The 121,896-nt window shown below is 52.9% G+C and overlaps 4 protein-coding genes across 11 annotated transcripts; all 4 read right to left on the reverse strand.

The window, feature by feature from the left end:
* Positions 1-5,678: 5,678 nt before the first annotated feature.
* On the reverse strand, positions 5,679-61,248 carry SORL1 (sortilin related receptor 1). Of its 2 annotated transcripts, none has more exons than XM_021543397.4 (48): positions 61,069-61,248; positions 51,186-51,302; positions 50,757-50,882; positions 50,332-50,493; positions 49,526-49,593; positions 49,108-49,288; positions 47,159-47,260; positions 46,280-46,449; positions 45,333-45,525; positions 44,254-44,371; positions 43,698-43,771; positions 42,007-42,095; positions 41,713-41,891; positions 40,263-40,449; positions 39,145-39,273; positions 38,820-38,905; positions 37,083-37,255; positions 36,780-36,911; positions 36,559-36,650; positions 35,683-35,929; positions 35,117-35,255; positions 34,051-34,224; positions 33,794-33,907; positions 32,309-32,431; positions 31,801-31,920; positions 28,870-28,992; positions 28,557-28,664; positions 27,988-28,119; positions 27,658-27,789; positions 26,902-27,036; positions 26,493-26,648; positions 25,149-25,298; positions 24,655-24,783; positions 22,939-23,065; positions 22,277-22,446; positions 21,169-21,281; positions 20,776-20,880; positions 19,561-19,633; positions 18,019-18,101; positions 17,674-17,770; positions 16,967-17,151; positions 15,492-15,611; positions 15,247-15,411; positions 14,312-14,486; positions 13,393-13,499; positions 12,351-12,543; positions 10,945-11,157; positions 5,679-9,809 (listed from the first exon to the last, which is right to left on the reverse strand). In XM_021543397.4, exons 1-48 carry the CDS (start codon positions 61,231-61,233, stop codon positions 9,742-9,744), a joined length of 6,519 nt encoding a protein of 2,172 aa, XP_021399072.3. In that variant the 5' UTR covers positions 61,234-61,248; the 3' UTR covers positions 5,679-9,741. The 2 variants fall into 2 exon arrangements, with proteins under 2 accessions (XP_021399072.3, XP_021399071.2); XM_021543396.4 differs by having other exon boundaries at positions 28,870-28,995.
* Positions 61,249-66,663: 5,415 nt separating this feature from the next.
* SC5D (sterol-C5-desaturase) lies at positions 66,664-71,658 on the reverse strand. Of its 2 annotated transcripts, none has more exons than XM_021543394.3 (5): positions 71,518-71,658; positions 69,705-69,922; positions 68,653-68,785; positions 68,131-68,231; positions 66,664-67,880 (listed from the first exon to the last, which is right to left on the reverse strand). In XM_021543394.3, the coding sequence occupies exons 2-5, from the start codon at positions 69,912-69,914 to the stop codon at positions 67,416-67,418; spliced, it is 909 nt and encodes a 302-aa protein (XP_021399069.2). In that variant the 5' UTR covers positions 69,915-69,922; positions 71,518-71,658; the 3' UTR covers positions 66,664-67,415. The 2 variants fall into 2 exon arrangements, with proteins under 2 accessions (XP_021399069.2, XP_021399070.2); XM_021543395.3 differs by having other exon boundaries at positions 71,486-71,549.
* A 1,882-nt stretch (positions 71,659-73,540) lies between these two features.
* TECTA (tectorin alpha) lies at positions 73,541-99,349 on the reverse strand. 3 transcript variants are annotated; one of them, XM_085560210.1, is made up of 23 exons: positions 97,287-99,349; positions 96,084-96,148; positions 94,325-94,458; positions 92,310-92,597; positions 88,458-88,595; positions 87,705-87,870; positions 85,581-85,993; positions 84,744-85,314; positions 83,566-84,158; positions 82,611-83,184; positions 81,317-81,927; positions 80,457-81,018; positions 79,469-79,668; positions 78,063-78,446; positions 77,548-77,834; positions 77,170-77,450; positions 76,945-77,055; positions 76,406-76,608; positions 75,933-76,096; positions 75,567-75,815; positions 74,958-75,120; positions 74,591-74,678; positions 73,541-74,472 (listed from the first exon to the last, which is right to left on the reverse strand). In XM_085560210.1, exons 2-23 carry the CDS (start codon positions 96,145-96,147, stop codon positions 74,072-74,074), a joined length of 6,645 nt encoding a protein of 2,214 aa, XP_085416336.1. In that variant the 5' UTR covers position 96,148; positions 97,287-99,349; the 3' UTR covers positions 73,541-74,071. The 3 variants fall into 3 exon arrangements, with proteins under 3 accessions (XP_085416336.1, XP_085416335.1, XP_085416337.1); XM_085560209.1 differs by lacking the exons at positions 96,084-96,148; positions 97,287-99,349 and having other exon boundaries at positions 94,325-96,028; XM_085560211.1 differs by lacking the exons at positions 73,541-74,472; positions 74,591-74,678; positions 74,958-75,120; ... (2 more) ...; positions 96,084-96,148; positions 97,287-99,349 and having other exon boundaries at positions 76,452-76,608; positions 76,919-77,055; positions 94,325-96,028.
* Positions 99,350-99,495: 146 nt separating this feature from the next.
* TBCEL (tubulin folding cofactor E like) lies at positions 99,496-121,128 on the reverse strand. 4 transcript variants are annotated; one of them, XM_085560213.1, is made up of 9 exons: positions 120,997-121,043; positions 118,375-118,426; positions 116,429-116,578; positions 113,966-114,105; positions 111,839-112,020; positions 109,926-110,182; positions 108,233-108,359; positions 107,615-107,731; positions 99,496-103,620 (listed from the first exon to the last, which is right to left on the reverse strand). In XM_085560213.1, exons 3-9 carry the CDS (start codon positions 116,559-116,561, stop codon positions 103,302-103,304), a joined length of 1,275 nt encoding a protein of 424 aa, XP_085416339.1. In that variant the 5' UTR covers positions 116,562-116,578; positions 118,375-118,426; positions 120,997-121,043; the 3' UTR covers positions 99,496-103,301. The 4 variants fall into 4 exon arrangements, with proteins under 4 accessions (XP_085416339.1, XP_021399067.1, XP_085416338.1 ...); XM_021543392.3 differs by lacking the exon at positions 118,375-118,426 and having other exon boundaries at positions 120,997-121,128; XM_085560212.1 differs by lacking the exon at positions 120,997-121,043 and having other exon boundaries at positions 118,375-120,128.
* Between the last annotated feature and the right edge of the window lie 768 nt (positions 121,129-121,896).

The following is a 121,896-nucleotide window of genomic DNA, read 5'->3' on the forward strand; positions in this document are numbered from 1 at the left end:
CATCCTTTGATATAAGGATTTTTTGTAGTGAGGTCTCAGACCAGGGCCAGGGGCCCCTGGGCACATCCTTTTTCCATTTTCCCTGGGAAAGAAAACGAAGCAGTCCAGGTTCCTGATGTCAGTTTGTAGGGCTCCCTTGGGTCTATCAGGGCAGCACAAGTTTGAGGTGGGGACAACTTCGGTCTGGGCTCCATCCTTCGATATAAGGATTTTTTGCAGTCAGGGCCAGGGGCCCCTCGGCACATCCTTTTTCCATTTTCCCTGGGAAAGAAAACTCAGCAGTCCAGGTTCCTGATGTCAGTTTGTAGGGCTCCCTTGGGTCTATCAGGGCAGCACAAGTTTGAGGTGGGGACAACTTCGGTGTGGGGTCCATCCTTCGATATAAGGATTTTTTGTAGTGAGGTCTCAGACCAGGGCCAGGGGCCCCTGGGCACATCCTTTTTCCATTTTCCCTGGGAAAGAAAACTAAGCAGTCCAGGTTCCTGATGTCAGTTTGTAGGGCTCCCTTGGGTCTATCAGGGCAGCACAAGTTTGAGGTGGGGACAACTTCGGTGTGGGGTCCATCCTTCGATATAAGGATTTTTTGCAGTCAGGGCCAGGGGCCCCTGGGCACATCCTTTGGCCATTTTCCCTGGGAAAGAAAACTCAGCAGTCCAGGTTCCTGATGTCAGTTTGTAGGGCTCCCTTGGGTCTATCAGGGCAGCACAAGTTTGAGGTGGGGACAACTTCGGTGTGGGGTCCATCCTTCGATATCAGGATTCTTTGTAGTCAGGTCTCAGCCTAGGGCCAGGGGCCCCTGGGCACATCCTTTGGCCATTTTCCCTGGGAAAGAAAACTCAGCAGTCCAGGTTGCTGATGTCAGTTTGTAGGGCTCCCTTGGGTCTATCAGGGCAGCACAAGTTTGAGGTGGGAACAACTTTCTTGTGGCGTCCATCCTTCGATATAAGGATTTTTTGTAGTGAGGACACAGCCCAGGGCCAGGGGCCCCTGTGCACATCCTTTGGCCATTTTCCCTGGGAAAGAAAACTCAGCAGTCCAGGTTGCTGATGTCAGTTTGTAGGGCTCCCTTGGGTCTATCAGGGCAGCACAAGTTTGAGGTGGGGACAACTTCGGTCTGGGCTGAATCCTTCGATAGAAGGATTCTTTGCAGATCGGGCCAGGGGCCCCTGGGCACATCCTTTTTCCGTTTCCCCCGGGAAAGAAAACTCAGCAGTCCAGGTTCCTGATGTCAGTTTGTAGGGCTCCCTTGGGTCTATCAGGGCAGCACAAGTTTGAGGTGGGGACAACTTCGGTGTGGGGTCCATCCTTCGATATAAGGATTTTTTGTAGTGAGGACCCAGCCCAGGGCCAGGGGACCCTGTGCACATCCTTTTTCCATTTTCCCTGGGAAAGAAAACTCAGCAGTCCAGGTTCCTGGTGTCAGTTTGTAGGGCTCCCTTGGGTCTATCAGGGCAGCACAAGTTTGAGGTGGGGACAACTTCGGTGTGGGGTCCATCCTTCGATATAAGGATTTTTTGCAGTCAGGGCTAAGGGCCCCTGGGCACATCCTTTTTCCATTTTCCCTGGGAAAGAAAACTCAGCAGTCCAGGTTCCTGATGTCAGTTTGTAGGGCTCCCTTGGGTCTATCAGGGCAGCACAAGTTTGAGGTGGGGACAACTTCGGTGTGGGGTCCATCCTTCGATATAAGGATTTTTTGCAGTGAGGTCTAAGCCCAGGGCCAGGGGCCCCTGGGCACATCCTTTTTCCATTTCCCCTGGGAAAGAAAACTCAGCAGTCCAGGTTCCTGATGTCAGTTTGTAGGGCTCCCTTGGGTCTATCAGGGCAGCACAAGTTTGAGGTGGGGACAACTTTCTTTTGGCGTCCATCCTTCGATATAAGGATTTTTTGTAGTGAGGACCCAGCCCAGGGCCAGGGGCCCCTGGGCACATCCTTTTTCCATTTTCCCTGGGAAAGAAAACTCAGCAGTCCAGGTTCCTGATGTCAGTTTGTAGGGCTCCCTTGGGTCTATCAGGGCAGCACCAGTTTGAGGTGGCTGTCACCCCTTGGCACCATCACCCCATGGCACTGTCACCCCATGGCACTGTCACCCCATGTCGTTGTCACCCCACGGCACTGTCACCCCATGGCGTTGTCACCCATGGCAGTGTCGCCCCTCACTTGGGATTCTCCACCACCCCATTGGGAGGTTTTGGCTCTGGTTCTGGGTTTTGGGAGGGACATTACGGAACCCCTGACCCTTGGCGGGCGTGGAGGGGCTGCGGCAGGAATCAGCCGCAGCGCGGGGCGAGCGACATCTGTTTTGTCTCAGCATGAGGAGCGGGGCCGGGCCTGCCCCACCCGCTGGAAGCGACTCAGGCATTACTGTGCTTGGCCAGACAATAAAAGCAGCCTATTCATTTATGGTGGCTGGACCCTTAGCAGGTCACTGGCACGGTCTCCAAGGGCGGTGCGTCCGAATCCCTCTCTGGATTTTCCCTCTTCCCATCTCTCCAGGCTGCCTTCTATTCTTTGTGCCTGCTCTCCCGAGAGATCTGGGCTTGGAACAGCTCGCCATCCTTGTGGCTCTTGGTTGCGAGGTTAAATAAGTTTAGGAGGGAAAAGTACATTTGGAAATGGTGTTGATGCAGAAAAGCGAGCCAAACACGCTATTGTCTTCACCAGCTCCGAGTCTGCTGTGGTGATTTGCAGGGTACAGAGGCGGGCTGGCTGTGGGTTCCACACAGCTACTGCAAAGTGGAGCTGGACGGGAAACCAGGCTGGTCCCGTGACTGAACACACAACTGGGATTTGGCCTCCAGGCTGCTGTTCCTGGCTTTCCAAGGGATCCTGAGAAAGCCCTGGCAGGGAGGAAGGAAAGCTGGGTCACTTCAGAGCCAGGCTAACCCCAAAGGGGGCCAGCAGCTTCCAAGGGGGAGCGGGGAAGGGGTTGGGAGAGGAGATGCAGTGTTGCTCTCCACTGGAGCTGGGGCAGGGGTGCTAACAAAGAGGAGATGTTTGGCCAAGGCTTCTCTCCAGCCTGCAGGGTGTGTGTGTGCTTCAGGAACTGCCTGGCTGCAGGGGGGATGTTCTCACCCAGAACTCGCATTTGGGATTTGTTTCGCGTAGCCTTGGTGTCTTACAGTCCCAAGGCACGGCATGAGGCAGTCGCCGTTGAGTTCCCGTTGTAGCAAAGAGAGTCTGACCTATTTTAGGATGAGGGAAGCACTCTCTGAACTGCTGTGCCTCATCTTGGCCGCAGATGAGGCCTGGAGTGACCCTCTCAGCTTGGGCAGGGATGAATCCTGCCTGCTTTCACACAGAGGCCAGGCCAGGCCAGGAGGAACCTCCAACCTCTTCTCCATCTTCTTGTTACACTTTGGGATCTCTCTCAGGCTTGGGGAGACACAAAATGCACAGGCAGCCATTCTCCCAGTGTACAAAAGCAATTGAGAGTGGCTCACTCAAGCCCCAAACTTCTATTCAGGTTCCAAATTCCTCCTTGGAGGGCGTCTGCTTCCCTCCACTGGCTACAGAAAGATCCAGGGAAAATAAACCTTCTCTTTTGGCCAGGCCAGCCTGGAGATGAGAGGCTTGGTGATGTGAATGTTGCTTCTTGTCCACCTCTGCCCCAGGTCCTCCACTCTAAAACTCTCTCCTCCTGTACAGCCAGTGTCAGGATGAATTTTATGACCTCCTGCTCACTGAGTGTCTTTCCTTCTTTCCCAAGCTGCTGTCTAGCTCCTTATTTATGACCTTCCATCACTCTGGGATTCTTTCCAGCACAACCCTACGCAGGTGCTCTGAAAAATAAGAGGTCAGGTCTACTCCCTAAATCGATCCCAGGTCTGCAGAACTTGGGGAGAGAAAATCTTCTGGGCATGACGTCAGCCCAGCTCTGAGAGCCTGAGGTTGTGTGCTTCTGGATGCCTAGAATTTACAGGAAAGAAATAAACCTCACATCCTGGAAGATGCCATTTTTCTTGCATCCCACACTTGGCAGGTTGGGAGGTTTGTGGTATTGGAGCCAAGAAGTTGATGGTTAGCATGAATCTTTCCTTCCCACAGACCTTCTCTTCCTTCCTTCCTTCGGCTGGGCTATCTGGGAGCTCTTGGCTCCTCCGTCCCAAAATCCAGCTTGAGTTCTGCTGTGAAATATCCTCAGTTATTTCATTTTTCCAGCTGAAAAAGGCTAAACACAACAGTTCAGGAGTCTGGCACAAGCACTGGGAGTGCTTGCTAAAGGAGGAGCAGTGAGCCAGAACTTAAGCTGCTCTCTCTCAACATCAGAGCCCATTGATTCCATGGAAAGCTTAACCCGTGGTGGGAAGGAAATTTTTGCTGTATTTCCATTTGGCTTCCTCACTCCTGCAGGCAGGATCCACATCTTCCCCTCCCTGTGGTTGCACAAAGCAGCCCCTGATGTTATTTGGGGTAAAGAGGTGAATTTTCAGGAGTGGCAGCATGAGAGGAGCCTGGATCCAGCTTTTGGATGGGTTTGTGTGCTCCATCCAAAGCTCCTCCAGGAACTGCAATCTTCCTCTTTGATGGGTTCTCATCATAGTGGGGAAAATGTGCTGAAGGCAGTAAAGGCTTAGGGTGGAAATCCTCCCTACCCATAGAAACCTGCAGGTCTTGCTAGGAGAGGAGGCAAACTTTTATTCCATTAATAAAACTTTTATTCCATTAAAGTTTTCTCGGTGACAATGCTGAGGCTTCAGAGTCACGTCGGCTCCTCCAGCAGAAAGTAGGTGCCTGGGAATGAGGTGAAACTCCTTGTGCCTCCTGGGGGGAACAATCTAGTCCAGAGGCAGTAGGAAAAAAAAAAAAATAAATCAGCTTCATTCACAACCGAGGAGGAGACAGGGAGGAAGGAACGGGGAGGAGGAACGACTGTTTGTTAACGTTGCCTTAAGCTAAATGTTAATGAAGTGCAACACTTAAGATGCTCCAACGCCTCAATTATGTCCACCAAGATCACATGTTGCCTTTCCAATTATCCGGGCTGGGAAATGAGGAGGCTGCTGCCTGCTCATTACCTTCCCTGCCAGCAGAAATGCTGCTGGATTTTGGCTGCTCAGGTGCGGGGTGTTCCTGCACACACCCCTGGACTGCCGTGGAATTGGGTTGTAAGGACGAAAAGAACGCTTGAGGCGGTGCTGTGCAAATGTGGGAGTGAAGCTTGGACAGGCTGGAAATGGTGTTTGGTGTCTAAGGGTTTTGTGACCTTGAGCAGACGTGACTGCCTTAGGAATGAGGGTGGCACCTCTCAGGATCTGCACGAAGCTCAATTGTCCTGATTCTCATCGCCCTTGTCCTGTCACTGCCTTTGATCAGGATGGGAACAGCTTCAAAGTGACACAGGGCAGGGTTAGATTGGATATCAGGGAGAAATTCCTCCCTCTGAGGGTGGGGAGGCCCTGGCACGGGGTGCCCAGAGAAGCTGGGGCTGCTCCTGCTCCTCTGGAAGTGCCCAAGGCCAGGTTGGAAGGAACTTGGAGCAACCTGGGATAGTGGGAGGTGTCCATGCCCGTGGCAGGGGTAGAAATTAGACGATAATTAATATCCTTTCCAACCCAAACCATTCCGTGATTCTATAATCCTGTTAGGTTTTGTAAAACAAACTTATGCTCAGAGAAAAAAATCTCCTTTTTTCTGCACTAGACACACAGAAGCTTTCAACAATTCCAGAAACCAGAAACTGCTTTGTTTACCCAATCCATTTTTTATTATTATCATTAAGTGGGAAAAAAAAAAATGGACAGACAAAAATTCCTTCAAAATTGTGCAATAATACATAGCAGAAATCAATGAATGAAAAGAAAAAAAACAAAACCAACCAAACAAATAAAGGACACAGAGTAGCAATTCAAATAGTATAACATTAAACTTCACTTAACCTGATTCAAAGGTGACACTACCTCTATTAGAGGCTGGCTGCTTGTGGACTGATGCAGGTTTGTAAGGATTAATTATAATGTTGCAGCTATTTCCAGGAACAAAGATGCTCTTGGGGTCCAAGAGTAGCTGAGTTATTGCACCATTTCCCTTCTCAAGTCCATTTGAAGGAGACTTGAAAGCTGTTGCAGAAAAGGTTTGGGTTTTTTTTTTTTTTTTTTTTTTTTTTTTTTTTTGCTGAAAAAATGTCATTTTGCTTTTCCATCAGCAAGCAGGTGAAGTTTGTCATTAAGTATACTCTGATTCCAAGCATGGAGATGCTCCCACTGAGCTCTGCCCTGCCAGGAAGGGGAATTCTGCTCAGGGGGAGTTTCCTTGGCTCACCAGGGTGGATAATGGGAGGGTTTTGGTGACTCTGGAAACAGGAGGAGTGAAATAACGTGGTGACCATCAAACACAGAGCTCCCTGTGCCTGCTGGCAGCCAGCTCTGCCTGTCTGCTCCTCCCTCCCCTTCCCACTCCCAAACATCTCCATAACTTGATCTCTGTCCAAGGAAAAGGGGCTTTTCCCTGGGCTGAGCTATCTCCGAGGTGGAGATAGTCAAGGTGGGAGCACCTGGAGCAGGTTAGGGTGAGGAGAGCTGGCTCTCCTGCACATGAAATACCTGCAGGCAGGGGTTTTCTCCCCAAATTTCACCTCCCTCTGAAATCCTCTTGCAGTTTTTCTGGGGTACAAGCCCTTGGGCAAACCCCAGAGAGGCTGGCTCCTGCTCTGGCTGCTTCCTGCTCTCGCGGGGTTCAGGGAGCTTTTACAGGGCTTTATTCTGACTGAAAAGAGCTTTTTATTGACCTTTAATAGGTCTCCAGCCTGGGAAATGGAACCTCCTCGTCCTTTCTTGTAAAAACCAAACCCTCAACACAAAAAAGAAAACCTCACAAAAAGCCTGAGCCAAAGCAAAAGAAGCCTCGTGGTCCAAAACCTCAACAGATCTTCATGCTCAACCTTAGTCTTTTGTCCAAATGGACTTGAGAGTACTCATGGGCATCTGAAATGGTGCAAACACAAATTAACTGGTGGAAGTTCCTCCTAACCAGGGTATTTTCCATACCCTTTTTTTTTTGTTTTCCATACAGATCAAAACATTTTACTGGCTTCTTATAAAGCAAATGCAAATCACCTCCCAAAATTTAGGGTAGCAAGTCATGTCACATCACATAAGGCTACTTAAACAGAACCAGAACAAAATATACATCCACATCCACGTACCATATTTACAGCAGAACCCTCCCACCCCCTGTGTGTCTCCATGAACAAGATTCCGTGCTTCAAAAGTTCATAAAAATATACAATTTCCCCCAGAACTGCATCGGTTACTCCCCACCTGGAGCCCAGACTCCTCTATCTCTATATAGAAAATACACTAGCCCTGTGAAAGTTGCTTTGCTGAGAGCACAGTGGTGATTTTTGCAGTGAAGGGGAAGGGCTGGGAGGGTTGGGGACAGCTCTGAGTGACAGTGCTGTCCCCACCAGGGCTTTGCAGTGTCCCCAAACCCCTGGGCACACAGGGGTGACCCTGCTCTGCCCACGCTGTGTTTGGGAGTTAGATTTAACCACGGGTTTTGGGGTTTGGGTGCAAAATCCTTTGCTCTGCACGAGTGTCCCCGAGGCAGGAGCCTTTCAGAGTGGCCAGGAGTGACCTGTCCCCCAGGTGATGCTTGGAAATCTCCAGCCAAGGGATTTCTGCAGGATATAAAGCAGTAACAAGGGTCCCTCTTGGCATCTGGCTAGACAGAGACGGGCTAGAGTCTAAATTCTGCTCGTTTTACTGCAGCAGGATTTACCCTGGAGGAGTAAAATATCAGAATTTAACCACGCCTAACCCTCACCAGAGAGACACCAGATTTTGGGATGCTACATTGTGATTATCAGTTACCTGTGCTAAAAAATTTACTTTATAAAGAAGGGATTAAATACTCCTTATCTCTGTTTTTAGGCCTCCTAAATCCTAAATATTTTATGTTTTTGAGGCTGGTTTAGCCTCTGGGTCAGAGTCTGGTCTCTGTGTGCAGCTGTAACTCCAGGCAAACTGAGCTGTGTGTACTGGGGTGATTTAATTCAAAAGTTCAACTCCTGAACAGCACCTGATCCACTGACAAGGTAAAAATATTGCAACTCTGCGAGCTTGCTGCTCCCTATAAAAATCTGATTCTAGTTTGGTCCCAGCTTTGGTGGGGAGGAAAAAAATCTGTCATCGGGAATGCTAACACCAGTAATGGAAAATAGAGTCAGTATTTCTCTAGAGTATCAAACCATCCAGACTTCAACTTTTTTTTATACATTTTTCTATTGTGAAATTAAACGGATCCGTCACGTATCAAAACATAGTTGGCCTCTCTCGTTTCATCTGTAGGAAGACTGCAATTATAACTTAATTTACACAGCAAAAATACCTTTGTTTTTCACAAAAACAGTGTGACAAGACAGTGTGCTGCATTTCCTGGTGAGAAGTTTTGCATATATCGAGCACAGCCAGGGGAGAGCCCTGAACATCCTCTCCTGTCGTGCTCCTGGGTTGGCAGGTAGTGGTGAGGTTCACATTTTTTTGGTGAAATTCACATTTTGCTGTCACAAAATCAAAGCTCCAAACAGTGGCAAGCAGACTCTTTGCATTTGGCTCTGCAGCCAGTATTGTGTCTGCTGGGAATGTGAGATGAGAAAATAACATGTATGTGTGTGTGTGTGTGTATATTTATATTATTTCTAAAGCTGTAGGTAAAACTACAGCTGCTTTTAGGAAATTCCAATGAGGGAGCATCAAATCCCTGCTGTGGGCCAAATTCATTTAAATTTTCAGTAATTATGGCTCTGTGTAAGTGTGGAAAATCTGGATTTGCACACACTGGAGATTCCTCCTTCCATCCCAACAATGTGCTGGCACCTGAGGGAAGCTCCAGGGAGGAGGGGTATCCTAAAAATACCTGGGAAATGAGTTTTAAGGTGCAAGTGGCAATTTTTTGTTCCAGTGATGTGGTGGTGTAAACTCCAGATTAATTAAGCCCCGTGTGATGGGCAGAGGCAGCAGCAGGAGGGGTTTGGGCAGCACATCTTGGTGTGGGGAGATTTTTGACTTCCCACAGCAGCAGGAAGCTAAAAGTCACCCCTAAAAATAAAAAAAAAAAGGTGCTGCTGTACTTTAAGATTTTTTAAAGATTGGGTCTTTAAAAGGGAGAAAAACTGTGTGAAAATGAAGGGGTTTTATTATCATGGCAAGGACAATGATGGGGATGCCAAGATACGACTGCCTTGCAAGATAAAGTGGCACATGTTCTACACAAGAATGTGTACAATGTCTGACGACTCTGGAAATCTGTTCCTCAGCAGATTTCCCAATAAATTAACACAACAAAAATACTTTCATATAAAACAAAGTCCAAAGGATTTTTTTTTTTTTTGTCCTAAAGTAAAAGCAAAACCTTCAGGGACTATATTATCTCTCTCTACATATATAATCTCCTGAATTTTTATTTTTTAAAATAAATTTATTCTTGTCTTAGAAAAATAAAATGAGTAGCCAATTTAGTCAACGGAAAATATCTCACAGACTTAAAAGCATGCCCAGCAAGCATAGCCTTGTAAGACTAAATTAATGTTAAATCAAAGCAATTTGTTACTCAACCAACCTAGTCTGCAATTCACAGTTGATTACTACAAAGTGTATTCTTAAAATTATTATTATTTTTTTCTTTTTTTGGCCCATATAAAAATAACGTATTGCAACTCAAAGTGCATTTTTAAAATAAACAATCAACTATTTTTATCAAATAAAATATTTACACCATTTGGTTTTGTACAGTCAGAAATACGCTTCAGGCGATGACCATGGGGACGTCATCTGAAAATCCAGTTATCATTGGGGCTTCATCGTCCTCATCTCCTGGAAAACAAACCCAAAACAGAGCTGACAGGGGGCCCTCAGAACTTTAAATTTTGTTTTTAAGTGATTTGCATTGGAAGGAGGGGTTGAATTTGATAAAAATATTGGTTGGGAAAACTTTTGGTGGTTGGACTTGATGGTCCTGAAGGTCTTTTTCAAGTTTAACAACCCCATAATTCTGTAATTTGTACTCTGAGATCAAATCCATAGTGATTGTGATGCCAGAGTGGCCCAAACTGTGATAGAAGAATTAATTCTTGCCCTGATTTCACATCCTCAATGTGTTTTTAAGTGATTTGCATTGGAAGGGGAGGTTTAATGTGATAAAAATGTTTTGTTGGGAAGTTTTGGTGGTTGGACTTGATGGTTGCAAAGGTCTGTGCAACCTTAACTATTCCATGATTCTGTGATTTGTACTATTATATTAAATCCATAGTGATTGTGATGCCAGAGTGGCCCAAACCATGAAAAAAATAATTCATTCTTGCCCTGAATTCACATCCTCAATGCATTTCTAAGTGATTTGCATCAGAAAGAGAGGTTTAATTTGATAAAGAAGTTTGGTTGGGAAAACTTTTGGCAGCTGGACTTGATGATCTTGAAGATCTATCCCAAGTTTAATGACTCTGTAACTCTGATTTGTACTCTGAGATCAAACCTATCACCACTGTGATGCCAGAGTGGCCCAAACCATGAAAAAATAATTAATTCTTGCCCTGATTTCACATCCTCAATGCATTTCTAAGTGATTTGCATAAGAAGGAGAGGTTTAATGTAATAAAAACATTTAGTTGGGAAAACTTTCGCCAGTTGGACTTGATGGTCTTGAAGATGTTTCCCAAGTTATCGACTCTGTAACTCCATGATTTGCTCTCTGAGATCAAATCCGCATAATTTGATCTCAAAACTCTATGATTTTAAGGACTCTATGATTTGATTTCAAAACTCTATGATTTTAAGGACTCTATGATTTAATCTCCAAAACTCCATGATTTTAAGGACTCTGTAACTCTATGATTTGTGCTCTGAGATCAAATCCACAGAGAATGTGGCCCAAATCATGATAAAGACTTAATTCTTGCCCCGATGTCACATCCCCAGCGCTGTCCCCAGAGGCCACCAAGGCGCCACGTACCCAGATCATCCCCGGAGGAGAAGATGGCCGAGCCCAGGCGGGAGCTGTAGTGGCTGTTGGCGAAGGCGGTGAAGCTGTTCTGGAGCCTCCTGTGCCTCATGTAGAGCACCACGAAGCCAATGCCCAGGGTCACCAGCAGCAGGAACAGCACGGGCACCACGATGGCAGCCACGTCCGTGGCCTGGCCCGATTTCGTGGCCGAGGAGTCTTTACCTGGTGAGGGAGGGACATGAGTGTCGGAACTCAAAATGTCCCTCAGACATTTTTGGATGTTCCAGGTCCCGGTCAGAAGCATTTGAGACCCTGGCAGGCAGCTGGAAACAGCTGGGATTTTGGGTTTGAGCCATGGAATGATTTACCAACCTTGCAGGAAGAACAAGTGTGGGACTCAGATTCAGTCAAAGAAAGAAACAGAGAGTTTCTATCCAGGCAGAGGCCTGGGAAAGAGCTGGAGAAGAATGCAAATAATTCTTTATCTCTCTTGTTTTTCACATTGTTTATAGTTAAGTTCTATCACTGTGTGTCAAGCACTGTACACCAATGGTGTGGCTTGTTTTCACTTCAGAACCAATGGATTTGGTCCTCACGAAGCTCCGTATAAAAGAGCAGTGTATTTTGAGTAAATGGGAGTTTTACTCTGAGCAGTCTTCTGGTCAGTCTTCTCATTCCTGTCCTGCCTCAACAGCGACAAGAAGTCACAGAAGTTTAGATATTATAGTAGAAGTAGTCACAAAGTAAATGGAAGAATTTTTGAGTGTTGTACAGGGGAGTTTTGGTATTGTACATGAGGGTCAGAGGTTTTAAGATGGATTTGGGATTTGGGCCTGCCCTGTCCTCCCTCTTTCTCCTTCCTCACCTCCATGTTCTTGGTGATGTTGGCACTCACAGATTGGTTTAGAGTAGAAAATCACCATCTAATATAGGTAATAGGCATTGGGGAAAAACTGTAAACATGTAACACGTAATGTACCATATAAAAGATAGAAAATCACCATTTAATATAGGTAATAGGCATTGGGGAAAAACTGTAACCATGTAACATGTAATGTCCCATATAAAAGACAGCAGCAGCCCTGGCGGGGAGAGAAGAAGCAGTCAGGGTCGGAGAGGATGTCAGGGTGTGTGTGTGCCTCTGCCTGAGCTGTGAGCAAACCACAGCAGCCCCAGAAGAAAATCTTTTAGAAAACTTGCAATAAACTGCCTTGAGACTGAACAACAGAGACTGCTGAGCCTTTCTTTGGAAGCTCGGGTTGGAGGAGAGACTTTTCCACCACATGGAGCCACCCCTGACCTAGGGTAAGCTCCGGCACATGAGTGCTGTTTGCACCAACATCACATCCCTAAAAAATTGATGAGGCTTCCCCTGAGTATTTTTTAAGGAGGATGAGGAGGAAATTGGGACTCACCCGTTCCCAGCTCGTCGTAGAGAAGCGTGGCCGGCTCCCCACACATCTGCCCCCCGTACAGGCACCGTGCCTGCACGCTGAACGAGTAGTTGTGGCCTATCTTCAGGTTGGACACCTTGAAGAAGTTCTCTGTGGTGTTGCCCAGGTAGGCTGTGATGTTCATCAGGCTGTCAAACATGTGAATCTCATAGCCCTGAGGGAAACACAAACCCCCAAGTCAGTCGGCTGCAGAGGGCGGGTTTGCTTCTTCCAAAAGGGCGTAAAAATCTGGGGTTCCTCCTGGATCTGGCTTTGATGGACCCTGCTGGGCTGTCAGCTGGGAGGGAGCAAGGTGGAGCCTCCTCCACCTTGGCCAGCTCAGGGAGGAGAGATTTCTTTTTGCCAAGTGACAGGATGAGAGGACACGGCCTCAAGCTGCACCAGGGGAGGCTCGGGTTGGACATCAGGAAGGATTTCTTCACTAAAAGGGTTGTTAAATATTGGAAGGGGCTGCCCAGGGAGGTTTGGAATCCCCATCCCTGGGGGTGTTCAAGAAACAACTGGAGGTGGCATTCAGTGCTCTGGGCTGTGACAAGGTGGGGACTGGGCACAGCTTGGAACCAATCTTGGAGGTCTTTTCCACCCTAAATCACTCTGGTTTGGTTTTTCTGGTCCACTCTGTCCTTAGCACAGAGTCTAAGAGGGTGAGGGCTTGTTTTGGTGCAGTTTTCTACCTGCCTATGCTCTGACAGACAACATTGCACAGATTTTTTATCTGAGTCTGAATAAGACAACTTTCAGACTTTCTGGCATGGCAGGGCAGTGTTCTATTCCCAGTCCTTTCACACATGGGACAATTGTCCTTTTCTAGCAGGGTAATTATCTTCCTAAAAGGTGACTGATTGTATCTATCAGCTTCAGAGCCTCAGCCATGACATGAATATTAGTGAGCTCTTCTAGAGGGCTCACCAAGGACAGGATGGATTTCAGAGCCTGTGAAAGGAACCTTGCACTGACTCTGCTCCAGGATTTTCTGTAGGACAGGAGGCACAGCAAAACTTACCCGGCTTTCATTGAAATTGCTTTCCTTCAGCGCCAAACTCTTCCAGAAAAGCAGAATATGGTCGTTTTCAGTGATGATTTTTAAGGCGTCTGGTGCAGACAGGGGAACTGAAAATGGGGAAAAGTGGCAGCAGGTGAGGTTGTAGCACTGGTGGCACTTTCCTCTTACATAAATGGAGTAAATTCTGAAAGTTAGTGGGGTTTTTTTAGGGATCAGCACAATACTCTGCTTGGAAAGGGGATGTGCTGGAGGAGAGGATGCTGTGGTGTGGAAACTGAGAGGAATTTCTCAGTGGTGGGGCTGTAGTGGTACTTGATGATGTGTACATAGCCAAACCGGTGTCTTTCCCATCTCCATTTATCAGGAGAAAAACACTGGATATAATTTGAGAAGCTTCCTCTCCACTGCTGTTGTTTGGGGGTGTAACCAGCTCCCCTAGGAGGCCTCCCAAAATTGGGCTTTGCCTGTGGGAGAGGACCAAGAGTTGCAGGAACATTTCTGCAGCCTTGGATGGGTGGTGTGTCCTTCACCTGTGGTAGCCACGTTCTTCTCTCTCTAAGGATTTTTCATAGAGGAGCACAGAGAGAAGAAAGAGAAAACAATTTCTATTTCTGCTCCTTGTTTTTCCCGTGTGGAGAATTGTTTACCTGGGGTGATGCTTGGTTGGATTCTGGTGAGGATTGTTTGAGCCTGGTGGCCAACCCAACCCACCTGGGGCTGGACTCAGAGAGGGGCATGAGTTGGGAGTGAGTCAGATATGGTAGTTAGAAAAAGTAGGTTTGTAGTTTTAGTATCTCCTTTAAATAGTATATTAATATATTGTAATATAGTTATAACAAAAAAATAATTCAACCTTCTGAGCTGGAGTCAAACATCAGCATTTCTTCCCACCAGCTTCACCTGCATTTCCAATTCTCACCTGTGTTGATCTTCATGCTGGATTCTTTGCTCATGTTTCCCAGCTGGACAATCACGTGGTATTTCCCTCCTGGCTCCAGCTTCTTTATGGTGTACTCCACGGTGCTGTTCCGGCTTTTCACTTTGTAGATTTTATCTGTTTTCCTCACCAAATCTTTCACTGCCACAGCATAGAGCTGGAGGGGGAGGAAATGGACGGAAAAAAAAATCTCATTTTCCTGCAGTGGTAGGACATTAGACAGGGCAGGTAAAATTTGCTTTAAACCAAGGTTGAGCTTTACAGAAAGCCTGGGGAGCAAAATTCCAAGCTTCTCTCTAGATCTCTGCCCAAAATCAGCATTTACTGATATAGAAAATGCAGTTATTGGAACAGATGAGAGCAGGAAGAAAACCTCAGGTTGTATTTCATGGTGAATCACAAGGAAAAAGGCAAAGCCCTGCCCTGTCAGAGTTTCCAGCTCTGCTGGGAAGGTTTATACCTCCAAACCTTTGCTGTTAAAGTCTCTGGAGCAGAATGGGAGGGGAAAGCTTGCTGAGAAAACGACTGGTCTTCAACGGAGCGAGACCTGAGCGTATTCCAGCGTGGCAGAGAACAGAGCTGGGCTTTGTTGAGGCAGGAGGCAGAGCCCCAGCCCAGCCTTACCCTCCTGGGCAGAGCCAAAGCCCAGCAAGGTGTTTTGGCACATGCCCAGGGCTGTTTTCAGACTTGGTCAGCAACAGACACCCCAGACCTGGCTCTTTTTAAATGTTACACTCCTGAGCTAATGCCCAGGAGGGAGGAGACGAAGACGTTGGAGGTGTCAGCCCTGCGACGATGATTTCATGCGGCGCATAGACCTGACCTCAGGCTTTCTCCAGCGGGAGGAACGCGAGGATCTGCGTTTGGGGCAGGATTTTGTGTGCACAGGGCCAGGAGAAGGCTCTGTGAGGCGTTACCATGTCCTGGTCGGGCGAGTCGTAGGGCGATTCCCACTTGATGACGGCGAATGTCTTCCCGGTGCGCACGGCGTGCAGGTGGCGCGGCGGCAGCCGGTTGTCGGGGATCATCTTCACCACCACGTAGTCAGAGGGGGGCCCTTGGTAGGGAGACACCACCCGCACCTGGGAGGGAGGCACAGAGGTCAGGGCAGTGTCCTGGCGGGGCCAGGGGCGGGCAGAGGGCAGAGGAGGAGGGAGCCCACCAGGAACAGGTACTGCTCGTCGCGCTGCACCAGCACCGTGGCGTTGTGCGCGCTGGTGGTGCTGTTGTGGGGGCTCCTGTACAGCTCCAGGAAGGACGTGGCGTAGAAGATTCCATAAACCTGAGGAGGAGGGAGAGCACAAGGGATTGGCACGGCCCAGAGCATCCACTGGCTGTTGTGGGGAATGGGTTTGTAGAGAATTCTCGAAGTCTGACAGAAGGTTGACATGGTGAATAGTTGTATCTAAACTTTTGAGATAAGAAATGATGACTTAGAAATGTCATGGGGTAGGATGGATATTCTTGAGAGAGAAAAGAAACTAGAAATAGGTATTGTTGAGAGAGAAAAGGAACTAGAAACAGATATTGTTGAGAGAGAAATGGAGCTAGAAACAGATTTTAAACGATGGTTTTATAAATAAGACTAAATGTTTTGGAGAAATGTTGACTTAGAAATGTCATGGGGTAGGATGGATATTGTTGAGAGAGAAAAGGAACTAGAAACAGATATTTTTGAGAGAGAAATGGAGCTAGAAACACATATTGTTGAGAGAGAAATGGAACTAGAAACAGATATTGTTGAGAGAGAAATGGAGCTAGAAACAGATTTTAAACGATGGTTTTATAAATAAGACTAAATGCTTTGGAGAAATGTTGACTTAGAAATGTCATGGGGCGGGATGGATATTGTTGAGAGAGAAATGGAGCTAGAAACAGATATTGTTGAGAAAGAAATGGAGCTAGAAACAAGTTTTAAAGGATGATTTTATAAATAAAACTAAATGCTTTGGAGAAATGTTGACTTAGAAACGTCATGGAAGAGGACAGATATTGCAGAGAGAGAAATGGAGCTAGAAACAAGTTTGAAAGGATGGTTTTATAAATAAGACTAGATACTTTGGAGAAATAGAACTACGGAAGATGTACTCTAGTAGGATTTACAAGGGGTGATTTTAGATGATTGGCTTTAAGGTATTTACAGTATGGTGTGGTAAAAGTTGATAGGTTAAGAAATGCTTGTAATGTATTGTAATTAGGAAATAGATTTCTGTCAGACTTTGAGAATTTGCTACAAATCCATTTCCCACAGGCTGTCACTTTTTAGGGGCATGAAGCAAAGACCCTTTTCCTCTGGACCCTTTTCCCTGCTTTTCCTCTAGCTTGCCCAAGCTCAATCTGCCCACTTGTCTTTGAACTCCCAACCCAAAACTCCTGAGCTCAGCTCAGGTAGCAGCAGTTGATTCAAGGGCTGCTGGAGCTGTGTTTAAGCCACTTCTCACTGCAACAGACAGACAAGAAACCTTGCTTTTCTTCTGTTTAAAAGGCAGGAGATTCTTTCCCTCATTATCCTCAACATTTTCAGAGCCTTAGAATTCAATCCAAACAAATTATCCTGATTTCAGGGGTTTTTTGTGCTGCTCTGAGGCTCTGAGCCGGAGCCCAGGGTGGCTGGTGAGGGAAGGGTTGGTGCCTTACCACATTCCTGGGGCCAGTCCAGCTGCATTCCACGGCTGTCTGGTTGATGGCCTTGGCCTTGAGGCTTGGGGACACAGGTCTGGTGCCACTGGTCACCACATGCACAAAAGACAGAGGGCTGTCACCCAGCTCCGTCTTAGCCCAAGCAGAAATTTCATAGGGGGTGTGTGCTGTCAAATTGGCCACTGAGCAAGAAGAGAAAGGGGCACTATTAGGTGAGGCAAAGCAGGGCACAAACAGACAGGAGCCTGCCTCTCCTGGGCTGTACTTCCATGACTTTGCAGGAATTCCCTTTATACAGAAGCACCTGAGGCTCTGGAACCCGACCCAGCCTTGCTTTTCTGTGCCTAGGTGATTTCACATACCCACACTGAGATTTTCCCAAACCAGAAATGTGATTAATTAATAGGGACATGTGCTGTATGTAAGCCCAAGAAATCCTTGTTCTGTTTCTACTCCCTTTGGCAGATTAAAAATGGAACAACAAACAAAACCCCATGTGATGCACACTAGTGCAGCTGTGGGGATAAATCCCAAATCTGCTTGAAATCTCCTCAAAACAGACAATTTATTGCTCTGTCCTGTCCAGATTTAAACAGAATTGTTTAAACAGAAAAGAAAATACATAAAATAATTCTATAACCTCTCACAAATCCTTCTGCTTGGTGTTGACCAAAGCAAAGCTTTCTGTTTTGAGCAGAATTTACCTTTTTGGATGGACTTTTCTCCTTCTATGACCAGAGTCCTTTTTTCCTGCCTGTGGGTATCAAATGTCCAGTAGATGTTGACCACGTAGCCACTGACCTGTCACGCCCAAGGACACAGAGCCATCAGCTCAACTGATACACACAGGGAACCAGGGTTACTGTCAGACCCCTGACAGTCCTTGCATTGTATTTTCCATCCCAATTAAGAGCCCCGGGGCAGTCTGGGAGCAGTAAGAAATTATTTGGCATGAAATAACTGGTAATTGCAATGCTTCAGTGGTGACAGCTTCTCCCAGCCACTATTCACCATTTACCCAGCTCAGATGGAAAGAGAAAAACTCTTACCTTGATATTCGTGGTCATTTTCAGGCTGAAACTTATGGAATCCTCACTGTAGCTCTCAATGTGGATGACAGGGGGAGGAATGACTGGGAGGAAAGAGAGAAAAGAGCTGTTAGTACAGCAGAAAGAAATAATAATATTTCTTGAGAAGGGGCAGATAAAATACAGCTTTTTGTGTTAAATCCCAGTGTGGGATTCAGATTCAAAGAAAGAAACTGAGAGTATCTAGCCAGGCAGACGCCTGGGAAAGAGCTGGAGAAGAATGTAAATAATTCTTTATCTCTCTTGTTATTCACATTGTTTATAGTTGAGTTCTATCACTGTGTGTCAAGCACTCTGCACCAATGGTTTGAGTTGTTTTCACTTCAGGACCAATGGAGTTGGGCCTCACAAAGCTCTGTATAAAAGAGCAGTGTATTTTGAATAAACTGGAGTTTTACTCTCAGCAGCCTTCTGATCTGCTCTGAGTCTCTTCATTCCCATCCTGCCTCGACAGCTCCCAGAATGGGACACCCCAACCTTGCCTGAGACATGTCCCCCCAGAGAAGACGCTGACATCATTTTTTAATTTTTTAACTCCACCACCTAAAAGCTGCTTTATCTGTGCCTTGCTCAGTGCAGGGTGCAACTGGAGGCAAAGGGATTTTCCTCTGAACTCAGCAGGGTGGGCTCCTATCCCAGGTGACAGCTCCTGCCCTTCTGAGGAGCTGCTCAGGGAGGGCAGGAGCTATCGGTGCCAAGCACTCATGCAAAACCTGAAGTCAAAGCTGTTTCTGCTCTTTCTACCTCTGTTTATCTAACCATCAGGTAATTCACATTATCTGCATCCTGCACTTTTGAGTAGCCTAGTGTTTTCTTTCCCTTCTTTCATCTGGCGAATTAGCAGACAATTTTGACGCAGGGACATAAGTTTGGATGAAAAACTTGGCATGAATACAAACGACTTCAAAAGGCTTTTCTTAAAAAACAAAAAACCAAAAAAAAAAAAAAAATCAGGTTGGGAAGGAAATAATTTAGTGTGCTGTTTGAATTTATCTGCTGTCAGACTGTGATGTTGTGATAGTTCTTGGGAGCTGTGGTTGTTTTTTATGGTCTGCAGGAGGAGCCACAGTAATTGTGACCTAGGAGGGAGAAGGATGAGCCAGCATCCTTTTGGAGTGAGAGTGATGGAGCTGGTAATTTCTTGTCTATCTGGAGGCAGGATTTGGCCTATAAAAGTCTGAGGGAATCTGTCTGCAGCCTGGGAGAGAGGAGACAGGCTCTTGCTCAGTTCCAGGGCAGCACATCCATCCCCTGCACCACGGAGCTCTGAGAAGAGGCAGTGGCCCCTCCAGACATGCCACTGAACTCTGAGGCAGCTCAGGCTGAGAGGAAAAGTCACTTTTTACAGGTCACTGTTAACAGCAAAGCTGTTGAAGAGTGTAAAAAGCTCAGCAGGGAGAATAAAGGCCAGGGAGGTGGCTCTGGATGCTGCTGCTGATGTTTCAGGCTGCTCCTCTGCCTTTTTGTCACCTTCTCTGAGCTGACCCAAACAAAAACATTTACCTTTGCCTTTGACCGTGGTTATGGACTTGGATTCACTCCAGTTTCCCACCCCTCGGCTGGTTACTGCAGCAACCTTTGGAAACGAGAGGGTGAGGGAACATGAGCAACATTTTACAGTGCAAACAGAGAGGGAGCTTAGAGCAAGGTTACAGACCTGGTGGGGCTCCTGGGAAAAGGACTTGGAAGCAAACAATAGCTTAATTACTTGGCAATAAAATGCTTAATGCAGAAATAAAGCCGACTGCTTAAAGTCAATTAAAGGAATCTAAGAGGAGGGAGTGGCATCCTCTTTGCAGATAACTGCTCTCTGATGAGATCTTTGAGGAGTCCATCGAGATAAGGAGCTGAGGACTCCACAGGTCATAAAGTAGGTGAGAACCATGCCAGGGAAGAACACGCAAGCCCTGAAATACCTCCAAAGATTTATCTGGGCATGGGTTATATTGGGAAGGAATACCATGGGAGGAAAGCCTCCAACCAGCTGTGAGAATAACAGGATTTGGAGGAGGGGATTCATCCCGCCTCAGAGTGAACTTCCCCAGGAGCTCAGGAGGATGGACAATGGCAAAGCACACATTTCCCAGGGCTCACTGTGCAGACTTTCATTTCCTATTCTTATTACTTCTGTCTATAATTACCCAGCCTCTCCCCTGTGCAGACATTCCCCACAGGCAGATCTGCTTCTTTTCCCACTGATACACCAAGGACCAAATTTATCTCTGGCCCACATCCAGTGCAATTGCAGTGACATTGGAATGGGCAATTAGCAGGGAGGATTTTGTAATCCAGCCTGGCCTTCTGGGACAAAGGAGCAAATCAAGCCTTGGAACTATAGACATTAGCAGTGGTGGTGTGGGTTGGCATTAAAGGGCAGGGCTTTAGCAAAATGGTTTTTTAACAAGATATTTTTTTAGCAAGTTTTTGGCTGTGCAGGAGTTAGGCCACTCAGTAATGAGAGGTCCCTTAGAGGGAGCTTTGGAAATACTCAGAGAGCTTTGAAAATACTCTGAGAGAAAGCTTTGGAAATACTCACTCTGAGTGAGAGTTTTGGAAATATTCACCAAGAGAGAGCTTTGGAAATACTCACTCTGAGAGGGAGCTTTGGAAATACTCACTCTGAGAGAGAGCTTTGGAAGTACTCTGGGAGAGAGCTTTGGAAATACTCCGAGAAGGAGCTTTGGAAATACTCTGAGAAGGAGCTTTGGAAATACTCACTCTGACTGTGTAGAGAGTGTTGACCTGCAAGTTCGTGATCTCCGTGTAGTTCTTGGTGGTTCTGAGGGATGACCACTCCTTGGATCCACTGCTGCTGTATTCCACCTAGGAGCACCAAAACAAGGTGTGAGGGCTCAAAAATACCACAGGCCAGCAGGTCCCTCTGGGATGGAATGTCAGCAGAAAGAAGCACGACATCTCAGAAAGGGAGAAATGAAGAACTCGAGGGCTGTGCTGCTGCCTGCAGCATTTCTTCTCTCAACTTGCCTGATGTTCCCAGCAGATTTCCTCCCCAAAATATCCCATTCCAAGCCCACCCCTGCTGCAGCTGGCTGTGTGCTGGTGTCCCCATGCCACCGAGCTGGGCTCAGCCCCCAAGGGCAGCAGACTCACGATGAATTCCCGGATGAGGCCGTGGGCGTTGACAGGGGGACTCCACCAGCCCATCACCACACCCTCAGCTTCTTTCTTCAGGGACAGCTGCAGGTTGAGGGGAGCATCTGGTACTAGAGAGAGAAAGAGAAATATTAGTGCCAGTCACAGTGGTGTGCCCAGAACGTGCAGGGAAAAGCAGCATCTCCCTGAAAAATCAAGACAAAGAGGTGGAAGGGCTTTCTCCCAGTCTAGCAAAATTCCAGGGAAGTGGTGGAGTCACCATCTGTGGGAATCCAGAGCTTCCCTCTGGCTGCCCTGGCAGGTCTGGGACCCTGGCAGGGGTCAGGAACCCCCTGGACAGAGCCCCCAGAGACACTGGCTGTGATCTCTGGCCATGGAAAAGAGTTTTCAATCTTACAGGATCAATTACCAGCTCTGAGTGTTTGATATAAGTAATAATTAAGTGTGTCACGGGCGCAAAAGTAAAATTTTAGGATTCTAGATGAGGGGTCCAAAGGGAACAAGCTGGAGGAAATTGGGTGTGCCTTGTCCTTTTTCTCCTTCTTCATGCCCTCCATGTCTCACTGTGGTGTTGGCATTTTTCTGTTGGTTCAGGCTGGGGACACACTGTCCAACGTAGGTGACAGATATTGGCACGTTCTTGTAAATCCAGCCCAGGGAGTTTCTGGTATTGAATGTTTGTCACATCCCACTGAGGGCAGAGCCCCACACGCTGCCCTGCAGGACAGAGCTGGGCAGGGCAGCAGAACATGTGAGATATAAACAGAATAAACAACCTGGAAACCAGCACAGACCAATTATGGCTTCTGCTTTGGCAGGGGGCTGACAGACAGAGACTTTCTACAATCTCAGAATCATCAATACTTCAGATTCTGATAACCACCCCTGGGTGTGTTTAAAACAAGCCTGGATGTGGTACTGGGTGCCAGGGTTGGGTTGAGGTGTTGGGGCTGGGTTGGACTTGAAGCTCTCTTCCAACCCCGTGATTCTGGAATTCTGTGAATTCCCAAGCCCATGGAGAAAACCCTTTTTGTTCACAGCAGGGATATCTCTACTTTTTAGCCCAAATCTGCCAGGCTTGGGTGGGAGCAGCAGCTGTGCTTACGTCCTTCGGGCGCCCGCAGTGTGATGAAGTCGTTGGTGTTGTAGACCCGGCTCAGACACTGCACCTGCACCTTCACCTGGTAGGTGCAGTCGGGCTTGAGGACCTTCAACACCCCGTTGGTTTTGTTGCTGTGGGTCTCCAGGATCTTCCAGATGCTCTCACCGACCATCCTGAGTGACAGAGTGACACCTCCAGTCAGGATGGGCTTTTTTAACATAAGAGATTTGTCCCCAAAAATGGAACTATTTTGGTAAAGCTACACCACCAAACTTGAAAAGATGTCACTGGAAAGCCTGAACTAACCATGGCTTGGTGACTTGGTTTTTCTGTAACTCTTGTGCTCAAATTTATTATCTTTGTTTTTGCTCTTAATGGTCCAACAACAACAAGGCCCAAGTGGAAAAAAAAATTAATATAACAACTTTACTGTCTGAGTACATAGTCAAGGAAAAAACCAATGTAGTTGTCCCAAATTCCCTTTGGTTGCACCAATTTTGTGTCTCTTTTGCTACCAAATATTAGATTTTCCAAGCAGAACTTGATTGAGGAGCTGTGAATGTTTCAGGCCTGATTCTGTGTGGTTCTCTGCAGTAAATACAGGCACACCTGTGCTCATGCTTCTCCCCTTTACCTGCCACAGCAGCGGGGGAGGGATGATGTACCTGTAGTAGATGTTGTAGACACAGGAGGTGGAGGACATCCTTTTTGGCCGAGCCCACGTCAAGGTGACATCCCCAGAGAAGTCAGGGGTCCACTGCAGGTTCTGGACCTTGTACACGATTGTGTCATCTGAGCAGAAAGTGGGAAAAGGGAATTTACTGCAGGGAAACAAGCCCTGTGCCCAGGAGAGAAACGGGAGTTTTGTTTGTAACACCGACACCAGGGGAGGCAGGAGCAGCACTGACTGAAGGGGTGTCTGCACCAGTTAAATGTGTGATTTATCAGTGGAGAAGACTGGGCTCACAGAGGGCAGCTCAGAGCAGGGATTTGCTCTTAGTTCTACCAAAATGTCTTTATTCTGCGCCAGGCAAAAATCCCCTTTCCCCTAAGGAAACATAAAGTGAGGCAGTTGATGAAATACTGGGAATTTTGGAAGTGAGTGAGTGCAGACTGCTCAGTGTCACCCTTCTCCTGGTGTGATCAGTCTGTGCTGTCCCTGCCACCACCCAGGGCCTTTCTTTGTGTGTTTTCCCTTATCACATCTCGGGTTCAGCAGCAGGACCCAAGCAAAGGCTGGTAATTCAAGTTTGGGGCTTGCCTTGACACAAGCTCAGGGGCTGAATCACTGCCTGACCTTCCGAGAGGCATTTAGGGGATGACAGCACCGTGGAACCCAGCCCTGGCAGAGCTGGGCATGGGAGGTGCTGATCTGAAATGCCCCAAATCCGTGCCCTGATCCCACCTGGCCATTCCCTGCTCCCACCTGGAATTCCCTGCTCCCACCAGACCATTCCCTGCTCCCACCTGGAATTCCCTGCTCCCACCAGACCATTCCCTGCTCCCACCAGGCCATTCCCTGTTCCCACCTGGAATTTTCTGCTCCCACCTGGAATTCCCTGCTCCCACCAGACCATTCCCTGCTCTCTCTCTCCCCCTACGTGATGGAGCCCGAATCCCACTGTTGTGGTTTGGCTCTGCCTGGGTGCTCAGCTTTGGTGCTGAACAGAAACCAAGCAGAGCAGAGGCAAACTGCTGGTGTTTTGCTTTCCCTAAACAGCTGGAATTAAATCCAGCAGCCATGTGGACAGCATGGCAAGACAATTTTTCCCAGGGGAAAAGAGATGGTTTTCCCTTGGTGTAGCAGCTGAGTTGTGCAACTCAGCAGCTCCTTTCCCCTGCCTTGAACCTGCTAGCCTCTCCCAATCAATATTTAATTAAAGAACAGAACCTGATTGATGCCCAGCCCCCGCAGCAGTTTGGTGGGGGAGCAGCTGAAGCTCATGGCTGGCTGGAGGCAGCAATCAATCCCTGTTACCAGCCCAGGGCAGGCTCTGTCCCTCTGCCCCCACAGGGCCACCAAGGGCCAGCGTGGGACAGCCAGGGATGGCAGCAGGGCACGTGCCACGTCCCCCAGGGTCACCTTGCAAAAGAGGCAGAGCAGGAGACTCTTGCTTCACCTGTGGGCTGTGTAAAATAGCCAACTTTGTTCCTATCCATCCTAATTTTTTTTTTTTCCCTGTGTCTGAGGCTGCTGGAAGACAAATTGTCAGTACAGAAGCTGCTGGGAAGTTTGTCCCAGCTGGTGATAAATGGGTGAGCAGGTAGCTTGGAGAACTGAGCAGAGGCAGATAAATCAAGGATGTTGGGAGGGAAAGGTCACATATCCAGGAGAGCTGTGTGCTGCCAGGGATGAGGGATGGGAGAGGGCTGCTGCTCACCTGTGCAGTTCCTCTCGTCGCTGCTGTCTGAGCAGTCCAGGTACCCATCACAGCGCTCTGTCAGCATGATGCACGCCTCCCCATCCTCACACCTGAACCCACTGGGGCACGACAGGCTGCTGGGAGTAGCTGCAAGAGGCAGAAGAGTTCAGGACTCGAGGCAGGGAAGTTCCCTCGGCAGCACTGGAATGTTTGCAGGTGGCTGCATGTCAGGGATGGAGCTCAGGCTGATGTGTCACACACTGGGCTGTCTCCTTCTGCCTGCACCTGGAGCTCATCCCATAAAAAAAAACTGGACTTCTAATGGGAACAGCACCGCTTGGGCTTTTTATCTTTTCAAAATTTTTTTCTGCAAAGGATTTCTGTTTTCTGTAAAGAATTTTTTCCTGCAGGGATTTCCCCAGCAATCAGAGCCTCCTGAGAGCCTTCCCTGCCCTCACAAGGAGCTTCCCAGAGGAAGGCTGCAGGTGTGCCCTGCCCCTGCCCTCACTCACGGCAGCTCCTCTCGTCGGTGCCATCCTGGCAGTCCCTCACTCCATCACAGCGCTTCCAGTTGGGAATGCACTTGTGCAGCTGCTGGCACTCGAACTCGAAGCGGCTGCAGCGCCCCGGCAGCGCTGGGGACGTGGCTGTCACGTTGGGTCCTGCACAGAGAGACAGGAGGGGAGCACCGGGGCACGGCCGGGCTGGCACTGCCACCAGGAGGGAGCAGCTGCTGTCCCCGGGTCCCTGCTGCCACTGCTGTCCCCGGGTCCCTGCTGTCCCTGCTGTCCCCGGGTCCTGCTGCCCCCGGGTTCTTGCTGAACCTGCTGTCCCCAGGTCCTTCCTGTCCCCAGGTCCCTGCTGTCCCCAGGTTCTTCCTGACCCTGCTGTCCCTGGTTCCCTGCTGTTCCCGGGTCCCTGCTGTCCCTGGGTCCCTGCTGTCCCCAGGTCTCTGCTGTCCCCGGGTTCTTGCTGAACCTGCTGTCCCCAGGTCCTTCCTGTCCCCAGGTCTCTGCTGTCCCCAGGTTCTTGCTGACCCTGCTGTCCAGGTCCCTGGTGTCGCTGCTGTGCCCACATCCTTGCTATCCCCAGATCCCTCCTGTCCCCAGGTCCCTCCTGTCCCTGCTGTCCCCAGGTCCCTGCTGTACCCGGGTCCCCAGGTCCCTCCTGTCCCCAGGTCCTTGCAGTCCCCAGGTCCCTCCTGTCCCTGCTGTCCCTCCTGTCCCCAGGTCCCTCCTGTCCCCAGGTCCCCAGGTCCCTGCTGTCTCTGCTGTCCCCAGGTCCCTCCTGCCCCAGGTCCCCAGGTCCTTTCTGTCCCTGCTGCCCCTGCTCTCCCCAGGTCCCTGCTGTCCCTCCTGTCCCCAGGTCCCTCCTGTCCCTGGGTCCCTGCTGTACCCAGGTCCCTGCTGTCCCTCCTGTCCCCAGGTCCCTCCTGTCCCTGGGTCCCTGCTGTCCCCAGGTCCCTGCTGTCCCTGCTGTCCCTGCTGTCCACAGGTCCCTCCTGTCCCCAGGTCCCTGCTGTCCCTGCTGTCCCCAGGTCCCTGCTGTCCCTGCTGTCCCTGCTGTCCCCAGGTCCCGACTCCACTAGATGGCAATCTCCTTCCATCCAGCAGGCGGAGGGGATGCCGCCTGAGCCATCCTCTCTCCCGACTGCAGAGGGCTGGAGGAGCCTCTGCTCCGCAGGGAACGTCCAGCTCTGCAGCACTGTCCCAGCTGGTGGCAGGAGGGTGACCCCAGCGCCAGAGGACATTTTACACCACGGTGTAAATTAACCCCGAAACCGGGCTCTGAAAGGCCAGAATTCCTTGCAGATGGGATGTGGGAGAAGGGAAGGGGTGAGGGAGGGGAGAGCTCACTTGGGGTGGGACAGGCGTCCTCATCAGAGCCGTCAGAGCAGTCCCTGTAGCCGTCACACACCCAGCTGTTGATGATGCAGGCGCCGCTGTTGCAGCGGAAATGGTTGGGCAGGCACGTCGGGGGCATCAGCGTGGTCATGGGATGAACTGGAGATCCTAAAAATACACCAAGGAGAGCTGGCCTGAGCTCCCCGCTCCTGTGTAAGCTCCCTGCTGACCCAAGGGGAACACAAACCCCGTGTTTTCATCTGCATTGTGTCTGTAATCAGGATATCCAAAAATAGAGAGGAAAAAGATGCGTGAATGTGCTCACTCAGCCCACTCATGGGGCATTTTCGGGGGCTGTGGGAAGGCAGTGATCCTTCAGCACGTCCCAGTCCCTGTCAGAGGCTCAGCAGTGTGTCCTTACCCTCGCAGTCCCTCTCATCAGACCAGTCCCCGCAGTCGTTCTCCTCGTCGCACTTCCAGCGGTTGGGGATGCAGTGCCCGTTCCCACACTGGAACTGGTAGTACCGGGAGCAGTTCGGGGCTTCTGTTGGGTTTTCTGGCAAGGAGAGGAGAGTCCTGTGAGCCACAGGGTCACCTCAGCACAGCTCAGAGGTGGGAGCACCTCAGAGAGAATCACCCTGAGCAGCACAAGCACGTTTCTTCCTCTTCATCCCCAGCATTCCCTTTCCTCCTAGCCCTCACTCTGTTGCCTCACTGCTTTGTCTGTGCTCTTCGTGGCCAGACACCACCCCTGATGTCAGAACCAGAGCAGAATCCACCAGAGCATGGCAGAAACGGAGGAGCAAACCCTGCAACTCCAAAATGAGGCTGCAGCTGCCTCGCCTGGCTGGGTACAGCTCCTACAGCCGCGCAGGGAACAGTGGTAAATATTGGGTTTGGCTGCAAACTGCCTGTCTGCTCGGAGCTGGGAGTCTGTGCAGTAAATATGGCCACAGAGGAGTTAGTCGAGCACAAGATGTGCCAGGTTTTCTGCGTGCTTCACTTTACCTGCCTGCAGTAGGAGGGAAATGACACCCATCTCCAGGCAGGACAGGCTGTGATGTGCTACACTCACACACACACACAGTAAGAACATGAGGAAGACACTACTCCATGCTCCTGAAATCCAAAGGAAGCTGGAGCTGCAGTGGCAGGAGGCCCTGCGGGTGCTGCTCACCACAGTTTGCTTCATCAGAGTAGTCACCGCAGTCGTCCATCCCGTCACATTTCCACACCAGGCTGATGCACACGCCATTCTGGCACTGGAAGCTGAACTGGTCACAGGTCCGGTGGAACTCGGGGTCCTGGGCTGCAGGGAGAGGTTTGGTGTAAAGATCAAGGGCTTCAGGAAAGCTTGAGCAGGACGCAGCACACCCAGGGGCCACCAGGGATTTCTAAGCAGCTCTAGAGCCACCTCTTAGGAGAGCTGGCAGCTTGCTGGCGGCCTGGCTGCGCCCAGGGCTGTGCCCACCCCTCCCTGGGCAGAGGTGCCCGGTGTGACACTCACAGCACCCAGCATAGCTGGCGTCTTCGTCCGAGCCGTCGCGGCACTGGATGATGCCGTCGCACACCATGGAGTGGAACAAGCACTGCTGCCGGTTCTTGCACACGAAATCCATGTAGCGGGTGCACAGGGGCTCTGCAGGCGTGGGGGGCAGGACAGGAGGACAGGGGTGGCACCTCTGCTGTCCTCGCAAGCAGCAGTGTCACCCGCCGGGCTCCGCGCAGGCCTGAGCGCAGCGGGCGCATTTTAGGGACTCACAGAGAGCTCCCGAGAGAAATGGTCTGAGCTGTGTCCCTGCACAGGCTGCCCTCCCCAAATCACCCCTCGGGGCGGGCACAGGCACCAGGAGGGGTTGGTCACCTCCCTGGCCGTGTCCTCCCAGTCTGTGCCTTTTGCCGGCCTGCCAGTTTCCCAAGGGGCTGGTGACTGCACTAAGGCTTTCCCATTATCTCACAGGGCTTTACTCCCAGGGGGGTGAAGTGGCTTTACTGCCATTTCTGGCTCGGGCAGAGCAGAAATGCTGCCAGCCCTCAGAGCTGGGCCCCAGAGCTCCCCCTGAGCCCGGTACCCACCACAGTGCTGCTCGTCCGAGGCATCAGAGCAGTCGTTGACGCCGTCACAGTGTTTGCTGGTGGGGATGCAGGTGCCATTGGGGCACTGGAAGCCGTTGCACTTCTTCTCTGAAATGCAGAATGTTGTGTGTTTTTCAGGGTTTTGTTAAAGCTGTTCTCATCAGCTGCAAAAAGCCATGGTTGCCTCTGAGCTGTGATTGCTTTTTGGGGGGGTGGGGGTCTCCCCCTGAGTTTGCTGCTGGTGTAGCTCAGTGGGTGTGCAGAAATCCCTCCCAGCCGTGGCAGAGCCCCACGCACACACAGGACACGTTACCACAGCTGGCAGGGTCCTCGTCAGAGCCGTCCTGGCAGTCGGCGTCGCCGTCACACGCCCAGCGCTGCGGGATGCAGTGGCCGTTGTGGCACTGGAAGCTGGAGGCCTCACAGGTGTGATAAACTGCTGAAACCAGAGCAGGGGGACACCTGAGTGGGGGTGTCACCGTGTCCCTGCTGAGCTGAGAGCGTCAGGCCACGCCAGCACACCCTGCTCCCTCCCCTGCCCCAGGAGCTGCCAGCCGGGCAGGTCCCAGCACAAGAAAATGTGGGAATCCAGGGCTTCCCTCTGGCTGCCCTGGCTACCCTGGGACCCTGGCAGGGCTCAGGAACCCCCTGGACAGAGCCCCCAGAGACACTGGCTGTGATCTCTGGCCATGGAAAAGAGTTTTCAATCTTACAGGATCAATTACCAGCTCTGAGTGTTTGATATCAATAATAATTAAGTGTGGCAGGGGTGCAAAAGTAAAACTTTAGGATTCTAGATGAGGGGTTCAAAGGGGACAAGCTGGAGGAAATTGGGTGTGCCTTGTCCTTTTTCTCCTTCTTCATGCCCTCCATGTCTCACTGTGGTGTTGGCATTTTTCTGTTGGTTCAGGCTGGGGACACACTGTCCAACGTAGGTGACAGATATTGGCACGTTCTTGTAAATCCAGCCCAGGGAGTTTCTGGTATTTAATGTTTGTCACATCCCACTGAGGGCAGAGCCCCACACGCTGCCCTGCAGGACAGAGCTGGGCAGGACAGCAGAAAATGTTAGAGATAAACAGAATAAACAACCTTGAAACCAGCACAGACTAATTATAACTTCTTTGGCAGCGGAGCTCAGAGACTTTCTACAGTCTCGGAATCATCAATACCACAGATTCCAACAAGCAACACCCCCACGGAGCCCAGGCAGGAGAATTCCTTGAGTCCTGCTTTTCTGTGGTCTTTCATTTTCCGTGCCATTCTTGCTCACAAGCCTGCTCTGCCTGCTGTGGCTTTTGCAGGGTCGAGATCTCCCAGAGCTCTCCCCAAAGTCAGCAGCCTCTCTCCCTCTGATCTCAGTCCTTGGGGTGTGTGGGCAAAGGTGACAGCGGTGGCATCGTGCCAGAGACGGTGAGAAATGTCACCGAGATCAAGCAAGGCTTGGCAGAGCTGCAGAGTCCCCCGTGCAGGGCAGGACAGAGTCAGAGAGAGCTTTTAATTAAGGCAAACAAGGCTCTTCCATGTTGCCAAAGCAAACAAGAAATACGATTCTCCCTGGGGGTTTTCCTTAGGCTGCTGTCAGGAAAATATCTGCCTGTGGGGTATCTGGGTTGCAGCCTGGTTTGTGTTGTCACTTTGGAGACAAATCCTGCTCCTCAAGCAGGAGAGCACTCAGAGTTATTGTGTCCAACTTAATTAAATGGCACGATCCCGAGCTTTAGGTTAGAGAGTGACATGCACTCGCAGATATTTCAAAATAGTACAATCTGGTGGCAGTAATATTCTATTAGACATTCAGCATGAAATGTAATTATTTTAGATAAGAGCAATAATTGCAGCCCGGTGAAGTCAGACGGAATGTTCCTCAAATAATTGTGATCCTCTTAGATAATTCCAACTTGGGGCTTTACAAACCCGACACGCTTTTTGAAGTAGGTTCCTCTCCTGTAGTAATTCCCTCTGGAGAAACTCACACGAGAGATAAGTGATACCAATATAAATTAAACCTGCTTAGAAAGCCACACTCATGGAATACTAATGACCTGGATCAGCTTTGGGTGCCGCAGACACAGCAAACGCCACGGGGGTGAGCAAAGAGGAGCTCAAAGACCTGAAAGGGATCTCTTAAATCCTCGTGCCAGAGCTCCAGGACAGCACTGCTGCCACTCTCTGTCCCAAAGGCTCCAGGCTGCAGCAGAGCCAGGCTGCTGCCAGCATTCCCAGGGCTGTCCTGGTCCCTGGGCTCCCCAGGGATCTCTGCCCCATGCCATGGAAAGCGCTGCTTTTATCTTGAAACATCCCAGGTATGGTGTGATAAATACAGCCTTGTGTCTTTCACTGACGGACTGGCGCTCTGCCTACCCTGAGAAGTTTCTTCTTGTGCAAACACTGAGGTTTTTGGTTTGGTTGATAAGTTTTGCTCAATTGTTTCTAGTGGAAAAGGCCAATGCACTGTTATCTGCTGTTTTTTTCTGATGAGAAAAAGGCTCTGTGTGGGTGTTAACCTCAGGAGGCTGCTGAGGAACATCACTGGGGTGGTGAGGAGGGAGGAGTGTTGTGACTTTCCGCTCCAAACACACAGTGAGGCTCACAGGACTTGCTGCACAGGAGGCATAAAGTAGGAACAAGGTTATTTCTGCCAGCCAGGCTGCTTTAATACAAGTTGTAAGTGAAACCAAGGGTGGGTCTTCTATGTGGGACTCCCTGCTTAGGTCACCCTCTTTAGGTTTTTGAGCAATGAGGCTGCCAGAGGAGGACTAAAACTGCCAAACTAAACTTCCCAAACTAAACTTGCCTCATCTTCAGATCAACTAACTGTGGAGAAACTGCAGAGACCATGCCTGTTTTCTGCACCTAATTAATGGCAAGGAAACAGAGTGAAAGCTGTGAAATGCTGCCAGTGCCTTGATTGCTGCCTCCCTGCAACACGGGAGCTCTTTCTGCAGGAGAGCCCTTTGGCTGCTCAGCAGTCACAAAACCACTTCCCATTCCACAGAGCTTTGCCCGTGGGTGCAGTCTTGCGGGTAAAAAGCAAAGCTGGGTCACTGTGTGAGCATCTCGGAGCTTCTAGCAAATTCCCAGTGAGCCTGGGGGAAACATCCTTGGATTTGGAGCACCACATCACCCTAAGGTGCTCTAGCAAGCAAGGAAAGTGAGGCACAAGACACTGGCTCATGTCTCCCAGGCTGGAATTAAAAATTAGGAGCAGCAAGAGGTTCTTGACCAAGAGCTGAGCACTCACCAGTGCAGTTTGCTTCATCAGACCAGTCCCTGCAGTCGTTATCCCCGTCACACATCCAGGACAGACGGATGCACATCCCTGAACTGCAGCTGAACTCATCATTCCTGCACTGGTGAGCTTCTGCAAACAAAATATTTGGCTTCAGGTGACGGGAACACCCAAGGAGCAGAGCAGGAAAGCTGGATAAGAGCAGCACAGAAGTCTCCCAGCTGGAACACGGCGAGGGCAAGGACCAGCACACGGCCTCACTCTCTTCTCCTGTCCCTCACTTCCCAGGACACAATGGTCCTGTCCCTAATTCCCAAATACCCCGTAAATGCTGGTCCTGTCCCCCATTTCCCAGTCCCCAGTAAAGGAGCAGGACACAGCCTGGGTAAACGGGGGGGATCTTCCCCTTCATCACCCCTGAGCAGCATCCAGAGGAGGAGCAGCTCTGAGCAGCACAGAGAGTGCAGGAGAGCACTGCCCAGCTGTGCCCAGGGCAGGAGGTTTGAGTGTGGCCACTCACCACAGTGACTTTCGTCGCTGTTGTCCCCACAGTCGTCCTCCAGGTCACATTTGTAGGACAGGGGGATGCAGGTCCCCGAGCCCTGGCAGCGGAACTGGGTCTCGGTGTCGCACACGGTGGTTGCTGATGGAGAGAGGAGGAGGAGGAGGTGGTGGTTAGAAAATGGTTTCTGCTGCCTGAGGGTGTGCACTGAGTGCAGGGACAGAATCCTGTCAGTCCATCCTGAATTCCCGCTCTTGTATTCTAATGCCATTTTTAGGCACTCCATGTAGAGCAGAGTGCACAGGGGTCAGTTTTCTGTCTGGGGATCAGGACTGAAACTCCTGATGTCCACTCCCAAGGCAGGGAGCAAGAAGCCAAGGCTGTAGAGCTGTCTGCTCCCCACAAAGGGGGCTGAGACCTCAGCCTGAGACAGGGCAGCCATGAGCATTGCTATCCAAGGCAGCATCTCCGTGCCAAGCTGGTGACCTCTCTCCAAGGAATGGAGAGGTTTTCCCACACCTGGAGCCACTGATCTCAAAATTGGACTCTGCTGACTGGTACCAATCAGGAAAATAAGTTCCTCATAGGTATAAAATGTGCATAAACAGCCTCTTTCCTGGTCCTTCAGTGATTCCTAACTTCAAACCAATAATTTTTCCACAGAGCACTAATCCAAACCCTTCAGGCTGTGCAAAGCTGTGGAACATCTGCCCCTCCTGCACACACTGGCAGTTCCTGACTTTGCTCAAAAAGGTGACCTCCGTCTTTAATGTGTGAACTTGATTTATTATCTCAACAAGAGCCCTGTGTCAGCACTGTCTGCTCTCTTTTCCTCATTGGCTGTGCCCTCAATTAGCTTCAGAAGACAATTAGTGTGAGACAGTTGGCATCAGCCTCACCAGACTTTAGACACTGACACCTCATCTGGTCAAGGGGACTGGGACAAAACCCATCCAATTTGCTTTGGGGGTTTACCAAAAAGCTGAGTTACACCCCCAGAGAGCCTCTTGCTCTCCCTGACTGCAAAAGGAGCGTGGAGCATCATGACATTCACATTCTCCAGACAGACAGACATAATTTTGTCTCTCAGGAGAAGCACAGGGAGAAGAAGAGGAAACAACCTTTGTCTCTGCTCCTTTGTTCTCCCCATGTGGAATGTGGTGTGGAGATTGTTCACCTGCAGTGATGGCTGGTTTGGATTATGGGGAAGTTGTTTGGGGTCAGTGACCAGTGGGATCCAGCTGTGGCTCGGGCTCTCAGCAGAGTCACGAGTTTGAGTTAGATAATTAAGAAATGAATATAAAGAATAAAATAATATCTCTTATAAATAGTATAGTTTTAATAAAACTATCTTTCAGCCTTCTGATCTGGATCCAACCATCATGATTTCTTCCCTGAGCTGGGGTTTGCTGCATTTTACTCTAGAGATCAGCTCAGCTGAGGTGCCACCAGAGCAGACAGTTGAACCTGGTCAGGCCAGCACCACCAGGGCAGGACACTCACGGCAGTTCCTCTCGTCGCTCATGTCGCCGCAGTCGTTGTCGTTGTCACACTGCCAGATGCTGTTGATGCAGTTCCCGTTGGAGCAGCGGTACTGGTTGGGCAGGCACGTGTTCTCTGGGGCAGGAGGGACAGAAAGGAGCTGGTGTGAGGCTGTGCTTCCAGCAATGGGCTGCTCTCCTCCCCGACAGAGCACAGCTCACGCCGACTCTCTGGACAGCAGAAGCCACCTGAGCGCTGAGAGCCAGGCGGGACCTTACCTTCCTTGATGCAGGTGTTGTTCTTCATGGCGTAGCCGTGGGGACAGTCACACCTGAGCTCCCCGCTGGGCAGCAGGGTGCTGGCCACCCCCTCGGGGCACTTGCAGCTGCGGCCGTTGTTGGACCTGGGCAGGCAGAGCAGGCTGCAGGGCTTGGTGATGCAGGCGTTCTGCCCTGGAGCAGGGCAGGAGGAAGGGAACAGTGTCAGGGCAGGCACAGGGGTCCCAGTGTCACCCACTGGCCCAGCATGGAGGCACAGGGGTCCCAGTGTCATTGCCACCCCAGGACAGAGGCACAGGGGTCCCAGTGACACTGCCACCCTAGCACACAGGCACGGAGTCACAGTGTCACTGCCACCCCAGTAAAGAGGCACAGGGTCCCAGTGTCACTGCCAGCCCAGCACACAGGCACAGAGTCCCAGTGTCACCCGCATTGGGTTCAGACCCCCTCAGGAGCCAGCTCTGCAGGGCTCAGTGCTGAGGCCACCCCAGGAATGGCCAGAGCCATCTGCAGGGAGTCTGAGGGCCTTTAAGGGGCAAAGATTGGCCTTTAAGGGACACAACTCATCCAAGTGGCTTTGGAGCTCTACCAAAGGACACCAGTCACACCCCCAGAGTGCCTCTTGTCCCTCCAGTCTCCTGCAGAGACTGGTAGAGTCCCTCAGTGGCCTGGCACCCATCTGAAAATGGGTATAAAAGCCCACGGGGGTCAGCACTGCCTTGTCACAATGCAGACAGATGATTAAAGGAGGACAAAGTTGGTGCAGTCCTGAAATCCTGTGGTTTTTTGGTCTATACAACACTTTGATGGAAAGGCCCGGATCTGTGACATAAATTGTGAGGTGCCACCACAGCTGAGTGTCCTACGAGCTCCCTCCCTGGAGATCATCTCTCCTGGCAGCCAAAAGCAGAATATACCCCTCATGAAACTCATTCCTGAAGGCCTCAAGCCCTGCAGGAATGGGTATGCAGGAAATGCAGGCCAGGATGGCCCAGTGAGCCGGGAACCTGTGTAAATGGGGGATGAACAATTTCCAAATCCCAGGGAGCATCATCTGCACGGTTACCTGTTGTCTTTCCTCTGTAAAAGATTTTCATATCCATGATCCCATTCAGACGTCCGACCAAGACCTCCATCCTGGAGCCGCTGGTTTTGGATGCTCTGAAAATACTCAGCTGTGACCAGTCGTTCCAGTAGATTTCATTCTGAAACACAGGCTTGGCTCTTAGTGTGAGGAGAGGCACCCCCAGAGCCGTGCTCATCAGTGCTACCTGCACTGATCACCCTAGATACTGAATCTGGGGGGGCGTGGAGAGTGAAAACTGTCCCCAGTGCAAGGGGGAGAGGAAGAGGAAGGTCTGAGGTGGGATTTGAGCAGGAATGAGAGTGACAGAGCGATCTGCCGAGTGGCAAACATTGCAGTGCAGCTGCTTGGGAATGTTGGTCCTGGATGTGACTGCACTTGCCTGCTCGTTACAGGGATTTGTGGGAATGTCTCAGGGAAGCAAACAGAGACAAAGTGTCGTGCCTGCTCCAAATCACATCCCTATCCTTCAAATTCAGTGTGCTCCGTGCTCCTCCAGCACCAGCCTCAGAGCCTGCACGCTAAAAATCACAATGTGGAAAACAAACCTTGAACACAGCAATGGCATAGGGGTGAGGGAGGCTGTCCAGGATCACAGATCTCTGCATCCCATTGAAATCCACCCTCTCGATCCTGTCCATGTAGGCTTCAGTCCAGTAGATCCAGTGGTCATCCACGGAAATGCCGTTGGGCCACCGCACGCCCTCCGAGACGATGCACCCGGCCAGCGACCCGTCCATGTCACTCCTGTAGATGCCAGCCCTGGAGTCCCCCCAGTCTGTCCAGAACATCAACCTGGCAGCAGGCAGAGAGGTTACTCTAAATCCACACCGCAGCTCATCAAAAGGATCCAGGTTAGGAGAGGCAGAGGTTGGAATGCTTCGCATTCCGCGTCTCTTGCTCCGCATGCCTTTGAACAGGGAGCTCTGCAATTCTAATGAGCACCACCAGCAGATTTATGAGCAGCACAGAGGCTTTTGAGCTGCAAGATCTGTGGTGGGAGTGCAGCTGCAGGTTACCTCGCCATGAACTGCTTTGCTTTGTCAGAGCTTACATTCGCAGCCAAGGCCAAACCCCAAAAAGATCTGACTCGAATGTGGCTCTTGAATTCGAGCACAGCTCCGTTTCTCACGCATCACTGCAGCTTTCCCCACTGACCAGACCAGTTTTACAGGCAGGAAAAGTTATTTACTAATGGATATGTATGGGTAGGAAGGAATTAACAGTTGGTGATCTGTGCTCCGAGGGAGCTGGTGCCTTAGCTGGGGATGCAGTGGTGACAGTGGGCTCCACGGGGCAGGACTGTGCTGTGCCTGTCCCCAGTTTCACTTCACCAAGCTGTCCTCCCTGAGGAGGAAGGGGTGAAGGAGCAGCAGTTTCCCTTGGGAAAAGCAGGGAAATACTTGTGATGTTTCCTTTCTTACCCATCTCGGGGAACCAGAGCCAGGGCTCTGGGTCGCTCCAGTATCGAGGAGTTGAGGACGGTGAGCCTCAGGTCTCCATCTGGATTGGCAACCTAGACCCAAAACCAAAGCCAGGACAGGAGTGCTTGCCACTGGCACTGCTTGAAGTGACAAAAAATCTGTGGCAGGCTATTATTGCTCCTTAATAAAATATGCACTGCCACGGGTGGGCAGAGCTGTACCTCGATTTTGGGAATCCCAGCGTTGACCCAGTAGAGCAGCTGGCTGAGAGGTTCAAAAGCCAAAGCTTCCACTGTTTCCAACCCAGTGCTTATGATTATTTCCTGCCCAGAGCTGCCGTTGAGACAGAGACGCTGGGGAAAAAAATAAAATAACCAGAATAAAAGAGGAGGAACTGCCTGAAGCCTGAAGGCCGGGTGACAGACAGCTCGGAGGGGAGGAGTACAGGACAAACATTTGCATTTCAGGGTGTGGATGCAACACCCGGGTGAAAAGGAGGTGATGCCTCCCAGCTCCCGGCTCACCTGGATGATGTCCAGAGTGACATCAGCCCAGTACAGGCAGTTGTGCTCGTAGTCAAAATCCAGGGCCACAGCCCCCCTGAGCCCAGCCAGGGGCAGCTCCTCGCTGACACCCGAGGCGAGGTCGTAGCGGTGGATGGAGTAGCGGGTGGCGTAGAGAATGAACTCGTTCTCCTCTGCAACAACAGTGCCTTATTTAGTGGCCGTTTTTGGCTACTCCAGGGGCAAAATCAAGAAAATAGCAGGTGTTTTTCACCCGTGGTTTTAGCACCTCGGGGAGGTAAAGAGTCTTTGTCTCGGTGGGATTAGGTTAATGGGAATGTGGTAATAGCCTCACATGGGGCCGGGCACACACTGTGGGCATTGTCTGGTCCAGAAGGAGGAGGAGGAGGAGGTGGAGGAGGCACAGAACCTGCCCTGACCCCTTTCTTCCCACTCTAGTGCTGCCAATGGGGAACAAAATACTGATCTCCTCTTCCTCCAAAAAACCCAACCTTAAAATGAGTGGGAGTGATGCAACTCTGCAAGTCCTCAGGGACACTGGCCCCCAGGAAATATCCCAGAGTGGGTTTTGTTCCCGAATGGAGCCGAATCCAGGTAATGCGATCCTGGTGCAGGACAAAGTCTCCTGGGCTTTATCCCACCACCGGTCAAGTCCAATAATGCTATTAATGAGTAGAGCTAATGTCAGTAAGTAACTCTGGCTGTGCATCCCTAATGAGATTATAGGGAGATATGAAACAGATACTGTACATGGAAGTGTTCCCATGGAGCGAGCCAGCACGGTCCCGAGACGCTCTCTGGGAACACGGCACTTCAAAGGCCGGCCCGCTGGGGACAGCAGGTTTACTTTGCAATCAGCAGGGCCCTTCTCAGCATGCCCAACACAGCTCTCCAAATAGCTCGAGAGGGCTCAGAGGAGCGAATAACGTGTCAGGAGTGAAGCTGAGTGCAGAGCTGGCAGGAGTCCCAGCACAGGGGATGCCTCCCTGTGCTCTTCCGCACCTGGAATATCTTTGGCGCGCTGAAGAATTTTGGGGCAGTGCAGGGGAACCTGCTGCTGGTGGGTTTGGCTGCTCTGCTCAGCTCCCCAGCCCTTCCACGAGCCCCTGCCCTGCCTGAGGCTCTGGAGCTGCAGCAAGCAGCAATGCTGATCACGCAGCTCGTGACGGCAGATTAAATTAAAGCTCTAATGAGCAGAATGCAAATAACTCTGGCAGCACAGGGGCACGGGACTGCTACAGTGCCTTGAACGTTCCAGAGGAGAAAATCAGGGTGGGGGGAATGAATTCTGGCAGGCACAGATGTGAGGGGTGAAGGTCTGCCCTGCTCTGGCCCCAAAGGGACATCGTTCAGCTGCCCATGGTGGCTGTCTCAGAGTGGGACCTTCCCAAGGGGACCTTCCCGAGGATGGGGGTGTCTTTGATCTAATTCCTGTCTTTCTGGTTGGGTTCAATCCAGCTACAGCAAGGACATGAGAAGGATGAAGGGGTTCCTGCTTGCAGCCTGTCCCTGAGGGCTTCAGAGGGCTCTGCACTGTGGGCAGACCCTGCTCCTGAGCAGGACCCTCAGAAGCTCTGACCACAGGACAGGAGAGGGCGATTTGTAACCCAGCCAGGCTCCTGTGTCACAGGTTTTGTCTCAGAGCCCTCTGGGACTCTGTGCCTGGTCCCTCAGGCACCAGCCAAAGGTTTTATGAATGGAGCCCTTGTGCCATGAGCAGATCCTGCACACACTCACCCGCCAGCGGGCACGGCACCAGCTCCCCCTCCAGCCGCGACTCGATGTCTCCACCCGTGCAAGTGTCCCCAGAGATCTTTCTGTAGCTGCAACACACAGAACCAGGCAGTTTACTCCATGGAAAAAAAAAAAAAAAAAACTGTGAACAAACCACCCTGTGCAGCCAGAATAAGCTGTGGTGTTTAATTGCCATGTATATCCTAACATGTCATTTGTTTGCTGCCACTCTTGTGGGTTTCGTGGTTGTTTGGGGTTTTTTGAATCACCAGTAAGATAAATTCCAGCATTTGGAATATCAGGTTGCCCTCCCAGGCACAGCACATACCCTCGAGTCTTCCTGTAGGTTGAGCCAACAGGGCAAGGGACTGGTGGGTCATAGGGTTTCCCAGCAAACTCAGGGTCAGGGACACAAACTTCTAAGGACAAGTCATCGCTCAGCTTGAAGCCAAAATCACTGCAAGGAGAAGAAACAGATAGGGAGGGACAGGGAAAAGCAAAAAATGCAGCCATGCTATACCATGAGTCTATTTTTGCACAGAATTTTTAAGAACCCAAAGTGACCGCTCATTCATTGTCAGTTTTTATCTGCACAGAACATCTCTGAGCCAGACAGGATGCTTCAGGAACACTTTGCAGATCAGCTCTGCCAGTGGCTGGGCAGGCTGGGGAAGGTGAGGCAGCGAGGCAGAGCTGAGCCAGTGTGCCCTGCAAAGCTGGCTGCAAGCCCCAGTCCTGCTGCTGAGCTGGCTCGGGTCACTGCTCTGTCTCTTGGCTGGTGCTGATGGTAAAATGGGAGTTACAGTGTGCCTGTTCTTTGGAAAACGCTGTGGTTTTGTCACTGGGATTTTGTAGGGAGCACAGGGTTGAATTCTGAAGCAGGCTCCCACCAGCCCTGCTTTCAGTCTGCTCATGGTGAGCCAGACTTGGTCTCAGAATCAGACAGGAGCAGCCTGGTGTGAGCTCCACTGAAAGCCCAGTCCCTGAAAAGCAGTTCCCTTTCTAACCCCAAATCTTTGCACCAGGTTGCCAGAGCGTGTTTCCTGATCCTGAAAGCAGGGTCAGGATTGTGGGAATTGCAGTCAAACGGCAATAGCAGGGCCAGATGTACCCCTGTGGCTACAGAATCACAAGGATTTTTAGTGGATCTCTGTCTGTGATGGGAAATTACCCATTATCGTTTGGAAGGTGATGGATTAACAATACTTCCCTCTTCCGTGGAACCCTTCAGAGGCTCCCAAAAGGCTCTAAAGACATTAATTAAGTCTCATGCCCTGTTATTAATGAAAGGATGTTTTCAGTCTGTTTAGTTTCCGCTCTGCTATAAAATGAAGCAGCGACACTGCGAGCTACGTAAATTGGATGTTTGCTCACTCGGAGCGATTGGTCACAGACACTTATCTTGGATTTACAATCCAGACTAGAAGAAATTAATTGGGATTTTACCATTCAAAGTCCTCCCTCGTACAAGAGCAGTTGGAGACCATGACAGGTCTGTCAAAATCTTCCCCATTGAAGCAGGTTGCATGAGGAGTCCTCCTTTTGAAAACGGTTTTGTGCCCCAGCAAACATTCATTGCCTCGCTCGTCCGAGGGTGACCACAGCTTGTAGTCGTTCTCTGTGCAAGGCACCCCTGAGAGGAGAAGCAAGGTTGGGATGCTGAAAGGTGCAGCATTTGCAGCACCCCTGTGGGTCTCAGATTCAGTCAAAGGAAGAAACGGAGAGTTTCTAGTCAGGCAAAAGCCTGGGAAAGAGCTGGAGAAGAATGTAAATAATTCTTTATCTCTCTTGTTTTTCACATTGTTTATAGTTAAGTTCTATCACTGTGCGTCAAGCACTCTGCACCAATGCTTTGGGTTGTTTTCACTTCAGGATCAATGGATTTGATCCTTGTGAAGCTCTGTATAAAAGAGCAGTGTATTTTGAAATAAATAAGAGTTATACTCTCAGCAGCCTTCTGGTCAGTCTTCTCATTCCCATCCTGCCTCGACAGTGACACACCCCAGCTTTAAAGACAGAGATGCTGCTGTCCCTGGGTACCCAGGCGTGCTGACATCCAGCCCCACACAGGAGTGTCTCTGTCCCAGCAACCACCGACAGAACGAGGGGACACAGCCTGAAGTTGTGCCAGGGGAAGTTTAGGTTGGGCATCAGGGAAAAATTCTTCACTGGAAGAAGGATTGGGCACTGGAATCACTGCCCAGGGAGGTGATGAAGTCACCATCCCTGGAGGTGTTTAAAACAAGACTGGACATGGCACTCATGCCACAGTTTATGTGATGAGGATGTGGAGGGTCTTTTCCAGCCAAAGGTCTTTTCCAACCTAGCTCATTCTGTGACTCTGTGATTCCCTCCCCTCTCCACCCTCCCCTGGCACAAAACCTCCCCCAAAAATGCAAGGCCCCAGCCCCATCCCACAGGGAAAGGCAGGCACGGAGCACTCCAGCTGGGAGCGTGCGGCGGCACGCGGTGACAGGAGGGAACAGGCAGCTCCGTGGCAGCGACAGGGAGTCTGAATGAAATCCTTCTGGTTACCAAACAGATCCGCTCCCAACAAAACGTCAAGGGAATCGGTGATAAATTGTAGTCAAGCAAATTCCTCTGCTGGGTTTAACTGTGCTTTGATTAAAATGCTGCCTCGCAATCAAAGCTGAAATGGGTTATAAAACATTCATAGGCACAAGCCTGCAGAAGGAATTTTTTTTTTTTTCCCCTTTCCTTTTCAACAAATTCCTCAGTGAGGAGGGAAGGAATAGAGGGAGAGCACAGGGCACATGAGTGCCTTCAGCAGCTGTGTCCACATGGGCATGAGGCACCTGGGACAGGGCACGAGGAGATGCCCTCTCTCCCACCTGCAGAGCCACCCCACAGATGGCTCTGCCACCCTTCCCCTTACCCAGCACGTCAGTGGTGTTGATCTGCAGGATCAGCCAGCTGTGGCCATTCTCCTTGTAGGAGCCAAAGATGGTGAAAATGGTGCTCTTCTCGCCGGGCTCGGTCAGGAGGCCGTACACAAACACCGGCTTCTCTGAGAATGTGAACACTTTCCACGTTTCCCCTTCGTTTGTGCTGTACCTGCACAAAACAGGAGATTGGGAGAGGTGCCAGGGGCATGTCCTGCCTGCTGCAGGGCACTCTCTGCCGTGCCCAGCCCGAGCAGCAGAGGCAGCCCCTGTGCCCTGACACTCACTTGAGCTGGTCGGTCTCGGTGCCTTGGGCGATGGCCACCAGAATTCCACCGTGGTCACCCCAGGTGTAGTAGTGAGGTCCAGACAGTGCCTGGAAGAGAGACAGTGCTGAGGGGTGATCAGAGCTGTGCTGAATGAAGAGAAATGGCTTTGCCAGAAACTCTGCCTGAGCCAAACTAATGCTTCAGTCTTGGCCAAATCAAGTATCTGGAGGCACCAGAGATTCAGGCATTTATGGGACACCATCTGCAGATGGGGATAGCCAGACCATTTCCCCTAAGAGAAGTGTGTAAAAGCTGCCCTGAGCCCTGGACTCTGCTCCTCCTGTGCTCTGTGCAGGGAAAGAATCAGTGGAAGAGGTGCCATGGCACAAAACCAGAGTCCATCACTCCTCCTCTCATTTGTCACCTCTGTGAGGCTTTTCTGACACAGCAGTGCCTTGTGGCCATCCCAGGACTGCAGAGAACTTGTCCCTCAGGCTGTGGAAGGTCTTGTGAATGTTCAGAGAGAAGTGGGGCCATGGCATGCAGCAACAAGCCCTGGAGACAATTCATCCATGGCAAGAAGCTTGGACCTCATGCTCACCTACACCTGCACACAATCAGCTTTGCTTTCCCATCCAGGGAGCCCAGAGCACCTCGGGATGAAAACAGGGAGTGTGTCCCTGCCAGACCCTGCTCACAGGACGTGCTGTCACGCTTGGGGACGTTCTTACCCAGGGCACTGAATGCATTGTTCCTTTCTTCTCTGGGCTGTGAAATCACCCCAGTGATGTGCAGAGCAGCGAGCCTCCCAGCCTGCTGCTGGCCAAAGCTGAGCAGGAGGAGCTGTGGTGCTGCTTCTCAGCTCCACTGCTGGGTCATTCTGCACCTCTGCTCATGATACAGAGATCAGTAGCTTTGGATCAACACTTCCTCAGGATGTTTTAACTGCACTCCAAGAGAAACCTGTGGGGCTTGGCACCTGAAAGTCCCTGGTTTTGGATAGCCTGCCCCATCTGTCAGCTCCTGCCTGGCTGCAGGGTCCCCAGGGCTGCTCTCCAGCTGGGTTTTGGAGCCAGGAGCAGCCTCTGAACCACCTTTGGCATCAGCCAGACCTGTGGCATGTCCCCAGCCCCACTACAGCTGCCCAGACCTCACCCCGACCACGCAGCACTCGCAGGGGGAGAAGGAGGCTGCTCAGTTCCCAGGAGTAAATAGCTTGCAGATGTTGGAATACCACATTGCACTGGCTGCAGAGTGCACAGACACACCACAAACGCTGCCACAGACCAGAACATCCACTCAGTAAACAGCAGCAAACTCCCCATAAACCGAGGGCAGCATCCCATTTCTCTGGAAGAAGCCAGAGCCTCTCCAAACACTCTCACACACAAAGTCCTGGCTGTCAACCCCATCTAAAAGACACCAAATGCCCCGTGCTGAGAAAAATTCCTGCCAGTTGTAAAATAAAAATGGAGGAGGGATCTCTCCTGTGTCTGAATCCACCGTCTACACCAGAGGTTCCTCTCCAACCAACCCACGCCTGGTGCTACATCTAAAAACCTTTTTCCCTTATTTTAAGACATTGAGCACCTTACAGCTCTTGGATGCATATGAAATCACCTTAAATGTAACTCATCTATACTGCTGCCAAAATTCTCCCTGTTCCCCCACCACACTGGCCAATCTGGCAGGTGTAAGAGCAGCCTTACCTCTCTCCACCTTGCTCCAGCACTGCTCGAGACATAAACATTGGTTTTCCTTGCCATGTTCTTGCCAACAGAGCCTGGGAGAATGGGAGAAATCATCCTTCTTGAGGAATGCAAAGTGATTGCTTAAAAGGAAGCCAGACACCTCCAAACTATTTTTATCTGTGATTGAGGAGACGATTTTTCACACTATAAATTAATCCCTTCAAAAGCAAATATTTCAAGGACTATTTCAAGTTTTAAAAGCAGATGGGGGAAAAACCCATGGCTACAAACATGATTAAACAAAATGTGTGCGTTCTTCAGTAACAGAGCGAGACAAACAGGAATTTCTGAATCTTCAAGAAGCCCTTCACAACAATCAGGAGAAAGGATCAGAACAGAGCAGGTTTCTCACATCTCTGTGCTGCAGTGAAATGTTCATTCTGTAATTACTGTGTGGGGACTGCAGCAGAGAAAGGACAGGGAAATGCACCATTTAATTGCATTTTATAACCTGCTTGTACAAACTAAATACTGCCTGGCAACAACACCCCCCAAGGCAAGGGAGAAGCAGTACCAGTGGCAATGATCAGTCCTGGCGCCGACTCCTTGGAGAGAATGGGCATCCTGCGCAGCTGGAAATTCAGCAGCTGGCTCAGGCGCTGGGCCAGGTGCAGAGAGCAGCCCTGGGACAACTGGGAAAGCAGAGCATTGGATTATCATCCATCCCTCATCCTGTCTAGTCCAGGAGGGACTCCCTCATGGTGGCATTGCTGTTCCAACCTCTTTTCGTAGAATGGAAACACCTCCAAGATCACCAGGCCCATCACTAACAAACCACATCCCCAAATGCCACTTTTGGGGGTCTTCTCCTGTGGGAACTCAAAATGTCCCTTAGATATTTTTGGAGGCTCCAAGCCCAGGTCAGAAGCATTTGAGACCCTGGCAGGCAGCTGCAAACAGCTGTGATTTTGGGTTTGAGCCATGGAATGATTTACCAACCTTGCAGGAAGAACAAGAAGTCACAAAAGTTTAGATATTATAGTAGAAGTAGTTAGAAACTAGAGGGAAGAATATTTAGTGCTGTAAAGGGGGGGGGGGTTTACTTTGTACATGTGGGTCAGAGGTTTTAAGATGAAGGGATTCTTGGCCGGTCCTGTTCCTCCTCTTTCTCCTTCCTTACCTCCATGTTCTTGGTGATGTTGGCACTCACAGATTGGTTTAGAGTAGAAAATCACCATTTAATATAGGTAATAGGCATTGGGGAAAAACTGTAACCATGTAACACGTAATGTACCATATAAAAGATAGAAAATCACCATTTAATATAGGTAATAGGCATTGGGGAAAACTGTACCCATGTAACACGTAATGTCCCATATAAAAGACAGCAGCAGCCCTGGGTGGGAGAGAAGAAGCAGTCGGGGTCAGAGAGGATGTCAGGGTGTGTGTGTGCCTCTGCCTGAGCTGTGAGCAAACCACAGCAGCCCCAGGAGAAAATCTTTTAGATAACTTGCAATAAACTGCCTTGAGACTGACCAACAGAGACTGCTGAGCCTTTCTTTGGAAGCTTGGGCTGGAGGAGAGACTTTTCCACCACACAGAGCCACCCCCAACCTAGGGTGGTCTTCTCCCTGTCCCACCCCCCCGTGGTACCTGGCAGTCGATGTGCTCCCCGTAGCGGGTCTGTGTGGGCGGCTGGAGCAGCTCCCAGGTGCCGCCCTTGTCGAAGGTGATGACGGAGCGCATGTTCTCCTCGCTGAAGGAGCCGTTGATCAGCGTGGCGATGTAGACACCCCGCACGCCTTCCACGCGGTGGAAATCCGCAAAGGGCTCGTTAGCAAAGTACCTGTGGGGTCAGCAAAATGGAAACTGAACCCCTTCCCACTTTGTGGGAATCCAGAGCTTCCCTCTGGCTGCCCTGGCAGGGGTCAGGAACCCCCCTGGACAGAGACCCCAGAGACACTGGCTGTGATCTCTGGCCATGGAAAAGAGTTTTCAATCTTACAGGATCAATTACCAGCTCTGAGTGTTTGATATCAGTAATAATTAAGTGTGGGACAGGTGCAAAAGTAAAATTTTAGGATTCTAGATGAGGAGTCCAAAGGGAACAAGCTGGAGGAAATTGGGTGTGCCTTGTCCTTTTTCTCCTTCTTCATGCCCTCCATGTCTCACTGTGGTGTTGGCATTTTTCTGTTGGTTCAGGCTGGGGACACACTGTCCAACGTAGGTGACAGATATTGGCACGTTCTTGTAAATCCAGCCCAGGGAGTTTCTGGTATTTAATGTTTGTCACATCCCACTGAGGGCAGAGCCCCACACGCTGCCCTGCAGGACAGAGCTGGGCAGGGCAGCAGAACATGTGAGAGATAAACAGAATAAACAACCTGGAAACCAGCACAGACCAATGATGGCTTCTGCTTTGGCAGGGGGCTGACAGAGACTTTCTACAATCTCAGAATCATCAATACCACAGATTTTGACACCCCTAAGGCTGGGGGTGTGGGGGATTGGCAGGCAAAGGTAACGCCTCGATCTGGCACAGCCAAAAATTGCGGATTTTTTCGCTGTTAACATTTGTCACGGGGTGAGTCCTGTCCTACCTGACCAAGGTGTCACTGCCAGCTCCCCCTGGGCTGTAGTAGAGCACGTTTTCTAGAGACAGGGAGAACTTCAGGCCCTCAGCCTCCGAGATGTAGAGGTTGGTGCGGTTGTTGTCGTGGCTGACACACACAAACACCTGGTCCTCCGAGGCATCCGCGATGTAATATTCCTTTGGGACACAAACAGGCTTCATGTGTGTGTGTGCACACAGGGAGGGTTTACAAAGCCTGGTTTGGATTTCCTCTTATCTTGCTTCCACCTGTTTGTATTTTTTCCACTCAGCAGGTAGAAAATCTCCACTTTGCTCTTTCTGTTGTGTTCCCCCCACGGTGATTCCCATCCTCAGCCCTGCAAAGCCCCCTGGCAGCAGCACTGGTTGCCAAGCCCTATGTGGGGCCCCCTCTGGACCCCTCCCCTGAGGCTGGGAGTGCACCCCAGTGCTCTGCCAAGCACCAAAAATTGTTTCTTGCGCCCTCCATCATCCCCACCAGCCTGGGGACACCGCAGCGTGTCTGGTTCATGCATCAGGGACTCTTTGCAAGCCCTGGCAGGGCCCTGCAAGAATTGGATGCTCCAGGTCATGCCAGTGCAGCCCACACCATGAGAAGAGGTAAAACCCCCAAAAGCAGAGTCAGAGCAGTAGGATCAGCCCCTCTCTGGTGTCTGGGCTTTGCTGCCAGCCCCTGTCCCCAGTGACTGCCCAGGTGCCATCGTGTAAACCATGAGAGTATCCCAACATGAGCCTTTGCTCTGCCACCCCTCAGCAGGGTGATACAAGGTCTCTTCCCTCTCCTGCAGCATCTGGAGCTGGTGCTGGCACCGCAGGGTGTCCTTGGCAAGGCAGGGAGCTGGGAAGCTGCTCGGGAAGCACCACTTACCTTAATTGGATGCTTGGTAACGAACTGTGCCACCCGCATGGGCTTGCGGTTGAAGGAGACCCAGAGCTGGACCGAGGCAGGCTGTGAGCTGCCGAGCAAACGCTGTGCAGAGCACAGGAACACGTTAGGAGGGGCTCTCACCCCAAAAAATCACCCTCATCACCCAGTGCCTGGGACTTCCCCCTCCCAGCATGTGGGCAAAGCGTGGCAGCTGCCCGATGCTGGGAGCAGTGATGCCCACTCAGGGTTTGAATTTCCACAGCCAGGGCTCAGCAAGGAGACAAACTCTCCTTCCTGGTCAGCCAGGTGGGGGTAAGGAGGCTGGGTTTACTTCCTCCTTTCTGCTCACAGCACACTGACCTTTCCTTCCTATTTTTACCGATTTGCGCAAAACGAAAGGCGCCGGCGCGAAGCCGAGAAAGTCAAAAAGCTGGGGGCAACCTATTTCATGCAGGATGCCAATGGCGAGGACCTAAACCCAGATCTAGGCTCCAAAAATAAGCGGCCTGGTTTTTTGGTTTGGTTTTTTCTTTTCCCCCAGCCTCTGCATCACTAAGCAACCGCGCCTCCCACGGCACGGAGCAGAAGTCAGAGCCCTGGGCGCCGCTGCCACCCAGCCTGTCCTTCCCCCAGCACTGCCCCAGCTGCAGGAAGGCTTGGAGGCCTCATTCCAGACCTGGGGATGTGATTCCCAAATGAGGGGTTTGCAGCCAGCCTCCCTCTGTCTCAGCGTTTCCCAGCACTGCTTGCCGTGGCGTGGAACACGGGTGATTTTATTGATGTTTAGTCATTACAGCTGCAGGGGGAAGCGGGGCGTGCTGCCCGCTGGCCCCTGAGTGCTCCAGAAGCAGCAAAAGCTCCAAAGCACCTCCAAATGGTGCCCAAACCCTCCTCATGCTTTCAGGATGCTGTCCCTGAGCTCGGTGGCTTCTCTGCAGAAACACAAACCACCTCCAGCGTTTCACCCGACACCAGCGCCGAGCTCTCGATAAAATCTCCTGCAAACCACAGAGCAGGCACAGCGCCAAGGGGCCGGGCCCTGGGAGTTAAAGGCTGTACTACCTGCAAGAGAGACTTCTGAGAACCTGAAATTGCTCTGCAAACGTTCCCTGCCTCTGTCAGACACCGCTGCGGCCGCTCAGGGGGCCGGAGGTGACACTCACTGCCTAGGAAACCCTCCCTGGTTCTAACAGCATCACCCCTAAATAAAGGCTTCCTTCTTAAAGCACTCGATGGCAGCTGCAGGGTAGAAATGCATCCTGTGAAAAGAAAGCTGCTCCTTACATTCTAGAAGGATCAGGACTTTATCCCTCTGATGCTGTTTCTGATCTAGAAAGGCCTGGCCCTCAGAGGAAGCACACACACTCCTTGCTTTCTCTCAGGTTTGTTCAAATTTGGCCAAGAACTGTAAAAAGCACAGAAGGACCAAAAGATCACTTTTGCTCGCCCACATCCTCTTTTCCTAGGCAAGCAGACTGAAAATGCAGCTTTCTTTCCAGGCTGGAGCACATTAGGCTGCTTGGACCCGGTCCACGTTTGATGGTAATCTCCTCTGACAAGCGGCCTCCTTTAACCACCGAGCTGCCGAGCCACATCCCCCTTCCCCTGCCACCCCCACCCTGCCATGCTGTGCTTTTCCCTGGGTCCCAGCCCTCTGCAGCCTGACCTACTTCTGCCCAGCCTGCCCGAGGCAGGGGCATGGGAACACCGCTGGGACAGCGGCACGGGCAGCCGCTGCCGCGAGCCCGCAGCGGGTGGCAGCTGCTGGCAGGCTGGGTGACACCTCTGCGACCAGCCACTGAGGTCTGAAGCACCTCTGCAACCAGCCACTGAGGTCTGAAGGCTGTGAGGTGCAGCAGAAAGAGGAACCATCCCTGGCAGATGCTCCTGCCCGCTGCGGTTCTGCACCGCGCCAACCCTCGGCGGCGAATTCCTCGCGCCTCACTCACCACGGACTTGGTTGCAAACATGTATTTGTCCCTGAGCTGGAAGTCTTCAACATCTTCCAGGATTATCTCCTTGTTCTCCCGGCTCTGGAAGAAGTCTGTGCTGCGGATGACCGTGGAGGCCCCCGAGGGCTCGTGCCGCTCGATGTACACCGTGCTGGGCTTGTCGTAGGGCTCAACCCCCCTGGGGAGGACAGGGGATGTGGTGGGGTTGGAGAAGGCAGCAGGAGCAAGGAGATGGGGCAGGGGGAACGGGAAACACCCCTGGGTGCCAGTGTGGGTGGCTGTCACTTGTCACCCTGCCCACAGTGCAGGGGCAGGGCTGGAGCACAGCCTGGGGCCCAGGTTCTTGGTTCCCACAGGGCAGCAAACAGAGCAAGAAGTGAGGAGTGAGAGAAGAGGTGCTGGGTGCAATACATACCAAGAAAAGGACTTTACGTGTTCCTGAATCATTATCCAGGTCTGGCCAAAGTCATCTGATTTCCAGAGCTGCAACAACAAAGGTGAGAGATGCTAGAAGGATTGGGACACAAACAGAGCCAGTCCTTCAAGAGACCCAATGTGTCCATCCGTGGCTACTCCCATGACTTTTCATGTGGCAGCTCCTGGAGCAACAGCAACTTTTCTGTTAATAATAGATAACCCAAAAAGCAAAAAACCCCATCCTTTAACCTTCTACCAGAAGGATTTCCCACTGTTTCACCTCCAGGTTTTACTCAGTGTCTATCTGAAGGTGCTGTAATTATTTTCAATATTTACACAACAGCTCTAGAGGAAAAAAAAAACAACAAAAAAACAACAAAACCTATTTGTATTCAAGCAGCAATTTGTTGTTCAGGACCCAAAGCCAAACCACAGGCCCACATGAGACACTGCAGAGCTCATCATGCCTCAGCTGCCAGTGCTCTGTGGTGAGTTATGACCACGATAGCTGGGGTGATGGATGTGGCTGGGAGCAGCGTGGAGGGAAGGAAAAGGAAGGGAAATAAGACAGGCAGCCTGCAGGTATTGTATCCTCATTCTCCAGTGGTAAGAACAGGACAGACTGCAGGGAAGGGGGTGATTTGGACAGCTCTGCATGTGAGATCAGACACCCTGACTGGCCACAGCATGAAGCCCTGGCACGAGGCACGGTGGCTCTCAGCTGTGGGGGACAGAAGAGGCCACAGGAACATCACAGCAGGGCAGGGGAAGGATGCTGGCTGCCCACCCAAGCAAAGAGCTCACCTGTTTTTTAGGGTGAGACCTGTCGAAGCCCAAGAGGAGGTTGGGGTTCCTGCTGTGCAGGAGGAGGTCTGCTGCTCTGAAGGGGATGGAGAAGCCTTGGATGGTGTTGCAGAAGTCGGTGGTGATCCAGAGGTACGGGGCAAAGGCATCCACAAAGATATACTGGGAGTGGAGGGACGGACAGGGGAGAAGAAGGTCAGAGCAGAGCTCAGGCTGGCAGCCATGAAGGTGCACATCCCAGGGGAGCCTTTGGGAGGGCAAACTTTGGAGGAGAAGATTTTTCCCCCTCTCCCACCACACTCTGACCGTCACCACGGCACAAGAAGTGCCTGGCACGTGCCACCTCTGCCCCAGGGACGGCCCAAGGGGTGTCCAGGCTCCCTGTGACAACAGGGACAAAGGCCCAGCTGCCACGTCCCCCTCACCCTCTTGTTGTCAGCCGGGCTGTGGTAGAACTGGGCGATGGCCACCTCGCTGCTGTTCCCCCCATCGAAGCTGAACCTCTCCGAAATCTTCTTAAAACTCTTCCCGTAGTCATAGGACACATAAACCTGCAAAAGAGAAGCCCCACAATGAGAAGCACAAAGTTCTGAGCTCCCTTCTGACAGATTTGGTGAAAACTCAGTGAACTTCAAGGCGGGGAAAGATTTGAGATTTTCCCAACCATGCTTTGAACCCTTGGGGCAGCACAGAGGATATTTAATATTTTTGTGCCTTTGAACCCAAACTTGTGGGGCTTTTTTGTGTGTCTCAGGACACAAGAGCACATCAGGCTGTGGCTCAGCAGCCACCACCACCGTGCCTGGCCCAGAAGCAGCAGGTTCACCTGGAGAGGGCCAGGGTGTGTTACTCACATCGCTGTTTTTGGGACCCAGCAAGGACAGGCTGTCCCTGGCCAAGGCCACAATCACGTTGCTCTTCTCTCCTGCCCAGTGAACGACCATCTGATTGTGGGAATCATTGAGGCTGACCTGCAATGCCAAGGAAAAGGACACCCTGAGTCACAGCCTCACCCACAGGGACAGCTAACATCCCCTCATGCCACTCTTCCTCGGAAATACCAGACTGGGAAAACTCATTCCAAGCAGCATCTCTCCCAAACACTTTGGCAGAAAGTGCCTACAAGGGTAAATTTTCCCTTTATTTTTCCTCAGACAAACATGATTCAGGGGATGATGAGAATGAAATCTCACACCAAGGGCTGAGAAGTGTTTTCAAATCCAGCCTGATGGGACCACAGGGAAGCAGAGGGCAGGCACTGATCCCTTCTCTCTGGTGGCAGTGACAGGACTCAAGGGACACCCTCAGGGGGGGTTTAGCTGGATACCAGGGACAGGTTCCTCCCCCAGAGGTGCTGGCACTGCCCAGGCTCCCCAGGGAATGGGCACAGCCCCGGGAGCTCCAGGAGAGTTTGACAGCACTACCAGGGATGCCCAGGGTGGGATTGCTGGGGTGTCTGTGCAGGACCCCTCCAGCTCAGGATATCCTGGGACTCCGTGCTGGTTTCCAGGTCCCGTTATTCCCGCGTGTGCCGTATCTGCCGGCACAGGGCTGGTTTTATGGGGAAGCTCTCACAGCACCAGCACAGCAGGAGCTGACAAACCCTCAGTGGCTGTCACCAGCCAGCAGGGACAGCCAGGGGAGCCGGGAGAGCAGCTCAGCCCGGCCATGGATGGGGCCCTGCTCCCTGCAGCAGAGGAGTGCGTGCCTGAGCCCTCGCACGCCACGGCTCAGCCCAGGGCTCTCACCCCGGAGCTGGGGCCTTGGGAAGCTGTAAAAATACTGGGATAAGCCCTTCTTAGGCTTGATACCCTGCAGCTCTCGCTGACCCCGGGATCAGCGAGCAGCACCGCCTGGAAATAAAGGCTGCCTTAACCTCCAGCAAGCCGAACACTTGGAAAAACAAGATCTTTATTCTGGAAGAAGACGGGCGGGAGGGGGGGGGCAAGTAGGAGCCCTCAAATCCCTCTTATGCAACAGACTCACAGGAGGGGAAAGAGAACCGACCCCGGCAGGGAGCATCCCCGGGGCTGGAACATCCCCTGGGGCAAGAGCATCCCCCGGGCCCAAACATCCTCGGGGTCAGAGCATCCCCAGGCTCGAGCATGCCCGAGGCTGGAGCATCCCCGCGGCCCGAGCATCCCCCGGGGGCAGAGCATCTACTGGGGTCGGAGCATCCCCGGGGCCTGAGCATCCCTGGGGACGGAGCATCCCTGAGGTTGGAGCATCCCCCGAGGCTGGAGCATCCCTCGGGCCAGAGCATCCCCAGGGCCCGAGCATCCCCCAGGGCCGGAGCATCCCCGAGGTTGGAGCATCCCCGGGGCTGAAGCATCCCCACAGTCCGGGCATCTCAGGGATCGCAGGATCCCCCGGGCCCGAGCATCCCCTGGGGCTGGAGCATCCCCTTAGATCGGAGCATCCCCGAGGTCGGAGTATCCCTGAGGTCGAAGAATCCCCAAAGTTGGAGCATCCCCCCGAGGTTGGAGCATCCCCGGGGCTGAAGCATCCCCACAGTCCAGGCATCTCAGGGATCGCAGGATCCCCCAGGACCAAGCATCCCCTGGGGCTGGAGCATCCCCTTAGATTGGAGCATCCCCGAGGTCGGAGCATCCCTGAGGTCGAAGCATCCCCGAGGTTGGAGCATCCCCCGGGCCCGAGCATCCCCTGGGGCTGGAGCATCCCCCTAGATCAGAGCATCCCCGGGGCTGGAGCATCCCCAGGGTCGGTGCATCCCCGAGGTTGGAGCATCCCCAGGGCTGGAGCATCCCCGGGGCCCGGGCAGGGACCCCCCCCACCGGGCACACCCCGCCGGAGCTGCCGGCTACGAACGCGGCACAGATTTAGGTCAGGCAGCAGCAGCTACAAAGCCAGGCAGCCGGAGCCCTGCGTGCCCGCTGGAAAAGAAAACAAATAAAAATTAAAAGGAAGAGTTCGCTGTTTGAGGATACAGGCCGGAGGAGGAGGAATCGCTGCCGACAGACAGCCTGGAGTGTGGAACTGAGCTCTGCACTCCCAGTCCCCCTCCCCTGCTCTGGAAGCAGAATAAAGCAGAATAACCCCGTTTAAATCTCCGACATCTCTGTTGGTTATTTTGGGTGCAGCTTTTCTGGTCACCAAGCTGGAGCTGGGCGCTGTTGGAACACAGATCTTGGTGCTTTAGATCCTCTCAGTCAGGAGGGGTTTGTTACTACCTCAGTGTTAATTTTAATGGTACTTCTCTTTTTTTTTTTTTTTCCACATGAAATTTGACACTTGGAGTTTCAAAAGCAGGAAAAGCAGAGGAGAATCCTATCTGCACCTTGATTTAACCTCAACAATAAACCTCTATTTTTTTTTTTTTTTTTTTTTGGTAACATAAAGCAGACAGCAAGATCCCTTTTTTAGAGACTTGGGAAGTGAAGTCAAACCCAAAAGCCAAAGGAACCTACTTGGGTTCCAGCTGAGCTTTGCTAGTCCTTGAGGATGGCAGAGTCCCTGTACAGAGGCAAACTGGAGCCAGGTGAGGTTTGGCTCCCTGGCAGGAGGGAGCAGTGCTCAGCAGGAAGGTTTGGAGCAGCTGGAGAAGCTCTTACTAGAGGGTGTAAGGCAGGAGAAGGCAGCACAAGGATGCTGTAAGACTCCCAGGACGGGGCTGTGCAGCAGTGGCTCAGGTTTATGAGCCTCACAGTTTTGGTTTTGCTGCTTTGCAGCCCCTCAGAGCTCTGTGGGGACCCAAGGGCACAGGGGAGCACCAAACAGGACCCCACAGATGACATCTGATGTGCCATTAACCAGGATTTGTGGAATAGCTTTGGAATAAAGCTGCTGCTGGGGACCCTGCCCTGCTGCTGTGGCACTGTCACAGTGTCCCCACCTCCCCAAGCAGGGGACAGCTGCCTGGGGAACTGGTGTAACCCCTGAACAGGCAGCAACTGGTGCCTAATGGAAACAGCATTTAGCATAAATTCCACTTAATGGGACAGTGTTTTGGTCTTTGCCAAGTGATTAAGTATATATGAAATATGCATGAAATTCTAATTTGTCCTCCTAATATGCAAGGTGCCAAATGAAGTCCAGGAGGGGAAGAGTGGAGCCAAGGCATAGCAGAGGCTGCTCGCAGCTGTAGTTTACAGGGTCAGTGTTTCTAGCTTTGCTATGGATGGATTTCTTTGTCAGCAGCACCTCCCAACAAATGAATGCCCTGCAGGAACGGGATGGGAAGAGGGCAGCCCCTGGAGGGGCCCTCTGAGAGCACCTCTGAGCTCCTGGGATGCAGCTGGAGCTTGAGAGCTCCAGGCTGGGCTGGCAGAGGGAATGGCTGGCAGCTGAGCTGGAAGTGATGCCCTGCTGAGCCTGGAGAAGTGATGGACGTCAGGAATTGAGGAGACCTGGATGAGTGCAGTGCTGACTCCTCGAGTGCCCAGGGCTGGGCGAAGAGCCCTGATCCGTGTTCTTTGGCACCTGAACTTCCAGCTTCCCTTCCCGTCATATTCCTCTTAGTTGCCTATACCTGGATTTGGAGTTTGGAGAAGGATTTTGGTTGTGGGGGTGGCTCACCCGTGGCATGTGACAAACGTGAAAGCTCCAGCATGGGGCAGGCTGGTCAGGGGTTGGGTGACTGGCAGGGACAGCTCTCTGGAGCTGCTCTCAAGCCCTTCCCTCTAAATCCCAGCCTTGGAGCCCCTGCTCTGTGTGGGAAGCGTGCAGAAATCCCACCGCTGGCTGTGAAATATTGCGTGACTTGTAACTGCAGTGACAAGTGACAGGACAGAATTAGGGGCTACTCTTGGTGTCCAGCAGCCTTGGGAGCTCGCTGAGCGTGTCCCTGGGCTGGCCTGGTTGAGGATTGATGCTCCAGCTCCAGGGCTGGCCCTGCAGCTCGAGCCGGGCGCTCGCGGTTCCTCAGGAGGTGATGCACTGTGACAGCTCAGGGCTGAGGCTGAGCGCTGTGAAACCGAGTGCAGAACAAAGATTCCTAGGGATCACTGGGGTGTATTCCCATCCTCAAAGTGACCTACAAACAAATGCAGCTCCCAGGGGATTTCTGAATAGTTAATAAGTTATTCCTGCTGTTTGATAAGCGAGGCTGGCAAAGAGCAAGGGTCCTCTGCAGCTGTGAGCGGCTGCTGGAACCACCCGAGTGTTGCCATCAGCTCAGATCACAGCTTCAGGGCTGTCAGGCTGTGGAGAAGGGGAATGGGTGAAATATTTGGATCCCAGTAGCTGGTGGAACGAGGATGGGGTTGAAGAAAGGGTGAGACACAAAGCTGCTGCCCAGATAGCACAGGGCAGAACAGGAAAACGTGCTCTGACCGTGCTCCTCTGTGGGAATCCAGGGCTTCCCTCTGGCTGCCCTGGGACCCTGGCAGGGGTCAGAACCCCCCTGGACAGAGCCCCCAGAGACACTGGCTGTGATCTCTGCCCATGGAAAAGAGTTTTCAATCTTACAGGATCAATTACCAGCTCTGAGTGTTTGATATCAGTAATAATTAAGTGTGGCACAGGTGCAAAAGTAAAATTTAAGATTCTAGATAAGGAGTCCAAAGGGGAAAAGATGGAGGAAATTGGGTGTGCCTTGTCCTTTTTCTCCTTCTTCATGCCCTCCATGTCTCACTGTGGTGTTGGCATTTTTCTGTTGGGTCAGGCTGGGGACACGCTGTCCAACGTAGGTGACAGATATTGGCACGTTCTTGTAAATGCAGCCCAGGGAGTTTCTGGTATTTAATGTTTGTCACATCCCACTGAGGGCAGAGCCCCACACGCTGCCCTGCAGGACAGAGCTGGGCAGGGCAGCAGAACATGTGAGAGATAAACAGAATAAACAACCTGGAAACCAGCACAGACCAATTATGGCTTCTGCTTTGGCAGGGGGCTGACAGACAGAGACTTTCTACAATCTTGGAATCATCAATGCCTCAGATTCTGACATTCCTCCTCTCTGCAGCTCTCTGGAAGCTGCAGAGGACAAGTGCCAGGCCTTTGGTCCCCGTTGCCCGTCCTCCCCCTGGCAGGGTTTATGCCAGATCCCCGGGGTGCCGTGGGTGCTCCTGCTCCCGGCACGCCGCGTTCCCCACGGAAGCTTCACTGCTGCACCTTCTGCTCTGCTCCCCAGCATCTGCTTCCAGCCCTGCCAGGAGCTTCTAAATACACAGCCTGTGCCTGCCGTGGAGCTGCTTGTGGCTCGGACTGAAAATGCCAGGGTCTGAAATCATTGATATGAAACACGGGTGACTCATTTTGGAGAGTGCCAGGCCTCGTGTTAATTTAGTTAATACTGAAATCATCTGCTTGCAGGGCTGTTTTCTCTCTGCCACCACCAAGAGAGCGCTCCCTGAGCCGTTGTTTCCAGGAGAATGGAAAAGGGAGGAGAGTAGGAAGATTGGGGTCAGGGCAGCAATCCAGAAACAACCCCAGAAACAGCCCCAGAAACAACCCCAGAAACCACCCCAGAAACCACCCCAGAAACAACCCCAGAAACAACCCCAGAAACAACCCCAGAAACCACCCCAGAAACAACCTCAGAAACAACCCCAGAAACAACCCCAGAAACAACCCCAGAAACAACCCCAGAAACAAGCTGGGTTCTCCTAAATTTTTTGAGGGGCAGGGATGTGATGGGAATAGAAGGTTCCCCAACATATTTGGGAAGTGCTGGTGAAATTCACTCCCCCATAGCAAAGGAGGGAGGTCCAAGAGGTCCAAGGTGTACCATGAGCTTGGCACTGCAGTTCTGGAAAGCTTGAGCGATGCCCTTGGGACACCACAGCGCTCACAGGATCTGTGAGGAATCTGCTGGAGGGGAAAAACAATGAATAAAAACACAAATACCTCTGCCAGACACCGTGGTGCCAGGAGAAGGAGATGTGTGGCTTCCAGGGATGGAGCTCTGGCAAAAAGCAAAATGCCAGGAGCAGGGAAACCTTCTCAGGGGGGCTATGAATGGCCCAGCAATGGGGAGGAAGATCTGCTAACACAAAAGAGGAGGAAGAGGACGCAGCTGGGACCCGTCTCCACCTCCAGAAGGTTAAAGTCTGGTCTGGGAAGGCTCTGCCAGGCTGGCAAAGTAGGTCAAAATTAAGTACGGTTCAATTGCGACGCGGCGTGACCGATGTCTGCGGCGCCAGGGCGGGAGGGTGCCCACCCTGCGGGGCAATCTCTGCCCACCCTGGGGGCAGCGAGGCTCTCTGCCAGCTCTGAACATCTGCGAGGAGATTCTCTGAGGTCAAGGTCGAGTGGTGGGCTGATGGGAGCTCAGGTCGTAGTAAACGGCCTGGAAATGATGAAAACTCGGCGGTTTTCCTCAAAGGCGGGATCAGGAAACAACAAGAAACAGGAAGTTTGGGAGAGATGAAATAGTTCCTCCCAGAAGGGGAAGAGAAAAATGATGTTAGGGCAGGCACTAACGCTGGTTCAGGGGACAGGGAGGCACAGAGGTGACAGCCACAAGCAGGTTATGTGCACAGGGGGAGGCTCAAGCCTTGCAGCGACAGCAGAGGGGGGAAGTGGCTGCCACGGGAGCCACCAGCACTCAGAGAAGATGTCAAGATGTCTTTTGTCCTAGCGTGGTTTAAGGCAAAGATTTCTTGTGAGCTGTGTGCTTTGGGGGCTGGCTTGAGATAAACCTTTTCCAAAGAAGGGGAAGGGATGCCTGCAGGATCAAGGTTAGATATGTTCCAGCAGTGTGAATGCTCTCCTAACTCCCCTCGGGACCAGCAGAACCCATCTGGGCTCCTGCCCCAGCGTTTTTCCTCTCTGTGTGCCACAGCCCTGACAAACACCCTCCACACCATCCCCAGGGTCACACACACAGCAGCCAGAGTGGCTGCTGCTCTCTCCTTGGCTGTGGCAGCCCGTGTGGTTCTCACCCAGCAGCCAGGATTTGTGTGGAGGCTCCGTGGAAATGGCAAATCCTGGAGGCAGGCCCCGTTTCCAGGGATGTGTAGGCAGGAGCACAAAGGTTGTGAGGGGACAGGAGGATGGGTGGCAGGCCAGCCACTGTGCAGGAGCAGGAGGGCAGGGTGAGGTGCCACGCTGCTGGAAGGGGTTCAGGGAGCCCTGCTGGCCCCAAGGGTGAAGTTTTCTTGCCCTGGGGATGCTTCTCTGCTGTCAGTGGCATCCTAGAAAAGTCCTGTCTCGTGTCAGTGCCCGCTTCAAACAGTCTGTCCATTGTAACCCTCACCAACAATCCCACAGAGGTGAGGGCTGGGCAAGGGAACAAAACCTGCTCTGTCTGGAAGCTGACAGACTCGAGTCGGGCATTTGGTCTCCTGATTGCTGCTGCTTCAGAGTCAGGAAAAGCAAGGAAAAGCCACAAAGGGGGTTAGGCTGCTGGTCCTGTTATTTGGTGATCTTCCTGGGAAGTTTCGCTGCAGCGTGCCCAGCAAGGATGTGATCAGCAGTGAGGGTCCAGATAAAAAAATCTCAGTATCTTCCTGTGCTTGTGCTTTGGTGTCCAAGGCAAGAGGGCTCTGAGCCTGTTCCTGACGGTGCTGAGTAAGCTGTGCTTGGCTCCTGAGGAGCTACAAAGGCTTTGGATGTTCTTCCTTGCTCGGTTCCAGACAGAGCGATGCATCCCTCCCTCTGCCCCCCCGATGACATCACCCACACCAGCAGCAATCCCTGCTTTCCCCAGCCCCTGGGCTCCCAGCTGGCCCACCAGGCTGTTTTAGGACCACAGCAGAGAGGCAGGGAAGGGCAGGGAGTTTTGGGGCACGAGCCAGCGCGTAGCATATGGCCAAGTGACCTGCCAAAGGCACGGGAGCGGGATGTGTCCCAGATAAGGGACTGCAGTGACACCACGGCTCCAGGATGCTGCTCCAAGCACTGCCCCTTATGCTGATGGCCCTGAGAGAGGACTGCACGATTTTCTGCTGGCATTGGAGTGCCAGAGAGCTGCGGGAGGGGGGTCACGGGGATTGCTGGCTGCTTGTGACCAGGCACGAGACCCCTGAGCAGGGCGCTGCACAGCTTTTCCGGCTTCCCAGGCATTAGGAACTGGTATGGTCAGATCTGTAACACAGCCCAGGGCACGCAGCCTCCCTCTTGTCCCTTTTATTAAGGCAGAACCCTGTAGCACTTGAGAGAACTCAGAAATGTTGTTCAGTGCCAAGCAACTCTTCCTGGTGACACACCTGGGCTGTAAAATCTCTGTGTCCTGCCCCGCAGAAGAGGAAGGAACGGGTGCTGTGTGCTCTGCTGCCAGTGAGAGCAGCTCCACTCCCCAGGCAAATCCCCTCTGGAAGCTTGAGGCAATGAGAAAAGCCCAAACAGTGGGAAATTGTTGAACTCCCACTGCTTCCTATTAGCCCTGTTCTGGATAGTGGCAGGGTTACTGCACCCTCCTGGATCTGGGGCAGGTGACAGGGACATCCCTGCCGGAGCAGCTCTCCACCTGGCAGGATGGAAGGCATGAGGAGACAGAAGGGAAAGTGCCACCAGTGTCTTGCCGTGGATGAGAGACAAGTGTCATGTTTTCTTCTAAAATGGGGTAGCTGTGTTATGCTAAAAACAGCCAAACGCTGAGGAGGTAGAGGAGGCGAAGCAGATTTTCGAGGGGAGGAGGAACAGCTTTTCCCTAAACAAGGGAACAGAAGGGCTTTAGGAGCAGCACCAGCGCTGCGTGTGCCCCTCCAGCAGCTCCCTGCCTCGTGACTGGCTCCTTCTGATCCTACAAGTAGCAAAAAGGGGAAATTACAGAGCACCTGGGGGAAAGCACTACCCAAGGAGGCGAAGGCAGATGTCACCGAAGGCTCAAAGCTTCTCCTCAAGCCTTCCATGTCCCTCCGTGGGCTGGTGTCCCCCACCATCAGCATTTTGGGCACGTGATGGAGACACAGGCAGTGTCAGCAAGGAGGATCAAATAGGGCAGCAAAGTGTGGACAGCATGTGGGCACATCAAAAATAAAGTAGAACCTTTAAGAAGCTGAATCTTTCCCCAGCCAAAAGTCCAAATGTAATTTGTCATCATCACGCAACAGAGATGGAAAAGAAGGGGTGAAGGGGGGGCCTTCACGCTCCTGGCAACAAAACTTGCCAGTGAATCGAGCCCGAGCAGGGCTACTTTCAGAAATAGCAGCTTCTTGTTTTCCTGCCGTGAGCAACTCCGCTCCCCTTCTTTTCCAAGGGTCGGCGGAGGATGGCTCAGACCGGCACAGAGCCCTTCTGGCGGGGAAGGACACGCTGCCTCACCAATAGCCATGTCTTTCCCGGCGCCACCTCCCCCTGCCCGGCTCCGGATGCTCGGGGCGAGCATCTCCGCCGCTGCCCGCAGGGAATCGCGGTCCCTCCCCGGCTGCGGGCATGCCCGGCCCCGCTCCCCGCCGCTCGCCCTTGGCCGCTCCCTCGGGGAGCGCATCTCGCCGGGGAACGTGCCCGCGGCCAGCGGCTCCGGGGGCTCGGGGGGAGCCGAGGGCAGCGCCCGAATCCGCCGCGCTCTCCGCACCGCGCTGCCCGCACCGCGCTGCCCGCACCGCTCTCCCCGCACCGCGCTCCCCGCACCGCGCTGCCCGCACCGCGCTGCCCGCACCGCTCTCCCCGCACCGCGCTCCCCGCACCGCGCTCCCCGCACCGCTCTCCCCGCACCGCTCTGCCCGCACCGCGCTGCCCGCACCGCGCTCCCCGCACCGCGCTCCCCGCACGGCCCCTGCCCGGGCGGGACCCGCGCGGGGCTGCGGGGCGGGCGGCGATGGATGGAGCGCGGCGTTCCGCGGGGACCGGGCGGCGCCGGCGCCCCCCTCGCCATCCGCGGGGCGGCCTCACCTGTCCGTACACCTGGATGGGCTCGGGCGGGCGCGGCGCGGCGCGGCGGCCCCGCGGGGGCTCGGCGGCGGCGGCGGGCAGCGGCGGCGGCAGCAGCAGCAGCGGCAGCAGCGGCAGCAGCCGGCGGGGGAGCGGGCCGGCCCCGCCGGAGCTCCGTGTCGCCATGTTCGTGCCGCCGGGGCCGGGCGGAGCGGAGCGGAGCGGAGCGGGGCCGGCAGGCGCGGAGCGGCAGCCGCGCCGCCGCCCGGAGAGAATGTGCATGGGCAGCGCTGCCGCTCGGAGCGCCCCCGCCGCTCCCCGCCGGCCCCCTCCCCTCTTCTCCTCGGCTGCTCGCTCTTTTCTTTCCTCTTCTCCTCTTTTCCTCGCTCTCCGTCTTTTCCGCCCTCTCCGGAGGATGCTCGGCTCCCCCGCGAGGTGGAGTGAAATAAGTTCTGCTTAATTTCTGTGAAATGGACTAAAGCTCGGCCCCCCTCTCCCTGTGTCTCCTCTCCCTCTCCTTTCCCCTGCTCTTTCTCCTCTTCTTTTTCTCCCTCTTCCTGTGTCTCCTCTCCCTCTCCCTTCCCCTGCTCTTTCTCCTCTTCTTTTTCTCCCTCTCCCTGTGTCCCCTCTCCCTCTCCTTTCCCCTGCTCTTTCTCCTCTTCTTCTTTTGCCCCCTCTCCCTGTGTCCCCTCTTCCTCTCCTTTCCCCTGCTCTTTCTCCTCTTCTCCTTTTTCTCCCTCTCCCTGTGTCTCCCTCTCCTTTCCCCTGCTCTTTCTCCTCTTCTTCTTTTGCCCCCTCTCCCTTTCTGGAGGTGCCCGTGGAGATGGAGTGAAATAATAAATACAAGTTATTCTCTGGGAAACGTAGTAAAAAGAAATGAGGCAGCCGGAAATCAAGTTGAAGGGAGCTGAATGGAAGGAAACTGTGTTGAAGTAAAGAAGCTTTTTAGGAGGGTGTGGAGTGACAGGGCAAAGAGGAAAGGCTTCAGACTGGTAAAGAGCAGAGTTAGATTGCATGTGAAGAAGAAATTCCTCCCTGTGAGGGTGGTGAGACCCTGGCACAGGGTCCCCAGAGAAGCTGGGGCTGCCCCATCCCTGTAATTGTCTAAGGCTGGGTTGGATGGGCCTTGGAGCAACCTGGGACAATGCAAAGTGTCTCAATTTCTGCCATCTTTTTATCTGGGCAGAGTTGAGAAGGTGAGCAAGATATGGTGGGAGTAGGAAGCCAGAAACCCCCAGGGTCTCTCCAGAGCCTTCTGCCACCTCTCCCACCCATGGCAGGTGTGTTTGAGCCGTGCCAGTGCCCGTGGGCTTCCCACAGAACCCTTGGCATAGGCAACATGCCCATAACTCACCAAAGTGCAGGAGGTGATGCTCGGTTGGTTATGCAGGGACAGCACAGGACTGATGCCAGTGGCCACAACTCTGATTTATTGGGGCAGCTCAAAGTGCTGGACTCTGGGATTCCCCTGGTGCTGCTCCCCTGGTCACTGTGCATCAAAGAAATTTATCCCATCCCTGCCTGGGGCTCGTGTGTGCCCTGACTGTTACAGAGCAGGGTGGAAAGGGGCAGCAAGGATTTGAGGCAGGAGATTCAAATGACTCTGGGAAATGACAAAATGACACTGGGAGATGCTAAAATGACACTGGGAGATGACAGAAAAGGTGAGCTGTGCCTGTTGACCAGCCCCAGCTTGTCTCTCTGAGTTGCTTTCTGAAAGGGATGCTCAGTGACCAGGGGAATCCCACACCGAGAATCCAGCACTTTGAGCTGCCCCAATAAATCAGAATTGTGGCCACTGGCATCACTCCTGTGATACCCCTGCATAACCAACTGAGCATCACCTCCTGTGGAGGTGGTTTTTAGGCATGATCTTGCTGCTAAGAAATGGCTCAGGCTTCTTGTGTCTCCAAGGCACTGAGAACACACTGATGGCTTTCAACCCCTCTGCCTCATGTGCACCATTCCAGCATTTCCAACAACAACAAAAAAGGACGTAGCCCAGCAGTGAAGGAATGGGAGCCTGGAAATCTCATGGACAGCCCCGAGGCAATCTTGCTCCTCCTTTTTCCACTCGTCTTAATAGCAGGAATGTTATCCAGAGCTTTCCCCGAGGTGCTTTCACCTAGAAACCCAGTTAGTGTATTGCAATTATCGGGTCAATGCAATTAGAAGCCCTCCTAATAAGGCTTCTGGAGGTCGTGAGTCAGAGTGATGTCCCCCTGGAGGACAGGAGGTCACCGTGGCTCTGGGCAGAGGCAGTGAGGGAGTTTTGTGGTGTAGGAATCCCTGCAGCCAGTTCTCTCTGGGATGAGATGCTCTTCTCAGATGAGAAGGACTCAAAAAGAACCCAGAGATGAGGAATAGAATAAGAAATAGGAGGAAATGAGGAACTGCCTTTGCTGAGGTGCTAAATGGAGGAAAATGGTGTTTGGGGGGGTTTGTTTTCTCTCTTCCAGCCCTTGTTTCACACTTCTTGCAGGGTGCAAGAAGGGTCCCTGTCCCCCTGTGAGCTCCCTGTGGTGGGCACATGGAGAGAGCTTTAGCCAGGAGCTCCTGGGTGAGCCCAGCCCACTGATGAATGGCTCTTTCTGTGTGCAGGGAAACACACGTTTCCCTTGCCAAGGTATTTTTTGTTTCTTGAAAAGAGACGTAAAGGGGAGAGGGGAACAGTGCAGAGTTTATTTTAAGGTCCATCTGGATTTCATCAGCAGCAAAAGCTGTGAACTCCAAGAGCAACGTGAGGAGCCCCTGGCCCCCTGGTTTTCCTTCCCCTCTTCCTTGAGACCTTTCCGTGTCTCAGCTTTGGAGGTCCCAGAGGGTTTAGGGGACTGAGGGGCTGGAGCAGCCATTCCCCACAGAGCCTCACTGCGAGAGTAAAGCTGCTTAAAGGAACCACTGCTTGTCGCTGGAGTGGAATCAGGGAGCAGGGGAGGGATGCCAGGAGCCAAAGACAGCACCCTACCCATGGCACTTGTCGTCCTGATTCTTAAGATTTTCTAAAGAGTTTACGTTCTGTTAGAAAACTTTCCCACACATTTTCTATAAACAACATATTGTTTTGCGTTCCTTCGTGGGGGTGGAGGAAGTTGATGTACTGGTGGTTTGTCCAATGTTTTTGGAGAGGTGGCCCATTCACTCTCCTCTGTCACCTTTGGAAAAGTATAAAAGTTGGAGTCAGGAAATAAACTCTCTTCTTTTTTACCTTGCCATCGCAGTGGCTCATGTTGTGCTTTCTCATGTCCTATAGCGACAGGCACTGGCGTCAGAGCCTTCCTCCGAGGATGATGATGGTTGTAGGGTTTCCTGCAGGGCTCAGGGCTGTGTCAGAGGCACCCGGTTGTTGCATTCACACACCCCGGGTCACTTTGCGTGCTGGGGTGTCTCTGAGGGGGATGGCACAAGCCTGCAGTGCCCTGGTGCATGGCAGAGCAGTGTGGGGTGAAGGGAGGGAAGGAAATGCTCTGTGTGCGGTGGGACAGGGAAGCTGTTGCAGACAAACCAGCAGAAAAGGCTCTGGTGCCAGGAAAAGCATGAGGAATGGAGCCATGGAACTGGAGCAGGGACACCCATGTGTGTCCTGCCCCACGCTGGGGGAATGAGGAGGAGGAGGAGGAAGGGCATCCACGCAGGTGCAGCTCCAGCGATAGCTGCCATGAGCAACATCCCCATCTTGTGGCAACAGCAGCAGCAGGGGAGCAGAGCCAGAGCTGCTGCTCTCCATGGCACAGTGCCCCAAGGCCACCGCGGGGACGTGTCCTGTGCTGGCAGCCTTGGCACGGGGGGTGTGACAGGCAGGACAGGCAGGACGTGATCTCCCTGTGGTGTGACAGGCAGGGCACCATCTCCATGTGTGTGACAGGCAGGACAGGCAGGACATGATCTCCCTGTGGTGTGACAGGCAGGACACCATCTCCATGGGTGGACAGGCAGGACACCATCTCCCTGTGGTGTGACAGGCAGGACACCATCTCCATGGGTGGACAGGCAGGACACCATCTCCATGTGTGTGACAGGCAGGACGTGATCTCCCTGTGGTGTGACGGGCAGGACACCATCTCCATGGGTGGACAGGCAGGACAGGCAGGACACCATCTCCCTGTGGTGTGACAGGCAGGACACCATCTCCATGGGTGTGACAGGCAGGACATGATCTCCTTGTGCCATCAGCTTTGGCACGGGGGGTGTGTGACAGGCAGGACAGGCAGGACGTGATCTCCCTGTGGTGTGACAGGCAGGACACCATCTCCATGGGTGTGACAGGCAGGACATGATCTCCCTGTGCCAGCAGCCTTGGCACAGGGGGTGTGTGACAGGCAGGACATGATCTCCCTGTGCTGGCAGCTTTGGAATGGGGGGTATGACAGGCAGGGTACAATCTCCCTGTGCTGGCAGCTTTGGTACAAGGTGTGTGACCAGCAGGACACGATTTCAATGTGGTGCGACAGGCAGGACATGATCTCCCTGTGGTGTGACAGGCAGGACACCATCTCCATGGGTGTGACAGGCAGGACACGATCTCCCTGTGCTGGCAGCTTTGGTACAAGGTGTGTGACCAGCAGGACACGATTTCAATGTGGTGTGACAGGCAGGACATGATCTCCCTGTGGTGTGACAGGCAGGACACCATCTCCATGGGTGTGACAGGCAGGACACGATCTCCCTGTGCCGGCAGCCTGGCACAGGGGGTGTGTGACCAGCAGGACACGATCTCCCTGTGCTGGCAGCCTTGGCACGGGGGTGTGTGACCACGATCTGATCTCCCTGTGCCCTGGAGCGCTGCAGATCCATCCCGAGGGCAGTGCCAGGTGTCGAGGGCAGTGCCAGGTGTCTGGCAGAAGGGCTGTGGGAGGGGGCACTGGGCACCAGGAGTGATGCAGTTTCATCCTAGGACTTTAGTGCCCTGCAAGGGTCACTGTCTGTCCCGAAGCTGCCAAAATGGGGTACCCAGGTGTTAGGCTCAGCTGTGGTGGAAGGATGGGGTGATGAGAAGTCTGGGGCCTTTCCCCAAGAGGGGGTTGGAATCAGGGTGGCCAAGGTCTGATGCTGTCACCGTGTTTGATCTGGGCTGTGCCTTGACCCCAGGCAGTGCTCCAGGCCCCAGGTTAATCTGCAAACAGAGGTCAGGGCTGCTGTCCATGTGGGGAGAGCAAGCTGGGGTGGGCTGGTGACAAGGTGAAGGCAGAGCGTGACCGTGCTGGCAGGATGTGGGACAGTCCCTTGTGCTCGCCAGGTGCCAGGGGTGTGGTGGCAGGGCCTCGGGCCATGCCCTGCCTGGGGACAGCTGAGGTTGGATGAAGAGCAGAGGGGCTGTCACCACACCAAGGGCTCACAGAAGGGCCTCCATCCCCAGGAGGGGCAGCAGGGACTGTGACACTGGGGGAGCAGGGAGTGGAAAAGCACAGGGGTCACCGTGCAGGGATGTGGTTACACCTAAGGGGGTTTGGGGCACTGGAGGTGGCTCTGGCCACTCTGACTGTATTTTGCCCATCTTCTGCTGTTTTGGCCCAAATTTGCTGCCAGCACAGCACGGGTCTGTGCCAAGCCCCTCATGGGTGCTGTAGGGCTTCCCCAGGAGACTTTGCATGAGCCAGGGAGAAGGGACCAAGCAGCAGGCAAGTTGGCAATTGAGATTTATTGAAGATGGGTCATCCCAAAGGTGGGGTGACCAGATTTCAGCAGGAAACACACAGGCCCTTAAGGAGGGAAGCTGGCCACGAGCCCTTGAGTGAGGAGAAACCCCTGCCCCTCACATCTGGGTGCCTGGTCCTCCTCCCTTCCCCCTCAGTGTTCTCAGGGAGCTTGAGAGACCCACAAGACGCAAAGCCTGCCTCTGTCCTACAGGCGTGATGTTTCCATGGGACATCCCCAGGCAAGAGGAGGGAGGTTGAGTGCAAGAAGTCCCACCAAGGGAGCCATCAGAAGAAGCCACACCACCTCCAAAAGGTAAGGTTTTTCCCTAAAATACAGCGCATCCCGATGGACACCACGATGGGAACAATGAATCGTCAATGAAGGGACAAAGACCCTGCCACAAGTTAATTTGTGCCACGTTACTGTTCTATTTGTGCCATGTTATTCTTCCTGTAGAGCATCAGCACAGCACTAAAGCAGCGCAGGGACCTTAGCAGAGATCCAAAGGGAGCTGGAGGGGGAAGCAGTAGGAAAACCAGGGCAGATCTGTGGTGTGGAGCAAGGCTGGGCACCGCTGTTTTGGGACCGGGGCCGGTCAGACGCTCACCAAAAAATCACCCCACGTTGGTCACGTCAGCAGGGACAGGGGCTGTTTGTCCGTGGGAAACAGTCTTGGGTGGCTGGTGAGGAATGGGACAAGATCCAGCCAGAGAAGGGACACACTTGGAGGAAGCCTAGTCAGTCTTGGAGGCCCCGATGCCATTGGATGCTCCTGGATCTTTCTTGGAGGCCCCGATGCCGTTGGGCGCCGCCGCGTCTTTCTCCCGGAGCTTGCGCAAGTAATCGTGGGGGCCTTTGCCCTCGAAGGACGTGGGGCTCTTGTAAGAACCACCAATCTTGTCCCAGAGGGTGAAATACTGCCCGTAGTTGTAGTCAAAGTACAGGTGGTGGTCGGTGTGGTGGGCAGAGCCGTTGATGACGTGCCGCAGCAGCCGCGGCACGCGGTAGTCGCCGTCGTGGATGGAGATGGTCCAGACGTTGACGAAGATGTAGAGGCCCAGGTAGGTGACTTTGTGCAGGGGGAACAGGAAGGGGTAGATGTGGTAGGGCAGGCTCTGCATGAAGCCGTCCACGGGGTGGAAGGCGTGGCTGGCGAAGGGCGTGGCGATCTTCCACAGGTGGTGGGGCTTGTGGAAGCGCTGCGGGGACACGGGGCCGTCAGTCGGGGTGGCCCTTTTAGAGGGTCCCCCAGCCAGATTCATGGCCCCAAAGGATGCTGGTTGGGCCACCAGCACCCACACTGAGAGGGGGACATGTCCCCCAAAGGGCTCTCAGCTCCCATCACACGGTGACACCTTGTTCAGCCATTCCCACCCGAGCATGCAGCTTGGAAACGTCACCAGAGCAGGACAAGGACTCTTGTCCAGAGCCCCCTGTCCTGTCCCATACCTTATAGAACAGCTTGTGGTGGAGACCACGGTGTATCCAGTAGATGCCCATGTCAGTGAAGAAGAGGAAGGACAGCATGCTGAGGAAGACACCAGACCAGCCTGAGGGGGGACAAGGTTGTTAGGGGTGGCACATGTGGGCATCAGGAGGCTGTGAGGGTCTCCACAACAGTGCTCGTGGTGGGAGACACATCTGAGTCACATCAGGGTCTGCCCCACTGAGGTGACAGCGCCAGGCTGTCCCCTGTGACTCAGGGCAGGTGAGTCAGGTGCTGTTTCACTGGGAGCTGTGCCCAGGGAAGGGATGGATCTCTTGTGGAGGGTGGAGTGTATCAAGCAGGGGAACACAACCCCGAGTGAGGGTGTCTGGGTGCCTCCCCTAATGCCAACTTGGGCTTTTGGCTGACAGGAGGGACAGGAGGTACCCAGGAGGATTTCTCGGGGTTGTCATCAGGAGAAATGGGGGCTGAGGAAGGTGACCCAGGTGGGGAGAGGACACTGCTGTGGCAGGGGGGTCACTCACCATACGGGGAGTCCTCGATGTTGTCGTAGAGTTTGCTGTAGCCCCGCACCTCGGCGAAGAACAGGGCGACGGTGGGGACGCTGATCCAGGGCAGGGAGCGCACGGCGTAGGCGATCTCCCGGCTCACCTGGTTCTGTGGGGTGTGGCACAGGGGTCAGGGCACAGGGGACATCTCCACCTGGTTCTTTGGGGTGTGCCAAGAGGGGTCAGGGGCACAGGGGATATCTCCTGGCTCACCTGGGGTGTGACAACAGGGGTCAGGACAAAGGGGACATCTCCACCTGGTTCTGTGGGGTGTGGCAACAGGGGTCAGGGGCACAGGGGATATCTCCTGGCTCACCTGGTTCTGTGGGGTGTGGCAACAGGGGTCAGGGGACATCTGAGAGCCCCAGTGTTCCTCTTAAGGCTGGGAGGGCTGGCGTCTTGGCCACCCCTTTGTCCTGGCAGCTGTGCCATGGTGTGGGACGCAGGGTGCTGCTCATGTGGGGCTGCCGTGCCTGGGGCAGGGCTCACGCTGGGGTTGGGGTTTGTGGGCTGTGACAATTCCTTCGGTCAGGGATGATGGAGGGCAACAGCAGGCGGAGAGGGGTGGGTGTGACAGCAGGGACAGCCCATGCCACACTGGCAGGGGACATTTGGAATGGACAAGGGGATGGCAAGGGGTGTTACAGTGAGCTCCTGGGCACTCTGTGCCCCTTCCCCGGGACCCTGTGGCTCTGATCTGATAACCCTGGACCCTCCTTCCTGCCCCAACGGGGTTGGCAGAGAGCCAGGGAAGCCCACCCTGTCCAAAGTCTGTACAGACCCCTGACATTTCCTGTTGTCCTCTTTTGCCCCGCTCTCCCCTTGGACACCACAGAATAAAGAGCTGAACCAATGTATTTCAAGGTAAGAGTCTCTTTTGGGAATCTTTGCCATCTCCTGATATTCCTCCCCTCACAGCCTCGGACCCCTGGGCTAGCTGATATTCAGGGGGCTGTGCGAGGGGGGGAACGCCAGAGGGGGACAGTGCCAGGCAGGGCCTGGGTGAGGAGTCAGCGGGGTGCACCCACCTCCAGGAACTGGGGATGTTTCTTGAGCTCGTGGTCGAAGATGAAGTAGTAGCTGAGGGTGCCGAAGAGCAGGTAGAGGGTGAGGGCGCCCAGGTTGGTGATGACAAACAGGCTGAGGAGCTGACGGCAGGGCTCGCCCTCGGGCCACCCCGCCGGGTACACGTAGGGCGTCAGCAGGTGCCGGTCCGCAGCCTCCAGCACCAGGTCCATGGTGGCTCCTGCAGGAGAAAGAGTTGCTGCGACCGCTCCAAGATGTCCCAGTGCCACAGGGCCACCGGAACCCGGGATCCCGCCAGGCTGTGGGCAGGGGTTGGCAGCGCTGGCATGCTGTCCGTCTGGCTGGATCGCCTCAGCTGGCACCGGGAAGCAGATCTGGGACGCGCAGGCTGTGGGTGTAAAGCGTGGAGGATGCACAAGTGGGGGACTCACCTAATTCTGTGCCCGCTTCCTGTGGGAGGGGGCACTTACGGCAGGGACAGTGGAATGTCGGTGGCAGGGGACAGGGGGATGTGGGTGGCAGGGGACGGGGGATGTGGGTGGCAGCAGCATGGGTGACAGTGGGCTTTGGGTAGCAGGGGACATTGGGCTTTGGGTGGCAGGGAACAGCAGGATGAGGGTGGTAGGGGACAAAGGGATGTGGGTGGCAGGGGACAGAGGGATGTGGGTGGCAGGGGACAGCGGGCTGAGGGTGACAGGGGGATGGGTGACAGTGGGCTGAGGGTAGCAGGGGACAGAGGGATGTGGGTGGCAGGGGACAGCAGGCTGAGGATGGCAGGGGACAGCAGGATGTGGGTAGCAAGGGACAGTGGGCTTTGGGTGGCAGGGAACAGAAGGATGTGGGTGGCAGGGGACAGTGGGATGTGGGTGGCAGGGGATAGAGGGATGTGGGTGGCAGCAGCACGGGTGACAGCAGGAGGTGGCTCTGGGGTGCAAAACCCCTTCTGGGGTGGCACATGGGGCGCCGGGCTCCGCTCCATGCCCTGCAGGGCAGTTCCCCGGGCAGGGTGGGTGCCAAGGGGGGGTCCCCGTGCCCGGGAGCCGCAGGTGGCACAGCCAGCGGTGGGGACACAAGAAGTGCAGTGATGGGAACGGGGAGGGCGGCGCTGGCGGGGGGTGCAGCGGCCTGCGGGGGCCCTGCCAGCGGTGTCCCCCTCTGGTGACCCCCGGTACCCGGTACCCTGCACCCCGGTGTCCCCAGGGACCCCGGTACCCAGTACCCTGGCACCCTGTGTCCCGGTACCCCGGCTCCCCGGTACCTCCGCACCCCGGTACCCCGGTACCCAGTGCCCCGGTACCCCGCACACCGGTACCCGATATCCCGGCACCCCGGTACCCAGTACCTGTACCCCGCACCCCGGTGACCCTGACACCCGGTAACCCGCACCCCGGTGACCCCGGTACCCCGTACCCTGTTACCCCAGTGACCCCGGTACCCCGTACCCCGGTACTCCGTACCCTGTACGCCGGTACCCCGGTGACCCCTGCACCCCGGTGCCCGGTACTCTTGTACCCCGGTACCTCATATCCCGGTACCCTGCAACCCTGTACTCCGGTACACCGATGCCTGGTACCCGGTAGCCCGATACCCCTGCACCCCGGTACCTCGTACCTGGTAACCCCGGTACCCCGATGACCCCGGTACCCGGTACCCGGTTTCCCGGTACCCCGATGATCCCGGTACCCAGTACCCGGTTTCCCGGTACCCCGATGATCCCGGTACCCAGTACCCGGTTTCCCGGTACCCCGATGACCCCGGTACCCGGTACCCCTGTACCCCATACCCCATTTCCCGGTACCGCCCCCATCCCGTTACCTGCCCGGGGTCCCAGAGCGGCGCGGGGCGGGGCGGGGGCGGGGCCGCGCGGTAGCGCCACGTGACGTCACCGGCGGAAGAGCTCGCGCCACCTCGGGCGGTGACGTCAGTGCGCAGAAAGAGGCGGGGTCACGTGGTGGGCGTGACTGGGCGTGACCGGGGCGTGTCCGGGGCGTGACCGGGGCGTGACCGGGGCGTGGCCTGAGGAGAGGCGGGGCGTGGCCTGAGGCGGGGCGTGGCCTGAGACTGGGCGGGTCCGGGGCGGGGCGTGCGGAGCTCCGCGGTCCCCCCGGAATTTTTGGGAATTCTGCCCGCTCCGGGCTCCTTCCCTGCTCACCCTCCAGTGCCCCGGGGGTCCTCCCCATCCTCGGGGTGTCCCCCGCACCCCCAGCACCCGCAGAGCTCCCTCGGGTGCAGCACAGCCGCTCTGCTGCCGTCCTTCAGCAGCTCGTTAATTAACGCTGGGATGAGCGTGAGACATGGCCCGGGGCAAGGAGAGGCTGGGGAAGGAGATGGGAGAGCTGGAGAGCAAAGAGGGAGGTGCAGAGGGCGCAGAGAGCAAATATGGGGAGAGAGGGCAAAGAGGCACGAACAGAGACCCGGGAGCCAGCTGAGCGTGGCACGGGGAGGGAGCACAGCAGGGACAGCAGAGGTGGCAGAGAAGCACAGAGAGGGCGCAGAGTGAGGACAGAGAGAGCAGAGACAGACAGCAGAGCGAGGAGGAGCAGAGATGGGGGAACGAGGCAGCAGAGAGGCAGCCACAGGGAGCAAAGAGGGGTGAAGGAGAGAATTCAGAGCTAACACACACACAGAGGGCACGGGGGCACAGAGAGAGAGCTGAGAGGCAGGGAACAAGCAGAGCAGAGTCCATGACATCATGTTGCCTGACATCTTGTCTTGAGGCAAAGAACCAGCTGTCCTCCTGCCCCAGAACCCAAATCTGCTCCTTCTGCCCTACATCCCAGCCCACCCACGGCAAACCTGCCAGACCCACACTCCAGCCACAACCTCAGCTCTGGTGTGCCCCTGCCTGGCACCCCAAAACTCCCTGTCCACCCCTCCCAGGGACTCTCTGCAGCCTTGGTGTCCCTGCTGCCGCTCACCGTCCTCGTCCCCATCACACAGGACCCGGTGCTTACGAAGGATTACAACACTTTTTATTCCCACGCAGCCGTTTCACAGAGTACAAACACAAGACAAGACACCAACACAGCCCCCCACACCCACCAGCACCCCAAGGCTGCTCCCCACTCTTTCACCAGGCACCCCAATGCTGCCCCGTGCCCACAGAGCCCAACCCTGCTCTGACCTTCCACCCTTGCACACCACGCAGGCAGGGAATTTCACCCCTCCTTCCTCTGACTCTTTTTCCTGCCCAGCAGAAAGCACCTCCTTCCAGTTACTGGCACCAGCTTGTCACCACCACAGCACAATGCCAAGATTTCCAGATGGATGAGCTTGGCTCTCTGAACCAAACCTCAGCACCACCTCTACTCCAGAGATTCAGAGGGTGACACGGTCCCAAGGTGTCACAACATCCAGAGATGGCAATGCACTGCTCTGGCCGTGCCCTGTGCCCCAACACCTACCTCTGGTTGACTCTGTGAGCTCAGAAGACCCTGGTGGCAGCTCCAATGTCACCAGATGTCAAGGACAAGTGAGGGGACAGTTGTCCATGTGAGGGGACAGCTCCTGCTCCACCCTGCCCCACACTACCAACAGTGGTGTGGGACACCTACAGTGCACCCCACAAGGGAGAGCCTGGGGAAAAGCTGCAAAACCCCTCCTTGAGCCCACATCAGTGATGGAAAGTGTTACAGTGAGCTCATGGGCACTCTATTTCCCCTTCCCCGGGACCCTGTGACTCTGCTCAGATAACCCTGGACCTTCCTTCCTGCCCCAACGCGGTTGGTGGAGAGCCAGGGAAGCCCACCCTGTCCAAAGTCTGTACAGACCCCTGACAATTCCTGTTTGTCCTCTCCACATGGACACCACAGAATAAAGAGAGCTGAACCAACATATCTGGGCTAAGAGCCTCTTTTGGGAATCTTTGCCATCTCCTGATATTCCTCCCCTCACAGCCTCGGACCTCTGGGCTAGCCTGATATTCAGGGGGCTGTGCGAGGGGGGGAACGTCAGGAAAGCTGTAAGAAAACCCCAAACCCCAGTCCCACATCGCTGCTGGCAAACATCCTGCTCGGTCTCGTCGCTGCTGCCGCTGAGCCGGCTGCACGTCCCCGTCGGGTCCGCGTCCCACCTTTCTCCGATCACATCCCTGTGCCTCCTCGTGGCATGGCCGGGTGGGCAGCAGCGTGGCCACGGCAGGGGGGCTGTCTCCTACCCTACAAAGACTCAGGCTGACGCGAGAACAGTTTTTGGCAGGGCGGCGGGGCCGCGCCTACGAGGTGAGGTGCCACGGGGCTGAGTGCAGCCACAGCTGGGCCGCCAGCAGCAGGGCCACCCGGGCACGGTGCTCCCCCGAAGAGCTGGAGGCTGCCAACACAACGAGAGCTACGTGAGCTGGGGCTCGGGGTGCCTCCCTCCCAGGTGCCCCTCAACCAGGCTGGTGCCCACCCAAATGCCCGACCTCACTGCTGGGCTCCCAGGCCCACTGCATTTGCTCCACCCTGCGCTGCACCATGCAGGTTCCATCACCTCCCTCGCAGCTGCCTGCCAGCTCTTCAGAACCAGCAGTGCCCTCACAGCCCTCAGGTGAAGGGACAGGGCACATCTGGCTCCCTGCCCTCCACACACCACATGTCCCAGCCACTTTCCCCACAGCCCCTCGGTTTGGGGGTGTCAGTGCCCTGCTGTGCCCGCCCCGACCCCGATACTTGCCCCTGCAGCTCTTGCCGTCCCCCTGCAGCGTCCCTGTCACACAGCTGCACAAAGGCCCGTCTGCCCGGCTCGTGCAGATCTGCTCACAGCCTCCGTTGTCCTCGCACCAGTCCGATCCTGGATGCACACAGCAAAGGGGGACACCTGAGCCGTGCTCCCACAGCCCTGGTCCTTGTCTGCCCAAGGCTGGGGTGGCAGAGAAACCCCCCAGCCCTCCCTGGGGTCCCACACTCACGCTTCCTCCGGATGGGCCCCACTGACAGGATCTGCTCCTTGGACTCCTCGGCGAAGGCGCTGGCCATCCTCGTGTGCTGAGGACAGTTCTGTTTGGGGATAACACCACCTCTATCACCCTCAGCCTCTGCCCAGGCCCCCTGTGTGCCCCTCCACCTGTCCCAGCTCCTTGCAAGCAGGCTCAGAGAGCACAGGTCCCAAGGTGACCTGTCGTGACAGCATCTCCTCCCCATGCCTAGAGGGACAACCTGCCCATCTCACCCCTACATCTCTGGTCACCTGCCCGATGCCACATCATCAGGGCTCAGTGCACTCTGGAAGAGCCCTTCAAATCAAGCACCCCCTCCCTGTGCACTCGCCCCACTCACGATTTTGCAGGAGTATTTCTCGGAGTCGCAGAGGGACACGGCGCAGTGGAGGTGAACCTCGTCGTAGTCCCCGATGAACTTGAAGACGGTGACGTGGAAGCGACACGTCAGGGACACCCCGTTCTCCTCTATGCCAATGGTGTTGTCCTTCATGTTTTGGCACCTGTGCAAAGCACTGATGCTCAGCACCACCCTCCTGTGACTGGGACCCTCCCTGTCACCACAAAGCCCCTCACCCCAGGTCCCACAGTGGGGTGCTTAGACCCTGCCACGGCTTGTCTGGACAAAGGTGTCATACCCTGCCTCTGCCACCTCTTTCTGGCATTTCCAGCTTCCCAAAATGCCTGTGCATGATCCATATTATTAGTTAGGTATTGTCCACAGCATCACTGACAAAAGGAAAATGCTTCTCTCTGCACACAGTACTCTGTCACATGCAGGGCTTCTGGCTGTATCCACACCAAGCAAATTAACTCCTGCTCTAACAACACTGCTCCTCACCTTTCCAGATTTTGATCAACCATCCCATTGGCCTAAAGGTGCTTGTCCCAGCTGACGCCACCACCCTCCCAGATGCCATGAAAACCAACGGGGCTCGTGGTAGCTCACCCTCCCTCAATGATGAAGTAGCGCAGTTTGTCGTTGCTGTCCCGCGAGGGGGTGGCGTAGCACTTGTTCAGCATCAGGATCAAGTGGTTGGAGTCGGCTCCCACCACGAAGACCCCCACGTAGAGCACGTCCCGGGTGGTGAGCACCACCTCGCCCTGCCGGTACGGGTGCTTGTAGGACGAGTTCTTGTACAGGGCCATCTTGGTGGTGAAGCTCCCTTCCTGTGTCGGCACCGTCAGGTTAATCACACTAACGATGATAAAAAACACTGGCTCAGTCGGTGGAAAGGGTTTGAACCCCCAAATTGTTGCCTTGCTTCAGAACCAGCATTGCCTCACCCGTCTGTGTGAGGGGCCCTGCTCCTACCTGAGCATTGGTCGCACGACTGAATCCAGGGAGATCTTGATGTCCAGCTCATAGGCACAGGAAAACTCCACATTGATGGTCCTGTCCCGGGTGATGATGTTGCCCGTGTTGTTGGCACTCTCAATCCACACCGTGTTCTTGTACACGATGTGAGTGCTGTTGGACTGCGGAGGGAACACAGGCCACGGCTTAACTCCAGCTGTCCCCGCTTCCCTGCTCCCATTGAGCACCTCTAAATGAGCTGGGTGACAAGGGACCTGCTGCTCCTCCAACTCTGGCCAGAAAGGGTATGGAATGGTGGGGCTTGGAGTTGCATCCTTACTCTACAAAACCCTCGTGTTCTCCTTGACCCCCAGCCCATTAAAGCACCTCCCAACATCACTTGCACTGACCTGCCCCAAGCCTGGAGTTGAGCTGGACTGCAGTGGACTGTCCCACACTCCCAGCCCTGTGTGCCCCATGTCCCAGCTCACCTGCACCAAGTTGCCACAGTTGCCTTTGGTGTTGTTGATCTGGAAGGAGATGAAGTCTTCCCCTTCAATGCCAGGGCAGTGGCGGTCGTTGACCCGCACGCCCTCACGCTCAAAGCCCAGCTGGAACAGCTTGCACTTCGAAATGGACACCTCCATTTGGGCAGCTTTGCAGGTCACCTCAGCATCAATGATGTCATGAGTGGCTGGAGGAGGAGATGACACAACTTCAGATCACCACAAATGACCCCTTGGCACTTCTTCCCACCACCAGAAATGGGCTGGGATCATCTCCTGCGGTGTGCTCAGCCCATCCTACACTCCTGCTGCTCCAAAGTGCTCCCAAACCAGAGATTCCCATAATGTGCACCCCAGAAAAGCTGTTCCCTGCTCTCTGCTCCCCACCTGAACTGCGCATGGTCAGGGAAACCCATCTTGGCAGAGGTCACAGCCCTCAGCACATCCCTTCCCAAAGTCCCTGTGGCATAAAGGCCCAAGGTGGAGCTCGGCACTGACCCCACAGCCAGGAGCAGAGGACTCACTGTTCCCATAGGGCGGGGGCTCGATGCAGCCGCACAGCTCCCCGCCGTTGTCCAGCTCGCAGGTGCGGTTGGGGCAGTCGGCGCCCACGCAAGGATCTTCCACCACTCCTGCTAAACAGCACAAGACACAGCACAAACACAACCTTTACCCTCAGTCTGTGGGGCAGCCCCTCTTCCCCAGTGGGACATGGCTCCCCTCGACCTGAGCAGCCCCAGTTCTCTTACAGCAATTCTCCTTCTCGATCCACTCGGTGCCCAGGATGCCGAAGGTCCTGCAGGCCTCTCCGTAGGCAGCCAGCGAGCCACACAGCTGCACCTTCTTGTGGTTGTAGCAGCCATCCAAAAAGCAGGACTCGTAAAACGGCAGCGGGTCCAGGAGGCCGTAGCAGGGCTGGAAGAAGCCTTTCATGTCGGTCAGCTTCAGGCAGTAGCTGTCACTCTGCAGCTCCTGGATCTGGACGTTGTCGCAGGAGGCGGCGTATTGCGAGTACTGCAGCTCGTTGCAGCTGTGGGCACCGGACACGTCGTGGGGGCTCCTTTCACGGCCAGCCCTGCTCCCATTCCCGCTCCCATCTGGTGGGAAAGGGCTGGCTGTGCACTCACCTCTTCTGCATGCCGTTGGTTTTCCAGCTCTGTGCCAGCACCATGCTGCTGACGGCCGGCTTGCCCCGCAGCGTGGCGTAGTCGTCGGTGCGGTCGCCGTTGAAGTTGCCGCAGAGGCCGCACACCTTGTTCTGCAGCCGCTCCCCGATGGTGATTTTGATGACATTGAAGCCGTTGTAGCGGATCTGGATGTCGGGGCTGGAGTCAATGACCAGAAAGCCCTCCTGGCTGAAGATCTTGGTGGACAGCCCCGTGACGAAGGGGATGCTCACGAGGCTTCCGTTCACCTAGCACAAGAGAAGGACACGAAGCTGATGTCCCTCCCATATCCTCTGCCTACGGATGTGGGCGTGAGCCTCTCATAAAATATTTGGCTGCTTCCCACTATTCCAGCTGTGAAAACATTGACAGTAGTCCAAGGCCCGTGTGGAGGCTATTGTGCAGCCTGGACTGCAACCCACTATCCCCTCCCAGCCTCATTCTGGAGGGGCTGGACACCCCTGACGAGACCTCACCTTGACAGTATTCCTGTCACTGATGAGGATCTGCTCCTCGTTGATGTAGAAGTACACGGGGGAGATGATGGTGAGGTTGGGCGAGGACCACTTGTCGAAGTTGATGATGAGCTGGAAGGAGAAGTCGGGCAGCTTCTGGCAGATGGTGGAGAGGACGAAGGCGCAGTTGGCGGGGAAGCGGAGGAAGGCGCCGTCGAAGGTGCGGAAGACGCCGCCGCCGGCCGCCAGGCAGAAGGAGCTGCGGGTGCTGAAGCAGCCGCGGACGCCGTTGCGCAGCGCGCACTCCTCGTCCGACTTGCAGTGCCGCGGGTCGCACTGGATCAGGTTGCGCCGAAAGCAGCGGCACCGCCGCGTGCAGTCCCCGCTCCAGAAGAGCTGCTTGGGCTGAAAGAGGGACCCATCACCGGCTGCCCCGTCAGCCCAGGGGATGGCTGGGACAAGGTTTGCACCCCTCTGTCACACGACAAGCATGGGCAGGGAACAAGGGCAGAGGAAAGGGTGCGAAGAACACGCTGGCAGCTTGCAACATCTCTGCTAGCCACACTCAAGTTTGCACTGCCACCACAACCTCCCTCACCTCTTGTGCACACAAAACCACAGTGAGCTGGGGCTCGGGGTGCCTCCCTCCCAGATGCTCCTCAAACCACGTCAGGCTGGTGCCCACCCAAATGTCCAACCTCACTATTGGGCTCCCAGGCCCACTGCATTTACTCTGTCCTGCCCTGTACCACGCAGGTTCCATCACCTCCCTCGCAGCTGCCTGCCAGCTCTTCAGAACCAGCAGTGCCCTCACAGCCCTCAGATGAAGGGACAGGGCACATCTGTGCCTCCTTGGCTCTGTACCTCCTTGGCTCTTTTTTGCATTCTGCCAGCCACCAACCCATCTGCAAGGAAGCCCATATGACAGTACCCCAAAATTGGCTCCTCATGCAGCAAAGGCACCTGACCCAGAACAGCTTCACTGGCATAAAATACAAACCACTATGATTTGACCAATGCTATCAGCACAGGACTGCTGCTTCAAACTCCTCACTGACTTCCAGTAGCTACAAAAAAGCAAATTTCATGTGAAACACTAAATCTATGACGTGTGAATACCTAGCCCAATGTGATCACACAATACTGGACTTTGGCACTCATCAAAGAGTCCTCCCAGTCACCACCTCACCATCTTCTCTCCATTGCACCTCCACCAGCCCCCTCCTGTGTGTGACACCCAGGTCACCTTCACCAACAACTGCATGATGGTTTTTTTTGGATAGAAAGGCTCCCTATGCAGCATACCATGGAAGGACATCCCTCTCCTCTCTAGCCCTGCTATCAGCCCAGCCTGACTGTCATCCCCTCTCAAACTCTGCCCAGAAATATCATCCAGAGGGAGGGAGCAGGCCCCAAGAGCTGCACACCTCGTAGTATTTGCCGTCAGAGTAGCAGCCACAGTTGTGGGGCAGGATGCAGCTCTTGCCATTGAGGACATAGCCAGGGTCACACTGGCAGCCCTCCACGCAGTAGTGGCTGCAGTCGCTCTTCAGCCGGATGGCAGCACACCGGGGCTGGCACAGGGACACACAGCTCTCGTAGTGGCTGTTGGGGGGACAGCTGACAGCTGAGCAGGGGACAAAAACAGACACAGATTAGCTCCATGGACACCACCAACCTGGCTCCCCACCAGGGACTGATTCAGACCTGTGATGCATGGTGCCAGTTTGTGGCCTCACCACCCTGTGAGAGTGGGGCCCCTGAGCCATGAGCTTGCTTGTTAGAAGGGAAAAATGACACAAATTTAATTTTCAGTCTCGTTAGCAAGGACAATTACTTCCCATCTGATCTGCCAGACAGATTGGCTGCCAGGGATGCGTGTGGTGCCCATCCTCAGGAGCCTGATTGAACAGCACATCGTCATCTTATTGACAGGGGGCTGCAGCTTCATTAGAGCAAACACGCACTGTTGGCATTGAGACTGACTGATACAATCCCTGGTTAACATCCTAGGGGATGGCTGATGCCTTCTGAGCTTGATGCTTTCCATTTTCCATCCTTGTCCCTTCTGAGCTTGTGGCTCTCCATTTTCCATCCCTGTCCCTTCTGATCTTGGGGCTTTTCATTTTCCATCCCTGTCCCTTCTGATCTTGGGGGTTTCCATTTTCCATCCCTATACTTTCTAAGGTTGAGGCTTCCCCTTTCCATCCATGTCCCTTATGAACCTGAGGCTTACCCCTTTCCATCCCTTTCCTTGATCCTGCTGTACCACATGCAGCTTGTGACAACTCCAGGTGAACACAGTGTCCCATACTTCACCCAGCAAGCGTGGGAGGGATTGGCTGCCAGGCCATTGCCCCCCCACCTCCCTGGCACCCCTGGAAAAGACAGACCTGGAGGCAGGGTGGCACTTACAGCACGAGGTGAAGTTCCTCCAGCCAGTGATGGCAATGCCCTGGGTCTGGCACGTGCTGGCATAGTTCTGCAGCCAGCTGCAGGCTGTCTGCATGGCCCCCCCATCCACGCAGGTGTCAAAGAGGCAGTTCTTGTAGAAGAAACTGGGATTGATCTTGCTGTGGCACTTGGCAAAGACACCACTTTGGCTGGGGATGAGGCTGCAGAGCTGCTGGGGCTTCCAGAACCCTTCCACCTTGCCGCAGGCCGGGCAGCGGTCGCCGCAGCCCACGCGGCAGAAGGCGTCTCGCTTGGCCCAGCTCTGCACAAAGTCACCGATGCTGGTGGCCGGCGTGCCCCCTGCGGCCACCAGGTCGTCCTCGGGGTTGCCGTTGTAGCGGCCGCAGAGGCCGTAGGTGAGGTTCTGGAAGCCCCGAGGGATGGTGACAGACAGGAAGGTCTTCCAGTCGTACACCACCTTCAGCCCGAAGTCGGTCTCCACCACGATGTGAAAGCCAAAGGCAAAGATGTTCACTTTGCCCTGGCCCAGCTTCAGGGGCAGGTAGAGGCGCTCGTCGTTGATCTGCAGGGAGGAAACAAGGCACGCTGTGAGGGAGAATGATGGTGGGAGCTTCCAGAGAGGGACACAAATGAGGGTGGCTTGGCATTCTCAGAGAAACATCCCTGCTGACCTCGCCTCTGCAGCCAAAACAGAAATCCTCTCCTAAAGCTCTGCCTGGCAGTACCCTAGGATGAGCTCAAGCATGACCTGACCCCCAGAAAACCTTGCAAGCAATAAGGCCTCCTGTCCAGGGTTTTGCTCCACAGTTTTGGAGTCATGCCTGCAGAAATAATCACAGCCTTCATAGCCCTGCACTCACCAGCACAGTGTATTTGTAGGCACGGTGGATGACAATCTTGTAATTAAAAACCTCCACTTCCACCTGCTTCACCCACAGGGCCAGAGAGGTGTCCCGGTCCTCGTTCTTGGCTGTGACAGTGAACGCCGGGAACGTATCCGAGCGCTCCACCCTGGGCCGGGAGATGGTGGTGCACAGCACCAGCTCACAGCTGCTCTGGAAGTCGAAGGAGTAGCCATCAAAAGTCAGGTAGTGCCCATAGCCCGAGATGATGCAGGAGGCATCGGTGCGGACGTGGCAGTAGTAGAGGCCGTTCTCCTCCAGGCAATACTCGTCGTCCTTGCAGGACACGTTCTCGCAGTACACGCTGTTGTCCGAGCCGTTGCAGTAGCACAGGAAGTGGCAGGAGATGTCCATCCAGAAGGTCTGGTTGGTGGCCAGCTGGCGGCCCTCGAAGTTGCAGCCGCACTCGCGGCGGGGGATGCAGCGGGTGCCGCGCAGGGCGAAGCCCTCGTCGCACTGGCAGCCCTCTGAGCAGGTGTCCCGGCACACGGGGCCCGAGGCCAGGCTCTCGCAGGTCTCCACGCAGCTCATGCACTCCTCAAAGTGGCTGTTCTCTGGGCAGGACAGAGCTGCAGGGTCGGCAAACACAGAGCCTGAGCCTCTGACAGCACGGGGTGAGGAACAGGCAAAAAGCAGGTGGTGATGGATTCAGGGGAAAAGGGAAACAGTCCCAACACCCTGTGGCCACTGGCTCATCCCATCCCCTTTGCAACCCCTTCTCCCCTCAGCCATTACCTCCCTCACATCTCAGCCATGTCCTGCCATGTGCCAAACATCACCTCCTTGTGTTATTTCCCAAACAAACACCTCCCTGAAACCTCTGAGGCAGAGACAGGTACAGCCTCCCCACCATCTACTTCCACACTCGGGATTTTTCACATTTGCTTCTGAATTATGAATGTTCTCCCAGCCACGGCAAGTTTACAGCGACAGCTAAAAACCAGCGTTATTCAAATTATCCTCTGGTGGTGGCGTACGGCACCGCCAGACACCATCTGTGGCTCCAGAACGCTCCTACAGTGCCCCATAAAACTTCTGCTGCCTCTTGAAATGCCACCCTGAAAGTGCTTCCCTGGGAAATCTCTCTCTGCTGGCACCAGAAAGCACTGCCTGTGATTCCAGCATCCCACACGAAAAGCTGTTCCACCTCTGCACACCCACAGATCCCCACCAAAAGCACTCTGCCTGGGTTTGGTGGGTTCCAAACTCCCTTCTCCCCATCCTGGGTGCTGAAGAGCTCTGGTGGACTCACGGCAGAAGCTGTGGCTCCTCCACTGGCCGATGTCCACGTCGGCGTTCTTGCAGGCGCTGGCGTAGCGTGCCACCGAGTCACACAGCTCCGACACGTTGCCCCCGCTCTGGCACAGGCGGAAGAGGCACGTCCTGTAGTAGGCCGAGACGTTGACCACGCTGTGACACTCCAGGAAGGAGCTGTTGGTGGGGTCGTTGATGATGCCGCAGCTGGAGCGGCTCCTGTAGGACTTGAGCAGCTCCGAGTCGTTGTTGCAAGCCATGAGCAGGTCCCCGCACTCGCCGTTGCAGATCTCGTCGAAGGTGGTCCAGCTCTCCAGGAAGAGCTCCAGGTTGTCCGTGAACTTGCCCTTGGGCAGGCAGAACTCGTCGGTGGCGTTGTCGTTGAAGAGGCCGCAGAGGCCCCCGGTGCAGTTGAAGTAGGAGGTGGAGAGGCGGATCTCCAGGAGGCCGGAGTCGTAGTAGCTGATGGCCAGGAGCCCCTCGGACTCCATCACGGTGCTGTTGTCAGTCCGGTAGATTTCCAGGCGCCCAGAGGGGTGGAAATAGGGCAGCTCCACATCATAACCATTCACCTGCAAGGAACAAGGTGGAGAGGCTTCAGGGAGGGTGATGTGGCTGTGTCCAACCACTCTGTGCACATTAAACACTTCCTGACCCAGACTCCAAGGCCTCGAGCCTCCTCTGAGTGAGGGCATACAGCTGTACCTTTGGTTTTTGCCCCACAAAAAGTAATTTTTCCAGGGAAAAAGCGAATTGCAGGAGAAGGAGGAGGCAGGAAAGCTTCCTCAGCAAACAGAAGGAGCAGTGCTGTGGCAACAACTTCACAGACACCCAAAGGGCCTCCACATGGTGGTTCAAGTATCTCTGTGGTGCCCACAGCCAAAGACCCGTAATCTCCACTGCATCACACCACAAGCCACCACCTCCCACCTGTCCCAGGGCAGCACCTTTACCTTAATGTCTGACAGCCTGGTGCCTCCAATCTTCACCTCTTGGCCGGCCGCCTGGACCCGCACGACGCGTGGCCCGTTGGGAGCAGAGCCGACCTTCTTCTGATTGATGTCCACCTCAATGAAGTCTGGCCTCTCTGGGCAGGTCTTGAGCAGTGTGTAGGACTGTTCCAGCGGGTAGGGGAAGGTGATGCCATCAAAGGTCCGCAGCACCTGCTCCTGCCCCACCAAACACACGGTCTCCCGCTTTGGGTAGCACCCCCGGTAGCCGTTCTTGATGGTGCAGATCTCTCCCTCGGGGCAGGTGGTGTTGAAGCACCTGGCCTCCCCGCCAGCCTCGCAGTGGCACTGCACGGTGCAGTCTGGTGCTGCCCAGAAGGTCTCCCCGGCGGTGTAGTAGCGGCCGTTCACGTCACAGCCGCAGCCCCGCACGGGGACGCAGCGGTCGGCGCTGAGGACGTGGCCCTCGGGGCACTCGCAGCTCTCGGTGCAGGGGGAGGCGCAGGCCAGCGGGGCCGTGAGGTCTGAGCAGGTGGCAGGGCAGCTGCTGGCACACACCGAGTACTGGCTGAGCTCCGGGCACTGCACGGCCGCCGCTGCGGGCGCAGAGGGGTGACAAACAGAAGGGCCGTGTTACAGCACAGTTCAGAGCTGCCACCCTCTCCCCGACCACAGCACAGGGTGACCCAGGAACCCCTCAGTGGGAGTTTTGACCCCTCCATTTCCCACAGAGACCCCCGTGGCCAGTCCTGGGCTTCTCCAAAACAGCCCCAAGAACCACTGAGTCGCCCACAGCTATTTGAGGCCACGAGGATGGTGGACTGACCAACCAGTCCCCATTCCAGTCCAACCTCCAACTCTCCTCGTGGCAGCTGATGACCTCCAGAGCCACACAGAGCTCCCACCTCATGCCTGACTTGTGCCACGCTTTTGCGTGATCGTATCTCACAGCAATCATCTGGGGGGTTGCATTTTCATGGGGGAGCTGGCATTGTGCCAGTGTCAAACCATGCCACAGAGCAAGGGTGTGATGCCATGGAGAGGAGGGACCCATCAGTTCTTTCTCCCAACTCCCTCCACTTCAGGCAACTCCCTCCCTTGGATTTCCTCCCCATCCTGTCACGCACTCCTGGGCACTCAGGCAAACCCCTGTCATTGCTCCCCCCCTCCCAAACACTCACCGCATCCCGTCTGGCTCCTCCACTCTCCCACTGAGATGCCCAGGGCCTGGCACACGGTGGCATACGCCTGGATGGCCTGGCACAGCCCGGTGCCATTGTCCTTGGCGCTGCAGAGGTCATAGACACAGCTGTGGATGAAGGCAGTGGGATCCACGACAGAGCCACACTCCCAGAGGGGCCCCCCGCTCTTGTTGATGAAGCCGCAGTACTCGGGGGTGAAATACAGCGCCTCGGTGGCGGGGTCGCAGAGGCTGCAGTTCTCCAGGCAGCCCGTGGAGCACCTGCGCTCGGGATGTGGCACCCGCCAGCTCTCGCCCAGCTCGGGCACGGACGTGGCCGCCGTCCCGTCCGAGCGCAGGACGTCGTCCTCGGGGTCTTTGTTGTAATTGCCGCACAGCCCGCATGTGGCGTTGATGTACGAGCCCGGCACCGACACGGAGGCGTAGTGCTGCCCATCGTAGGTCACCAGCAGGCCAAAGTCAGTCTCCAGGGCAGTGGACAGCCCGCTTTGGTAGACCTTGATCGCGCCCAGTTCCAAGGAGATGGGCAGGGACACCACCAGGTCATCCACCTGCGGGGACAACACCCGGCGGCTGAGGCAGCGCGTGGAAAGCGGAGTCCTCGTGCTGGGACACAGACAGGACAGCCCTGTCGGGGGGTCTTGGGGGAGGGACACGCACAGAAGGACAGCTGTTGGTAAGCTACAGGCACTCTGTGTCACCCATGCCCATTCCCCAGGACACACGAGGCCATGAAGTGCCATCCCACACTCCACAGGGTGCAGCCACCTCAGAGGAGCTGACCTGGCAAGTTGTCCCCTTCCAGCAGAGCTCTTACCTTTGCCTTCCCAAAGCTGCCCTTGGGGAGAACAATCTTGTGTGAGTAGACCTCCACATAAATATCCCTCAGCCAGGAGACGGAGGAGCCGCCTCGGTTCTCATTCTTGGCCTCCACGTTGAAGTAGGGCAGCTGGGAGCCTGGCCAGCACTGCCTGGCGAGGAGGTAGGAGCAGGAACCCTGGAAGTGAAAGAGGAAGCCGTCGAAGGTGTGGTAATGTGGATCTCCGAACACCACGCAGGTGCTGCTCTCCACCGGCACGCACTGGAAGAATTTGGTCTTCGTCTCACACGCCTCGAAGGGGCCACAAGCCATGTCCTGGCAGAGGATCTCATTGTTGAAGTCCAGGCAGCGGCACTTGGTGGTGCAGTTGGCGTTGTCCCAAAAGATCTCCCCTTGGCGGAGAAACTGTCCTAGAAAGACAGAAAGGGAAAAACCCACGCTACATCCCTTCTTGAAACAGAAACACGCTCTGAGTGCACCCTCGGGGAGTCTGCTGATCCTGCGTTGGAGACCACCACCACCACCATGTCCTGCTGCTGGGCTTCTCAGCTGCTGTCTTTGTGCAAACTCCCAGCAAGAGCCACTCAGCAAACTCCAAGTTTCATTTCTAATGTGTGGTGCCTCCTCTTTGAGTCCTGCCCACGCCACGAGTGCTGTCACAAATCCGGGGTCAGTGCTGCAACACGCAGGCTGGAAAGCTTGAAGGTTGTTTCACACATTTTGGACACCCACCACTCTGGTTCTTCTTCAGCATTGCAGGGCACAAGAGGCATTTGTGCTGTTTTCCCAAAGGAAAAGCCCCATTTGGAGGCAGTTTCCAGCACTTTAGCTGCACTTGCACCATCCTCCAGCTTTGCTGTCGCTTCCACAGTTCCCCTGTTCACATAACTCTGCTGGTCAAAAAGTCACTCTGTCATCAGCAGCCCCAGGAGCAATTTACTCCCATTCAGGAAGAGCTCGTAGTAGTTACTACACCAAAGAGCTGTTGATAAGCAGCTTCACCCCACACACGAGCCCCAGCAGGGTGCTGAGTGATCTCACAGCCCCAGACAGCACCAGAGAAGGAGCGGGTTTGGCTGGTGAGAGACAGGAGAGGCAGGAAGAAGGCTGGAGAACAAGGGTGACAAGTCCCCGTGAGAGTTTCTCTCCCCTCCATCTGCCCATTTTTCACACTCCTCCGGCGCATGGCTTCTGCCATGCGCTGCCCGAGTTTACCTCTCCTAAAAAAAAAAAAATAAATAAAAGCTATTTTCTGCTTTCTTGCAACAAATGTCTCCTCTGTCTCCTCTTGGCAAGGCCCACGCTCCAACCATCCTGGTGTGGGGAGTTTGGGAAAGGGATGTCGTTCGGATCCAACACCTCGTGCTGCACCTCCTCTCGTGGAGGGCAATCAGCCATTCACTGTGAAATTTAAATCCAGTGGCAGGATCTACTCGCACTCCTCTTGTCACCTGCAGAGCTGAGACTGCTTTCCAGCTTCTCTGCAAAATTCAGCTTTTCTTCCTGGAGTCAGCAGCTGGAAAATGCTGGAGAAGCTGGACCCAAAACTCTGCTGGAGCTGCAAGAGCCTTGGAATCTCGTGGACCTTGAGAGGTCCTAATCTAGGACATAAAGAAGCCACATGTCTCCAGTGTCTGTCAGCAAATGACAATCCCCTCTTGCTGGAAAGACTCCTGGATGCTCCTGACAGTTTTATTTGTGAAATGGAAATGCAATAATCTTCCATCAGCAGGGCCCCTGTGTGTGCACCGATGAATCCCTTTATGGCCCCGTGCTGCCAGTGACAGGCACAGACTCTGTAACTGCTGCAGAGACATTTGTCCTGCCTGCAAAACCTGCTGTTCCTCCTGCACAAACAAGGGAAATGGCACCACAACAGCAGCTTCCCTAATTTACGGGCAGAAGAAAATTGTTGTCCCTGGGTTTTTCCTGTTGCTACCAATTATCTCAGGAACTCAGAGACGTGCAAGGGCTGAACTCTCTCTTGTGCTTCTGTCCCTGCAGCTGCAGCTCATGGGGACGCCCTGGCAAAAGCACAGATCATGTAGCACCCCAACAGCATCACCTTTTGCTACACTGCACCCCAAAATTTGGGGACAAGCAATGCCATTTCTCCCTTACCTCTCAGGCTGCAGCCGTTGGCCGGGTCTATTTCTCTGCCATCGATTTTGAAAGCCCAACGCCCAGGGACGTTCACGTTGGTTGTTTCCTCAATATTGACAATGTCTGGAGTTCTGGAGCCTGGGATGCTGAAAAAGTTGGTGAGATTTCCACCATTGAAGCCAGCCTAAACCAGAGAGAGAGCAAATTCCATCACCCATCTTGGCAATGGGAAAGCCATGCTGCATTTCCTCACTTCTCTGTTCCTCCTGAGCACATCTTCTTTAGTTTTAACAGCTCTTTCCGGAGATTTCTGTTTTCAGGTAGTCTAAATTTCTGTTTTCAGGTAGTCTGGATGTGAATGAAAAGCTAAACAGGCACTACAAGCAGAGGGAGTGGGTATTCAGAGATTTATGTTTGTATAGCTACATATGTATGTACATAGAGATCTAAGGATGTGTGAACTGAGTGGCCAAAATGAAGTGGGGGAGCAATGTAGGGAGAGATAAAGTGAGGAAGCAATGTGGGGGTGCAGGATTCCTGCATTCCTCATGCAGCAATGTCCCCTCCTCAGGCAGAGGGACTGGCAGTGCCACTGCTGCCAGCACCAAATTTCGGAGTGCTCATCCCACCGTGCCCAGCAGTTGAGTGCAGGGCCAGTGCTGGGGATGCTGAGGGGCTCAGTGGCCTGAGCAAGCATAGATACTTTGGAAAAGCCATAGGCAGTCATCCAAGAGCTCATCAGGGATGGGGATACAGGAGCGAGAGCCTCACCTGAGCCATCACCCCGCCGAGACCAGTGAGGGGATCCCCTCCGCTGGCTGTGCCCGTGGTCCAGCTGATTTCGTGGTAGTTAAACAAGGCAAAGGATGACACCCCGTCTGTGATCAGGACAGCCTGGAACGTGTTCACCTGTGGAAAACCACAGGCACATTCACAGGTGGTACTGCTTTGCTCCTGCCCTTCTGCCACATCGATGTCTGGCCCGGGTGAGCCTCACAGTGATGAGTAGAAGTGGAAGGAGACCCAAAATACATTTCATCTTACTGCCACAGCTCCAGCAGCTCCCATTCTGCTCCTTCCTGCAGCTGGGAGCGTGTGAAGACCATCTCTGATCCAAGGGAACACCAATAGATGGCAGCATGAGAATAAGCTGATGGGGAGGGAGCAGCGGGCAGGATTTGGTGCTTGTGATCTGTTATCTCCCATTACCTGTCTTTGCTTTCTTCCTGCATTATCTTTCCCAGTTCCCTTCCACATTCAAATCCTACAACGCTGCTGAGGGTGGATTACATCCAAGCCAGCCATGTATATCCTGCACTTTGCTGGCTGCCCCTCCCTACCTGCTAAATCCTCTGCTCTTGTTCTTCCTTTCACTTTAAATGACTCTGCATTTCCAGCCCCATAAACGCCAGGCACATTCCAGCCAGGATCCAGGTGGGAAGAGCCCATCTTCCCTTTTAGGGCTGTGCAGAAAGACAGAAGCAGCTCCTTCCCTTGAGATATCCCCTCCATCCCTGCAGATCCAGCAGCAGAGCTCAGCACTGGGAGCTCAGTCAGCCACTTCCCTCAGCTCCCTGCATTTTCCTGTCCTTCCCATCCCTGCCCTGGGACCATGCCATGAGAGCAGCTCCTCCTGCCTCTGAGCAGGCTTTTAATTAATGCAGAGCAACCCTTCGAGCCTGGCTACCTGGGCAGTGCACACTGGGGAGGAAACCACAGAAACAATTCCCAGGTGACTGGGAAAGCCCACGGATCCAAACATCTCCCACTGGGAAGCATCAGGGCTTATCCTGCCAGGAGCCCTGAGCACTGCAAGCAGCTGGTGGCTGCTGGAGGAAGGGGAGGGCTGGGGGTCACTTGGCCCCACGTTCCATCCCCTTGGAGCAAACCCACTGGCTCTGAGGATGCCTCGGAGGGGAGCCCAGGGGATGTCACTTCCAAGGAAATGAGGCCCCTGCCAGGAGAACTCTGGAACACGGAGGCAAAGCAGCTCTGGGAGCTGTCAGGAGACAGAGGGAGAGGTGTGGGCAAAGCTGCCTCTCAGCAGCTGCAAATGGCAGAGTTCACACCGGGGCAGGCAGGGCAGGAAGTAAAGCAGAGCCACTTCCACCCCTCATCCCTTCCCTGGCGTTCTTTCTCCTACTCCTGCTTTCCTCTTGCTCATCTCTGCCAAGGCCTTTGCCGTGCTGGGAGGTCACAAACATGTCACACATGAAGGCAGTGCCACTTGGAGGGTGCCACAACAGCTTTTCCATGCTCAGGAGCCTCTGGGAGAGTGGCAGGAGGTGAATCTTACACCTGGTTCTCCTCATCAAGAGCACCTCCATCAACCCCCAAAATTCTCCTCTTTGGAGTTCCTGGCCATGGAGCATTCTCTCTGCCCAACTCTCAGAAAATGAACCTGTTTGCTCAGGTGACATCTCCAGGCAGCAACTGCAGTGTCCCTGAGGCCACATTCCCAAATTTTCTGCAGCTCTTCTGCACTGCGATGAAATTCCTGCTTAAGTTGCATGGTGCTATTCCTTGTGCCAACCCTGAGCCCTGGCTGCTGCTGAGGAAGAAGGCTGCTCTAAAGCAAAATAAATTGCATTGTGTTGCAAATGTAATTCTTCAGGCAATACACGGATCTCTATATTGCTTGCTGTCTGAAAATATATATATAAATATATATATATATATATATATGTACGTGGGGGTTTTTCTGCAAGTGCTGCCAGGACTGGCAAAAAATATGCATCAGATCTCAAGCTTCTTTAACAAATGGAAAAGAGCTGAACTGTTTATCAGAGCCAGCTCCTCGAGACAGGAGAAGCTGGGGTCTGGCACTCACAGCACACAGGCTAATCCTGAGCAGCCCAGAGGATAGCTGGGATCCCTCACTTGCTGTTCAAGAACGGGTTGGATGAGGCTTGGGGCAGCCTGGTCTAGAGGAGGCTGTCCCTGCCCATGGCAGGGGGTGGAAGGAGGTGATCTTTTCCAACCCAAACCACTCTGATTCTATCTTCACCCAAAGCTCCAGCACAGCCCCTACCAGCAGTCCAGCATGGACCTCCCAGCATCAGCTGCACTCACAGCTCATAAATTCACCAGATATTTAAAAGCTGTCCATGCCCTGACAAACATCCCAGCGTCATCCCCCTCCTGTGAGGTACAGCTCACACATTCAGGGCCATGTGACATGGCCAAGTCATTAGTGTGACTCTGAGCAGCGTGATCAATCTCCGTGCAGGCAGGGAGCTGCCGTCTGAAACAGCTGAATTTGTATGCAAGAAATGCATTATGATCAAGCCAGAAAGTCCTAATTGGTGTCAGAGCCTTGCTTAGATCCTGCAAACACTGAGGAGGAGATGTTTTCCCTGGAGATCTGAAAGCAGGGAGCGAGGCTCCTACAGGTTCCCAGGGGAGAGAATGAAAGGACCGTGCTGCTCCTCTGCCCAGAAGAGAACCGGGGAGCAGGAACACAAAGTGTCTCACTCAATTTTACACACAGATGATGAAGAACACTTCCATCAACCCCCAAAATTCCTCTCTTTGGAAGGGACAAGACATAAAATTGAAAAAATTCCCTTTTTACAGAGTGTTGTCCATTAAGATTTTTTACAGATCCCAGACGTTTTACAGTTTGTGTCCAATTGTGGCAAATAGCAAGAAATTAGTACAGAGACAGCAGACAAAGAATGCTCTGTGTGGGTACCAGTGTCAAATGCATCAGAATTTCCTGTCAGGCACAATGTTCATTGCAAGAGCAGCTATTGAACATTTCTAGCCATGTCTACCTAACATATCCACACTTCCCTTTGAGGACTACATGGACCGTACTTAAAAGGTGAAACTTTGGTGAAAGTGTCACATTAAATACTGGGATTCATCTGAGGAGGGAGGAGCCTACAGCTGCTTGTTACTCTTCAATCACTTGGACAAGCAGCAAGAACTAATTAGTGTCAGGAAGAATTAATTAGTTGACCTGTGGCAGGTCAACTAATGCGATCAGAAATAAACCAAGTGTTGCCGTGATTCTAAAGATTTTCTAAAGCTTTCTGAGTTTACATTCTGTTAGAGAATTTTCTCACACAACTTTCTGTAAACAACATATTGTTTTACATTCCTTCATAGACGTAGAAAAATTTAATATACTAGTAGTTTGTCCAGTGTCTTTGGAGAGGTAGCACATTCACTCTCCAATCCGCTGTCACCTTTGGAAAAGTATAAATGCTGGAGTTAGAAAATAAATTCTCTCTTTTTTACAAATAGCAGTAGCTCGCGTTGTGCTTTCACGTGTCCTATAGCGACAACCAAGTATTGATCTTAATTTTAAATGTAATAGCCATTCCTAAGATTTTTCCATAGGTTAAAACTCCTAAAAGGGTGTTAGAGAAACATTCCCTTTCAAAGACAATTCATTTTAACTCAGTATTACAATTCAGCTCTGTTTCCTGTTCAGCCAATAGAACATTTATCTCTTTCCAACTGTCATCTGTGAACTGCAAGATTGTCTAATAACGCTGCGTGCGAATCCCCCTTTGTCGTTGGCTGCATATAAAGGAAACAGATGGTTATTTTCCTAACAGCAAGCCCGGAACGCTACAGCAATCCAACCAACCACACCCACGAGAAGCCACTTACGGGCGTGGTGCTGCTTCCCCCGTAGAAGGTCACCTCCTCCCAGGTGACGATGAAGAGCCAGAGGGCAGAGAAGGAGGCCATGTCCCTGAAGTGGCGGCGGATGTCCCTGGAGGCCCTGCGGAGCAGCTCCGGCTCCACGCTCTCGCGGTAGTAGATCTCGCCGCGGATGCCGTTGTGCACGTCGGCCCAGAAGGGCGCCACGAAGGCGCGGCCGTCGGTCAGCGGGAAGGCCTCGGGCGTGAACTGGCTGACCAGGGCGTTGAAGGAGATCACGCCGTTGTTGTTGACCTGTGTTGTAAATCAACATGAACTCAGCTGAATTAAAATTAAAAACCAGTTTTATTATAGCGGTTGAATTCTGAGTTAATTACAAAGAAACAGAGGTGAGCTTGGGGTTGACGCCGGGTGGGTCACAGGTTTGACTGCTCTAGTAGAGGGTCTCCTGATGCCACACACTACTTTCTTATACAAGCAGTTTTCATAGGGAATATTTTGTTCAAGGCTGGGATTTTGGCGATTAGCTTTTCCTTTCTATTCAAAGTCTTACATATTTATAAAGTTGTTTCTTTTTTTGCGTTGAGTCGAACAATCTGGTGTCTGGGAAGTGATGAATCTCTCTGATGCAGTTAGGGGAACACGGTATTTAGATGTATCGGGCTCTAGTGATTCCAATCTTGAGTTGTTGCTGGGATGATCATTGCCTGGGTGTTCCTGTATTACTTTGAGAAATGACCCATCTCCAGACAAGCTATATGTATTAATTTGTAAATGAGGTTTTATTAGGGACCAGTTTCCAAATATGTGGGGCAACTCTCAGTGCTGACTTGTGCATTTTCTTAATATTATATACATTATATTCTACCGGCATGAATTATCTTTATTATACATAACAACCTGTGTGGAGACCCCCACGGTGTCTGAGCAAAGGTGATTTAGTTGAATAAGTCAGCACAGAGAGGCTGGTTTGGCAGAAAATGTGGGGAGAGAGGGTTTGGGTTCATGCACAGACAGACGGTGAGCAGCCCAAGCAGGATTCAACTTCGTCCTACTCATGGTGGGCAAGACTTGGTGCAGGAAGCCTCAAAATCCTGAAAATTTGTCAAAATAGGGTTCTCCAGGGGAGGCAGCCATCAGAGCAGGATGGCACCCAAATCTGCTGAGACTCTTCTGGGATGGCTCAGCCTTTGGAGAGCAGCTCTGCAGCACTGAAGGATGTGGATGATGGTGGCACAGGAAAAATCTGCCTTTGGATTTGTCACCTGTGACAGATCCTGGGGCTCTCCAAGAGCAGGGAGGTGCCACCCCAGCCTCCCCAGAGTCTGCTGAGGATGCTCCCCAAAACAACATTTTTACACAGCACAGACCACAAATGGCACTGCTGCCCTGGATGCTGGAATCCCCCACCCACACAAGGGTTTGGAATGGGATTCTGCTTTCCCAGAGCTGCTGTGCACAAACAGCACCTGGAGAATGAAGGAGTCTTGGCCTCTCTTCTGATCCCACAGGGGCCACAAAACTTGGGATGTGGCACAGGCACACTGACTGAGGCCCTGGCTAAGGTTTAGGTGAGCCCAGGTGACCCCTCTCAGCCCAGCCCTGGTGTCCCCTTAGCCAGGCTTTTGCTTTGCCCTCGCCTGGGAGCAGCAGCAGCCTGTCCTTGTCTGGGCCCCCCACAAAACTGCTGCCCCTTTCCCCGCTGCAGGTCCTGCATGTTCTTGTTTCTTGTCATGGAGCAGGAATAATGTCCCTTGTGTCAAGCCCTTCGCTTTGCTGTGCCATTTAATCACCCACAAAGAAAATTTATTGCCTTTTAGATTCCTTTCCTATGAACATTATCCCATTAAATATACCTTTGACTTTCTTAATCATAAAACCTATCAGTTCATGAAATCTAAGAACTTGTCAGGTAGCTGCTAATAAATCTTCCAATTCCTGATGACAGGCAGAGCGTGTTTAAAATGCAGCCAATAATGGCAAGGAAAATGATGAAGGGAAGGTCTGCTTTCTCCACTTACATAAATGCTTCTGTATGGGGCTCCAAAAAAGATGAATGGCACAGAGATCTTGATTTCAGGGGAGCTGCCATCATCGACTTTGGGGGTTTTGGTGTCGTTCTGCCAGTATGGATACAGGCTTGCCATGGTGTGAGCTGGAAGGAGAGGGAGAAGAGTCCTGAGGGTCATGGCAGTCCTGGTTTCAGAGAGGCCACAGAAAACAGCCCCAAACCCCAACATCAGCCAGGGCAGAGCTGCTGGCTGTGGGCCTGGCTTTAGGACAGGCTCAGGAGGAAAAGCATCATCCAGCTTCGTCAGGACACAGCAGAGTGACCACAAGCTGCAGTTTTTCCTCCCCTGGGACTGTGATCAAGTCAAACCCCTCAGTCTTGGCTTCACAGGAGGACAGCAGGTCCATGCCTGGCTCCAGGATGGGCAGGACTGGCTGTTCCTCAGGGTGAGGTGCTCAAGGGGAGCAAGCAGCAGCATTTCCACCCCCAGAGCCACGTTCCTGGCAGTGCCCCCCTTCCTCCTGCCTGCTCCTGCCCTGCCAGGGCTCCAGGCCCCGAGGGGTCACGGCTGCTCCGACATTTCCCAGCAAAATTCAGTGCTAAAAGGCACTGCCAGCCAGCATAATTGTCTCTCCCAAAAGTACTTCAGAAGATGGTTTTGACACATTTCAGCCTGCTGCTTTTTTACCAGCCTAAAATCCATCAGCTTGAGGCACAAGCAGCTACGTCGGGCCTCAGGGCACACTTCCCTTCTCGTCCCAGCCAGACTTCTGCTGTCATTTCATGTCCCGCTCCTCACAGATTTTTCTGGGTTTGCCTCCCCCTTCTCCCCTCTTTGATGCAGGAAAGCCTCACGACATTCAATGACAGGGCTTGGAACAATCCCAGCTCTGTTCACCTGGATTCAGGACACGCTTTCATTTCCAGGACCCGGAGTTCTTGGGGGGCCTCCAGGCTGCTCTGTATTCCCATGGACTCACAGGGGGCTCTCCTTGATGCCCAACTCTGAGGATGCTCCATGCTGAGCACTGATTGACCCTTCCCAGGCTCCAAATTTCCCTGGCAAAAGGGGAAATCTGGCCTAACCCATTGGCATCCTGATTTCCTAAGACACTGGTGTGCCCTAAGTGCCCTGTTGGACATAGGGGAGGTGGCATTGATGGTGTCCAAGTGATAGCTGAGTTTTCACAGATACATCCAAAAGGCCACAGAAAAATTCCTCCTGCCAGGCAGTAAAATAAATAATTTCACAGCTGTTACACACCTGATGAGTTATCACAGCCAAGGCACAGCTACAAGATATGGATTTTTATTCCATTTTTAAACGGGAGGCTCAGCAGACATTCCTCAATTCTTATTCAGCTCTACTAGTGCCACACTGCCATACCTGCTCAGCAGCCCTAACACAGAAATTTTCCAAACTCCTGCTTCCTCTGGAATGCTCCAGGTGCACACACAGCCATACAAATGATAAACACAAGCAACCCTCAGGATTCTCAGTCCCTCCCTCCCCATGGGATACACTCAGGTCACTCTGGTTCTTGTCCTTGCTCCAGCCAGGGAGCTGGAGGTGTTTCCCAAGCCCCCTGAGGTGTTTCCCAAACCCTCTGAGGTGTTTCCCAAACCCTCTGGGGTGTTTTCCAAGCCCCCTGAGGTGTTTCCCAAACCCTCTGAGCTGTTTCCCAAGCCCCCTGAGGTGTTTCCCAAGCCCTCTGGGGTCTCTGAGCACAGCCCAGCTGGGCAATATTTTCCTGCTGGGAGATACTCACCTTGCTGCTGTGCTGTTATCACCAAAAGGGCCACCCAGGCTCCCAGAAATGATCTCCTGATCATCCTACAGGAAGGAGACAAATCCAGCCATGCATCACATTGGTAGGAAAACTCATCCTTGAGGGGATTCCCGAAGCTGCCTGACTGCTGCTGACCCGTGGATGTTTCAGAGCTTCAGGTGAGGTCCCTCACCTGCCAGGCAGCCCTGAAACACCTGGTGATGACAGCAAATCACTGCCTAAGGAAGCCCAGAAACACCTGGAAGAGCTCATTTCATGTTTGGGAGCTGTGAACAGCCACGGCTCTCTGTGTGCTCCTTATTCTGAGCAATTCCTGATCTGCTTAGAGCAGGGATGGCCACTCCTGGCTGATCCCAGGGGGAGCAGCTCTGCTCCAGGCAGCAGAGCTGGGATGAGTTCTCATGGTCCAGGGCTTCACCTTGAGTTAATCCTCTGTCCTGGCTGCCACCAGCACCGTCACTGGGGCTGGATGAGCGTGGAAGGAGCACCAACATTTACACAGCTGGGCAGCTCCTTGTGCAGGAATCAATGGGAGACACAGAGAGTGCAGACCCAAAAGAAAGCGAAATCCTGTGCCAGCTCCAATTCCTTCTGTGCCTAATGCAATTTGTTACTCATTATGAATCCAATAGAAAATATTGCTAAAACACCTGCTTTGATTTCTTCGCCCGTCGATCGCGCTCGTTCCGCACGGGCAGGGCTCAGGGAGAGCTCCCAGGAAAATCTGGGATTTTTAAAAATCTCCTGAAAAGCCCAGTGTCTCTTTGTGTTCTCCCCATGGATCTGTTTTTATGGAAAATGTGGATCTACAGATCCAGCTGCTTCTAATGCCACAGAGCACAGGGTTACAGGGGAACATCCCATCATTTATCCCACAGCACTCCCGTTACTCGGAGAGTTTGGAACACAGCAGAAGGAAAGTTCTTTGGTCACATCAACTCCATGGGGAAAAGTTCATCCCACCAAGGAAAAGTTTTAGCACACTCCCTGTCTTGGGAAGGTGAGAGTGGCAGAATTTTGTACAGATTGTAAATCAGAGTCTCGTTAGCAGAGAGTGACCAGCGGGGACTGTGGCAGGGCGAGGATAAGAGCAAAGCAGGACAGACAGCAAAGAACACGCTACTGAACACATCCCATCCAAAATTACAATTTTTTAGCTATGGAAAAAAAAAAATTACCAACCTGTTTGTAGGCTAGAGGAGCAATCAAGTCTGAAATTTTAGACCAGTCTTGGTAGGGCAGGGTGAAATCCTATGTCAGTGGAGAATGCATGCCCGTCCTGCCATGCCAATTATTGCTGATGACTGAAACGATGGCTCAGTCCTTTGCTCTCCCAGTTGAAAACTCCGTTTTCCTCAATGCTCTTCCAGGGCTGAAGCAGTGTTGAGTTGCAATCACAACTGTTGTTCCTCTGTTGATAACCAGCAGGCTAATCTGGAGATCAAATTCTGGCCTGGAGAGGGAGAGAAGCCTCTTTCTTCCCCAAAAGCTCACCCCCTTCAGGTGGATTCAGATGGAAATGCCAGAGAGACAGAGCTGGGCTCGCAGCTCTGCTGCTCAGGGAACAGAAAACCCAACCCTCAGAAGAACTGAGCCCCTTCCCCTTTGTGTAAAGGGGGAAAAAAAACCACCCATCTATATAAAGTTACAGGATTAGCATTAAACAGTGCTAGCCTTAAAGCGCCGTTCAAAGGCCCTGCCCTGAAGTTTCCATGGAGTTGCTTTGCCATCCAAGTCCTGCTTTTTTTACAGGTGAAAAAGGAAAAGCTCATCCAGTCCAGCCCACAGAAGGTTTCCTTGCCTGTTCCCATTTCCACCCTCGCTGGTGCTGGTGGGCAGCTTCACTGGCATTATTATCATTTTCACTCCTACAGCTGCAATTTCCACAGGGATTTTCCCTGCCTCTGGCACCTGGGCTGGCCACAGCTCCACATTTCAGTCCAATCTGTACCCCAGAAAAGATTTCAACTGCTTTGAGTTGGTTCATATCCACGTTGGAACAGCAGCCAGCGGGTGAAGGATCCATCTGCAGCGCTACATTAAAGCTGATTTTTCAGCCTGCAGCAAGGCTCAGGTCAGACAGGCACTGCTCCAACCCCAGCAGTGGGAAAACAGCCAGAGCTTGGCTCATTTTCCCCTCTGACATTTGGGGTGGGGGCCTTTTATTCCCTATTTTCCCTGCTAGGAGGTCTTAATTCCTCTTGTCCTCCCCACCCTTTGTCAGGAACAGAGAGGAGACAGGAATGCCAGCAGCCCAACAAGAAACCCTGACTTTTTTCATCTGGGTGCTCCTGGCAGTGTGTTCAGCAAGTTTCCCCCAAAAAGCTGTCTCCTACCTCCTAGCACATCAGGGCACCAGGCAGCTCACTGCCTCCACAGCAAATCTCAGAATTTACCTTCCCTCCATCCTCCAAGCATGGCCTTGCTAGCAGCAATCTTTCATTTTTAAATTTATTTTTACCTTTTTCTATGCCAACAGCTATTTTAGGAGGGCAGAATATCAGCACTGAATGATATTCCAGGGGCAGATTACTTCCAGCCTGTATCCCAGCTCTTCCCTTCCCTCCCATACATTTTAAACACAACCAGCTCCAGGAAATCAATTGATTCTCCTCATTCTGTTTTGTAACAGAGAGAAAACTGGTGGAAACAGGTTTCCCTCTGCTCCTTTGTCAGTTTAATATTCTGGTCCTGTTTGTCCTGGGCAAGTGAACACTGATGAAGTTTGATTAGGTCTCACTGACTCTTTGGGGAAGATTTTGTCTTCCAGCCTCTCTTCTTTTGGCAGGGATGTTCCCATCATGCAGCACTGAATAACCAAACACTTCTTAATAATTCTAGCGGAAAACTTCCTCCCATGCCTTAACTCAAGGAAAAACAAGCATTCAAAGGTGCCACAAGGGCTTCTGTGGCTGCCTGGCCTTGGCACAGCAGCCACAGGCAGTGCCTTGGCTCGTTCCCATCTCAAGGACCTGGCCCAGCCCATGGAAGATGCCCTGGCAGTGGATTTGCCCAGGAGCTCTTTCCCATCCAGAGGAGCATCTCTCTCCTCCTGCTTCCCCCAGGGTCATTTGGTGCAGGCCATGAGGGTGAAATTTCTTTTAACCCCAAGGCCAGTCCCTCTGAGGAGAGAGAGTGCTCCAGCTTTATTCCTCATCTGGAAGTGGGGATGAGTCCCAGTCCTACAGTCCAGAGGATGAACAGATCTCCAGCTCTCCTGGAAGTGACTTCTCTCCTTGCACAGGTGAGGCTGTGCCCAAGCTCATGGACAGAACAAAACCATCAACAGGACAAAATAAAAATCCCAGCAATTTTCACTCACACCTTTGGGGTGATAACAAGGAACATATTTTCATGGGACACAAAAGTGCAAAGCTCAGGACACTGGGGGTTTTAGTGTAAAAACTTACATAAGTTTATTGAACTGATCCAAACCAATGACCTTTTTTGGCCTGAATTCCACCACTAAAGTCTGCGAGCAAACCAAAGGCAAATTGTGGGAGCGGGAGGTGTATCCCCTGGGAGAGAAACAAGAATAAAAAACCAGATGGACTTACAGTTCTTCTTCTTCGAAATTACATATGGATGCAACATTAACAGGGAGCAAGAATAGATCTTAATGTATAAATTATAGTTGAAGTTTCCAGGAACTGCAGAAAAGCAATCACAGAGGGAAAGGCCCGAGAGGGCTGAACCCCTCTAACGTTGCTCTGGGGAAGGCGTCTCTCTGCTGCCTAAAAAGTGCCACATCCAAACGAGGGAGGCTCAGCTGCCAGGAATACAAATTTTAGCCTCTGGGCTGCTTTAAGCACCTCGTTTGCATTCTCAAATCTTGCACAGGAACAGAACCTACAGAATCTCACTGGCAAGCGAGGAGGCAGAGCCGCTGCGGCGCCTCCGTCGGATTCCAGCCCCGAGGAGGAGAGGCCACAGGGAGCCACGGGTCACACCTGCCACCAGCACGCCTGCAGCTCCCAAAAAACGAGGTTACAAACCCCAGCCAGCGAGCAGAGGACAGCCAGCACCCTGTGCATATTCGTAACAGCAATCTGCCTGGAACATCTGGCCAAAAACACGGATATTGAACAGGAACATCTCCAAAAACGCACGGCGCGGCGTGGGACTCGGCACACGGAGCCGTGTGACACTTTGGTATACAGCTGTCACCCAGGTGCTCTGCACGGGCTGCCCGTGGCAGACTTTGATGCAAAAACCAGCAGGAACAACACAACAAAATGCCCTCAGACAGAAGGACACACAAGCCAGGGAAGCTTGCACATCTATTTTGTTTTCTCAGCGGATGTGACAGACCCAGGGACCTTTAGCTGAAGAGGGCACACGCTGGCAATGCCTGGACATGGCCCCTCCTGACATGGCAGAGGTTTAAATCAAACCTCCTGCCACATCTGCACCCAAACCTCCTCTCCCACTCAAAACCTTCTCCTCTCTCCCCAAGGCATGTTGGGTGGCACACACACAGGACCCTACCCCACAAGGTATCATGATTTGGGGTATTTTGCCACATCCCTGTGTGCTGTTTGGTCCCACTTCCCACAGCTGATCATCTGCACACACAAACTCTCTCTGGCTTTTGGGTTGAGTCCTTCTCCTTGGGAAGCCAACCGAGACTTTTGGTTTCTACCCCACACCTGCTCCACCATCTGCACACAAGGTGAATGCCTTGAGAAAAACCTTCCCCTGGAGAAGTGGTAGGGTGGTGATTTCATACCCTGAATGGACCAGGGGAGCAGGTTTGGGTGTCAGCACCAAATCCCCAGCACTTTTTAACTTTCTGTGTTCTCTTTTTCCATCTTCCAGTTCCCGCCAGGTCTGTCACAAAAAAAAGCAGCATTTACTGCCAGTTCTGAGCTGGTGACAGCACCGATCCCTCCATGGACAGCCCAATTTTTAGTGGGCAAACAAACTTAAAAGCACGTACTTGGCCTTTCTTTATCATCCCATTCCACATTTAATGGCCTTTGTTTATTCCCTTCTCTGAAACCCAGACACTTAATTGTGCTGAGGAAGTTGGTCAAGAGTTACAGCATCTCACTAATGGCAGGTGCAATGCCATAAATACACCCACAGAGGCAATTACTGCTCTGGAAAATTGGGTCAGAGATACTTTTGCATCCCCATAGGTCGCTTGCCTCGGACTCTGCAGCCACTCAGGGAAAACCTACTTACACTGGAGGTCAAGGGCTGAAATAGGCTTCTAATATTAAACAACCATATCTTCATAAAACTTTGCTTTATAACAAAATATCTTATTAACCACAACTTTTCCTATTGGTAGGTATGTATATATCATACAGAAGTGTTGGCTTAAGGGTTCTGCTATCAGGCAGCAAATTATTTTCGCTGCCCAAACGGAAAATACATCTTCAGTAAAGCTCTAGCTTATAAAAGCATCATTTTATGTTATACTGCCACTATCTCCCTGCTGTTTAGTTTACAGATACCACGGATCTATGGAAAAAGCTATGCTACCTATGGAAAATCTCACTCCCTTCCCTATTGCTCACCTCAACGGGGCCAAGAAATTGCTATTTTTGGCAGGGGTATGAGGCACAAATTAGTAACTTGTTTTAAATCCTCCCGTTTTAATCCTTGCTTTGGGTAAGGAACTAATCCCCTCTGAACAATCCCCACATCCTAAACCTGAAGACTATGAGATAATAATAATAATACTTTGTCCCCTCCCCAATGATCCCACCCCACAATCCAGGTAAAACGTGAAGAGAAATACACAACTCCAAGAATACCAAAGGAGCTCGGTGATGTGGGAAAAAGCATCCTGGGAAAGAAAGTGCACGTGGGGATAAAGGGAGCATTTCAAAATGAAGGTCAGGAGTTCACGTGTAACTAGAGCCCTCGCTGCACAGCTCCAAAAACTGCTGAGCAGCTGCTTGTAACCAGGAAATTGGGAAAGTCTTGAACTTGGAGCGGGGAAGACACAGGAAAGCGAAACGAGAGAGAGAAAAAGGAGGATTTCACTGAGCAGGCAGGGGAATCTGCTCTGCAGTAGAAAACGGGGCCTACGTGAAGCAGCAGCACGCGATGCCTACGAGGGACACGTGGGGGAAGGCAAGAGAGAGAGTGAAACCTCTGAACACGAGTCCAGCTGCTTTGCTCCTCCACTTCCAGAGGCTGATCCGAGCCAACGCATCCTCCGAGTTCGGACCCTACGCAGGGACCCCCGGCCAGGGGAAAGTGCTAGGTTTGAACTGGTGCAACAGCAACAAAACACAAACTTCAACTTGACTCTTCCTCTCTCCCAGGAGAGGAATTTTAGCCATTCCACTTGCAGCACCCACTGGTACAAGGTGAAGTGCATGGAGGATCTCTTCAGCATCAGGATGGACAACAGGGGAAGCTGCTCTTCAACCCCTTGTTGACCTGTTGTTCTAAAAGCCCTTCCAATGCAGCGCTCATCCACCACCTCCCAAAATTCACTTTCCAACACAGCCTTTATCCCCACAGGCTGCAGGCACCGTATGAGATGGGTACAGCAGCCAAAATCTCTTTTGTCCCCCCCAAAATCAGGTGGATGTAGGGTGTGCACTTTGAAAAGAAAGTTTCTTTCTGGGAAGTTCTTTTCCTTTCCTCCATGTTGTGCACTCACAGAAAGCAAACCAGTGGAGTGAAGTGGATGCACTAAAGTACCTGAGCTCTGAATCAAGCAGAATACTGATGGAGATCTTTCCTGTGAACTCGAGCACAACAAAAGGTTGAGACAGCACCAAGCTGCAAGAAAATACTACAGCAAGCTCGAGCCACAGTCGGATAGCTAGGCCAAAGGGAGATTTGGTGGAGCAAAACACCAAAAAATTTAGGAAAAGAAAACAACAGGTCAAATTCTGCACCGAGCTGTCTCCTCCCTTATGGACCCTGGCATTGTTTAGCTTGAACAACTGACCATTCATGCCAAATCACGAGTATACCGGAGCATCAAAGGAAACATCAAGGTATTGCCCACACTGAAACACACGTCCTGAAGTCAATTGTCACCTCAAGGTCACCTGCAGTGGATGGTGGGCATGGTTCTCAGATCAGGGCACTTCCTCCGGGCTAAGAAATTACCTGCTACAGAAACACAACCAAACCTCAACCAACCAACCGAAATAAAAACCTTGCAAAAAACTCCTCAATGCATGTGTGTGGGTGTGTGGGGGCATGTGGGTGTGGGCAAAAAGGCTATTTCATTCTGGGCTCCACGTAAATTTTATCCCCATCCCGGATGCCGTAGGAATGTAGCGCCCGCGAGCTGTATTTCATCTCCTCGGGACCAAAAGGAGCTTCCTGGTCCAAGTAGAAGAGCAGCATGTTGCTTGTTGACAGCTGCACCACAGTTTTTAAGTGCTTCTTCAGCTCTGCCACAGTCTGGTCGAGGCGGATGGACATCTCCTCCACCTTGTCCTGGAAGTGAACCTCCACCTTGGCGCTGCTCTGAGGCCGCAGATCCACCACTGCCAAGGGCTCCAGCTTCCCGTACTTGGTGACCAGCTCGTGATACCTGGGAAATTCAACAAGCCCAGAGTTATGGTACAGGCAGTGCACATCTCCCAGGTCTGAGTGCTCCCCACACGAGACAACATAGACCCTGATTCCAGCTGGAAGCCCAGAAAGCCCAAGCACTCCAGTCACTGTCCCACAGTCCTCAGGCTGCAGCGTCTCACTAGAGAAAAGTGTCTTGCTGAGGAAGGTGAAGTTACCACCAGCCTGAGATGTTCAAGCTGACTGGTCTCAAAACAGCTTCCTGACAACAGAGTTTGGGCTCCTACAGTTTCAGAAATCCCAGCCGTGGCTGCAGCGGGATTTGGAAGAAAGAAGGACGCTGTGCTCACAACTCTACGCCTCCTGCTGCAGTGAAAACACTTCACTAAAGAGTGCCAGAACCAAGGTAGTGCTCACTGAAAGGACACAGCCTTCAGTTTAGATTCCCAGTATCTGTGGCCTCACGACTTAACTGATCATCAGACATTCCTGCTGTTTTCCAAAAGGCCCAAATGTTACACTCCACTGAGTACAGGATCATCAAATCACCAAAACAAGGTGAGCTGCTGCACACTTTGAGAGCTGATAACAAACAGGGCACTTCTTGCCAGCTGATCCCTCACACCTGCTCTAAAACAAGATGGGAACTTTACTAGCAGAGGCACACACTGCACTTGTCACCTTGTCCTTGCAGCCAAGTTCTCCGAGCGCTCTTCCCAAGGTCCCTGCAATGGAAAGTCTGTGTCACCCCCGCCCCCCTGGTATCGCTCCCATCGGGCCAGGCTGGATCTCCCTGCCTGGCTGGGAAAGAGGAGGAATGGCAGCACAAAACACAATGGGGCTGGGATGACAAAGGCTGAGAGCTGCCCGGGACAGGTAAGGTTTCAGAGCGCCGGCACAGAAAGGGCTTTGTGCTCCCGATGGGCGCGGCGGCACAGCCCCCGGGCAGCGGTGGGAGCTGGCAGGCTGCGGGACCCCAGGGAGTCCTGCTGGAGGCAGGAATGTTCCTGGAGAACAGCAGCCCCTCTGTGAGCTGGGCACTGAGCTAAGGGCCACAAGGCACTAGGATTTCCCCAGTCCCACGGACACCACCAGAGCGTCCAAAGGTGGGATGGTGCCCCGGGGTGGTGGGAGCAGCCCCATTTATCTGGAAAAGCCATTAGTGCTGAGAGAAAACAACACTCCCCAAGTCCAACCCACCTGCAGGCAGAGCAAATGCCAGCCAAGGTGTCAGCACTGGGGAGGGCTTCTCTTTCTCTGGAAGGATTTGCCAGCAGCAACAGCCGATGGGAAAGAGGGAGAGAGGAACCCACCTCCTGCTGCTCCAACCCCTCAGCCCCCTTTGGGACATCCCTTTAACTCTCAGCATCTCTGCTGCTGCACATCAGCAACAACTTCTGGGCCAGCCACAATTACTGTTGTGATTCATGCACTAACTGAACCAGGCTGATGGTGGGGAGAGGATGAAGAGGGGGACAAATTTCAGACAAGCTGAGAGAGAACCACCATGAGAGAGCCATGATTATCCAAATATGTGCTGTAAATAGGTGGTGGGTCAAGCAACGCTGTCTGAAATTTTCTTGTGTTGAGGAAGGGTAGAATGAGCTTTGCACCTTCCTCCTTTGTAAGTGAGCTGCAAAGAAAGTGGGGAGTGTGAGCGACTGACTGCCCTCAAATCAGTCAGGACCAAGGTACATGGATGTTTTGGACCCCAATAATAGGCACCCTGGAGACTTTTCTAATCACCCCTTGCAGCCTGGCAGACACTGAGGCTGCTGAAGACCTGAGCCTGGCTGAAAGTGTCTGTGATACTCTGCAGATAAACAGTGGAGCAGACAAGCAGAGGGCTCATTAAAACCCCCCAGACACGAGGACGTCACTCCACAAGACAGCCAATATTGGATTGTGCACCCGGCGCTCCCTGCAGCCACGACAGCCACAGAGATAAATTGTTCCTTCCATTTCCCTGCCTGCCTGATCCCTTCCAGCTGCAGACAGCAATGCAGCAAGCAGGGGGGCTCTGGTGACAGAGCTTATCACAGGCTGCACCTTGCCAGTCTGGAGGGGGCTGCTCCCACTGTGAAGTTTTCCCTGCTCAAGTTGTTCTCCTTCTGCTCGAGGCAGCACTGCAATGCAGATGTCAGACCCCAGGCACAACATGTGTGTCTTGATTAGTTTCTAATTGCAAACCACTTCTGGAGCCACCACACCAGATTTGGGAGCGAGGAAGGGGAAGCTTTAGCAACAAACAGACACAAAATCCCTCTGCATGGAATGCCAGCTCTCCCTTTGGACAAGGGCTGCTGAATGTGGGTTCAGGAACTGAAACCCAGCACTGGGGACACCCTCAGCCATCTGCAGCCTCACTAGGAAAGAGTCTGCAGTGGCACTCAACCCCTCCAGGACACAACAACCCTCTCTGGTAGCTGCAGAAGTCTCTTGGAAACACTGCACAGATGAAGGGATTCGGACAAAGAGGCCATTGACCATGAAAAAGGCAGTACCAGTGTTTAAAGGCTAAGAAGTCTGAGGGGGAGGTGATTTTCTAGCAGAAAGCTGGCATGCTGCTCAAAATTAGCCTGGTTTTCTAGGATGGGTGAGATGTCAGTAAATTTTTACATGAGATCCCACCTGCAAACCAATCCCAGTGGTGTGTGGTGATGTGTAACACACAGCCTGTTCCCAAAACCCATGTCCTAAACATCATGAGTGCCTAAAGCTGCACCCCACTGTGTCCTTCCCAGCAATATATGGATCACTGACATTCTGTCACCACCAAACACAAGAAATATGAAATGTTATGGAAATTAATACCTTTTGGGAGCAGCACCATGAGCTCACAGTCCCAGTCTCCCCTTCCCCTTCCTCTCTCCTTCATTCTGCTCTTATCCCTTCCAATATTTCCTTCAATTTTTATGCTTCAAGGCCCTCTAAAATTACAAGTCAGGACTTGTCCTCAGAAAAAGGACCAGCTGGCTTGTCTCTCTGATTGCATGAGTGCCCTCTGCCTCTGAACTGACCCCAGCATGCTTTTAACAAATATTGTAATCACTGACCCTATTAATATTCACACAAAATACAATGCCCTCATTCCCCATTCCAGCTTTCCCACCCCTTTACTGGATTGGCAAGTCACATATCTAGTACTTTAGAAAAACAAGAGGCATTTTAGCTGAGAGTTAAGCAGAGGAAAACACTGAGCAGATGCCATTTGCACTCTGTCATCCATGCCAGGCCATACCTGTGACTTTCAGTGTGTCCCCACCTCTGTCTGTGCCCTGAGAGTCACACACACACACTCCTGTCCTACACCTTTTCTGTAATAAAGGAAAATAAAGCTTTGCTGTCCAAAAGCATGTGAGGGTTCAGGGCAGAGGGCAGGTAAAGGCAGTGGCCTGATGCTCCATGATCCCTCCTCAGCCCATTAAAAGCAGTAAGTGGATGCTGGCACAAAAAAGACACAGACTGAACAGCATCTGTCCAAGTTCATTAGTTTACCAAGATGAACGGATCATTGGATGTACTTTTTTGGCAAAGAAAACACATCAGACTTGTGATTTGCAGGCCTGAAAGTGAGGGGACAGCTTCCCATTGCCAGCCACATTCCACACACCAGATGGTCCAGAGGATGAGATGCTCTGGCCTGGCAGTGGAGAGCACGATGTGTCCTGGCTTTGGGCACTCCCAATTGCAGGTGGATTATGAAGGGAGCTGTGGGAGAGCCCAGGAAACAATGAAGGTCATGAACTGAACATTCCTGTTGTTTAATGGCACTTGACACAGGAACTTTTAAGACCAAATGTGACTCAGGAGTGACCCCAGAAGTCATCAGACAACAAGAACACAACAATTTCAGCCCAAACTGAAATTTGGGCTGAAATTGTTGAAGGCGCCAAGGCTGGAGGAAGGTGAGGGGTGTCTTTTTCATGGAACAGCTGGCACGTATTTCCCATCAGCTGGCCAGTCAGCACCCTTCTGTCCCTGCTCTCCACTGCAGGACAGAGAATTCCTACCTGAAGGGCACCTCCTCCTCGGGGAACTCCATGTAATAGCGGATGAAGAAGCGCTCCGAGTCCTCCCGCTCGCTGTCGGCCACGATGCTGCCGTTGAGCTTGGTGATGGATGGCAACCTGCAGGCACACACCAAGAGCCACAGTCAGCCAGGAGGGGAGCCCAGACAGGCTCACCAACAAGGCAGTCACATCAAAGTGCCTCAGCTTTAACACCGTGAGAATTCCTGCCAGGAAGCTCAGGCCTCAATCCCTTTGAGAGAGCAGGAAAGTTCCATGTAATTTGTCAAGAGCACCCAAAATCAGGCATTTTCATTTCACCACACGTGCACAGATATGTAGGAGCCTCCCAAAATCCCCTGAGAAGCAGAGCAGTCAGATTTAACATTTTCACTTCTCTGATTTTTCCACAAAAGAAGCTCCAATCTTTCTGCATTCCCACAGAACTCCATCTCCTACCAACCTCTTCCTCTGATGAGCTGCTCCCACCCAACAAATCGAGCTCCAATCTTTCTGCATTCACACAGAGCTTCATCTCTTGCCAGCCTCTTCCTCTCATTACCTGCTCCCACCCCTTTCTTGCCTTGTCATGTTTCTGCTGAGCAGAACAAACCAACAGACCTGGCTATTAGCAGCTTCCTGCGTTCCTCGGTGGTGTAAGACTGCAGCAGAGGAATTCCCAGCAATTTCACTTCCTCAAGCTTCGGGAAAGAATTTAACTTGTCAATGTCTTCCCAGCAATGCAGACCTGCTCAGGAGGAAAGATCTGTGTTAACAAACACAGAAAACACATCATGGATCCAAGATAATCAGACACAGCCAAAGAACATATGTGACAGGAGAGTGTCATTGCTGCTCCTTTGAGAAATTGGCTTTTTGCTCACAATGTGCTGCTAAAAAAATCAACATTTGCTTACAAGACAGAGTACTGAATTTCTCTTGTGCTGTTTCCATGTGTATAAGGATGCTCTCCATGGCTCTTTTATGGACCACTCAGCCCCTGGCCTCACTGCTGGGGACTGACCAGCATCAGTGATGTGTCTATAAAGGGATGCTGCCTTCAGAGTTAAAAGCCACCAGCACTTCTTTCATTCCAGGCATCACTAAACGGCCATCAAATGGCTTTACCTCAACACACACAACCACCTTGGGTCCCATTTCTGCTCACAACCCAATGGTGAAACAGTCCCAGAAGCCATCCAGCCATTTAATGAAAAAGGTTTTAACTCGTTTGCAGCCCCCTCAAGACTTGACATTTGGGATAACAAAGCAAGCAGGGAGGGCAAAATAAAACAAAGCTGAGGATTGAGCACAGCAGAGCCGTGATTGTGTGATGAGATCAACACAACTCATCTTGCAGTGCTCACCTGCCAGAACTTCAGAGTGCTGTAGCTTTCTCTAAAACCCCCAAAAAGTTTTAACAAGCTCCTTGGGATTCCTATTTGACTTTCAGCTCCCAAAACATCAAAATGCAACACGGAGCCCAGAGTTCTTAAGCACCTGGCATCAAAACTGCAAAACTACTTACCAGAGAAGCACTTGTTCCTCGGTGAGACAGTGCTTTCAAATGCAGCTTAACAGGCTTTTCCTCCTCTAGTTAAGCTTTTATTACAGGGATTCCTTGATGCTTACATTGTAGGGCATGTTAATAAAGTCCCTTCTACATGCCTGACACTTCAGCAGCACTTGCACAGCATATAAAGCTGTAAAGAACAAAAGCTGCTGGTGCATGAAGCACTCCTGCAGATGAGTTTCTGGTGTATGTGTCATACACAAACACATCACAGCCCCCACGAGCTGCCCTGCAGCTCCTTCTCTCCCAGCACAGGGTGCTCTTCCCAATATTCCAACTGTTCATTCTCTTTCTGGAGCGTTGGCTGAAAATTCTCTGGGGCTGGAGTGTAAAAGCAGCTGCCAGCATCACTTGTGAGGCTGTAATGACTGAGCACAGATTCTGCTGGGGATGCTTGATCCACGCTGCACACCTGCACATGGCCTCATTTTACCCGAGATAAAACAGGGAATAAAGGGAAAATGGGATTCTTTCATCCCCTTCACTGCCAGACATTTATTTATCCTTCCCCAGCCAGGAGTACCTGAGGCCGGGATGGGAAACAGAGGGAAACTACCAACATAAAAAACCTTTCCAGCTCATTTTGATTAACTGGTCCACATTGCTTTGACTCATCTTTTGATATGACTGACTACCCAAAGCAGCAGGAAAATCCCACAGATGGGCAAGTTCACTGCTTGTCTCTATACAGAGGAGAGACTGATCAAGCAACAAAACCCATCCCAGCTTCCAGGCTCTCACCTGACTTGTGCAAGTTGATGGATCTTAGGTTGGGGAAGAGCCTTGCCAGGGAATCTTCTGACTCTTCAATGGTGGTGAGGTTGTTGTTAGCCAGGATAAGTGTGTCCAGTGATGGAAACATAATTCCCAACTTTCGAATTTCAGTCCAGTCTTGAAGATTATTGTCAGTTATGTGGAGTAGCTTGAGAGACTGACAGCAAACTGGAGAACAAGACACTGTTTCGTAGTCGTTAAGGCACAGGAAGAGTTCCTCCAAGCTGCACAGGGCAGAAAGGATCATGTCATCAATTTTATGTGATTTTAACAAAACTTTCTGTAACAGCTCAGAGAACCTTGGTGCAGAGAAAGCTTTTGAGCACTCCATACAGAGTGTTTCAATTACATCTCTGCTCCCATCCATATTTTCAGAGATTAAAAAAACCTTTCAAGTGTTCCCTGAGTCTCTCCCAGTATTGTGTAACAGATTGGTTGGGGTTGTCTTCTGCTTCTGTGCCCAACAAGCCACCAATCCAGCTCCAACTGGGACCTGCTCCCAGTGCTCTCATCTTAATTTAAAATGCAGTTTTGATACAACACTGATGATGATTTTTCCCCCCCATGTCACTGCCAAAGATTCCCATTAAAGAAAGTACAGATCCCAGTAAAGAAAGAACAGATCCCAGTAAAGAAAGAACTGGTCCCACTAAGTTTTCAGACTATTCTCACAATCCCAGAGAAGTGCAGGCTGGCCATGCAGGACATTCTGCTGTCATCATCTCTGCTTACAAAGCCACACAAAGAGGGATCTATCATCAAAATGAAGCCACTGAGGACACCCACAGGAGCAGAATTCCAAGGTGGCCCATGACCAAACCACAGAAATCAACACCTTAGCACAGAGAAGCAGGATGAAATATTCCTTGACAAGTGGCCAGACCCTCAGAGGTACCTCCCATTTAACAGGTATGTCCTGCACCATTCACTGCACAGTGACTCAGAGGGAAGTGTGACCCTCCTACATTTTTGGGGTCATTACCCATCTCTGGTATTTAGGTTTGGAGGAGGAGAAGGCCTGGGCTTTGCAGCACCACCCAAGTTTGGTTTTTAGGACAATGCAAAGCACTCATCTGGAGTTCCCAAACTCCCAAAGGAAAGATCTTCTCTACTGATCACAGAATCACAGAATAATGAGGTTGGAAGAGACCTCTAAGATCATCAAGTCCAACCTATGCCCTAACACCACAACTAGACTACAGCACCAAGTGCCAAGTCCAGTCTTTTTTTAAACATATCCAGAGATGGTGATTCCACCACCTCCCTAGGAAGACAATTCCAGTATTTTATTAATCTTTCAGTGAAAAATATTTTTCTAATATCCAACCTGTACCTTCCCTGATGTAGCTGAGGCTGTGTCCTCCTGTTCTGTCACTGCTGCCCAGGGGCAGACATCACCCCCACCTGTCTGATCCTCCCTTCAGGAGTTGTGGAGAGCAATGAGGTCACCTCTGAGCCTCCTCTTCTCCAGGCTGAACAACCCCAACTCCCTCAAACGTTCCTTGTAGGGTTTGTGTTCCAAGCCCCTCACCAGCCTCGTTGCCTCCTCTGGACGCACTCAAGCATCTCAACGTCCTTCCTGAACTGGGGGGCCCAGAACTGGACACAGCACTCAAGATGTGCCCTCACCAGCACCGAGTATAGGGGAAGAATGACCTCCCTACTCCTGCTGGTCACACAATTCCTAATGCAGGCCAGGAGCCATTGGCCTTCTTGGCCACCGAGGCACACTGCTGGCTCATATCCAACTGGCTGCCACCAGCACCCCCAGGTCCATTTTTGCTTGATGATGTTTGCATCCTCACAACCCCCTCACCCCTCAGCACATGGCTCCATAACCCAGCCTTGAGTGCAGCAACCCCCCAGGCTGCCAGGCTTACTCTGGTAATTCCTGCAGGATGGTGTGCACTGTTTCCCAGGAAGCTTTGCTGTTGTTGAGCACAAGTTTGCGGACGCCAGCGAAAGACCCAGCGCAACTTCTCTCTAAAACGGACAAACTGAGAGGGTTGGAACTCAGGTTTAGAAACTCCAAGTGGGGGACGTTGGACACAATTTTACTGACCTAAGTGGGGAGGGAAGAAAAACAAAAAATAGAAAGAAATGTATATCAGGCAGTAATCGGACCTCTGGCAATAATATTCCACCTCCTAAAAGGGGCCCTGTGGAATCATCACAAAGCAATGATATGGGGAAAAACATAGGGATATCTGCCTGTAATTCATACTCCAGGCATTCCTGATCTAGATGGATTGGTTAATTGCTCATTCTCCTCAAGAGTTCATTTAATTACACTCTAGGAGCAGCTTGATAAGAGAAAGGCAGTCCCTGGGGAGAGGTCATAAATCCACCTCCACCCCAAGGCTGAGCAGCTGAATGTTCCAGGGAGCCCTCCCTCACAGGGGGCCATGGTCACTTCTCCTGCCTCCATGGCCAGCACTGAGCACTTGTGCAGCTTCCCACTGCTCCCCACAGAGCTCAGCCAATGCCCAGTTCCCTCCTTGACTGGGGAACTGAGTGGGAAGCAGCTTCCAACACCAGTGGACATCATGCAGAAATAATTGTGAGTCAGAGAAGAGCTCCACTGCATGAAGCTTTTGGATGGGCAGAGATGGGCAGAGAGAGGTCAATAAAGGGCCCAGCTACTGGCAAAGGAGAGATGGGCACACAGAGGTCAATAAATGGCAAAGGGGGATTCTCTCATGAACTCAAGTGTGCAACGAGTCTGCCTCACCCCACACCTCCTCTCAGGTGAGGTCATGGTTTAGGTGCTGCACCTCAGGAATTAAATAGGCAAATTGAATGAGATCAGTCCACCAAAACCACAGGATTTAGGAAAAAAATGGCTTATGATGGATAATTGGAAGAAGGGTATTTTTTTCAGTATCATCATACTATAATAAGGAAAGGAGGCATTAAACTTCTTCTTAGTGGGTATAAAAAGCTGTTCTATAAGGAACAGTGATGATGCTCCTCCTGCCTGCTGAGAACAGGGCAGGCAGAAATTGGCTGAAATTGCAGCACAGGAGACTTAAATTACACAGTTTGGCCTATGAGGTTATTAGCTAAGCATGGGAACAGACTACCTAGAGATTTGGAATCCCCAGCACGGGGCAGGTTTTAGGGGTGGGGAGATATTTATCTGGTGTGGATGGGCTGTGAAAATGTAATCCTGTCTCAGAGGAAGGGGCCAGCACACACTTAAGCCTTTCAGTTCCAGGGCAGCCTGCAGAGACTGCACACAGAGCAGGGTGTGAGATGTGCAGCTTGTGAGTGACCAGTGTGTGACCAGATAGGAGCTCAGCCCCCCTGAGCTGGGACACTGCAAACACTGCATTCCCTCCCTGCCTAAAGACATGACAATCTGATGGCACAAAAGCCCATGATATCCTATTTTTTTCCACGTATTTCCAACAATAAACACTAACGTAAAAGGACAGCATAATCCAGTGAGGAACTTAATGACACTTGAATGGATTGAGATTGTTTCACTCCTGTTACATTGCATTTATTGAGCATTATTTCACCCAAGCACTTCAAAGGATTTTACAACAGCATTCAGCATTAATTAATGAGGCTGCAGAAATACCCTTTGTGGTAAATATTATTAAATCTCTTCTGCAGATAAGGCAATAAATGTGGAGAGGGAATTAATACCTTGCCCACCATCACAGTGGCAAAGCTGGAATCAACTGCCACTCTGTTAAAAATTAAACTGCTCCTTAACTTCTTGGTGTTAGAAATGCCAGTTCCAGTGCTTTGCATGATGAAATAAAATAAAAATACAGATTTTCCACCCACGGGCCAAGACTAAGTCACAAGGTACAGGAGTCAAGTGCCACACTGGATTAATTTCATCACATGTATTGCTGAGTTGCTGTCAAAGTAAATAAACATCATCTTCAGAGATGAGAAAGAAGCCACAAAAATGGAACTCTCCTCGATGCAATGCATTTGCAGTCAGTAATAGCTGGGAAGGATACCCAGTGAGGTGCCCATCACCATTTTACCTCGTGCCAGTCTTCCAGTTTGTTGTCAGAGAGGTCGAGCTCAAAGACGTGGGCGCAGAAGGCGGCGATCTCGTTCTCGTCCCCGGCACAGGTGATGCCACAGCTGTTGAGCACCAGCACACTGGGCAGGTTCAGGCGGTCTGGCACGGGGAAAAACAGAAGCTGCCTCTGCTCAGCACTGCCTTGGATTTACAGAACCCAGCCCCAAACATGGATGTTACAGCCAGCAAGAGAAATCCACCAGTAACGGCAGAATTTACACTGATTTCAGGTTAAACAGGGATTTTGTAACAGACACCAGCCTGAAGCCTTGGTTGTAAACATGATGTACCACTGCTATCAGTGCTCTTCAGTTCTTCCCTGTATTTCTGTGTATTTCAGGCCTGTCCTTTGTCATTTATGGGCTGTCTCCTATCTGTGCTTGCCACAACTTCTGCTCTTCCCCAGGCAGCTGCTGCTGCAGATAGGACACAGGACTAGGGGAGTGCCAGCTGCACAGACTCCCTTATCCTCCTGCCCTGAGCCCACTTGGGCCTAGTAACAGCCAGGAGGTATTTAAACATTTCTTAGGAGGTATTTAAACTTTTCTTAGGAGGTATTTAAAACTTTTCTTAAGAGGTATTTAAGCATTTCCTTTCTGAGCTTTCCCTTCCCAAGGTTCAGTGTAGAGCATTCATTCAAAAGCTCAAATCTCTGCTCTGCCTTTCCATTTCTGTTGTGGTTTTGCTCCAGCCCCTCCTCAGACAGGTAAATGTACTCAAAGCTACAACCAAGGGCTTGGACCTCAATCACAGCCTGCTGTGCTAAGGCTAAACCATGGCAAAAAGCTGGGGGTTTGTAACAGGAAACAATTTCCACTGAAGAAATCCACGTTGAGGCAAGGCAAGCCATCAGTCTTACACTCCTTCATGTACAACATGGCTTTCCCGCCTCTCTGGAGCAGGAAAATCCATTAAAATCTAACCACAAGCTCTTTCCTAAATAGGTGGCCCCTTTTTCACCTGAACACTTGACAGCTGCACAGCTAGAAAGGGATCCTGGCAGCAAACAATTACCTGGAGTCATCCAGGTTTCCAAGATTTCTGGCTCAGAAGTGTTTGGCTTCTTTAAAGGATAGTGTGGCACTTTGGGAATTACTAATGCAGTGTTTGTAAGTCATGTCTCAGTCATGTTTGAAGATGTGGCCTCTTTTCAGCTCAGGTGAGAGGTAAATTCACCTGCAGAGAGGGCACTGACTGAACATTCCATCAGGCCATTGTTCTGTTCTTGTTCATTTTGTATCCTGAGCTGAACTCAGGCCCTTTTTTCTTCTCTGTCAAACCCAGTTATTGGAAACTTCATCCAGCTGATTTCCATGGCTGTTTTCCCCTTTGGGGCTGGTTATGACACGAATTGACCTGATGGAAGTTTGGATTACTCCTAGGGATCATGATGAGCAGGATGTGTGACACAAAGAAGGGGCAGCTCTGATGGGATCAGTGTGAATCTCAGACCCACCCATACAAACCAAGAATTAAATGCCAACATCAGAGCGTGAGGGAGAACTAAAAGGTGTCACATGGATCTAATTCAGAGGAGATGGTGACACAGATTCTGCAGTCTGGGAGGCTCAAGGACATCCATGAGCAGCACAGAGCTTCAGACACACATCTGGCTAAATTCCCTCGAGGCAGCAAGGTCAGGAGCACAGGAGAGGGGAATTCTCCACTAGGTCACAAAGCATTTGAGCCTTGAGAAGACAAAGTACACTGCAGGTTCAACTGAGGCACTTGTCACTAAAGGAGAGATTCAACAGCTCATCCCTCTGCCTGAAATATGTCCCCTCCTGTGTACACTGAGCTCCTGTCCCTGCAGGCATCAAAGCAAGCTGCTGGCATGGGAACCAGTCTCAAATTTAGATATTTTATAATATAATAAAATAGCATAAGTAAATTATTATTTACTTATAAGTAAATTATTATACTATATGATAGTACAATATATAAATTATTATAATATAATAAAATAGGATAACATAATAAAATAGGAAAATATTTTAATAATAAAATAGGAAAATATTTTAATAATAAAATAGGAACAGTGGCCTGAAGGAAAGCTCCAAGGACTACTGTGCCCTCAAAACACAGACTGCAAAAGGCCTTAGGTCCATCTTCCACCCACGGGGCTGGAACCTGGTGATCTTGAAGATCCTTTCCAAGCCAAATTATTCTATTCTATTCTATTCTATTCTATTCTATTCTATTCTATTCTATTCTATTCTGCTGATTCTGTTATGCTGTAGAGAAATTTGGCTTTTTACACCAACCAGTTCAGTCACTTTCTACCTTTGTCAGATTCCAGTCTCTCAACTCTCCAGTAAAACACCACATTGTGATGGATCTTTTTCTGGGCAATTCAAGGTGATTCCTCTTTCAGCTGACTCCTCTCAGCACCCCCCAGATGCTCAGAAAAATCAGAATTTACCTTTCATGGGTGAGCCCTGTGGTGTTGCTGGGACGTGCACCCCCATGCCAGGCCCACGGCGGTAGGGGAAGTTCTCAGGGCTGTATTTCTCACACAGAACTTGCATGAAACTCCTTCCACTGGGCTGGTCCATGCTCCCTTCTTGGACTTCTGGTTAAAGAAGAGAAAAATAGAGCATATGAGCAGTCAGCAAGTTATATTCACTTCTAATAGTGGTGCTTCAGAGCACAGGGAAAGCAAGCAGATGGGTCACAGGTTTTATTTCTGAGCTTCAGACCATCTGAAAGAGGACAGGTCTCAAATTCAAGATTAAAATAAAACATTACTTGGAAAGAACCCAAAGCCAGAGGGTTTGGTGCTGTTACACACACAGCATTACAGGCCAAGTTCAAGACCTCCTTACCCCACGTGCTCTTCCAGGACAATTCCAGGCTGCAGAAGGTGACTTCTGCACTTGCCACTTCTGGACTTGTCACTTCTGCCCCTCCCACGAGGACTGTGAGAAATCCACAGCTATTCTCAAGCACATTTCCAGGGCAGCCAGGAGGGGAAGGAGCAAACAGCTGTTTGTGAGCAGGAGATTGCTCCAACAGCTGTTTGCCAACTTCCCCTTTCTGCTGTGTCACCAAACACCTTTCGGCCTGGCCAAAGGGTGTTTGGTGACACAGCAGAAAGGGGAAGTTGGCAAACAGCTGTTTGTGAGCAGGAGATTGCTCCAACAGCTGTTTGCCAACTTCCCCTTTCTGCTGTGTCACCAAACACCCTTTGGCCAGGCCGAAAGGCAATTTCTGCCAATTCCATTCTGCAGCTGCCTAATGTATCTGGGAGATAATGACTGTGCCCTTCATATCTGGGCATGGCACAGAACAGCACAGGAAGGAGGCTTTGCCTCATCACCCACAGCTGAGCTGCCTGGAGAGATACTGACAGTCAGCTGGGAGTGTTTTTGGCACCAGGACCCCTCCACGTCCAAGGCTCTGCCCTGCCCAGGTGGGATTCAGCCTCTCTCTCTGCCCTGTTTTCCTGTGCATGCTCTGAACTTGGCATTTGATGGGTTTGTAGCTCATTAATGAAGAGATTGTTCTTTCCAGAGGCCTCCTGGTCCTGCTACCCATCACGGACACAGCATCACAATCCTGACCATGCAGGAACCAGTGCAGGCTTCCTACACTGCACAATTAGTCATAGGGCAGCTTTTCCACTAATTACTGCAAAATTAGTTTTAAATCTCAAACTAGGGCCACACATCCATTGCAAACCATGTTGCTAATCTTGAATTAAAGTTTCTGCCCGTTTTTTTCCCTTGGACTTGTTATAGACAAGGATATAAAGATAGATATAAAATTCTAAACAGAAGTGATTTCACCTAGGCTCCCTCTGCTGAGAATCACCTGCTTAACAAGTTCCACTTCACTTCTTCATAACCAGACTACCTAAAACCCACCAACCAAAAGGATTTGAGGACAGTAAGCAGCAAGTGACTGAAGCGTGTTATAATTTTCATATTATATATAAAGTTTAAACATCACAAATAGGGACTTACAGGATTAGTCTTTAAAAAAACCCCAAACCCACCATTTTCATCTCTCAACAGCTTGGTTGATTCATAGCTCAAACTTGACTCATGTCACCACTCTATCTAGAATCAAAAAATAAATCCTCAAACTGGAGTTTGATAGGAACAAGGCGTTCCGTTTTAGGCTAAACCATTCCACATGCTACAGGAACAACGTGCACTGAGAGCTTTGGGCTGAAAGGCCTCGTTCCAGAGCATCACCCACAGGCAGACAGGGCTTTCCAAACACACATTCAGACCTCCTGGTCTGGAAATTCTGGAACTCCCATGTGCATAAAGCCCTCAGTCCTTCACGTGGCTTTTCCATCTGCTCCATCCCTCTTTATCTGCTGAACAAACAGCAGCTGGGAATCCCACAGGAGAAACTCACCTTAGAGGCAAAAAAATGGTGTTTTCAGCTCCAGTGTGAGAGCAGTCCAGAACTGAGAAGAAAAACTACTGACATTTATATCCAGAAACTTTGAATCCACAACATTTTCTTCCTCAAGCTCTACTTTTGAGCGCCGTGAGATGACAAAAGAGCCATGGAGTGGGCAGTCACCTTTCCCACCTCCCCTCCCATGGGATTCCACGTGCCCTGTAATCATCTGGGCTTCTATGAATCCCTACAATTGCCTGGCAGCAAGGAGCAGCAGGATGTGCCAAGGGAATGACAGGTTTCGAGGGAATGCTGTCAGCACAAGGGCAGGACAGGGTGACCTGCAAGGTGCACGTTTCTGACAGCTCCAGGAACAATTCAGGGCTCAAAATAACTCTGGGTTTTCTAAATGACAGCACAGAGTGCAAACAAGGCACTTTGGGCTTTGAGAGGCGGCAACAAATAGCTTTTGTTGTCAGGTTTCATTGCTCTGCTGCAGGGCTGTGGCCCCAGTGAGCAAGGACAGAGAACCCCAGAATGCTTCGGGTTGGAAGGGAGCTTAAAAATAATTTAATTCAAACCCCTCATTCCAATACTTTCCAGGCAAAAAATAGCCTTTGTTGTTAGGTTTAAGTGCTCTGCTGCAGGGCTGTGGCCCCAGTGAGCAAGGACAGAGAACCCCGGAATGGTTTCGGTTGGAAGGGAGCTTATAAATAATTTAATTAAAACCCCTCATTCCAACACTCTTCCAGCACCACCCCAGGGTGCTCCAAGGCCCATCCAGCCTGGCCTTGAACACTCCCAGGGATCCAGGGGCAGCCACAGCTTCTCTGGGCCCCCTGTGCCCACCCTGCCAGGGAGGAATTTCACCTCAATATCCAGACTGAAGCCACTCTGACATTTTGAAGCCATTCCTCCTTGCCCTGTCCCTCTCCCTCTGTCTCCCTGCAAGTGACTGGAAGGTCACACTGAGGTCACCCCAAAGCTTCTCCTCTCCAAGTGAACAATACCAACTCTGCCAGCCTTTCCTCCCAGCAGAGCTGTTCCATCCCTCTGATCCCTTCCCAAAAGCTCCACATCTTCCTGTGCTGGCATTCCCAAGCTGGAAGCAGCACTGGGAAGTGTCTGGAAAGAGAAGCACGACCCTGACTTGAGATTGATTCCAGGGAAAGCCAGAGTGCTGCTGCAGCTGATGGGTGAAGAGAGAACACTGAAAACAGCACAGAAAATATTTCCAGCTGATGGGTGAAAAGAGAACACTGCAATCAGCATGGAAAATATTTCCATCCCCTGTGCTGTGAGCTTCCAGGAGAAGAAGAGACCCTTCAGGAGAATGAGCTCATTAATGGCATGCTAATGAAATTCCAGTGCCACTCAAATGCCTTCGGGGCACATCCTGAACAGTCACACACCAAACACATCCCGACATGTTTGTACACACAGAAAACAAAGCCCAAGGAAGGGATGAAGGCACAAACATCCGCCTGCAAGGAGCTGCAACATCGTTCTCCCGAGACATGATTCAGGGAAATTATTTCTGAGATGCTCTCGAGAGGCAGAGGAGTGAATCACGGAATGGTTTAGGATGGAAAGGGACCTTGAAGATCGCCTAGTTGCAGCCCTCCTTGCCGTGGGCAGGGAGATCCCAGCAGGATTTCTCAGGAACTGGAGCAGGGCAGGGAGCCTGTCCCGCTGGGCCACCAGCACAGGCCACCAGCAGGTGAAACTTTGTCACGGGCCCATCACAGCCAGCCCGCTGCTGGCTCCCTCAGCCCGGCACTGCACAGGGATCAGCGGGACACACCCGGCCCGGCCCGGCCCTGTCCCAGCAGGTCCCCGCTGGAATCCCCTGTCCGTGCTGGGCCCGGGGCAGGACGAGCCCGCAGCCGCCCCCACAGGCTCCCGAGCCCCGAGGCCGCTGCCCGCCCCTCGCACGGCCTGCGACTGTCCCTGTCTGTGCCCCTGGCCCTGTCCCTATCCCTTTCTCTGTCCCTGTCCCTATCTCTGTCCCTGTCCCTGCCACTGTTCCTGTCCCTGTCCCAATCCCTATCCTTGTCCGTGTCCCTATCCCTTGTCCCCTATCCCTGTCCCTGACCCTGTCCGTGCCTCTGCCCGTGTCCCTGTCCCTGTCTGTGCCCCTGTCACTGTCCTTATCCCTTATCCCCTATCCCTGTCGCTGTCCCTGTCCCAATCCCTGTCCCTATCCCTATCCTTGTCCCTGTCCCAATTCCTGTCCCTGTCCCTATAACTTGTCCCCTGTCCCTGTCCGTGTCCCTGTCCGTGCCTCTGTCTGTGCCTCTGTCCCTGTCCCTGTCCCTACCCCTGTCCCCTCACAGCGGCCCCCGCGCTCCCCGCTGCTGGGGCTGGTGCCGGCCAGTGCCGGGCGTCCCCCGCTGTGCCTGCCCCTTGTCCCCGCTGTCCCTGTGGCTGTCGCTGTCGCTGTCCCCTCACACGGCCTCGGGCCGGCCCGGCTGACAGCGGCCTCCGCGCTCCCCGCTGGCGGGGCCGGGCCGGGCGGTGCCGGGGCTGCCCGGGCGGTGCCGGGCGGTGCCGCTGTCCCCTGTGGCTGTCCCCCCTGTCGCTGCCGCTGTCCCTGTCCCCTGTCGCTGTCCCGTCCCGTCCCGCCGCGCTCACCCAGGCCCGCCGGCCGCGTCCCGCACCGACCCGGAAGCAGCTCCGCGCATCACGTGACCGCCGCGCGCCCCCCGTTGCCGCGGAGACGGCGACGCCGATGACGTCACGCGGCCCCGGGCCGGCGTTCCCGGGGCGCGGCCACGGACGGAGCCGCGCCGGGCGGGCACCGGCCTCACCCACCGGGCGGGCACCGGCCTCGCCTCACCGGGCGGACACCGGCTTCGCCTCACCCACCGGGCGGGCACCGGCCTCGCCTCACCGGGCGGACACCGGCTTCGCCTCACCCACCGGGCAGGCACCGGCTTCGCCTCACCCACCGGGCACCGGCCTCACCCGCCGGGCGGGCACCGGCCTCCCCTCACCGGGCGGGCACCGGCCTCACCCGCCGGGCGGGCACCGGCCTCGCCTCACCGGGCGGGCACCGGCCTCACCTCACCGGGCGGGCACCGGCCTCACCCGCCGGGCGGGCACCGGCCTCACCCGCCGGGCAGACACCGGCTTCGCCTCACCCACCGGGCACCGGCCTCACCTTACCCTCCCGGGCGGGCACCGGCCTCACCCACCGGGCGGGCACCGGCCTCACCCACCGGGCGGGCACCGGCCTCGCCTCACCGGCCCCGAGCCGCCTCCCGGCCCCCCAGCGACAGCGACGTCCCGCAGCGGCGCCGGCGAGGGTGGCAGAGATGAGGGACGGGAGCATCTCCCGGAGGGAATTGGGGTGGGAAGGGACCTGAGCCCCGCCGGGCAGTGCCCCGGGCTCTGCTCCGGGCTCCCAGCGATGGCACGAGGGGAACGGGCAGGGACTGAGCCCAGAAAGTTCCACCTGGACGGGAGGAAGAACTTCATTACTCCGTGTCCAAGCCCTGGCCAGGCTGCCCAGAGCGGGTGGGGAGTCTCCCT

This window comes from Lonchura striata, chromosome 24 (genome assembly GCF_050655825.1).
Source record: "Lonchura striata isolate lonStrDom1 chromosome 24, ASM5065582v1, whole genome shotgun sequence".
NCBI lineage: Eukaryota > Metazoa > Chordata > Aves > Passeriformes > Estrildidae > Lonchura > Lonchura striata.

What these genes read in the sequence shown, in the direction of transcription:
- TECTA (XM_085560209.1), bottom strand. Translation starts at nt 94,543, where the DNA reads ATGTTGGGGTTTGGGGCTGTTTTCTGTGGCCTCTCTGAAACCAGGACT. An exon ending in GGGGAAGCAGCACCACGCCC is followed by an intron (nt 88,596 to 92,309) that starts GTAAGTGGCTTC and finishes GGTTTTCCACAG; the next exon opens with GTGAACACGTTCCAGGCTGT. An exon ending in GAGGAACTTCACCTCGTGCT is followed by an intron (nt 79,669 to 80,456) that starts GTAAGTGCCACC and finishes TCCCCTGCTCAG; the next exon opens with CTGTCAGCTGTCCCCCCAAC.
- SC5D (XM_021543394.3), bottom strand. Translation starts at nt 69,914, where the DNA reads ATGGACCTGGTGCTGGAGGCTGCGGACCGGCACCTGCTGACGCCCTAC. An exon ending in AACATCCCCAGTTCCTGGAG is followed by an intron (nt 68,786 to 69,704) that starts GTGGGTGCACCC and finishes CACACCCCACAG; the next exon opens with AACCAGGTGAGCCGGGAGAT. An exon ending in CATCGAGGACTCCCCGTATG is followed by an intron (nt 68,232 to 68,652) that starts GTGAGTGACCCC and finishes GTCCCCCCTCAG; the next exon opens with GCTGGTCTGGTGTCTTCCTC.
- SORL1 (XM_021543396.4), bottom strand. Translation starts at nt 61,233, where the DNA reads ATGGCGACACGGAGCTCCGGCGGGGCCGGCCCGCTCCCCCGCCGGCTG. An exon ending in CTGGAGCAAGGTGGAGAGAG is followed by an intron (nt 42,096 to 43,697) that starts GTAAGGCTGCTC and finishes TCTCTCTTCCAG; the next exon opens with GCACTGTCTGGACCTCACTA. An exon ending in CTGGGATTCCCAAAATCGAG is followed by an intron (nt 36,651 to 36,779) that starts GTACAGCTCTGC and finishes TTTTGGGTCTAG; the next exon opens with GTTGCCAATCCAGATGGAGA.
- TBCEL (XM_021543392.3), bottom strand. Translation starts at nt 116,561, where the DNA reads ATGGACCAGCCCAGTGGAAGGAGTTTCATGCAAGTTCTGTGTGAGAAA. An exon ending in ACAGGGCTCACCCATGAAAG is followed by an intron (nt 114,106 to 116,428) that starts GTAAATTCTGAT and finishes TCCCCGTGCCAG; the next exon opens with ACCGCCTGAACCTGCCCAGT. An exon ending in GAGGAGGAGGTGCCCTTCAG is followed by an intron (nt 103,621 to 107,614) that starts GTAGGAATTCTC and finishes TGAATTTCCCAG; the next exon opens with GTATCACGAGCTGGTCACCA.